Source organism: Musa acuminata, chromosome BXJ2-8, assembly GCF_036884655.1.
Source record: "Musa acuminata AAA Group cultivar baxijiao chromosome BXJ2-8, Cavendish_Baxijiao_AAA, whole genome shotgun sequence".
NCBI lineage: Eukaryota > Viridiplantae > Streptophyta > Magnoliopsida > Zingiberales > Musaceae > Musa > Musa acuminata.
In genome coordinates, this window is record NC_088345.1 from 12,845,811 (window position 1) to 12,964,767 (window position 118,957).

Genomic DNA, 118,957 nt, shown 5'->3' on the forward strand with positions numbered 1-118,957 from the left:
TTGGAAGTGGGGAATGTGTATGATTAGCTTATAAGGGCCTGATGAGTGTACTACGTAACCTCCCGCTTAAGCATTTTGGTCCGCCGTTGAGGACTAAAATGGAGTTATTGGACAGTTAGCTCATTAGTCCCGGGTCGTGACATTTGGTATCAGAGCCGACCTAGCATTAGGGCAGGGTGAGAGGGCTGCAGTAGGAAAGGGCTACCATTTTGGTCCGCGGTTGCAATGACCAAAATGGAAATCTTTTACTCTGTTGAGGGAAATCCTCTATTCTATTTTAATACATGTTAATGTATTAAAGCTAAAGTTATTTCAATAAAACTTCTTCAATAATTATTATTATCTTCTATTCTTTTCATCAATGATAAGTCATACTTTTGCTATTTTAAGATTTACAAATTTACCATGTGAGAATAATAGGGCTACCCATCTACTATATTTTTAGATCCCAAGACTTTCATCTTCTAATAAAAAAGAACTAGAAGAATTGAATGAAAAGAACTAACTCCTTCCTCTCCTCTTTAAGTCCAATCCAACATATTTATCCTATATATTATGAACGATCATGCATATTGTCCTAACATAATAGTTGTTCATGATTCTAGAAGAGTTTTTTTTGTCCGAGGAGAAAATTCATAATTTGTTGGATTACATCAAAGATAAAAATCGAATGTGTGTTTCTAAATATTGATTTGAAGATCAAGGAAAAATGCATTCATCCTTGTGATCTTACTATGACATGTAATAAATACTCTTTGGCATTTTAAGTATTACAAATTTACCATGTGAGAAAGTAGGGTTGCCCATTCATCATATTGTCAGATCTTCAGACTTCATCTTCTAGTAAAAAAGAGCTAGAAGAATTAAATGAAAAGAACACCTACTTCCTCCTTTCCTCTTTGAAATCCAAATCAATATATTGGTCTTATGCATGATATAATTTTCAATATCATGAAGGATCATACATATTATAATGACACAAAATTTATCCATAGTCCTAGAAGAGCTTTCTTATAAGAGGAGAAAAATGATAATTTGTTAGATTATATAGAATATAAAAATTAGACATGTAGTTCCAAATATCGATTTGAAGGTCAAGGAAAAATACATTTCTCCTTCTGATCTTTACTATGAAATGTCATACACTATGACATGTTCAACTTTTGCAAATTTACCATGTGAGGATGATAGGATTGCTCATAGATCATTATCAATTATATCGTTAGATCTTGAGACATCTTCTAGTAAAAGAATGTGATTATCTTGCTTGACCTGTATTTTGGATGTGGTGCAATATCCACTGGTCTATGCTTGGGTGCCAATTTGTCTGGCATAAATCACCAAACACAATGGGTAGTCAATTTGAATTAGTATGCATGCAAGAGCATAAAGTTGAATCATCCAGATACGAGGTGAGGAATAAAAGGCTGAAGATTTCCGATTTCCCAACTCTTTTGATTGAGTGGGAAAAACTATGTACAAAGTATCATGTTAGTGGAACTCAAAGGTTGCTTAAACACAAAATTGATTCCAATTGTTTGGATGATTGTTATATCAACTTGATGTCAAATCCGGATTTTTGACTGGAGAAGTGAAAAAGAAGATATATGTGAGTTCAGTATTTTTGATTTTAAATCAACTGTTTGAGCTATACTTTCAATTTTTATCTTCTATATAATCCAACAAATTATCATTTCAAAAACGAGAGAAGAAAGGAGATGTTCTTTTTATTCAATTTTTCTAGTTCTTTTGACTAACAGATGATGTCTCAGGATTTGACGATATAATGGATAATGACCCACGGGGATCCCTATCATTCTCACATAATAAATTTATAAAAATTGAATATGACAAAAAGTATAGCATATCATAGTAAAGATCACAAGGAGATATTTTTTTTTTCTTGATCATATGTTCAATTTTTATCTTCTATATAATCCAACAAATTATCAATTTTCTCCTTAGACAAGAAAATTCTTACGTAATTATGAGCAACTTTTGTGTCTTATAATATAAATGATCTTTTATAATACCAGATGTTAAAGATTATGTGATTTATAGAACCAATATACATGATAATATGATCGATTCGAATATCTTTTAACATTCTATTTTAGTTTAACTTCTTTACACACACACTCTCTCTCTAACAAATAAGATGATCTTTAGTTGTCACTGTTACATTTGGTGGTCTAAGATATATAATAAAACTAGATGGATTCTAATGATAGGTTAATAGAAAAGAAATTCATTTAAAATATAATTTCTTGGGGGATATCCTTAATTGGAGGAACTCTCCTAATAACTTATCTTAGACTATTTGCTCTCACCTATAAATAGACATGACCTCTAAAGACCGGATGATAGATGTTACGCATCTCATAGAGGATTTAGTTGAGGGATTATAGTCTCTCTATCAACTCTCATCTCTCTAACCTTTAATCTAAGTGATTTTGTGAAACGACAGGAAAAGAAAAGAAGGATCTAGTTCTTTTTGTAGATTGACAACGATCTTGGATCTAAAGACGGTGTATTTGCAGATCACACAGAGATATCTTTTTCATATAACAATAAAAGATATGCATCGTAAAACCAGATCTAATTATATTTGATTTCAATCCTAGTATAAAAGATTGTTTCCATATTTTATATAGCATATTATAGATTTTATGCTAACAATTTGTATCAGAGCCTAGGTTCTTGAGATCAAATATATTAGATCAATTATTTTTTTTTACGATGCTTATATTAGGATCAAGAGCGGCACTAAGAGTGGGGTGAATTAGTGTCGGAAAACTTTCGCTATTTCAAAAAACTTATTTCGATTGAAACCGATTCCAACGAGAATGGTTTCAATTCAATCCATTTCGGAAGGAATTTAAACTCGAAACCTTTCGTGAAAGTGCAAGAGAAGACTAATGTGATTTGTAGCAATGTAAATTACACAAATAAAAAGCGTCGGTTTCGTAAAGTCTTCGTACGATTAAGCTAAACTCGGAAGATGTTTACGTGAAAGCGTATGTAGACGTAGTTAAAGCACAGTAAGGAGGAGAGGCAGTTTGCTATAAAAGAAAGTTGCTCAAAGTAAATGCAAACTGAGTTTTAGAGCGGTTTGGTCAATGTGACCTACATCCACTTTCGGCTTCCTCCTCTGATAAGGTCATCAGCATCCACTAGAGGCCTTCCTTCAATAGGCGAAGGCTAACCACCTTTTACAGCTTTTCTTCTTTTGTCGGGTTTAGGAGACAACCCTTACAAGTTTCACTCCTCTTTTGAATGATCTCAACACTTAGAAAGGGAGAAGAAGAACTCTAGTACTTTTACAACTCTTTAACACTTCAAAAACTTAAGAATATATCAAGTTTTCATTGCTCTTTCATGTAGAAAAGGGTGGGGTATTTATAGACCCCAATGACTTTAAAAAATGGAGCCAAGAAGTGTCTTATCCCATATTTCTAGGGTACTGGCGGTACCACCACCATTACTGGGCGGTACTACCGCCTGACACCTGACACTGAGTAGTACTACCACTCAATCTGGGCGGTACCACCGCCTGAAAGGGATGGTACCACCGCCCATAATTCTTAGGAGATCGAGTCTCCCAGGTGATGCCACCGTCGGCTAGGAATTCAAGGTCCTAATTGGGCCTTGAATCTGGCCCAAAGCAGCCCAACTTAGGGCTCAGTTGGCCTCTAATTAAGTTAGTAGGATTACCTCCCAATTCTAACTTAATTTACGCTCTAACTATGATAATTACTGCACATAATTCCGACGAGCTTCCGACATACTTCCGGCGAACATCCGATGAACTCTCGGTAATGCTCTGGCGGACTCCCAACAAGCTCTTGGACTTTCCGACAATCTTCTTGGCGAGTTTCAATGAGCTTCTATGGTAAGCTCCTGGACTTCTCGGTTGGTTCCGACAGAACTTCCGACGAACGTTCGGACTTTCGTCGAACTCTCAAACTCCCTATGTGATCTCGATCTTGACTCCGGCACAACACCTGCTTTATGTCTTACTGTCATCGTAGTTAATCCTACACACTTTTCTCAACATATAGATTAGATCAAACAAATTACAATTGGCTTCATCATCAAAATCCGAGATTCAACAATCTCCCCCTTTTTGATGATGATAATCAATTGATGACGGAGTTAACCTTAACTTCCCTTATCTATATGTCATACTTGAGAAAAGATATTCTTGAATTCATGGCCTTTGAATTCAAGGCCATGAATTCAAGAGACATTGATAAGTTAAGTTTATTTAAACTTATCAATACACACATCATGATTCCTATCATGATCTAACATTTTTAAAATGATGTAAAGCCATGACATCTATTTTCAAGTATGATATTTCAAATATGAAAGATGACAAAGATAGCAATTCATCATTCTATGGCAAGATATCAATTTGTAAAATTACAAGTTAAACTCTAGATATCTTATCATAATGAAGAAAAATTAACATGCAAACATTTCAAATATAAAATTACATATATTTATCATCAATTTACCATATTTTGGTATTATTTCTCCCCCTTTGTCATCAACAAAAAGGAGAATAATTTCAACAATGCAAGTGTGGTAAAAATTCATGCCATATTTCAATTTGTAAAAATTCATACCAATTATATTTCAAGCATTCATGACATGGTATCATTCAAAAGTTCTCACATTAAAAGTTATAAATATTTAAAGAGATGGCTTCCATCAACTTCTCCCTTTTTATTTTTTATCAAAACTTTGCATAAAGAAGGAGAGTAAGGAGGAAAATCTATTGAGAACTAACTTTGAATGAAGTTAAAAATAATAAAAGAGTTTTATTAAATCATGCTTCAATTTTCATAAGGATAAAAATATTCATGTGAAATCAAATCCTCATTCTTGCAAGTGTTCATCTTATAAAAAATCATAAAAATTCTTCCTTCATTAAGAAAGAATTCATGTGAAAGAGTCATCATATGAAGGATAAAAGAAATTCTGTCAATAAGCCTTCAAATCCATTTCTCAATAAAAATTCAAAAGAGATAAATCCGAGAGATGCATTTTTACTTCCATGAATCAAACATATAAATACTTTATACATCCATAAAATGTTTTGTCATAGCTTTTCATTACTACTTGCATGAGGTAATATCATTAGTGCTTTGTAGCACTCAAAGATTAAGAATCTGATGTATGATTAAAACTACTCAATATTCAATAGAAATTATAATCATCAAGGTAAACATGATATTGCATCATTGTATGATAGCATGCTCATCATCATAGAGACTTTTAGCATCAAAGCACAAAATTTTCAATATCAAAGTAAACATGTTATTGAAGCATACAACCTTATCATCATGTAAAATTCGTATCATAAAATTATCAGCATAGAATTTAAGTGAGTGATCAAAGAATCAAGAAAGTCCTAAAACGAAATTTAACAAGTTCATGCATTTGGACAAATTAACATTCCTAACTCTGCTCATCAAATAATACATCAAGTCATAGATACAAATATATCAAGGACTTTATCCATTCAAAAGATATATTAAATCTAATTCTTAGAGTGATATATTCATTAAAGTAAGCTTAGAATTTAACCATCAAGGTAGCTAGCGCAGAATTTTACTATCAAAGTAAGTAGCATAAAAGCACAGTATTACGATCATCAAAGTAAATAGCATTTTAAGTTTACAACATTAAGGTAAACAACACAGTATTACAACATAACAAGGAGGAATTATGTCCACTTTTCCCAACTATATACACAGCTTATTCAGGTGGTGGAAAGTTAAAATATCTAAACAAGGTATCAAACTATCGGTGAATCTACTGCAGCTTAGTTAAAATTTGATCTTGGCGCTGTTCAAGTCGATCTTGTCATTGTTCAAAATGATCTATCCGAATCCCTATGTCTTCGATAGATGAAGGAGGTGCTTGCTCTATTGGAGGTGATTCCTCAAAGGGACCAGTTGGAGGAGATTGATTACCCCTAAATATTGGTGTTTCTGGTTCTAGTTCAAGTTGGAGGGGATCGGTCCTTCTAGGCAGTCTAATCCACATACCATTTCTGAATGTATATCTCATTCGTCGAAGTAGATTTTTATTTATGATATTAAATCTATCTAGTTTTATAACTTCTTCGTCGGGTGGAATGACAATATCATAGGCATAGAGTATTCTTGTAATTAAGCCACCATATGAAAGCATCATGTCCTTTTTTGATATTTCAATCATGTTTTATTGGATTAGGTAACCAAAACAATTATTATATCTCTTCATGATCCAATACATGGTACCTAGTTCCATTTGACTTACTTCATCATGATGATATTGCTTTGGGAAAATGATACTAATCAAGATGTGATAAAGTATTTTGGTGCTTAAAGGTAGTAAATGTTCACAGCTTTTTAAAAATATCATTAAGCTAGAATTGCCAACATTGTTCCTAAGGCGTCAACATAAGTTGTCCCAACTATTTCATCATCCCATTATCCTCTAAAATAACAACCTCTTTCTTTTACCTGGATTCCTATGATGTCACAAATTGATCTATCTGTAATGGATATATGACGTCCTAATAGATAGGTAGATACCCTTTCTTCTTCATCTACATGTAAATTATTGTAAAATAACCTAACTAGTCTAGGGTACATAGGTTCATTTATTTGAAAAATTGGGAGAATGTCTAGATTTGCAAACTATTGAATAGGTTCTAAATCACTTAGTTCATCTAAATCAACATATTTTCTCTTATGAACATGTCTAGATTCTATTGAATAGGTTTCAAATCACTTAGTTCATCTAAATCAACATATTTTCCCTTATGAACATGTCTAGATTCTATGGATGCAAATTTTAGGACATGTTGATTAGAATCGAAAAGTAGGGAGTTATAATTTTCTTCTAATCTCCTCTTCCCTTTGTCCCTAGAGGATCTTCTAGAAGCCATGAGTCTAAATACATAAATGATACCAAGAACTACACATAAGATGGCAAGATCTATTTATAATTTAAGAGAAGAGGTTTAAGAATTACTCTTGTAGTAATCTTCTTGAAAGGTTAAGATTGATCCTTGAATTTGAAGAAGAGGAGGGTTTTCTTAAGTTTCTAAAGGAGGATCAAGGAGAATGAGAGGTGGAGAGGTGTTTAGAGGTGTTAGAAGAAATGTAGGAGGGCTTGGGGTCGATTCTACCACCGACCCTAAGTGCCTGTTTATAGGGCAGAGGTTGCGGGTGGTGTCACAGCTAACTGGGTGGTGCTACCGCCTGCAACCCAAAACAACTAGCAGTGCTACCGCCTGTCACCCGAGACAACTGGTGGTACTACTGACTGGGAGGTGCCACCGCCCGCAGGCAGTGAGAACTGCTCACAAGGTTGTGTGGGGTAATTTCAATTTGAAGGAAGTTTTTGTTTGCGAAGCACACAACCTTATTTTCATCGTCATGTAAAAATTCACATCAGAAGAGGAGAAGATTCGTACATTCATGATTGATCACATAAAATGCATACCATACCCAAACATTATATAGAACTCATATGTTTACAATAAGTTCATGATTCATCATATAAAATTTATACTCTAGCATCATAAAATTCGTATGGAAAAATACATATGGCTCATTGTGCACACTATAAGATCATGATTCATGTGAGTGATCCAGAAAAGGCCCAAACACAGATTTATGATCTTGTTAGATAGACTTCGATCCGAAAAAAAAAATTAAGGAAGGAATGAATCTGCTAAATTTAGAAATTCGGAAGATGTGAGAAGGGGAATTCATGCATAAGAGTTCACAAGTTTCAAAATTTGAGAGATCAATGTTAAGTGTTTATCGCACAAGATTGCATCATGAACTTATAAGTATCATTTTGTGATTAATAGTTTTAATTCTAATGATCCCCTTTTTTGTTATTTTGGCTAGAGAGCTTTATGAGTTATTTTGGATCTCTGGTCATAAACCTTGAACACCCAAAAACAAGAGACCATCTCTTGCTCCTAGCTTGTGATGGTATAGGTTTCTACAAAAGAGGATGATTTTTAGGTACCCATTTGACCTTGGGTGCCTCAAAAATCGATCTTAATTGCTTATTATATTGTTTTGAGTCATTTGAGGTTCTTTTAAGAATTCAAATTAATTTACGTGGATTACATTTCTTGAATGGACAATGAAAAGCTACATGCCCAAATTTGCAACAAAAGTTGCATTTCTTTTGGGGTAAAACATGCAAGGTAGAGTATTTAACAAAGGTGGTTGGATTATGGTGAGAGCTACTCATAAATCTGATTCTATATTTTCTATGAATGTGACCCTTGTTGGCAAAGATCATGTTTAAGGACTTGCTACCAACCTCAAATTTCTTCAATGTATCTTTTAGTAAGTTTTCCTTTTGAAGTATTTCTAAATCATGGCATTTCGTACATGGAGCTAAACTATCATTATACTCAATTTTTAATTTATCGAAATCACTAATAAGAGAATCATGCTCCTTTTTTAATAATTTATATTTTTTTACTAATTATTTTACATTCATCAAATAAATAATGAAAAATATTTAATAGTTTATCAAATGATAAATTTGCATCTAATGAACTTGTTACCTCATCTCCAATGGCCATTAGCACATAGTGAGCAACTTGCTCGGTGTTGGTTGGGTCCTCTTCTTCGGATGCACTTGAGTCATCCCATGTTGCTTTGAGAGCCTTCTTCTTTGGTGTCCTCTTCTTGGCTTGGGGGTATTTACTTTTGTAGTGTCCCGGCTTCTTACATTCGTAGCATATTACTCGATATTTCTTGGGTTCAAATTTATTTTTAGTATCATTTTTAAATTTGTTCCTTTTAATGAATTTTTTGAATTTTCTTATTAAAAGTGTCAAGTCATCATCAAAGTCCTCATCACTTGAGTTTTCTTTCAAGTGGTCTTCTTGTGTTCTCAGTGCTATATCCTTCCTATTCTTTGGAAGGGTGTCCTCAAGCTCTTCATGAGCTTTGTATGTCATTTCATAGGTCATTAGTGACCAAATTAGTTCTTCAAGGGAAAAATTATTTAAATCTTTGGCCTCTTGAATGATCGTGACTTTAGGATCCCAACTATTTGGAAGGGATCTTAAAACTTTATTAACGAGTTCAAAATCCAAGAAACCTTTACCAAGTCCTTTTAGATCATTGATGACATTCGTAAATCGGGTGTATATATCTCTAATGGTCTCACTCAGTTTCATTCGAAATAACTCATAAGAATGAATTAAAAGATTAATTTTTGATTCCTTCACTCTACTAGTGCCTTCATAAGTCACTTCGAGTATGTGCCAAATATTAAAAGTTATTTCACAAATCGATATTCGATTAAACTCGTTTTTATCTAATGCACAAAACAAGGCATTCATAGCCTTGGCATTTAAAGTGAAAGTATTCTTCTCCAACTCATTCTAATCGTTCATTGGAAGAGAAGACTTTTGAAAATCGTTTTCGACAATGTTTCAAAGCTCAAAATCCATTAAAATTAGAAAGATCCTCATTCTAGTCTTTTAATATGTGTAATCTGTCCCATTGAACATGGGCGAACGTGTAATTGAATGACCCTCTTGGTTGCCGACAAATGTCATCTCTCTTGGGTTTTAAACCAAATGAAAGTGAACCTTACTCGGATACTAATTGTTAGGATTATTGAATCTCATATTTTGATGATGAAACTACTTGATATATGTTTATGATTTAATCTGTGTTTTAAGTGACGCAGGATGCTTCAATCAGGATGAGACAATTAAAGCAGGAAAATCATGTTGTGCCGGAGGAACATATCAAAAGATTGGATGTCGGGCCGGTGGCTCGGTCGACGTATCGATAAAAGGCTTCGGGCCGTGGACTCGGGCATCGGGCCAAGAAGAGCGGGTATTGTGCCAAGGATATCGGAGTTGCAGAGTCAACTGGCCGATTGGGCAATAGGCTGCAGGAAAGGACGATGCGCCGAAGAATCGGACGAAGCGTCGAGGGACCAATGACATGCCGAACAACTTGGTTAATTGCTTAGGATTAATTGTCTCAATTGAAGTTTTTGTTTTGAGTGTGCAGGATTAACTACGATGGAAGAAAGACATGCAGCAGGAGTTGCGCCGGAGTCAAGACAATGATCACGTTGGGAGTTCGAGAGTTCTACGGAAGTTCGGACGGTCGTCGGAGGTTCTGCAGGAACAAATCCGAGAAGTCCAGGAGCTTGCCAAAGAAGCTTGTCGGAACTCGCCAAGTGGATCATCGCAAGTCCAGGAGTTTGCCGGAAGTCCGTAGGAGCATCACCGAGGGTTCATCGGATGATCGACGGAAGTTCGCCGGAAGCTCGCCGGAAGAAGCGATTGACGTACCGGAGCAAGTTGCAGTAAATGTCTTAGGAAATAATCGTAGTTAGCACAATGATTAAGTTAGAAATGGGAGGTGATCCCATTAACTTAATCTTGGGGCAATCGGGCCCCTGAAAGACCCAAATTAGGCCGAATGAATCAACCCATTCGGACCTGAAATAGTGCTAGGAGGTAGCACCGCCAGGGTAGGAGGTAGCACCGCCCAGGAGGCAGTCTCCGAGCGAGACTGGGCGGTGCAACCGCCCCAGCCAGGAGGTAGCACCGCCTGGGCTCAGTCTCCAAACGAGACTGGGCGGTGCACCCGCCCCTGACAAGAGGTGGCACCGCTTGAGCTCAATCTTCGAGCTCTGGTAGGCGGTGCAACCGCCTAAGTCAAGAGGTGCAACCGCATGAGCTCAGTCTTTGAGCTCTGGCAGGAGGTGCAACCGCCCCTGATAGGAGGTGGCACCACCCAGAGGCTCAGTCTTCGAGCTCTACCAAGCGGTGCAACCGCTCAAGTCAAGAGGTGCAACTGCCTGATCCCGGAATTCCGAGAATTGACAGTTTTGAGCTCCAAATTTGAACTGGGTTAGGGCCTATAAATACCCCACCCATTCAGCACTGAAAGAGTACAGACACACACCGAAATCTTGATCTTTTTCTGTGATTCTTAGAGCTCAAAATTGTTGTAAAGGCCAAAAGTTCTTCTCCCTCTTTTCTTCCAAGTTCTGAGTTGTAAAGAGAGGAGAGAAAATTCTGTAAGGGTTGTCTCCTAAGCCCGTCAAAAGGAGTGAAACTGTAAAAGGGTGGTTGGCCTTTGCCTATTGAAGGAAGGCCTCTAGTTGACGTCGGTGACCTCGTCGGTGGAGGAAGCCAAAAGTGGAGTAGGTCAAGATTGACCGAACTACTCTAAATCTCGGTTTGCATTTACTTTGAGCATTTTATCTTTACTGCAAACCTCCTAAATAGCTACTACCTTCTGTGCTTTTACGAACAAGTTTCTAAGTTCAAAGCTTTCCAAATCTATGTTTAGACGTAAACCGGTTTTATCGTATGAACGTCGCATTTCAGTTTGCGCTTGCATTCTGATTTTCATCATAAACTACAAACTGCCTTCGTAGATTTACTTTAACGTCATCTCGCTTAATGTTAAGTTAAAGTAATCTTAGAATCTGCTTTTACATCGAAATCTTTTTTATCAAACGAACGCAGTTTCGTTTTAATCGCAGAAAGTTTTCCGCTGCACTAATTCACCCCCCCCCCCTCTTAGTGCTCTTGATCCTAACAATTGGTATCAAAGCCCGGTATTTCTCATTTCGGATTTACACCCGAGAGAAATGGCTCTTCATGGCTTTCAAGAGGGTTTATCGGTTTTTCGTCCACCGTTGTTTAACGGATTGGACTACACTTATTGGAAAACTCGAATGAGAGTTTTCTTAACTTCTATGAATTTGGATTTATGGAATATCATTGAAAACGATTTTCAACTTCCCTCTAAACCGATAAACGAATGGTCAGATTTGGAGAAGAAGTATTTTTCTTTAAATGCGAAGGCTATGAATGCCTTATTTTGCGCTTTAGACAAAAATGAGTTCAATCGGATTTCTACGTGCGAAATGGCTTTTGACATTTGGCGAACACTTGAAATCATACACGAGAGAACTAGTAGAGTCAAAGACTCGAAAGTTAACATTTTATTGCATGATTTTGAGCTTTTTTGAATGCAACCAAGCGAGACTATATGCGACATGTACACCCGTTTCACGGATGTCATCAATAGTTTAAGAGCTCTTGGAAAATGTTTTTCGGATTTTGAACTCGTAAACAAGATTTTGCGCTCACTTTCTAAACCTTGGGATTCAAAAGTAACTGCTATTCAAGAATCGAAAAACTTGAACCAATTTCCACTTGAAGAACTAATTGGTTCCTTGATCACATATGAAATGACGTGCAAGTGAAGAACTTGAGAACCATCTTCCAAAAAACAGGAAGGATTTGGGACATAGAATATTTGAAGACCACTCGAGCATAAGCTCAAGTGATGGTGAACTTAAACTACAAATGAAACAAAAATTAAAAAATAAAAAGAATGGAACTACTTGCTTTGAACACAAGAAGAAGAACAAAAATTGGGATGAATCGAGCTCCTCTGAAGACGAGGAGAAAATCAACAAAGGCGAGGTGGCAAACTACGTCTTTACGCCTTTCGACGCTGAGGTAATCAAAATGCCTTTAATTTACTTCGAAATTACATGATGTTTTTCATGATGCATTTTTCTTTTTCTTTAAATTTTCTTGAAAATTATATTTTTAATAATTTAATAATGAAAATGCAAAAATATGATCATGCTTGTAATTTTGAAAATGATAATGAAAATTGCATGTCTTATGTTAATGCAAGATAGAAATCTAATGATTGTACACCTAGTGAGATTAATCTTATTTATGTGCTTGAGAAGCAAGAATATATATTTTGATGATTTTCATATTGCTTTTCAATGACGATACATGGCTTTTGTCTAGAAGGCTTGATATTTTTCATTGTCTTTGTTTGTTAAATATGATGTATGGTTTTGGCATAAGAATAAAGATTTGAGCATGCTATTATAAAGTCAATCATATAAATTAAAACTAAAGAAGTTTTAGGCATTTATAAGAATCATTCAAAATTATGTTCAATGAAACCTTGCTTAATGTTGCAATGAAAATATTAAAGTTTTGATACTATGATTTGACGATTTTATGCATGAGATTTTAAAGTTATACATAATGATTTTTGTGATTGATGGTTTTATGATGAAATTCATTTTACGATCCTAAACGTTGATGCATGTTTTCATTTGACATAAATGAAAAGGCATACTAACATGAAATCAATCACTTAAAATGAAACACTTAAAAAGAAAATGCTTTTCCCATCTTATCGAGATTAATGATTTCATGATATTGTGTGAATCTCGAAATTGATTTTGATGAAATAGTAATAACGTTATTCATGTTATGAATCTTAAAAATGATAATATGCTTCATGTGATAATATGAATACATGAAACACTTATGATATTCCGTGTATTCATAAAATATTTATCTCATCATCCAATAACTCTTCTTGATATTCCTTATGAGATGAAATGAAATAATGCATGAAATACAAATGAGGAGTTAATGATCATGCATAATAGGATGTAATGAATTCTGACATTTAGATACCATCGTTTGAATATCTATGATCATGTTGCCAAAATGATATATCATGAATGCTTGAATATCATGTTTGATATGTTCATGATGATGATTGATTTTTCGGTATCATGCATAAAAAAAATGAAATGTAATGTTAATGAATTTGTGCATTGAAACTATAATGATGCACAAATAAGAATGATTACTTACCTTTGTCATGATTTAGAAATTGATGTAAAGGGTTTTTCCCTTCTTTTTGACAATGACAAAGGGGGAGATAGATTGCTAGCACAATTCAAGAAAAATGCAAAAATTACAAAAGAGAAGAAATTGCTATCTTGAACATCACCGATAATTACTAGCTTGAAATGTCAAGAAAATACAAAAACTTGTTTATTTTCTTGCACATCTAAAGAGAAGATGCAAATGTAACACTTGCCAAATTGTTTGCTTGCCTCATGTAAAACATTATCTCTTGCTAGTTTGGCATTTTGCTAGCTTGCACTTTGCAAAGAAAGCAAAAATGACACTTCTCAAAAGAGAAGAAAGAGCTTGTTATCTTGAACATCACAAGCTTGCCAAACAAAAATTGCAAAAGTGCTATCTTGCCTATCTCAAGAAGTAAAACTTGCATATCGTAAAAATTTGCTAGCTTGCAACTTGCATATTTCAAGAAGCAAGAGTTGCCTTCTTGAACATCTCTAAATTGCTAGCTTGCAAGTTTTAAAATGTTGCAACATTGCTAGCTTGCATGTTATAAAAGTGCTATCTTGTATGCTGTAAAACTTACATATCTAAAACTTGATAGCTTGAATGTTCTAAGCATGATGTAACATTTGCTAAATTTTCTAGCTTCAAAACTGCATGATGATAAAACTTGATATTATGTTTTTCATGCAATGAGTTGAACCAATATCATAAACACTTGATTGTGGTACTTCTCCTTTTTGTTGATGACAAAGGGGGAGAAATATGTTGATGATATGACATGTTATGCATAAGTTTATGCATAAGTTCATGTTGCAAGTATTCATGATGAATATTGCAATGACTTGAATTCAGTTTGAATTCAAAATTCTATCAATATAGCATATTGATAGGGGGAGTTTGTTTAAACTTTGGGAGTTAAGGTTAACTCCGTCATCAAGTAGTTGTCATCATCAAAAAGGGGGAGATTGTTGAATCTCGTATTTTGATGATGAAACTACTTGATATATGTTTATGATTTAATCTGTGTTTTGAGTGACGTAGGATGCTTCAATCAGGATGAGACAATTAAAGCAGAAAAATCATGTTGTGCCGGAGGAACATGTCAGAAGATTGGACGTCGGGCCGGTGGATCAGTCGACGTATCGACAGAAGGCTTCGGGCCGTGGACTCGGGCATCGGGCCAAGAAGAGCGGGTATTGTGCCAAGGATATCGGAGTTGCGGAGTCAACTGGCCGATTGGGCAATAGGCTACAGGAAAGGATGATGCACCGAAGAATCGGACGAAGCGTCGAGGGACCAATGACATGCCGGACAACTTGGTTAATTGCTTAGGATTAATTGTCTCGATCGAAGTTTTTGTTTTGAGTTGCAGGATTAACTACGATGGAAGAAATACATGCAGCAGGAGTTGCGCCGGAGTCAAGATAATGATCACGTTGCGAGTTCGTGAGTTCTACGGAAGTTCAGACGGTCGTCGGAGGTTCTACGGGAACAAATCCGAGAAGTCCAGGAGCTTGCCAAAGAAGCTCGTCGGAACTCTCTAAGTGGATCGTCGCAAGTCCAGGAGTTTGCCGGAAGTCCGCAGGAGCATCACCGAGGGTTCATCGGATGATCGACGGAAGTTCGCCGGAAGCTCGCCGGAAGAAGCGATTGACGTACCGGAGCAAGTTGCAGTAAATGTCTTAGGAAATAATCATAGTTAGCACAATAATTAAGTTAGAAATTGGAGATGATCCCATTAACTTAATCTTGGGGCAATCGGGCCCCTGAAAGACCCAAATTGGGCTGAATGAATCAACCCATTCGGACCTGAAATAGTGCAAGGAGGTAGCACCGCCAGGGTAGGAGGTAGCACCGCCCAAGAGGCAGTCTCCGAGCGAGACTGGACGGTGCAACCGCCCCAGCCAGGAGGTAGCACCGCCTGGGCTCAGTCTCCGAGCGAGACTGGGCGGTGCAACCACTCCTGACAAGAGGTGGCACCGCCTGAGCTCAGTCTTCGAGCTCTGGCAAGCGGTGCAACCGCCTCAGTCAGGAGGCGCAACCACCTGAGCTCAGTCTTCGAGCTCTGGCAGGAGGTGCAACCACCCCTGACAAGAGGTGGCACCGCCCAGAGGCTCAGTCTTCGAGCTCTGCCAGGTGGTGCAACCGCTCTAGTCAGGAGGTGCAACCGCCTGATCCCGGAATTCCGGGAATTGACAGTTTTGAGCTCCAAATATGAACTGGGTTGGGGCCTATAAATACCTCACCCATTTAGAACTGAAAGAGCATAGGCACACACCGAAATCTTGATCTTTTTCTATGATTCTTAGAGCTAAAAAATTGTTGTAAAGGCCAAATGTTCTTCTCCCTCTTTTCTTCCAAGTTCTGAGTTGTAAAGAGATGAGAGAAAATTCTGTAAGGGTTGTCTCCTAAGCCCGTCAAAAGGAGTGAAACTATAAAAGGGTGGTTGGCCTTCGCCTATTGAAGGAAGGCCTCTAGTTGACGTCGGTGATCTCATCGGTGGAGGAAGCCAAAAGTGGAGTAGGTCAAGATTGACCGAACCACTCTAAATCTCGGTTTGCATTTACTTTGAGCATTTTATCTTTACTGCAAACGTCCTAAATAGCTACTGCCTTTTGCGCTTTTATGAACGAGTTTCTAAGTTCAGAGCTTTCCGAATCTGCGTTTAGACGTAAACCGGTTTTATCGTATGAACGTCGCATTTCAGTTTGTGCTTGCATTCTGATTTTCATCATAAACTACGAACTACCTTCATAGATTTACTTTAACGTCATCTCACTTAATCTTAAGTTAAAGTAATCTTAGAATCGACTTTTACATCGAAATCGTTTTTATCAAACGAACGTAGTTTCGTTTTAATCGCAGAAAGTTTTCCGCTGCACTAATTCACCCCCCCCCTCTTAGTGCTCTTGATCCTAACAAGGATTAAGAGCGGCACTAAGAGGGGGGGTGAATTAGTGCAGTAGAAAACTTTCGCTATTTCAAAAAACTTATTTCGATTGAAACCGATTCCAACGAGAATGGTTTCAATTCAATCTATTTCAGAAGGAATTTAAACTTGAAACCTTTCATGAAAGTGCAAGAGAAGACTAAAGTGATTTGCAGCAATATAAATTACACAAATGAAAAGCGTCGGTTTTGTAAAGTCTTCGTATGATTAAAGCCGAACTCAAAAGATGTTTACGTGAAAGCGTATGTAGATGTAGTTAAAGCACAGTAAGGAGGAGAGGTAGTTTGCTATAAAAGAAAGTTGCTCAAAGTAAATGCAAACCAAGTTTTAGAGTAGTTCGGTCAACGTGACCTACATCCACTTTCGGCTTCCTCCTCCGACGAGGTCACTAGCGTCCACTAGAGGCCTTCCTTCAATAGGCAAAGGCCAACCACCTTTTATAACTTTTCTCCTGTTGTCGGGTTTAGGAGACAACCCTTACAAGTTTCACTCCTCTCTTGAATGATTTCAACAGTTAGAAAGGGAGGAGGAGAACTCTAGTACTTTTACAACTCTTTAACACTTCAAAGACTCAAGAATATACCAAGTTTTTGTTGCCCTTTCATACAGAAAAGGGTGGGATATTTATAGACCCCCAATGGCTTTCAAAAATGGAGCCAAGAAGTGTCTCATCTTGAATTTTCGGGGTATTGGCAGTACCACTGCCATTATTGAGCAGTACTACCACCTGACACATGACATTGGGCGGTACTACCACTCAGTCTGGGTGGTACCACTACCTTATACGGGCGGTACCACCACCCAGAATTCTTGGGAGACCAAGTCTCCCAAGCGATGCCACCACCAGCTAGAAATTCAAGGTCCTGGTTGGGCCTTGAATCTAATCCAAACTAGCCCAACTTAGGGCTCAGTTGGCCCCTAATTAAGTTAGTGAGATTACCTCCTAATATTAATTTAATTTATGCTTTAACTATGATAATTAAGACATAATTATTATACTTTATGTTCCGATGCATCAATTGCTTTTCCGGCGAGCTTCCGACGTACTTCCGATGAACATCCGACGAACTCTCAACAATGCTCCAGCGGACTCCCAGCAAGCTCCTGGACTTTGCGACGATCTTCTTGGCAAGTTCTAACGAGCTTCTATGGTAAGCTCCTGGACTTCTCGATTGGTTCCCGCAGAACTTCCGACGAATGTCCGAACTTCCATCAAACTCTCGAACTCCCAACGTGATCTCGATCTTGACTCCAGCACAACACCTGCTTTATGTCTTATTGACATCGTAGTTAATCTTGCATACTTTTCTCAACATATAGATTAGATCAAACAAATTACAGTTGACTTCATCATCAAAATCCGAGATTCAACAACTTGAATGATCTATATTTCATCGATCTGTATTACAATCTATTCTATTTTGTTGCTTGCTAACTGGCAATGTTAGATTTGTTGTAAGCACGATCTCTATGACCATGAAGCAGCAATGGTCACTGTTGACCTTGCTACGTACGGCCAGTGAATTTACTGTCGGCACAGGTTGCACCGGGCAACGTGTAGGCCAAAGCAACCGTTGCAATAGGTGACAGCTATGTCTAAGCAACACATGCACGTGGGCATCACAGCGCCCATGTGGCGACCGCATGTGGGCAGCACCGCGCCCATGCGATAGCCGCACGCGGGCAGCACCGCGTCCATGCGACGGACGCATGTGGGCAGAACTCGCATCTATGTGGCGGTCACATGAGAACAAACAACCGCACAAGCGGTGACCGCATGTGAACAGGAGCCATGTCTAAGAGGTAGCCACACACATGCGATGGTCGCACGTGGGTAGGTCGTGCCCAAGCGGCAATCGTGCACGGGCACAAGCAGCACCTAGGCGGCAACCATGCATGAGCAGGAGCTACGCACCGATTGTTGAATCTCGGATTTTGATGATGAAATCAATTGTTAAATTATTTGATCTAATCTATATGTTGAGAAAAGTGTATAGGATTAACTATGATAGCAGTAAGATAAAAAACAGATGTTGTGCCGGAGTCAAGATCGAGATCTCATTGGGAGTTTAAGAGTTCGTCGGAAGTTCTGCCGGAACCAACCGAGAAGTCCAGGAGCTTGCCAAAGAAGCTCATCGGAACTCGCCAAGAAGATCGTCGTAAAGTCCAAGAGCTTGCCAGGAGTGTGCCAGAACATTGCTGAGAGATCGTCAGATGTTCGTCAAAAGATCGCTGGAAGCCCACCGGAAGAACAATTGACATACCGAAACAAGAATGCCTTGTCAAAATGTCTTAATTATTGTAGTTAGTCAGTTAGGATTGGGAGGTAATCCCACTAACTTAGTTAGGGGCCAACTGGACCCTTAACAGGGCTGAATTGGGCTGGATTGAACAGCTCATTCAGCACTTGAAATCACGGCCCGCGGTGGCACCACCTAGGTGACCCAGTCTCCCAGGTGGTCTGGGTGGTGATACCGCTGGCTGTTAATGCTGCTAGTGGTGGTACTGCCCCTGTTAAGCGGTGGTATCGCCAGAGCTCGGTCTCTAAGCTTTGTCAAGCGATCATACTGCCCAGACTAGGCGATAGTACCGCCTAGTGTCAAGTGTCAAGCGTTAGTACCGCCAGTACCTTGGAAATTCGGGATGAGACATATTTTGACTCCAATTTTGAAACCATTGGGGCTATAAATACCCCACCCTTTTTTGCATAAAAGGGCACGAAAAGTGTTAACAAAATCTTGAATTTTTGAGGTGTTAAAGTGTTGTAAAAGTGAGAAGAGTCCTCCCCTCCCTCTCTTAGCTTTGTAACCATCCAAGAAAGAGGAGTGAGGCTTGTTAGGATTATCTCCTAAACTCGATTAAAGGAGAAAGAGCTGTAAAAGGTGGTTGGTCTTCACCTATTGAAGGAAGGCTATTAGTGGATGCCGGTGACTTCGACGGAGGAGGAATCTGAAGTGGATGTAGGTCATAACGACCGAACCACTCTAAATTCTAGTTTGTATTTCGTCTTGAGCAATTTACCTTTACTACAAACTACTCTACCTTCTTATTGCCTTCTCTATGCTCCCTTATGCTTTCAAGTTAATATCTTTACGAAACGATTTTAGTCGGAACTGGGTTTAATCGAAACGAAGACTTTTGAAATCGATAATTTTTCCACTGCACTAATTCACACCCCCCACCCCCCACCCCCTCTTAGTGCCACTCTTGATCCTGACAATTGGTATCAGAGCAAGGTCACTCTCATTTGGTTTGAAACCCGAGAGCGCAGTCATTTACCGGCAACCAAGAGGGTCATTTAATCACACATCCTCCAATGTTCAATGGGACGGATTACACATATTGGAAGACTAGAATGAGGATCTTTCTGATTTCTATGGATTTTGAGCTATGGAACATTATCGAAAATTATTTTCAAAAGTCTTCTCTTCCAATGAACGATTAGAATGAGTTAGAGAAGAAAACTTTCACTTTAAATGCCAAGGCTATAAATGCCTTGTTTTGTGCTTTGGATAAAAACAAGTTCAATCGAGTGTCCATTTGTGAAACGACTTTTGATATTTGGCATACACTCGAAGTTATTCACAAAGGCACTAGTAGAGTAAAGGAGTCGAAAATTAATCTTTTAGTCCATACTTATGAGTTGTTTCGGATGAAACCGAGAAAGACCATTGGAGACATGTACACCCGATTTATGGATGTCATCAATGGTCTAAAAGGACTTGGTAAAAGTTTTTCTAATTTTGAACTTGTTAATAAAATCTTGATATATCCCTTCCAAAGAGTTGAGACCCTAAAGTAATGATCATTCAAGAGGCCAAGGACTTAAACAATTTTCCTCTCGAAGAACATATCGGGTCACTAATGACCTATGAGATGACTTGCAATGCTCATGAAGAGCTTGAGAACAACCTTCCAAAGAGCAGGAAGGATATGGCACTAAAAACTCAAGAAGACCACTTGAAAGAAAATTCAAGTGATGATGACTTGGCACTTTTGACGAAAAAGTTTAAAAAATTCATAGAAAGGAATAAATTTAAAAATAACTCTAAAAATAAATTTGAACCCAAGAAAGAACAAGTTATATGCTATGAATGCAAGAAGCCAGGATATTTCAAAAGTGAATGTCCCCAAGCAAAGAAGAAACAACCAAAGAAGAAAAAGGCTCTTAAAGCAATATAGGACGACTCAAGTGCATCCGAAGAAGAGGAGCCAACCAACACCGAGCAAGTTGCTCACTACGCACTAATGGCTATCAAAGATTAGATAAGTAATTCATTAGATGAAAATTTATCTTTTGATAAATTATTAAACGCCTTTCATGATTTGTTTAATGAATGTAAATTAGTTAGTAAAAGTTATAAATCATTAAAAAAGGAGCATGCTTCTCTTGTTAGTAATTTTGATAGATTAAAAATTGAGCATAATAGTTTGGCTCCTTGCACAAAATGTAATGAATTAGAAACGCTTAAAAAGGAAAACTTATTATTTAAAGAAACCTTAAAAATGTTTGAGATTTGTAGCAAGTCCTTGAACATAATCCTTGCTAATAAGGGTCAATTTCATAGAAGTGGCGGAATCGAATTTATAAGTAGCTCTCACCAAAATCCAACCACCTTTGTTAAAGATCCTACCTCATATGTATCACCCCACACCAAATGCAACTTTTATTGCAAACTTGGACATGTTGCCTATAAATGTCCACTTAAGAGATATAGTCCACATATATTGATTTTGGTTTCTAAAGAAACTATAAAGAACTCCATGCAAAATGAGAAGTTAAGTCAATCGATTTTTGAGGCACCCAAGGTCAAATGAGTACCTAAAAATCACCCTTTTTTGTAGAAATGTTTACCATCATAAACTAGGAGCAAGAGATGATACCTTTATAGTAGATGCTCAAGGCACATGACCGAAGATCCATCTCAATTCTCTAAGCTAACTAGCCTAGACGAAGGGTATGTCACCTTCAGAGATAACATCAAGGGTAAAATCATTGACAAAGGAATCATAGATAACAAATCTAACTTTTTGATTGAAGATATATTATTAGTTTATGGCTTAAAGCATAATCTTTTGAGCAGTAGTCAATTGTATGATAAAGGATATATCATTAGATTTGAATCCAATGTTTGCATTATTGAAAAACCACAAAAACATATCTATGATTGCCCTAAAACAAAATAATATATACACTATCGACATTGATGATCTTTGTAATGAAATATATTTTTCGATTTTGAATAATGATGCTTGGCTTTGGCATAGGAGATTAGGTCATACTAGCATAAAACTAATCTCTCAAATCTCATCTAAAGAACTTGTTATAGGCATTCCTAACATTAAGTTCGTCAAAGATAATGTGTGTTACATATCAATTAGAAAAGCAAATAAAAGGTAGTTTCAAACCAAAGAATCAAATAAGCACCTCTAGACCATTGTAATTGATCCATATGGATTTGTTTGGACTAATTGATAATCAAGCATAGGAGGTAGCAAATACGTCTTTGTAATTATGGACGATTATAGTAGATACACTTGGACATACTTCTTGACACATAAAAGTGATTATTTTAGGTCCTTTTCTAAGTTTTATAAACTTGTTCAAAATGAAAAAGGCTTTATGATTTCATCAATTCAGAGTAATCATATTAGAGAATTTTAAAACCATGATTTTCAAATTTTTTTATGAATTTAATGGATACAACAATAATTTTTCTACTCCAAAAAATCCTTAATAAAATGGACTAGTAGAAAGAAAAAATAGAAACCTATAAGAAATGGCAAGAACCATGTTGAACGAACATATCCTACCCAAATATTTTTGGGCCGAAGCCGTTAATGTAGCGTACTATGTCATGAATATGATTCTAGTAAGACCATTACTTTCCAAAACTCCTTATGAATTGTGGAATAACAAAAAATCTAATATTTTATATTTTAAAGTTTTTTATTGTAAATATTTTATCTTGAATGAAAAAGATGTCTTAGGAAAGTTTGAAGCAAAATCCGATGAAGGAATTTTTCTTGGCTATTCTTCTATTTCTAAAGCATTTCGTATCTTTAACAAAAGAATTTTGGTTATAGAAGAGTCTATACATGTTGTCTTTAATGAAGTTTTCGAACTTAAGAAAAATAAGTTTGATGATGATCTTGATTTTGATGCTTTGAATTTAAATGAACCCTCTCCTCTAACTAGCAACTTGGATGCATCTTCTTCCGAAACTTCCTTACCCAAGGAATAGAAGTATGTAGATGCTCATCCTAAGTAGCTAATCATAGTAGACACATCAAAAGGGGTTCAAAATCGTTCTTCTCTTAAAAATTTTTATGCCAACATCGCTTTTTTTTCTCAAATTGGACATAAATACATTGACGAGGCCTTGAAAGATGATTCTTGGGTTATCGCAATGCAAGAAGAGTTATACTAATTTGAAAGAAATTAGATATGAAAGCTTGTTCCTAGGCCAAATAACCATTTAGTTATTGGTACTAAATGGGTCTTTAGAAACAAGCATAATGAATTTGGTATCGTAGTTAGAAACAAGACTAGATTAGTGGCCAAGGGTTTCAACCAAGAAGAATGTATCGATTATGAAGAAACCTTCACTTCTGTGGCATGATTAGAAGTCATAAGGATGCTCCTTGCCTATGCTAGTAATAATAATTTTAAATTATTTCAAATGGATGTTAAAAGTGCTTTTCTTAATGGCTTTATTTTTTAAAAAGTTTATATTAAACAACCTCCCAGATTTAAGAATAATAATCTTTCTAATCATGTGTTTAAATTGACTAAAGCTCTCTATGGATTGAAACAAGTGCCAAGGACTTGGTATGAGAGACTTAGCTCCTTTCTTATCGAAAATAATTTCTCTAAAGGCAAGGTCAATACTATATTGTTTATTAAAAATTTTAAAAATAATTTTCTTATTATTTAAATTTATGTTGATGATATTATTTTTTGTTCTACAAATGAATCTTTATGCGAATCGTTTGCCAAGAGTATGAGCTAAGAGTTTGAAATGAGTTTAATGAGTGAACTAACCTTCTTTTTAGGATTACAAATCAAACAACTTAATGATGGTATTTTTCTTAGTCAAACAAAATATACTTTAAACTTACTAAAAAGGTTTAATATAGAGAGTTCAAAGGCTATCAACACTTCTATAAGTACCTCTACTAAGTTAGATATTGACGAAAGTGAAGAAAGCTTTGATCAAAAAGCTTATAGAGGTATGATAGGTAGTTTACTATACCTCACTACAACTAGACCGGACATCATATTTAGCATAGGACTTTGTACTAGGTTTCAATCTAATTCTAAGATATCTCATCTTAAAGTAGTTAAAAGAATTCTTAGATATCTTAAAAAAATCACTAATATAGGATTATGGTATCCAAAATCTGAGAACTTTGAACTAATTGCTTATGCTGATGCAGATTTTACTGGATATAAAATAGATAGAAAAAGTATATTCGAAATATGTCAATTCTTAAGTCATGCACTTAGTCTCTTGGTCCTTCAAGAAATAAAACTTGGTTGCACTATCTACAACCGAAGCCGAATATATAGCTGCAAGTGTATACTGTGCACAAGTTGTATGGATAAAAACTACATTAGAAGATTATAAGATTCACCTTAAGAATATTCCTATAAAATGTGATAACACGAGTGCAATATGTTTAATGAAAAATCCTACTCAACACTCTAGAACTAAACATATTGACATTAGGCATCACTTTATACAAGTTCATGTCAATAATCAAGATGTAATCTTAGAGTTTATTGATACAAAATATCAATTAACCGATATCTTTACAAAACCTCTAAATGAAGAACAATTTGATTTTATTAGAAGGGAGTTAGGGATGTTTATCATCATGCTAAATCTCATATTCGAGATTCATATCAATGATGATTTATCTTGAACTTGAAAATGTATGTCATGCCTTGATATCATCTTTATTGGTAAATACATGGCATCGTATTTTGAGAATGGTAAATCATGATAAGAATCATGATGTGCATGTTGGTAAGTTTAATGAATTTAACTTATCGGTTTGATGTTTAAATTCAAATACCTTGAATTCAAGAATGTCTTTTCTCAAGTATGGCATATAGATAGGGGGAGTTAAGGTTAACTCCGTCATCAATTGATTGTTATCATCAAAAAGGGGAGATTATTGAATCTCAAATTTTGATGATGAAATCAATTGATAAATTGTTTGATCTAATCTATATGTTGAGAAAAGTGTTCAGGATTAACTACAATAGTAGTAAGACAAAAAGTAGGTGTTGTGCCGGAGTCAAGATCGAGATCTCGTTGGCAGTTCAAGAGTTCGTCGGAAGTCCGAAAGTTCGTCGGAAGTTCTGTCAGAACCAACGAGAAGTTCAAGAGCTTGCTAAAGAAGCTAGTCAAAACTTGCCAAGAAGATCGTCGTAAAGTCCAGGAGCTTGCCAAGAGTCCACCAGAACATTGCCGAGAGATCGTTGGAAGTTCACCGAAAGATCGCCGGAAGCCCGTCGAAAGAACAATTGACGTACCGGAATAAGAATGCCTTGTCAAAATATCTTAATTATTATAGTTAGTTCGTAAATTGAGTTAGGATTGGGAGGTAATCCCACTAACTTAGTTAGGGGACAATTGGGCCCTTAACATAGCTGAATTGGGCCAGATTGAATAGCTCATTCAACACCTGAAATCACGGCCGACGGTGGCACCGCCAAGGCCGGTGGTGGCACCACTTAGGTGACCTAGTCTCCCAAGTGGTTTGGGTAGTGGTACCGCTGGCAGTTAATGGTGTCAGTGGTGGTACCGACCCTATCAGGCATTGGTACCGCCAGAGCTCGGTCTCCGAGCTCTATCAGGCGGTCATACCGCCCAGTATCAGGTATCAGGTGGTGGTACCACCAAGGCTGGTGGTGGCATCGCTTAGGTGACCCAGTCTCCCAAGTGGTTTGGGCGGTGGTACCGCTGGCAGTTAATGGTGCCAGCGGTGGTACCGACCCTGTCAGGCGGTGGTACCGCCAGAGCTCGGTCTCCGAGCTCTATCAGGCGGTCATACCGCCCAGTGTCAGGTATCAAGTGGTGGTACCGCCAATACCCGAAAATCCGAGATGAGACACTTTTTTGCTCCAATTTTGAAGCCATTGGGGCCTATAAATACCCCACTCTTTTCTACATCAAAGGGCATGAAAAGTGTTAACATAATTTTGAATTCTTGAGGTGTTAAAGTATTGTAAAAGTGAGAAGAGTCCTCCCCTCCCTCTCTTAGTTTTGTAAAAGTGAGAAAGAGAACTGAGGCTTGTGAGGGTTATCTCCTAAACCCGGTAAAAGGAGAAAGAACTATAAAAGGTGGTTGGTCTTTGCCTATTGAAGGAAGGCCATTAGTGGACGCCGGTGACCTCGACAGAGGAGGAATCCAAAGTGGATGTAAGTCACAACGATCGAACCACTCTAAATTCTGGTTTGCATTTCGTCTTGAATAATTTACTTTTACTGCAAACTGTTTTACCTTCTTATTGCCTTCTCTATGCTCCCTTACGCTTTCAAGTTAATATCTTTACGAAATGATTTTCGTCGGAAACAGGTTTAATTGAAACGAAGACTTTTAAAACCGATAATTTTTCTGCTGCACTAATTCACCCACCACCCCCCCCCCTAACTTACTGTCGCTCTTGATCCTAACACCGGCGATGGTCGGGCGCAGGTAGGCCATGCCTAGGCGACGACCACGCGCGGGTAGGAACCACGACCAACCGTGCGTTACCGTCGGCAACCCCGCGTCAGCCACCCGCGGGTAGAGGCAATGCCGCGATGTGGCAACCATACACACGCAGGCTACAACAACACAAGCAGAGTTTGGTTTCTTTTTGACATATTTATAGTTTTACCTTCGAGGCTATTTTTATCAAATTACAGTTCTACCCTTTACAAATTTCATAATTTCACTTTATGTCATGGCAATATATTTACAATTTTATCCTTATGAAATTGAGAATTCTAATTTGTATCCTAACTTATAAAATTGATAAATATGATTTATTATAATTATGATTGAATTTGATCATGATTATATTTTTGATTATTTGATTAGATTTAATTTTTGATTAAAAAACTATAAATTATGATTTACTTTTATAGTTTTCTCATATGAATTATTGATTATACTTTTACATGTGGTAAATAAAATATAATTATTATTCTTGAATATTTATTTAGTTATTTATATATATATTTAAAATTATGAAATAATGTTTATCTTTTATATGTTATCATAATTATCATATGAGTTTTTTTAATGATTAATATTTAATAATTATTATAGTTGTTATTCTATTATTGAACTGCTTAGCATAAATTTAATTAAAAAAATTTGATAAATATTATTTGTAACTCATCTCCCTAAGTTTTATCTGACTTGTAGCTTCCAAAGTGGCATGGGATGTGAATTATAATAAAAATTTTATCATTTATAAAATATTTTTAAATTATATTTTATATTATTATATTGGTCTTATAGCCACCAAAGTGACCTCGACCAATAACTTATAAAATAACATTAATGAATTAGTCCTAAATAACATCAAGGAAAAAATATTCACAATGGCACGCATAATTAGGAGATTTAGATAATCCCAATGGATAATGTACTTCAAAAAATTATGTGATGGGATAGGATGATACTGTTTTGGATATCCTTACAATTTAGGGTTGTATACCCAAAGGTAACAATACTATTTCACAAGGATGGTATCAGTCCTCCATAGATGATCTTGAGTGAACACTAGATATGTCAATATTTCACCCAAAGGTATAATATAGATAATATCAATAGTTCATCAAATTTTTAAAAAACTCAAAGCATTAATGTTATTTTATATTTTGTAGTGGTACTTCCGTCCATATATTCTTATGCTCTTAGTGTCCCTATACTCTCAAGATCAAATTATTTAGAATGGTTAGAGCATGTGCAATTTACATTGGGTGTATTAGATCTTGACTTAGCATTGTTTATTGAAAAGCCCACTTGACTGATGAAAGTACTATGGAATAAATTAATGAAATGAAGGCTTGGAAAAGATTTGATAGGCTTAGTTTAATGTTCATAAGAATGACGAATAAAAATAACATAAAGACTACCGATTGCAACTAGCGTATATGAATATTTAAAGGTTATTGAAAACAGATTTAAATTTGCTGATAAGTCATTGGCTAGCACACTAATGAAAGAACTGACTACGACTCAATATGATAGCACTCAAGGAATTCAAGATCATATCTTTAATATGCCTGATAAAGCTGTAAAACTTAAAGCATTAGGCATAAATGTTGATGAGTCTTTCCTCGTGCAATTCATTGTCAATTCCCTTCCTTCTCAGTTTGGCCTATTCAAGATTCACTATAATACAAATAAGGATAAGTGAGAGTTGAATAAGTTAACTAGTATATGTGTTCAGGAAGAATTGAGATTAAAGTATGAAAGTTTATATAATGCCATGACTACTACTAAGGAGTTGGTAACAAGAAAAGAAAATTGAAGCATCATCCATCAAAAAAATTTACTAGGTCTGAAAATATTAAATAGATAAATGAAAATAAAAGTTTTACTATAAAGTGTTTCTTTTGTGGCAAGAAAGAACATGTGAAGAATGACTGTATTAAACACAAGACTTAGTTCGAAAAGAAAGGTATTAACTCGACCTTTGTATGTTTCGAATCAAACATTATAGAAGTTCCTTCTAATACTTGGTGGATTGATTCTAGTGTTTCAACTCATGTTACCAATAATATGCAGGGATTTCTTTCAATTCGGAAACCAAAAGAACATGAAAGGGGACTTATCGTCTATGCTTAGAGATGGGTCATCTGATGGATCTTGTTGACACATGTTATGTTCCTACTATTTCTAGAAATTTAGTTTCACTATTTAGAATTGATGAGTTAGGATATTATCTTTCTGTTGGGATTAGTAAACTCAACATATTTTGTGATTCAATAAAAGTTGATTCTAAAATTTTGTGTGATGGTTTGTACAAAATTAATTTGAATCTTGAGTTTGCAAAGACATTATTGACTATACAATCAAAATTTGGATTGAACGTAATTTCAATAATGAAATATCTTCTATATTGTGGCATAGACGATTGAGGTATATCTCCAAGGAAATAATTGAAAGATTAGTTAATGATAATATTTTGGAACATTTAGACTTCACTGATTTTGATGTTTATATAGATTGCATTAAGGGAAAGTAAACTAAATATACAAAAAAAAATACCACAAGAAGTAAAGAATTCCTTGATATTATTCATATTGTTATTTGTGGACTACTCCATATTCCTTGTTTTAGTGGAGAAAGGTATTTCATCACATTTATAGATAACATGTCCAGATATTGTTATATTTATCTAATACATGAAAAGCCTCATACCGTTGACACTTTTGAAGTGTACATAAATGAGGTCGAGAGATAATTAGATAGAAAAGTTAAAATTATCAGATTTGACAAGGGTGGTGAATTTTATGGCAGATATGATGAATCTGGTCAGAATATTGGTCATTTTGCTAGATTCCTAGAACAAAGGGGTATTTGTGCTCAATATGCATTACCAGGTGTGCCACAGTAGAACGATATTACAGAAAGGTGAAATCATATTTTTATAGATATGGTTAGAAGCATGATAAGTTCTTCCTTTGTACCTGAATCAACATGGGGTGAAGCTCTTATGATAACTATGTATATCCTGAACAAGGTTCTTAGTAAGTCAGTTCCATCAACTCTATTTGAGTTATGGACTGGTAAGAAGCCTAGTCTAAGACATTTACATATTTGGGGGTGTCCTACAGAGATAAGAGTATTCAATCCATATGAAAAGAAATTGGATCCAAGAACTATTTCTGGATATTTTATTGGTTATCCAGAAAAATCTAAGGGATATAGATTTTATTGCGCTAGTCATAGTACAAGAATAGTAGAATTTGGTAATACAAGATTCCTAGAAAATAATGAAATAAGTGGGAGTAAAAAATCTTGAATAATCAATTTTGATATTGAGGAGATTCGGGTTAATTCTTCGTATCATCTCCTATTCCATAAATTGTTGTTCCTCAAATCAATGAGAGTATTGACGAGAGTGCACAACAAAATAACATCGAAGAACTCTCACATGATGTTGATATTGCCGCTTATGATCTTGTAGAACAATCATAATTGCCAGTTTGAGAAGATCTTAAAGAAAAAGAAAATATATCATTTCTAATGATTATGTAGTATATCAACAAGAATCAGATTATGATATAAGAATAAAAAGAGACCCTTTATCATTTTCACAAGCTATAGAAAGTAATGAGTCTGAAAAATGGTATGATGCAATGAAAGAAGAGTTAAAATCAATGATCCAGAATGATATTTGGGAACTCTTTGAATTGCCCAAAAATTATAAAAGAGTCGGTTGTAAATAGGTCTTTAAGACAAAACGTGACTCAACGCGCAATATCGAATGATATAAAGCCAGACTTATTGCCAAATATTTTTCTTAGAAAGAAGGCATCGACTATAACGAGACTTTTTCTCCGGTTTCTAGAAAGGTCTCGTTGAAAAACATCATAGCATTAGTAGCCCATTATGATCTTAAATTACATCAAATGGATGTGAAAACAGCATTTCTGAATGGGGATCTAGATGAGGAAATCTATATGGAACAACTTGAATGATTCATAAAAAAGAGAAAAGAAAGCTAGGTTTGTAAACTTAATTAATTCATTTATGATCTTAAACAAGCTTCTAGATAATGGTATATAAAGTTTCATAATGCCATTACTTCTTTCGGATTTAAGAAAAATACTATTGATCAGTACATATGTTTGAAGGTAAGTGGGAGTAAGTTTATTATATTGATCTTATATGTGAATGATATTTTACTTGCTAGTAGTTATCTTGGTTTATTGCATGAAACTAAGATATTTCTCAATAAGAACTTTAAGATGGTTGATATGAATGAGAGAACCTATGTTATTGCCATTGAGATATTTAGGGATGAATCTCAAGGATTATTAGGATTATCTCAGAAACAATATATTAATCGTATCTTAGAGATATTTAATATGCAGCTTTGCTCAGCCAATGATATACCCATTACTAGAGGTGAAAAATTCAACCAAAATTAGTTTTAAAGTTGCAATGCTAGGAAGATATTAAAGCAACCCAAGAATGGAATATTGGAAAGCTACAAAAAAAAAGCAATGAGATATCTGCAGGGGACGAAAGATTATATGCTCATATATAAGAGATCAGATTAGCTTGAAGTGACAAGATATTCATATGTTGATTTTGTAAATTACCTTGATAACAAGAAGTCCACTTCAGGATTTGTATTCATATTAATTGGTGGGGCAATTTCTTTGAAAAATGCAAAGCAATCGCTTATTGCATTATCAACAATGGAAGCTGAATTTGTGGCATGATTTGAGGTTACAAATCAAGCTTTATGGCTGCGAAATTTTATCTCAAGACTTGGTGTGGTCGACTCAATTGTTAGGCCGCTGAAGATATTTTGTGATAATACTGCATCAGTTTTCTTCTCAAAGAATGGTAAGTACATCGAAATAAAGTATTTGGTGGTTAGAGAAAGAGTCCAGAAACAACAAGTGTCAATTGAGAACCTAAGCACCAGTATGATGATTACTGATCCATTTACTAAAGCTTTACAATATAAAATTTTTAAAGAACATGTTCTTAGAATTGAGCTTGTGAGCAAGCCATAAAAGATATTATGATACATATTTAGGTAGATACTATTATTGACATTTTTTTTACTTAATTCAAGTTATTTGTTTCTGATATCCTATTTACATTTATATTTATACATATTATAGTTGAATGTAATAACAAGATTATCTTGACAAGATAAATTACAAGGGTCATTATGAACTATATTAGAAAAGACTAATAATGTTGTGATGGAGTATGACATTGATAATATACAATCGCTATGACTCGTATTAATAGTTAGACTTAATATAGTATTATTGTGTTTATTAAACTTATTAACTTATTTTAAAATTCATGGCTATGTATAAAATGCTTTTCAAAATTTTTTGGAATCCAATTAGGTAAAATTATTTTCAAACAAATTTTATTTTGTTTATTTTGATTTTGAATATCTTTTATATCTTACCAATTAATTGGCTAAGTAGAAGAATATTAGATTTTGTAGCTCTTTATATTTGGATAAGATATATAATGAAACTAATTAGATTTTGATGACAGATATTGGCTAATAGAAAAAAATTTCATTGAAAGTAGGATTCCTTAAGGGATGCCCTTAATGGGAGGAATTCTCCTAATAACTTATCTTAGACCATATACTCTCGCCTATAAATAGACATGACCTTTAGGGACTAGACAATAGATATTATGCATCCCATAGAGGATGCAGTTGAGGGATTAAAGTCTCTCTCTCAACTCTCATCTCTCTAACCATCAATCTAAGTGGTCCTATTAAAGGATAGAAAGAGAGAAAGATCTAGTTCTTTTTGTGGATTGACAGCGATCTTGGATCTAAAGATGGTGCCTTTACAGATCACATAGAGATCTTCTTTTCATATAGCATTAAAAGGTATATATCATAAAACCAGATCTAATTATATTTAATTTTAATCCTGGTATAAAATATCATTTCTATATTTAATATAGCATATTACAGATTTTATACTCACAATGACTTATATTTTATGTGCTTTTAGCTTGGCCTCATGGATTCTAGCTTGGATGTCGAGGTCAAATTTAACCTTATATATTTGCACATTAAAGTTAGGTACTTTAAGCTTAAAGTGTCATATACCTACTCGTCATTACTTTAGTTTGCATTTACGATGATCAATAACTTTAGAGGATAATAGTAATTTAAAAAACATTAAGTGTCAAAAAGCATCAAAGTCTTAAAACATCCGAGGCACTAGGTGCTTACCGAGCGAAGCGAGGTGCTCTGAAATACTAAAATATAATAAATATATAATATAATTAATAAATATAATTATTTAAATAAAATATAATATTAAATTAAAAAATCTAAAGTATCAAATTATATTATCCATATTTTAATAATAAAAATATCAAAAGACTCAAAACAATAAAGTTTTACATTAAATTCATTCATCATAATAATCAACATTGTCATTCTTAAACATATCATCATCCTTCTCTTTCTCTTATTCTTCTTCTTCAAAATATGTTTTATCCTTTTCAACAATAGTAGAAAATGAGCTTGAGGCTTTTATATTTATTTTTCCTTTATTATATATCTTGTATATGTTTGTAATTCTCTAGCACTTAAAGCTCTTGTCATATCTCCCCATGTTAAATTATCATCTTCAAATATAAGTTTGTCTTTGGCATCTTATAAGTTTGCACATATTTCTCCCACTAACTACTCATTTGAATCATTAATATCTTATAATAAGATTAGATCAATTTTATTTTATAAATCATGATGAGTCTTCAATACTTAATTATACTTTATATAAATAAGATCATATAATTATTGATACTCCAACTGAATTCTTCTCTTGGGAATGTAGTTGTTCTATATCGAACTATCATTGAAATTCCAAAAAGACTATCAATATTCTTATATAAAGATAATTTAGGTATGATCTTATCTTGTACCTTAAGGCTTAGAACTAATCTTACAATATACTAATCTTACCAATTTAGAACTTCTACATCAAAACCAATATAGGTGATCTTATAAAAGAATTTTGGGTTCAAATAATATCCTACTGTATGTAATGGACGATGAAGTTGACACTTCCATCTTTCATCAATGATTATAAATATTTTCTTATACTTTTCTTAATTTTCATTAAAAGACCTCTGAATCGTCTCATTTGCTCTATCCATGGCCTCATAAATATATCATATTGCAAGCTTATTTTCATTATCCGGTAACCAAAGAACTCGAACAAAAGGGCTCATTACATTTAACATATAAACTACAAATTCCAAAAGGACGGTATTAAGATGACATCACTGCCCTCTTGCCATTCACTTCTTTTTCTCATTTGCATGTTATTTATTTCTCCAAGATAAATATGTTTCTTATGCTATGTTTTTAAAGATACATATTTTGTAATGTCTAGAAGGAAGTAGCAAATTGAGTAATATCATATATCACTAATTCTTTATTGCTTGTGAATTCTCTCATTATATTTAAAGCCCCAACATGATTATAGAGAAATCCAATGACAAATATTACCCTTTCTAAAGTCTTTTTGATTTCATGAATATTTTTAATATTCTTTAATATTAAATTAATATAATATATCACATATAGAGTCCAATATAAGTGGTCTTTTTACTTCAAATAATTTACCTAAGTCAAAGGATAACAAAATTGATAACACTTGAGAGTTTGATACATCTTCTATTTAATTGAAGATAAAGTAATTAAAAGATTAATAAACTCAAAAGATAAATATTACCGGCTAATACATAGTTGCTTCTATTATCAATAATAACTTGGATGATATTTTATTCACCAATTTCTTCTACAAATTTATCATGTAAATTATATATCTTTTCTCTATATTTCATAAAAGAATCTATTGACTTCACAAACTTGGTTCCTAAAGGCCGGTTAACCATAAAACTAATTATTCTCCTATGTCTCTTATTAGTCCATATATCTTGTTAGGAATCGGAGTCGACACTAAGAGGGGGGGGTGAATTAGTGTAGCGGTAAAATAATGTCGGTTTAAAAACTTCGTTGCGATAAAACCAGTTTCGATGAAAATCATTTCGAAGTGAGGTTAACTTGAAAACGTTTTTGTAAAAATAGCTTGAAAGCATATGGAAGATGCATAGTGGATGTAAAGCAAGTTAAGAGGTTTGTAGTAAAGTAAATTGCTTAAATATAGAAATGCAAACCAGAGAAGAACACGCGGATTTTATAATAGTTCGGTCGTCATGACCTACATCCACCCCATCGATTCCTCTTCCGTCGAGGCCACCGGCATCTACTATCGATCTTCCTTTAATAGGCGAAGATCAACCTCCTTCTTACACCCCTCTTCTCCTTTTCACAAGTTTAGGAGTCAACCTTTACAAGCACACACACTCCTCTCTAAATAGAATTCTAAGTTTAAGCTAGAGGAGGGATTTCTACAGTGTTTCTTTACTTTTAAACTCTCTGTGCTTGTGTCTTTTAAATAAGGATGAGAGTGGTATTTATAGGCTTCAAGTTTATTCAAACTTTGAGCCTAAAAACATCTTATCCCGGGTTTCCTGGGTCTGGGCGGTACCACCGCATGTGCTGGGCGGTACCACCGCATGTGCTGGGCGGTACCACCGCTAGTGTCAATCTGACACTGACACTGCACTGGGCGGTACCATTGCCCGGTCTGGCGGTACCATCGCTTGTAGCCTCTCGGAGGCTGTATCTAGGCGGTACCACCGCCTAACACAGTCTCGAAGACTGTGCCACGATGGTGTCACCTCTTGGGGTATTATTTGGGCCTCTCATTGGGCCCAACACAATCCTTACATGGGCCCAACTGGCCCCTAATTGAGTTGGCCCAAATCCAAACCCAATTACGTACTAACTATGATTCCTAAGACATATTCTAAGCTAAATAAGTCTGTAAGTCTAGTTTCTTCCGGCAAGCTTTTGACGATCTTCCGGCAAACTTCTGACGATCTCTCGGCAATGTTCCAACGGACTCCCGAAAAGCTCCTGGACTTCACGATGATCTTCTTGGCGAGTTCTGACGAGCTTCTCTGGCAAGCTCCGAGACTTCTCGGCTGGTTCCGACAGAACTTCTGACGAACGTCTGAACTTCCAACGAACTCTCGAACTCCCAACAAAATCGCGTCCTTGACTCCGAGACTTCATTTTACTTTATGCCTTGCTATCGTAGTTAATCCTGCATATGTAAAAAGATATTTTGATCTAGATAATTAATACTAAGCATTAATCATGTTGTCCAGCATGTCATTGGTCTCTCGACGCTTCGTTCGATTCTTCGGCGTATCATCCTCTCTTGCGACCTATTGCCCAATCGGCTAATTGACTCCGTAACTCCAATATCCTTGGCATAATATTCACTCTTCTTGGCCTGATGCCTGAATCCATGGCCCGAAGCCTTCTATCGATACGTCGACCGATCTTTTGGCCCGACGTCCAATCTTCTGACTTGTTTTGCTCCGGCCCAACATGATTTTTCCTGCTTTAATTGTCTCATCCTGATCGTAGTATCCTGTGTCACTCAAAACGCAAATCAAATCATAAACACTTATCAATTGGTTTCATCATCAAAATCCGAGATTCAACATATCTGACATGCTAGAGCAATCATGCTTTACCTATGATTCTTTATGGTCCTTTAATAAATCATTTATATAATCTATTTTTTTTAATAACAAAACTCACATCTCATAATAACTTGAAGGTTTTAATCCCGCACTAAATTGTTTAAATGAGTTATACTAAGGGGAAGGCCAACCTGATAGAAGAAGCAAGCAATGTGCTGAATTGTTCTTCCCCTTAGTTCCTTATCATAAGCATTAGTTATATTTATTTATATTAATTTTTCTCCTCCTAGTCGTTATTGTTTATGTGATCCTTGATACGTATATAGATCTATTGCTTCTTTTTCTTTTCTGTCACATTTCAACACTATCCTTTAGTAAAATCTCATAAAATTCATTCTTTTATATTTTTTTTAATTTATATAAGCCAACAACTCTTCTTTTACATCAGGTGAACACTTCTTTCAAGCTAATGCATTTTTAAAATTTTCTACTAGATGTTGCTTTGCACGAAAAATACTACCTCTAATAGTCTTATCATAGAAGATGTAAGTAACTGTATTAGAATATTTAGAATCTTTTAGATAATTATATGGATCATTTCTTGAATTTTTTGAAGAATCTATTGAATTGCTTTATACACTTGTCATCTATCTTGAAACCCTAATAATAATTTTAAATAAACAAAGATTAGCAATTTAAAATCTATATTATCAATCTAATAAATAAATATTACTTTGTATGGTAGTTAACAATCTATTGTTAATAATGTATTATTTACTATTAATAGTGGTTAGAGGGGGAGAAGAGAACTATTTATCAACAATAAGGGGATAAAATTATCACTAACAGTGTCGAAAGTGGGATGGAGAAGCAGTAGTGAGTAGCTAGTAGTAGCACCAACGGAGGATTAGTTTAAGATAGCTGTAGTAGCACTACGAACTACAACAATGGTAGTGGTAAAAGCTGCAGATAGTAACAACGACAATGACGGAAGCTATGAATAGCAATAGCGATAGTAGCAAAAGTTCCATAGGGAGTCTATCGGTGGTAGATTAACTTGCAACCCTCTCCCTTGATGGGTTGAGGAAATACACATGGAGCGACGATGGAAGAAAGCTATGGGCTCTTACGAGGCCATTAGACCCGTTTGTCAATGATAGAAGAAGGTTCAGTCCATTACATCTGTGGTGGAGGCAGTGGCAGCAAGCATCGGGGGGTGAAGGCAAAAGCAATATACTAGGGTTGACTCGAGATCACGTGGGTGTGAAGTGTCACTTCTGAAGGTAAGTAGCTATGTTAGTTGGTTTAAATGAATCAACTAACTACTGTTGAACTAAATCAGACTTAAAGTCTGGTTCGATGCATTATTTGAATCGGGCACTTGCTTGACGCTTGGGTTCGATCGAGCGCCCAAGCGATGCCTCATTGAAGTGTACTGCCTAATCTACATATGAGGCACTCGGGTCTCGTCTCACCTCACTCAGTGCTTATCTAAATCACTAGAGGGGAATAAAACTAAAGTTAGCTGTGTAGAGTTTTCTTATCGTTCAATGACTTGTAGGTGAGTTTCATTCCCATATACCTCTTTTGGTTTCTATTAGATTTTTAAGACTAGTGTCCTTATCTTATTTATACGGTTTTACCGTCTTTGGATAATGTACATCATGTACCGACATTAAAATACAATTATAATCAATCAAAATGAGATATCATTATCATGATATCAATATTTTCAACATTATCTTTATATTCCAATAAATTAGATAAGTTGGTCCTTTGTTTCAAGCTTATTCTACCATCATTTTTCTCTCCCTTGCAAGCCCTCCAAGAAATGTTACTGTGGTTGGTTGCCGTGTGCAGAGGTGGTTTTCTTTATCTAATATTGCACTCGTAAATCATGGACAAGTATATGTGACCCATTGTTTAATTGATTTTACGTGTTGTAACACATTTGGGTTCTTGTAGCTATGATCAAGAATTCTTGAGGCGTTCATACCTTGTAAAGTTTTCTTATCCAAAAAGATAAAACTTATATTAAATCACAAAAAAAGGATCGATTACAAACTTTCCCTGCAGCATAATTAATCATAAGAAAACATTAAGAAAAAAGGAAAAAAAATCGATAACATAGGTAACGCTCATATCAACAAGAAATATATGACAACAAAGTTGAATGAATGTCTTTAACTACATTATGTGACTTATAGCAACCGTAGCTCGTACCATATTGGGTATATCATACATATTATCTTTCCCTTCCAATAAGCCAAGAGCCTCGATCCATTCATTTCGCTATGCACAAGAAATAGAAAGAAACCTAGAGATTTAGGCAATAAGACCAAAACATATATGTAAGTCAACGATCATTCTGTGAAAAAACAAGCTACCTTGCACACACAACCCCCATCAAAGGCTGCACTTCCGAATCTATGACGGACCTATAATAAGATTCTGGTTGTCTCGTATCCTACATTGTAATCGAGTGTCCACTGTGTTTGTTTTGGCTCACTATATGTATTGTTATGATCAGTATTCTCTAGACATCGTACACGAGCACTCCCTGCCTGTAGAATCGTTTAATTTCTTTTGTACTTACATGAGTTGCAACATGTTATCTGCCAATTTTTGTAGTTGATTCGTATTTTTTTTTGTGTTGAAGTCAACATGTTATCTGCCAACATAGTGTTGAATATTGTATGCCATCTGATTCATTTCCTTGTGCAAAGTCATGTTAAGCTGGAATAGAGAGTATTGCAGGTGCCATTCATTTTTTGAGTGCATAATGAGGACTAACTGTACATGCCCAGCAGCTTGGCTTTGTTATTTAATATTTTTCTTCTTAGTTTTTACTGTTCTCATCTTAAACTTGATGTCAGAAGCCAATTAATTATTACAGCTGCTTGGCTTGGTTATAATTTTGATGTTTTTCTTCTTAGTTGTTACTGTTCTGATTTACTTTTACTGGGTTTATCAACTATATTTATTCTCTTTGACCTCGTTTTGATGTGAGAGACCAATTAACTATGCTCTCGTAGCTTGCGGCCCATTCCAAAGTTCTTTTAGATTGAGAGCTTAAAGCCGTTGTCTTCTTTCTTTCGGTCCAGTGGGACTTCATCCACTTAACAACGCAGTGGATCTGTCTGCTCAACAATGTGGTGATGCTTCATCTGCTCAAAAAGAAGATAACGAAAACAGTGAATTTTTCATGGTATGTTAATTATTAATAGAATACTTAGATAATGAATACTATGCTTTATATATGCTTAAATAATCAGTTTTTCGTCCATATATTTTAGGTGTCTGTCGATATATTGCTTCCTATTTCGCTATTATGCATGCATGGTGGTTAACTGTTAGGAATTTATTATGGGAGGCATTCATCTTCTTGCTTAGGACTGGATTACTTGTAGTAAGAGGGAGGGGGGGGGGGTTGGTTTGGGGATTCAGGTTCCCAATTTCAAAAAAGAAAGGATGCACTTCAGAATAGAAGCATAAATCCTCATAATATATTTTTTAGATTTGGTTGATTGTTGTTCATGAAGCCTTACGCAACTTCCATTACATTTATCGTCCGACCCACTTCATGCATAAATCTGGACTTAATATTTGGTGTTTTTAGATTGAAATATATGAAATCCATCTTTTGTTAATGGCTTCAAATTATAGTTCTAAATTAAGATTTTGCTCATATGTATCTTCTTTGGCATGAAATTTATTCATATTAATCATTTTGGTATTTATTGATTTTAAATTAAAAAATACTAGTTTATTAATATCTTAATTCATCAAAGATAGTTTTTTAATCTTACTAATTATATATCTATTCTAATTAAATTAATCTTGAAAGCTTGGATTTAACATGCTTATTTTTATTTTTTCATAAATAAAATTATTGTTTTAGAATATATATATATATATATATATATAATATAATATTATTAAGAAAATAAAAAGGGCATATATGTGAGTTTGACTTAATTAAAAGTAAAATAATTTATGATATCACTAAGTTAAATATTTGTCATGACCTAATTTGATAGGAATACTGGCCTATTAAATTTATTGAGATTGGATCACTAGCTTAAAATGCTTAGACACCGATTAGCAATATACTCATCAACCTCTTATAAATTAATTTAAGTTTTATCCCACTTTATCATTTTATAAATAAAGAATTCAATAATTCATGAACCTTTAATTAAATAGATAAAGGTCACAGTAAATTAAGATTAGTTATTAATCTAAAATAAGAATTCTAATAATTATTAAATCATAGTTAATCTAAATCAAATTATATACCTTTTAAATGTAAAAAAAATGAAATCTAATATTATATTAAAAATCAAGAAATGTAGAAGATATTATCTCCCTCAAAGATTGACTCGAGCTCTTCCTCTTCAAAGGGGATCTTAGCTCCTTATTAATGAACACGGATAGGACTCTATTTGTTTTAAAAAAAGGTTCTTGAATAGAAGAGGGAAGAGGTTCCTACTTGGGTTAGGAGTCTCATAAAAAATTAATTAAATTTATTAATTAAATAATTAATTTTATGTGCTTCCTAATTCATTGAGTTTGATTATGATTCAAACTTTTTTTGAAAGTTATATTGTTATCAAAAAATCAACTCAAAAAGATGTATTCTGAATTTAAATTATTTGGGAATTAAGTTCCTCCTCCCTTAAACAAATTTGGTACTCAAATTTGATCTTTCCTTGATGATAAGGATTTGGTCAAGTTAATAACACTTTATGATCTATTTGGAGAAAAAAAATTGATAACGAGAAGAACTCTAAGAGAAAAAGATCTAGATTGCTTGTTGAAAAAAGAATTCCTACTCACATAATGACAAAGAAATTTTTTAAACAATAAGCTTGGACTTTTTGGCTATATAGGCTCGATTTCTTAATGCTTCTCTTGTATCATCTCTCCCTTTCTTTTTCTCCGCTTTCTTAGGATTGTCAAACCCCATTTATCTTTAGTTGTATGGGATAAGACTCTTAATTAAAGAAGATTCTCAATTAGAGTTCAACTCTTAGTTCCATATAAGTGACTCCTAGACTTATAATTGAATCTTTCGATTCAAATCTAACTCCTAGTAAACTAAGAGAGATTAAATTTGGTATAATGTTGCTAGGACTTCAATCAGAACTCAGACTTGGTCTTAAGTCGTAGCTTAGATTTGACTTATGTTGATCGTCCCTTATCACATCACAGCTCCCTCAATTTGACTATTCAGCTCATGTTGAATAAATAATTAAAAATGAAAAACAATGCTTCGTCAACTTCTTTCGTGAGCCCTAAGGAACTCAATTTTTATCCTTTGCGTCATACTTAAAAAGCTATTTTGATATCTTATCTTTTAATAGTAATATTCTTTTTTTTTTTTTTTTTTTATGATGGTGTCTTCATTCAAGTCTTCTCTTAGTTATTAACTAATTCATTTATGAAAGGTAACATTTTGCTTGGCTTATCATCTAGCATCAATAGCTCAAACACTATTTTATTTTTCACATCACAGTTGAGAATATATCTTTATATATCGAGGTAATACGAGTTGGCAAGCAATGTCTCTAATTTACTTTAAGACTTTGAATAATTCATATTAGGTAGGCTTGAGTTTCTTTCTTTTTCTTTTAGTTGTTCCTTCCAAAAAGATAGTCAAGCGAGTGTCGATTGTATCACGCTTTGTGTTTCTTCTGAGCTCGTTGATGTTATTATCCAACTTCCGTATGCACCCGTTAGATGTACTCGAGAATTTTTTAAGATTGTAACACTATATTATCTTCGTTTGTAATGCTTAATTGATTATAAATTACAAATCAAAGGAGTTTTGGGGTAAGTAATATAAATATGCCTTAAATAGTAATTTGGTCATGTGAATTGCTCAATTGAATGTAAATTACAGATATTGTAGGCTTCAGTTTATATATCTTTAAATGTGGAGAGTTGTATTCTAGTAGTAGATAAACCATCACGTGATTTACTACTTCAGTTTATATATCTATTTGCAAATGAAATACTACATTTTTATTCAATCAAGTATCTATTATAGCCCAAAATGATATCAAAAGTTGCTTAAAAGCCATCCATTTCTATCAAACACGATTGAACTAGGAAGCCCAAAGTCCATCCAAATATATTAAAAAAATACTCTTGAAACTCATTCTTTGATGATCATATTCTTAAAAGGCATAAGTACTACTATTTTTGGAAAACTTATCGACAATCACGAAGAGATATTCATGACCCTTCTTCATCATAGGAAGATCACTTAAGAAGTCCACGAAAATGCTCTCCTATGGTCTCGATAGAATGGGTAACGATATATACAACCCTAACTTGCGGTTGGAGGTGTTGCATTGCACATATTTCTTTATTGCATCTAGGGTTAGTAGGCATAATATTATAGATTTTGTGATGACTTGATCAACTTGTAACCTTGGATGTATATGTCTCTTGTATCTAATTCATATAATCTATCTCTTTTGGTACATAAAGTTGAGTATTCTTATACAATAATATTTTTCAAAGTGTAAACTTTATATTTATTGATTTGTTTAGGGAAGATTCAGTAATCATGATCCATTGTTTGAGCATATTTATGTTTTGTGAGAGAATTGATAGAAATATTAAAAGACAAGAGCAAATTGAAAGAGGAAAAGGATTTAAATTGCTTTGTGAAAAGGAGTGCCGCAATTACAAGAAACTTCTTGAGCAATAGCTCAAAATTTTTTATACTTCACTCTAGCTGTTACCTCTTTATATTTTTCTCTCCTTAGGATTATCGCTTATATTTTTTTCTCTCTCTCTCTACTATTATTGCCCCTAGGATTATTGCACCCCTTTATTTATAGTCATAGAGAGGAAGAAGTCGATTAATCTCTATAGGAGTTGAACTCTTAGTTCCATGTGAGGGATTTTGAGTCCAACTACTAGTGATCTGAGAGGTACCGAATTCAAGTCCAGCTTGGATTTGAGCTAGGTTTATTATCCCTAATTAGTTATTCCTATTTTGAGCTCCTCCATTCAGCCTTTGAACTCTCTAAGTATTTCTCATGCATACTCGCATAGTCATCATATAGACTCGGTTATACCTATATTTAAATAGATGAGCAAAGATTCATGATCAGAGGCCATGATTAGCTTGTTTTGTATCTTTTTTTTTTATTTGATTATGAGATTGTGTTACTTTAGATATGACATCTACTTTATATGTTAGAAGTTGCTATGTTTAGATTATTTATACAAGTATTAGAGTGAGCGATAATAAATGACCGTCTCTTTCTCAAAAAGATGCACACACTAATGGCTTATTTTAGTGTAAGTATTTTTTTATAATATGTCATGTAGTTTTTTTGATATCTTCGAAACATCTCACGTTGATATATCATAGATTGAATACTTTCAATCAAATAGCCCCTATCTTTCAATTAAATAGGAGGTAGTTTCTTATTATCGATGAAGAGGCCTAGATACCTAAGTTCTTGTAATTTATCATCATTCTTTTTGTTGAATATTATTGATAAGTCCAACGCTTGTGCTTTCATCTCTACCGATTGAATAAGCATTACCATTAATCTTTGGTAAGCATTAAGTATCCTTTTTGCTTGATAGCCATGAGGCTATGCATAAGCTATTCTCTTATTTGACAATGAATCTTTTGCCATCCTTTAGGAATTCATATTAGGAACCGATAGCATTCGATGATATCTCGGTCCCAAACGTATGAAATTAAAAAAAAATAATTATATATGTCGAGGGGTACCACTTCATATAATAATATCATTGATTGCGAAACATAATTTGAAGGTTTGATTTATCCTTAATTTTTTTTATCCAACCTGTTTCAAATAAAATATTTATATGTGTATATCAAGTTTGTCAAAATGAGGCTTTTTGATTGTCACTGTGTTATCGATGATTTCTTACTTCACCAAAATAATTTTATATATCCACCGATAGTTAAATTTAAGATTATTATTATCGTAAACATACCTAATGACAAAAGTATATTACATTGATGTATTTTTTATCGTCAACAATCAAATGCGTTCATAATAAAATATAATAAAACACAGGATTTGACACCCTTAACAAAGATGAGTTCTCATTACTTTGATTAAAAACAAGATTAGATTTTGATAATGAGAAATTGATGTTAAATAAATGAAAGAAAAGAAAGGGAAGGAATCCATTGTTTTAGATCATGAAACTCTATGGATGCTTTTGGAAACATATTTATATTTTTAAATATATATTTAAAAAAAAATAAAGTGAATATGCACTTGTATAATGCTCTGAATATTTAATATTTATTAAAAATAAGTAAATATTTTTTTTATCCCAACAACTTGTGCATCACCATAATCTATCTTATATATCTAGTAATACATAAATTTGTGTATCATAAACCCACCTAGTGACTCTTTTATCGTGAGTAGCCATTGTTTGGCAAAAGACACGATTTAACACCCCTACCAAATGTGAGTTCTTGTTATCACTCTTGATAAAAAATAAAAATAAAAATAAAAAAAAGATTGTATTTTGACCATCAAAATCTAGTGCGAGTTAGATGAAAAAGGGGAGGAATCCCTGTTCTGGATCGCCATGAAGCTCTAAAGGGCAACTAAAATTTAATACCATGGGCTCTGATCGACCCGTGCCAGATCTCCCCGTGCACCACGAAACGGAGTTCTACCTGGCCTGTGACAATCCGCTAAGCGAGCGACGGATTCCGACCAAGTTGGCGGCTCCAGGAGACTGCCTTCTTCATGGAGTGTTCCGTGGATCCGATTAGGGGTTAGATATGAAAGACTTTTAGGTGGGGTCCACAGTCTGGACGACTGTGCTACGGGATTTGAAGAGCTGAACAGAAGGCTTGCTTGGAGAGGATCCTTTCAAAACTCGGTTGACCCCCCCCCCCCCCCCCCCGTCAGACGCAGGTGGAAAACTGGTGACACCAAATCTGCTCATCATCCCCAGTGATGCAGCTCCATCTCTCGACACGTGGATCTTGAGATCCAGACAAGCTGATGGTTTGCTTAGCGGTCCCATCTAAAACCCCCGGCACTCCGCGTCGGACCCTCCCGCCGCTCCGCTCCACTCCATCCATCCATCCCGCCTCATTCTGCTAACCCTAAACCCCTCCCCTCGCCCGCCGCCATGTCATCTCCGTCTCCCACCACCAACGATAACAAGAAGAAGAAGAAGAAAAACAAGGACGACCAGAAGTCCGCCGCCAATGGCGGCATCGAGCGCACCTCCCTCCCCTTGCTCCCCGCCGCTTGCTTTGGTGGAGACCAGGACAAGGACTACTTTATCAAACCCCAATCTTTCACCCCGGCCGTCGACACCTCGACGTGGCCGATCCTCCTCAAGAACTACGACCGCCTCAATGTCCGCACCGGCCACTACACGCCGCTCCCCGCCGGGCACTCCCCTCTGAAGCGGCCGCTCGCGGAGTACCTCCGCTACGGCGTCCTCAACCTCGACAAGCCCTCCAACCCTTCCTCCCATGAGGTGGTCGCTTGGATCAAACGCATCCTCCGCGCTGAGAAGACTGGCCACAGCGGCACCCTGGACCCCAAGGTCACCGGCAACCTCATCGTCTGCGTCGACCGCGCCACCCGCCTTGTCAAGTCCCAGCAGGGCGCAGGCAAGGAGTACGTCTGCGTCGCCCGCCTTCACTCCGCTGTCCCCGACGTCGCCAAGGTCGCTCGCGCCCTCGAGACACTCACCGGTGCCGTCTTCCAGCGGCCCCCGCTCATCTCCGCCGTCAAGCGTGAGCTCCGCATCCGGACCATCTACGAGAGCAAGCTGCTTGAGTACGACCCCGACCGGCACCTGGTTGTCTTCTGGATTTCCTGCCAAGCCGGAACCTATGTTCGTACCCTCTGCGTCCATCTCGGTCTGATCCTTGGCGTCGGAGGGCACATGCAGGAACTGCGGCGGGTCCGCTCGGGGATCCTTGGCGAGAAGGATAACATGGTGACCATGCACGATGTGTTGGATGCCCAGTGGATGTATGACAATTTCAAGGATGAGAGCTACTTGAGACGGGTGGTGATGCCATTGGAAGTGCTGCTCACCAGCTACAAGAGGCTGGTTGTCAAGGACTCCGCGGTCAATGCCATTTGCTATGGAGCAAAGCTGATGATTCCTGGACTGCTGAGATTTGAGAATGATATTGAGGTTGGGGAGGAAGTTGTGCTGATGACCACAAAGGGTGAAGCCATCGCTTTGGGGATTGCCGATATGACTACAGCAGTTATGGCAACTTGTGATCATGGATCGGTTGCAAAAATAAAAAGAGTGGTGATGGATCGGGATACCTACCCAAGGAAGTGGGGACTGGGGCCAAGAGCACTAATGAAGAAGAAGATGATCGCAGAAGGTCTGCTAGACAAGCATGGGAAGCCGAATGAGAAGACACCAGCCGAATGGCTCAGGAATGTGGTGTTACCAACCGGTGGAGATTCAATGGTTGCCAGCCTTGCTGCAGCACCAGAGTCTGTGGTGCAGAAGGAAGAGGTAGTGTTTGAAGTGGTGAAAGAAAAGAAGAAGAAGAACAAACACAAAGATGGCACTTATAATGATGATGATGGTGAACGGCAGAAACGGAAGTTGGAGGATGCCGGAGAAGTTCCTCCTGTTAAGAAGGTAAAGATTGAGGGACTTCAAGATGCTATACTTGGTGCTGAAGCAAAGAAGGTGAAGGACGAGGTTGAGGAAGCACTCGAGGAGGAGAGGAGTGAGAAGAAGAAAAAGAAGGATAAAGAGAGAGAAGCAGAGGAATTAGCTGATGGAGAGAAGATTGTAGAGAAGGTAAAAAAGGAAAAGGGCACCAAAGACGAAGGCAAAGCAGGTCCCTCTGATGAAGAGAAATCTATGGAGAAAAAAAAGAAAAAGAAGAAGAAGAAAAGTGAAGAGGTCATTGACAGTGAAGAAAACAAAGTGGTGGAGAAAAAAGTGAAAAAGAAAGAGAAAAAGAAAAAGAACTACGAAGCAGAGGAAACATCAGCATGACGAAGCAGATCATGTCATTTGGGGATGCCACTAAATTGTTTCAGTTGAACTGCCTATGGTCATTTAATTGTGGTATATGCACACAGATCTGTTTCTCATTCTTGCAAATCAGATTTATATGATGTAAGGCACATGTTAAGCGCCATGGGTTTCGGCTTATATCTATTTGCCATCCATTTTTCTTTCTGAAGAATTTGTACGATTGAAGAGAGCAAATCACATGAAGATGTCTAAAGCCTCTGTTTTGTACTTTTTAATTAATTGCTGATGTTCCAATTTCCTAGCATGGTGATTAAATTTGTTACTGTTAATTGTGATCTTAGTATTTTTTGTGAATCAAATGTTCCTATTGTTGGATAAACAAAGTATTTAATCACATCTTTGGATTTGTGAACATAATATCTAACCTCTATTGGAGTTAATATAGATTCTGGACTTCCACACTATACCAATTTAGCTTTTAGTTAATTGTGATTCTCCCTTTCTAACCAAATCTTTTTCTTAATTCCTGCACTGATTAACCGAGCCATTGTTTATATGTATGCAGTTATTGAACACTAAATTTTCTGCTGGGAAGTTTTTTTCTTTCTTTTGTATTATTGTGTGGACTTTTGTGTATTTCCATGAGTTAATATTGTATCTCAAATTACTTTGAGCAGGTACGGGTTTCATATATTTTTAGTAGTTAGGCTAATATCTGTTTCTAAATTTTTCAATTGAGAAAAGGTCATCTTGATACTGCTCTTATAATATTATTTCATCGGTTGACTTCTGTTACAGGTGAGGATAATCATGTCATTCAGTATGTATTGTATGATATCGCTGCAACATTTACTGCTGTGTACAAGCATAGTTGATCAGTAGTTGTAGATTGGATATTGAATATTCATAATCTTTACATTTTTTTGTTTTGAAACTCATGATTCTGTAGTTTTAAATTTTCTGATAGGTTTTGGACATGGTTAAAATGAGTCTCTCATGACCTTGCAAAAAGCCCGTATGAGAGGTTCATTTTAATTAATAGGATCATGGACTGACATTAGAGCTGATGTTGCAGTTGGTAAGTTTTAGTTGCTGCTTGATAGTCATATAGCTCAGATGTAACTATTATTTGTGTGATCGGAAACTGAGCTGTCAGATATATTGACCTTAAGACAGATTGATATTCCTCACAGTTTTACATCTGGTGACGACAAACTATGATAAACTTTCATGGCAATTTATTTATGTGGAAGAATCCTTTTTTGATCAACGGCAAATATTGAGTATTGTATTCATTATATATTGCTACTACCAAATGGTCATGTCTAGAAAATCCCATTACTTTTTCAAGCAGAATGAGACTTTTATGAATATTCTTTTGTCAGAAATCTTACACACATTGCTGCTAAAGTTTGGTGAGTTAATCATTCGGGCAAAATCTTAACTATTATGCTTGTATAAGTTTTTTCCTTTTGTGCTTAGACTGTCTAGATATTTGACATGGAAACAAAGTGGTTTTGTTTGCTTTGGCTTCTCATAGGCCTTGTGTTCATACCTGTTATATATTTTACCTTTTAACCCTTTTTCCTGTTTGAATTATAGCCAACAACAATACCAAGCCAAAGATTCCTTTTGCTAGCTACTGAGGATACATAGAGTTGATAAGAGACAGACATGTATTTTCCTTTTTTGAGTTCTGTAGTGCTTGATTTGAATTTGTAATTGAAAACTTCATAGTCGAGAGGTGCTCAAGTAGTAGGTGAAATTGAAGTTGGACTGAGCAGGGTAAGAAAATTACCTGATATGAAGTTCTAGACGTTTTGACTTCATTGTGCATGAAACAAGTCGAATGATTTTTTTTCTTTTGTAGTTACCTTGTTGGAACTGCTAAACATTGTCTGCCTAAAAATACATCCTGGTGCTCTTCCACTTCAAATTATGATGGTCATGTGAAACATTTGGCTAGAAACCAGCTCTTGGTGTTGAATCTTTTTTCTTCCTGGAGTGCTCAGTATAATGTACTGTTTTTCTTTACTTGTTCCACATTGGTGTCTTCAGCAGTGGTTGATTTTTCTGCAGTTATTTGCCTGAGGCAATATGACAAAGGTCTTAGTTCTTATCTATAGTTCTCTTTGTTGTGATTTCATAAACAGAATTGAAGGAAAATTTTGACTGCTGTAGAATTTCTCTCAGGAAGGGTTTAGCTCTCTTCTTTTCAAATCCTTTTCCTGCTACAATATCTACTTTTTGTATATAGATTACAGGTGTATATAGACTACAGTCATGTGGTTATGGTTGTATATAGATTGATAGTTATAGGATCATTGACTACAAATCACTAATTTTTTGGTTTAAACAGGTTTTGGTGGCTCAGTTTGCACTACGGTCGAGCCAACCAAACTGCTCTTGGCCTGGTCCGATGTGATTGGGTTGGGTTTATTTGGTCAGCTGCAAGGTTCATAAACTTCTAGTTTTTGGTTCATGAGATGGACTTGGGACTTGGCTGACATACCTTTCTACAACTTGCAGAAAAATTGCTGGATGGACTATGATGCCATGAGTAATCTCTGAAGTAAAGAAGGACAGTCATTTGCGAACCTCACTGCCCTTTTCACTCAGGTGCGTCTTGGGGCTCAATTCACGTAGTTGTTTCAAATGGTAGATGGGTTCTCATTTAGCCTTGTCTAACATGCCATTATGTTTCAATTGTTTCTGACAACTTATACTCCCTAATCACTCTACTTTGGCTCAACTTTGGTTGAAGCCAGATCATGTTATTTGGAGTTCAGTAAACTAGTTAAGGCTTGAGTAGACGAAGGGGCTTCCATTTACTTACAGTCTTGTGCGAAATTTAGTCAAATGATAATAAAAGGATGAATCTAGTCCATGCATGCAGCATTATCTTTACATGTAGGGATGTTATTTTCGTGACTCAAGCCCTGATCGTCAAAATAAAAATAAAGAAAACAATCTAGGATCAGTGAAGTCGTGCAAACTGAAGTTTTATGGGTTAACATTAGTTGGGGTTAGGTTGAGACTGATCCAAATGCTAATCTGACTTTGAGCTACCATTCAAATGACCTAACCTAGCCCATTTGTTGGCTTCGGATAGTCAGACATGAGTTGATATGATTCCACTCCATAATTTATTACATATTTCAATTGCAACGACCTTTGGCTTCATCACTCATCCCTCAAAATTTTGTGGTCCTAAACACAAATGGTGGTGCAGTAACTAGGATGAGGACAGCTCATTAGCTTGAAGCTCACTGAAATGAAGGTGGTCCTTTCCTCTGTACAGATAAGAGAGTCATGATCATGAACAATGGAAGGTGTAGGGTAATGGGACAAAGGGAAGGGGTGGATCATGGAGGACTCCAAGTCCCCATCCACCTTGAATCCAAATACCACTTGTGCTTTACTTGCTTGGAAAGGCTAGTAAGTAACCTTTTGGTGGTCCTCTGTGAGGGATGGAGCCCTCCATCCAACTTTCCTTGTCATTAATGTGCATGCCTAGCCACCCTTGAAAAGAAAAACTTGGGCACATGAGTCATGACTCCTCCTGGCCTATTCCATTATTGTATCTTCCTCTGCTCATCTCTACACCTTCACTTATTGCCTTTTGTCTTCTTGGGCCTGCATGGAGGAGGAATTTCGGGCAAAAAAAGGTGTGCCATTCATTGTTCAATGATGTTAATGTGTAGCCTGTCTTATATATTTTTGAGAAATTCTTAAATGGATTGGGTCGGAACAAAAATGGTTCTGAAAGCTACGCCATCGTCTATGTATTTCTCTCACCGAACGAAAAGAAATTGTATTCTCTTCTTCTTTTCATCACCCTCCTCCACAATCATTCCGACCCAAAACTAATAACCTCTGGTTATATTTTCTTTCTTCTGCTTCTGCTTCTTGTTCTTGTGACAATCGAAAGTGCTGTAGGATCTTTATCTGCTGCGTTAACATCAGCAGTGGCCAGGTTTTAGATACCATGATCAAAATACTGATGATGCTTTGGAAGAATACTTGGATTTCTTCATTTTCATGGTGCAGGTGCAGAGATAATAATATTATTCCAAGTACAACCTGTTCTGAGAGTGTTTGCTATGTCCTAAACATCCAGCCTCGGAGAACCACCTTGTCGAGGCTGAACATGATTCTGTCTAAAAGCAATCCTCCAGATTTTAGCTCTTCTTTGGTCAAGGCAGAAAAGTTTTGGCCATCTCCTGTGGAGGTGGCCACCATGCATTGCAAGGGTCAATATTAGTGTCTTTTACCTGATTCTCTAGATGTTAACAAAGCCATTTCCTCATATCAAAACGTTTTGGTGTCAAAAGTCTTCCCATCTCCCACGGCCTTAATCGGTGTTATTTATTTTCAGTACTTATCCGAACTAAGACTGGGATACCTACTTGTCTATTCGAACCTAGTTTAAGCGGGTCAGGTAGATGTGGCTCATTGGCAACCTCTAAATTTGTTATGGCTTGTGTGCTACATAGATATGATGTGTTTAACACATGAGATGATGGATTTATTGTACCATGACGTTTCCTTGTGGATGAGATGCTGTGCTCTAATAGATTGTGGATTCAAGTCTTCGAAGGCCCCCATCAAGTTCTTATTCTGAAATAGCAGAACGATGGTTATGACTCACGATTTCCATGTCCTTTTCATGTGGAAGATGCCATGATAGTAAGCAACCATTAGTTAGCTTCGACCGAGTCCTTGGAGTCTGCTGCCCGCACTTTTCTGTGGTCAAGCTAAAGCTAAGGATCGAGGTGGGTCGAAAGGAAGAGGTAAAAGCAAGGCAAGCAACCCAAAAGAAAAGGAAAGCGAGATGGAAGACGAGGGAGGGAGAGAGGGCCTGCTTTCCGAGGTCGCTCCCACGTCAAACACCCAAGAAAATTGCTGCCCCTCTGTGGGGGCGTGACCGACCATTCTTCTCCTCCTCTTCGTTTTTTTCCTTCACTATCGCGATCCATGTCCTCCGAGACTTGCACTCAGTCTTTGCTCCTTTCGCACGAGTACAGACGAACGTGTGGTATAATTAGTATAATTATTATTATAGAGGAGGCAAAAGCAAACCCTATCCCCCTTTTTGTCACTATTCTTCCCTCAGGGCTGCTACTGAAACTATGCTGTGGTCTTTCTTAACGAGTTCCTCATCATCAGTTCTTCTGCACTAAGAGTGGGAAGGAACAGTGCAACCGCGACTCTAATGAAGAGAGAGAGAGAGAGAGAGAGAGAGAGACTGGCCACCAGATTGTCTCGCAAAGTCGGAGATCAGTACGAAACCATGATGTGTGCATCATAATACCTACACGGACAAAGTCGTCAGACATGTCTGTCACCGAAGTTACTATTCTATATACTGTACACGATCTAATTGTTCGCCCCATGGCTATCCGATCGGGACCACCGATGCTTTGTTTGTCCATGCAAGTTTATGGTGGCGCGTAACCTTCACACCATTTTCTTTAATTCGAACGTCAAGTTATACGAAGCTATCAAAGTGACTTGCATTCAAGATCACAGCGAGAGATGTGATGCAGGATATAAAGGATTATTAGTATTAGTTGGTGAAAGATTTGATATGATAGGGAGGTCCAAATGCTTCGCGAGAAACCATGTCTGGGCCTGCCAGCCTTTTCAGACTCTTTGTCGTTGAGTGTCAGCTCGGCCGCCGCTATCGTTTACTATAGCCTTTCATGCCTCTTCTCTCTCTCTCTCTCTCTCTCTCTCTCTCTCTCTCCCCGCCCCTTGATCTTTTCATCTGCCTGCCGACTTGTGAACTCCATCGCTTTGATATGTGACTTGGAATGGAGGCATCTGCTGCAAGCCATGCGTCTCCTTCGCTTCTTAAGAAAGCCATGAGGGATATCTGAACCCGGTTGATTCCCACGTGGGACAAGCTGAAAACAGATTCCAACCGATATGATCATCTTCACTGAATCCGCCTTCACGAATTTTGTTAAGGTTAGATTTAGGATGTTAGAGTTCATCTGATTTGATTTCCTTTATATAATATACATTTGAAACATAAGTGTTTTTTTTTTCTTTTCTTTTTCTTTTTCTTTTTCTTCAACTGTTCATCTTCTTCAACTGCTCATCTTGCGGGAATACATTTTATGTTAAAATTATTTACAACGACGGAGACCAGTCTTAGTTTACTGCTTATATACACCGCCACCCAATACATGTCCACATGAACAGCAAGACCGCATAAGCTTGTCGACGTCGTCGTCGTCGTCTTTCTTTTTCCGTGGATGACCGGAGTTTCCACGCTTTGGTCCACACCAATAATGCATCGGTTGCGTCGACTGTAGACTGATCGCTACACGATAGAGCCGTGCCACTCCATGCATTAATCTCGCAACGTGTACATCATGCCCGTGTCAAACCTTCTCTTCAACAGGGAGTGGGATTTACGTTGCCTGTCACTGCACACTTGCCGGACTCATCTCTTTTCGCAAACTAACGTGTACAACACCAAAAAATGACGAGCCCCATTGAGAAATCAACCCCTCTCATTGCACGATGCGCGCACATACACACACACACACATCGGCATCAGTGCTTTCTCTGAAATCGTGTGACCACCAACGTCAAATAGTGTGTCGTGTGGAACAATGTGTAAATGAATAGGGTACTGAGGAACAAAGAGGAAAGAGTCCAATAACGGTGGTGCTCGGTGCGAAGTAATTCGATATTTGACTTGGGATAACGATTTATGAGAACCTGGCATCAACTTGAACTAACAATTCCACCCAATTTCTCCTTCTTCCGCCTTGCCTTGAAGCTTACAATGAACGACGAAATCAGCGTGCAGACTCCGGCTTCTTTGCCCTTCTACCAAACCAAATACATATATATATATATATATATATATATATATATATATATATATATCAAGAGAGAGAGAGAGAGAGAGAGAGAGGAGTGGGTAAAGGACAAGGCAAGGCAAGCACAAGCGAGGCAGCTGTTGGAGTGCGTTGGACGACGCGAATCTCAAAGCGTCGGTTCAAGACAAGCAGATCCGAGAGAGGTCGGCGACTTCGAGTCAAGGGACGACGTTGCCAAGTCATGGGATCGCGAGTGCACTATTGTGGATGTTTTGACGGGTCCCACTCATATTGGCCAATCGTAGGGAGCCGTGCCGTCCTCCTCGTTGACCCTGACGTGAAGTCCCTCCGTGCACACCGTCTCGCGCCATCTCTCCGCGACGGCGGATCCAATGGCGCTCCAAGTTGGGAACGGGAAACGTGAGTTTCGTTCGTAGGATACCCCGTTTCTCGTTTCCCGTTTCGAGTTCCTTTTATCGTTTCCCCCGCCGCCGCCATGGCACATCCCTCACGCTGACGCCACAACGGATCTTCTCTCTCTCTCTCTCTCTCTCTCTCTCTCTCTCTCTCTCTCTTCACTTGGACCAGACGCCCCAAAGAATGAGATAGCTCATTACCTGCAGCGGCACACAATTGAAATTGGATAGGTTAGATATGTTCTCTTTCTTCTTTATTCACTCCTCTTGTTTTCTGTCCCACTTTTGTTTTGCTGTTTCTCCTCTTCTCTCTCTCCCTTCCCTTATCTTTCCCTCCGTCGTCTTCCTCATCCACCTCGTAGCTCCTGACAATGGCCAGGCCACACGAGATGCAACTTTTGCGCTTCGAGGATCGCATCGAACCCACATGCACCATCACAGAGGTGGATTTCTTCTCCCAGGATCACCGACGGGCCGTCGCCGAAGCCGGAGCTTCTCCTGCTTCACCAAAAGACCATCAGCGAGTAGAGGAGGAGGAGAAGGAGGAGGAGGAGGAGGAGGAAGACTCGCCGGTTCATGGACTCACGGGTATCAACGTAAGCCCTCGCTCTTTACACCTCATCTACGTGTACTTAAGACGAATCATGACCCTTTTTAGTTCCAAGCAATCCTTTGATATTGCTCGGACTTGCTTCATGGTAAAATAAGATCTCTAATCGTATGCCTATCAAATAGGAGATGACGATTTCTCTTTCCTTCTCTTCAGATTGGATTGAATCTTGTGCCGTCGAACGCTCAGGCTGGCCAATCTGTCATCGCGGAGAATGAGAAACCAGAAAACAAGGTAGCTTTTTCTTGGATCGATGTGTAACATCTCAGATGATTCAATTTAGGGCTTTTGTTTTTGCAGTCTAAAGCGATTCACTTGGATCTTTGTTCCTTTTTGTTTTTGTTTTTGCGTTGGTACTTGGTGTGGACTTATAATAACTCCAAAGGTGCAGATCTTGACCCTTCAAAGAGAGTTGAGCCAAGTCAACGAGGAAAACCGGAGATTGAGAAGCATGCTGGATCAGCTCACAAAGAGTTACACCGCCCTGCACACCCAGCTTCTTCAAGTAATGCAACAAAGGGAAGTCCACGAGATTCGACGAGGACAGGTCTTTTGATCGTTTCTTTTGGAACACTTGGATTCATTTTTGGAAAAAATTTAGTATAGATTCAGTGCAGTTATATCCATGGTTTTTGAATCTCATCCAAATAACTCTCAAGATTTAATGGATACCATATATATATAAAAAAACACACACACACACACACACAAAAGAAGAAGCAGCAACAGACGATGGACCAATTACTAATATCTTTGAAGGTGTTTGATCATGAAATTTCACCGATTTCTGATCGCTGATTCCATTTCACATGCTTTTCACTTTTGTTTATCGTGTGAATGGCATCTGCTTCTGCGTGGAATTACAACTGCAGAGCTACGATGACCGCAAAGACCCACCGTTTTCTCTCGATGTTCTCACTTTCTTTACTGCAGGTCGATTTGATCGACTTATCCCCCTTTCATTATGACTTTCACAGCCCCCTGTCTGCCTCCAGCCTTTACTATCATTAAAATAATACACGAATTATTTCTGCAAACATCACTTTTCAATAATTTGCGAGCCTTTGCTGCTATCTGTTCTTGATCTAATATTTCATTCCAAGTATTCTTTAGTCCATTCGTAAAATTGAGGTGTTTGATATGTCCTTGAAAGGATGGCAACCCCGGTGTGCCAAGTCGAGGAGAATTATTGGCCCATCAATTCATGGAACCTGCTCCTACTCGCCTGCTGAATACCGGCCAACGCCAAGACGACGATGACGGCGAACACTCATCGTCACGCAATAAAAACTCTAGCGATCGAGGCGTCGTCCCATTTCCGCAAACACATCTTCCTCACGTAGATGCCTCCTCGGAGCATATGTCGCCGAGCTTGGAGGAAGGCAAGAGCCCTAGGCTGATGCACGAAAGGAGCACCGATACAGCTTCTGAGGCCCCGTGCCGGCGAGCAAGAGTCTCGGTGCGTGCTCGATCGGATGCGCCGATGGTAATAGAATATGTTATGATTTGTCTCTGTGTGACTTCTGCATCGACCAATACTGCTCGACACACAGTTCCAGTCAGGACTGTGGTTATGTAGAGCTAAAACGACATCAGACCTAATAAGAAGGTTGCTGTGGGTTGCAGATCAATGATGGCTGTCAATGGAGGAAGTATGGCCAGAAGATGGCGAAGGGCAATCCTTGTCCGCGGGCCTACTATCGATGCACCATGGCCATCGCGTGCCCGGTTAGGAAGCAGGTAGGGAATCAATTATGAATCCAGAACTTGCATTACGATACCTCACTACAACTCCATGATCAATCATTTGTTTCTGAATTCAAGCATCTCAGTTGTATACTTCCTTCCTCTACCGATGACATCTCCCTGGGTTCACTGGTGCAATAGGTGCAGAGATGTGCGGAGGACAAGACCATCCTTGTGACCACCTACGAGGGCAACCACAATCATCCCCTCCCTCCCGCCGCGACGGTGATGGCGAATACCACGTCCTCGGCTGCGGCCATGCTGCTCTCCGGTTCCACCACCAGCGAGGACTCGCTCATGGCCCCTGCGGCTGGCAGCTTCTTGCACCCCTCAACCTATGCATCCACCATGGCCGCCCTCTCCGCCTCCGCCCCGTTCCCCACCATCACCCTCGACCTAACTCAGACTGCGAACCAGCTGCAACTGCTTCAGCGACCGCAACATCCGGTGGTGCCGCTCTCCGTGTACGGCCTCCCGCAGAAGCTTCCAGGGTTGATGGTCGGGCCGCAGGCGTCACTGCCGTTCCGCCCGCAGCAGCAGTCGATGGTCGAGACAGTCACTGCGGCGATCACGACCGATCCAAACTTCACCGCCGCCTTGGCCGCCGCCATCACGTCCGTCATGGGAGCTCCAGGGACTACCAACGGCGCTAGCGGCAGCAATGCAGCCTCGATCGGGCCTGCCATCGTGCCTGAGTCTCCTCAGTGTCCAAAGTCCTGCACCACCTTCTCCATCAACTAAAAGTGCTGGTGCTGGTGCTGGTGCTGGTGTTTCATCCGACCCAGGACGAGCATACTCTGATACAGCCAAAGAAGGTATACCTAAATAGATATATATACGCATAAAAAGAGAAAACAAAGAGCTTGAATTGGAATGAATGATTTTTGTTTCAACATTTTAAGTTAGCCGGGAAGGCCTGAAAGATATTTGTACATATTATAGCTCTGATCACCATGATCAAGGAAGCGATTTCTTCTTTATTTTCTTTTTGGGACTGTATATTGTATTAACAAAGTAAACATTATCAAATAAAAAAATAATGTAGCAATAATGAAGTAATCCGCAACAACTCTTCATCGTTTAGTATTCAGTTACCTGTGCGCTCGCTGCCATATCATATCTCTCTCTATCTCTCTCTGATTCTTAAAGCTTCGTCAATTAGTATTCGTCAGACTTCAATGGGAATCTCATGGTATTCCTGTAACTTAAAAGAAGGCTTCTCGTCTTCCTCACCATTAAGACACATCCTTAACGTTGGCAGCAGCCACGCATCTCTCGCTCCGCTACTATAAATACGAGCCCATGCACGGTATACCTTGTTCGTATCAACCCTGGTTTCTCCTTCTCTTCTCCATGGCTCTCTTCCCCAAGCTCTTCCTCACCATGCTGTTCCTAACCATCTCGGCGTTGGCGGTGGTCCCTGATTTTACGGAGGCCCGGACCGTGGCGCAACAACTCCAGCTGGTAGAACGGCTACAGTCCGACGGACTCAAGGTGTGCTGGGACTCGCTGATGGAGCTCAGATCGTGCACCGGAGAAGTCATCCTTTTCTTCCTCAACGGCGAGACGTACCTGGGACCGAGCTGCTGCCGAGCCATTCGGATCATCGTGCATCACTGCTGGGCCGCCGAGGTCATGCTTGCTGCCCTTGGTTTCACGCCCCAGGAAGGCGATGTGCTTCGAGGGTACTGCGACGCCGAGGCTTCTGCTGGTGCCTCTCCTCCGCCGCCACCGCCGGTCGCGTACGCTCCTCTGCCGGAGCACTTGGTGCACTAGGCTGTACTCCGAGGCTACAACTACAAGCTTTTGTGGTCTTGCATCCGTGGTTGTTTGGGTTTCATGGAGTTTGATGTTGGTTCTAAGACAGCTGCCAAGGAAACGATAAGCATATGGGTTGGAATAAACATTATATATATATATATATATATATATCTCTTTTTTTATCAGATCTGTAGTATTAGTATGGTGTCAATGTCGCCATAAGCTCTTCGACGATATGCCTTCGCAATATGATAATAGGTTTTAGTCAAATCATCTAATCAAACGAACGGCTAGGATCGGTTCTTCTCAGACAGATTTTAACCGTCGGATGCTTCGTTCATGTGAGATGTTCCTTATTAAGGTTCCCCTTCTCGTCATCTTCTTCTCGATCGAACAACTAGGGTTTTACGGGGTTCAATTAGATCTCGTCCGGTCTTGGGACGAGAATGGCCAAGAAGAGGAGGAGTTCGCTTAGGCCGGTGAAGGCTTCGAATGGAGCTCCACAGCATCAGTACGATTCGCCTCACTTCCCACGTTTCCTCTTTACTTTTCTTTCAGAATCTTGGTCGATCAATTTAGAGTTCCTATTGTGAGCAGAGCGAGCTCAGACTGCTTCGAAGGAGAGCGCCTCGACAATCTTCTGTCGCAACTCGCCAAGTATATCCCTCACACTATATGTACTTTGTGGCTCCTCTTCTGGTTTTCCTGTTCACAGGTAATGTGGGTTTTGTTAGGAGTATAGAGTTGACTAAACTATCCAAAGGAGAGCTACCTGAAAAGATATGGATCAAGGTACTGCTATTTGTTCGACTTGTCAGTCATAAGGAGTTCGAATTCTTCGTGCTTTATGATGGATTTGGGTAATTTTAGTAGTATCTCTATTGAATCTGCTATACGCAGCAACAATTCTCTGTGGGGGTCAATGATGTAACGCGTGTGCTTGAGAGGATGGTCGAAGCTGAGACGGGATGCCAATCTAACGAACAGCCAAAGAATAGTAAAGCTCCTTTGGTACCACTCCAGGTTAACTACTTGTCTGGCTGTGATTCTTTTTATGCCTCTGCCAAAGGAGTTTGATTCAGGACTGTATATCTTAAGCTACATGTCTGGTGATGCATGATTTGTGGCAGGAACTACGGTTTTTGAATTGGTTGAGTTTCCTGTGTCTAATCCCAAATGGATGACATTTTTCTTGAGAGACGTATGTTGTGTCCGTGGTTGATTTTCTCTTCAGATTACTTCTTATTGGAAATATCCTAGACTAATCGCTGTGGACTGATATGAGTGTTATTTAGGCTTGTTCATTTGGATTTTCCTAAGAAAACATTTGCAGGTCCAATGGCAACATTCAGCACTAAATATGAAATTAGCCTAGAAAATCTTTTGTACTGGTTGAATTTTTTAAGCATCCAAACAGACATTAGAATAGTGATGATCCATGTGTAGTTTCGATTGCTTTTTCGCTTGAAGCAATAGTGTTTCGGCAATATGCCCTCTTGGATTAATTAATGCCTAATGTCATCATTGCTGTCAAAATGCACAAGGTTGTCTTAACATGACAGATACAAGCTACATTCCCTCTTTTTGTGTTTTGTAAAGCTTGTGTACGATGACTTAGTTCTTTGCTCTTTTTGATTTTGTTGGCTCATAAGTTTATTCATTCTCTATTACCAGCCAACTACTCTGGAAATGGAGTTGTTTTGTTTCCTAATTGGGTGTTGAATAATGCATGAAAAAATAATGTGAAAAAAATTTACATTGGCCTGGAACAAATAGTGTGCTTGGTTGAATTAATGTGTGCTCAGATAAGGGTTTGTCCAACCGATAGCAGGCAAGCCTTTTAGCATTCCTATGTTTATGAAGATTAACTGACTTGGATGTTCTTTGGTACAAATCTGCATATAGAGACGAATGCATGCTCTTGAAACAATTTGTGGCTGTGCTATGTATGCATTTCTTTGGACATGCTCAGAAGAAAGTTATACATGCTATGGTTAGACCATATGAGATGACTGAAATCAATAGTGCAAGGAACGATAGGGACCTAAGAAAACTCACTAGAAACAATGAAAAAAGATCTAATTTGCCTTACACAGAGAATTTTGGCTATAAGAGAATTGTTGTAGTTATTATATCATTCCTCATTCTGGTCTATAAGAGAAATTTTATGCCGAACCTGAGTCTTGTGCTCATGCATCAACAGGCAAGAGTTGAGATCACTTCCAGAATAACAGTCAGACTAATTATATTGTTTCCTACTATGTTGTGGCATCTTAGTATTGATAGAGTTGTTCAAAACCATCTAGGAGCTATTTAATGGACAAAACGCATTCCATTCACTATAGAGCAAATTAAGTCCTTATATTCAGGACCGACTGCGGATGCTAGTAACTGTACACATTCAAAATTGGAATTGGCTGCATGAGTTTGAACTTGTAGTAGTCAGGGGTTGATTTCCTTTAAATGAACCATGGTTTAAAATCTTGGTTTGCTACTGGTTTCATAGCTTGTCAGACTTGTGTAGTGTCAGTATGATAGGTGGTACCAACCTGTACCTCTTGATATCAGTTGAATAAATTTAAAAATTATGACGAATACTGTATCTTATGGTCCGATAAGATCCATCGTTGGACTGATATATCAGTACATATCGGTTCAATTGTTATTTGAAACGGGAAATTGGGTATCCCTTAGAGTCTTATATCTCTTCTATTACTACAAAGTATTCCATTCCACAAACTAATGAATTATATAAAAATGCAATTTTCTAATCATCTTTGGCAATGTGTATTTTGTCATATGTGCATTAATCATCAGAACTTTTTTTTTTTTATTTGTCCTCTAGGTCTGCTATTTATTTGATCTTTCTGAAAATTCTGTTGATGTAGAATATGCTTATAAGCATCCAATTTAACTGGAATAGAAGATTTTTTATGTTGCCTCCTGTTTCATTTATTTTGGGGTGGTGTAAATAGGCGGTGATATTAGCAGCTGATTGCAACCCACGGTGGTTGACAAAGCATATCCCAAGTTTGGCATCTTCCACACAGGTTCCTATGATCCTTGTGAAGGATAATAAAAGAGGTTCTTTGAGACTGGGTGAACTGGTGAAGTTGAAGACAGCAATGGCTATTGGAATAAAGGTCAACGTCCTTTTTCCCCATACCTTGACTTGTTTAAGACTTATGCTGAATGCCTTATTTTCCCTTCTCTTTCACCATCTTACGTTTTTCCTATCTTTTATTGTGGATTGCACTTTACATACTATGGTTATTGCTTTCTTGTCTTGTCTAGGCCAAAGGAAGCAGAATTAATGAAACTGTTGATGAAATTCTCGGTGGTGCTACTTCAGCAGAAGATACTCTTGAAATGGCTCAGCAAATTTGCACTTGAGTTTTATGGAAATCTTGCTATTTGTTTGCACGAGGAAGCTTCAATTTATTGGTGTAGAGCTTGGTTAAAGAGCCTGATGCGGCAGAGATCTAGGATGTCATTAACTGCAGTGTTGTTCATTTGCAAGGATCTGGTTCATCTGATTTAGCTTCGGAGAATTAACTTTTTCTGAGGTAAAAGACGCGAGGCTGCAGATTTTTGGTGCTGATGCACAAGTCATCGAACAACAGTAAATACATCAACAGCTTAAGTACATTTCTGTAGTTTCGTGTCTTTCAACTCTCATCGTATACGAGGCTAGTGAAGTTTTAGAATTCTCCAATTTATTAATTCTTTCCGCCAGCAAAGTTGGTCGCATTTGATAAAGTATTTCTCACGTGGAAGGAAGATATGGATTTGTAGTTAAGGAGGCAATATTGATTTTGGCAAGACCAGGTGGAATTTGTTTAACCTGGTCTTCTCTAGCTTTGCCTTTTCCTAGTATTTGGTTCTCGGATGTGCTGTGCTGTGCTGTGCCGTGCCGACTTGTATAAATGTTGGTTTAAATTCAAGCAGTGGTTTCTTGCCCAATAGCATCAGGCATTACCCGATCAATTTGTATGGTTGATAAGTTCTGGGCTTGAGTCCGTATAAACATGTATTGTATTCCGATTAATATAATAGAAGATTATAATCATTATGCAATCTTCAGCCGTCGTTTACCCAGTCCCTTACGGATCGTTTAGTCACGTGGATACCACGTGCTTTAACAAAGCCGGTGCCAGATATTTCATGTCCGCTATACATTGGCCAAATGCTACCCAAACAGATCCCACGTACAAATTCGGTGTAAGATGTTTCGTGTCCGCTATAGATTGGCTAAACGTGGATGCCACGTGTTTTGAGAGACCCCGGTGTAAGACGCTACGCTTCGTGTCGCGCTTTAAATAGGTCAAATGATATTTCTTTCGCGACCGCCATTTCGCTACGTCTCCCGCCCGCTCTGATCCCTCTCTCCCCGCTCAAGAACTAGGGTTGTTCTTCGCTTCCGATCCTTTCTTGGATCGATTCGTAATGGTGAGCGTCTATCTCCACCACGACGGTGACAAATTCGACGCCGCTCATTAGAAGAAACCAGGCGCCGGCCGCTCGTTTCAAGAAGGCCCTCGCGGCTACCATGTCCGCTGCCGTTCTTCCGGCCAAGTTCGACTCGAAGCCTCCTTCCACTGCCGAAGCAGGTTCGAGATGTTAATTCCATCCTTCCTTCCAGCTATTTGTGGGATCGACGTAGTTGTTGACATAGTTCTTGTTACCGGGTCCTGAAACCTCTTCCAAGAATTAGGGATCTGCTCTCTTCTGATCCTTTCGTCGTTCGATTCGAAACGGCCAGCTTCAAACCCTTCCATCCCTTCACGACAATGATGGTGAACGTCCTGTCTCCCTCCTCGCCGCCCATCAGAAGAAATTGGACAGCGCTTTGCCGGCCGAAGCACGTTGGAGATTCTAAACCTACATTGGTTTCTTTTCTCTCTCACTTTGCAGCCGGATCGTGGTTGATCCGAGTGCCTCTTGTATATGGTTCTTGGAATGATCGATTGGTCAGTGAAGGGTGATGGCTGGAGATGGGCGAGGACGCGGCAACATCACAAGAGGCCAAGACAGCGACCATAGATCTGGCCACAGGCGGTGCGCTTACTTTGGTTTCGCTGATACGGCTATGCATGAAAATCGATTTGGGGCAGCATGAAGAGATGGGATGGCTGACCGAAAGAGGACGTGGATGTCGTGATGGACCCCCAGTGATCACCGTCGTCGTCGACCCGGAAGAAGCCTTCGGGCTGGTTATGGCATGGCGTTGAAGAGGTGGGGTCAGAGTGACTCGCCTTCCAGGAGACGGTTTAATCATAGCAGTTGAAATGGACGTAGGTAAATAATCTAAGATTATGAATTCGAGATGGATTTGTTGCTCCTTTTGGATTGAGATTTACCCTGATCTGTAAGATGTGACTGGGCGCACTGGTTGTCCCCGTGGTAACTGGGAGACTCCTAACCAAAGCAAGTAAGTTTTATATGTCTATTTAATATGTCTATTTCAAGTATGCTTCCAACTAGCTCACAATTTATGTACTTTAAGACTATCTGATGCTCGAATCTGGAGGAGTTTAGAGCTGCAGGAGATGCTGTTGGAATGATGCACTGGATGGATCGGAGACCAGTGAGGTAATTTCATGCTCTTGACATCGACATCACATTTTATTGTTTATCTGTGCCTTGCTCTGCTTCATTATAGTCCTCTATGTCCTGCTTCTTGTGTTATTTATGCCCATGTCATATGCATGCAGCATTTAGGTTGATATCCTTTTGTTAGTTGTTTAAAGTGTCAACTATTGGATTTTCGTTGTTCCTGGTAGACTATTTGGAGTATTGCATCTTTTGGATTTCTGAATGATTTTTACTGTTAGATTATGGCTACACTAAAATAAAGGTTGTGTTTACAAGAATGTGAGACAATCGAATTGTTCTAATGAATTTAATTATTTAGTAATTATCTATCCCAGGGAGGATATTCTATTTTTCGGACTGCTTTGTGCATTTTTTTCTGCCATTAATGTGTTGCTTCTTAGGGACTATTGCTTATGTTGGTTTGGACTCATCAAAGGATATTTATAGATCCATGGGTTGGATGAGGTCAGTCAATTGGAATTAGTGGGTGACAAGAAGCATAGAAAGGCATATAAAAGTTATATCAGAAGGAATAAATAAAAGAATAAAAAACGTTTATTTGACCATGATATTGGATATAGTATACAAGATACAGAAGTAGAATTCAATCAACATTGATTATGAATGATACATTGGGATATATGTATCAGACGAAATAGATGAGATAAAGATTATCCACAATAACCTTTGAAGGAAATAAGGACGCTTTCTTTGTTCATGGGATTTGAAATTAATCCTTGTTTAAAATATTTTTTAATTTATCTTTGCATAATCCCACACTTCATCTACATGGTGTGCTAGAGAAGTATTATGGCCGAACATATCATATACATAAAAAAACTATTTACCATATATTTATGCGATACGAATATTACTTTAATAAAATAAAAATATTAATTTTTAAATATATCTCTTTTTTTATATTTATATATTATATTTTAGTTTAATATAGTTTTTGCTCAAATAATCTTAGAAAAATGATTTTTGAAGTGCAGGTGACTCAAGGAGGAAGAAGAAGATGAAGCAGTGTGGAGGACACGAATGTGATGGAGGAAGAGGGAGGAGGAAGCATACTTGTCGACAGCGCACGACAAGCAATAGGCAGTTGGCTGTAGAATGAGGTGAAACAACGCATGAAGGGCTCACATTCGAGTGAAGAGAAGGGCTCACGTTTGGTATGCAGTGGGTGGTGACAAGCGGTAGCAAGAGGCAAAACAACATGCATTTAGGCGAAGAGAGTAGCAAGAGGCAAAACAACATGCATTTAGGCGAAGAGAGTTTATGATACTCAACCTAATGGTTCATGCACGGACCGATACATACCGTTTATATTGTTACAACACCTTTATATTGTTACGAGAACAAATGTTGAGATGGTGGATAGCAAATATTGTAACAGTGATGAACTGTGATAACCGGTTTTGTTATTAAAACAAAGCAGTTTTGTGTTATTAAAACTCATTGTCTAACTCAAGCTTTGTTAGATCTGAAACAGTCTGATTTAAGTGACAATTTGAAAATGCGGCTTTGTGTTGTTGAAAGTTGCAGTTATCTGGTTTAGTTGGATTGGGTTTTTTTTATATTTATAATATTCCTTGACATATTAATAAACGAATTCTGGAAACAGAATTATTTATCAATTCGGAGGCCATCCTGTACAAAATCCTGGGTTCATTGCAACATCATCGACCATATGCCTAGAAGGAACCTCGTGTTTTTCTTTTTTGTAACTAGTATGTCCCGAGTCTTTCAAAAATTTCCTTGTGAGTGCTAGGGATATTACCAACTTTCCTTTCATCCATATATCCATGTCCCAATTTTTGGTTTATGACACAATACTGAAAGCTTATTAAAGATTTGTATGACCAGATGTCACCAACAGCATGCATTTTATAAGCTTTTAGTATAGCATTACCATATATATATAATATTGTAGGGCTGGAACATATCACATAGCATTACCAAATGTCCAATTTGTACAGGATTAGAACTAGGAAAGAATGGAACACGTATTGAAGCGTTTGAAATGACACAACACAGCATCAATCTGGATATCAGCTAGTTTAATACAATGCCATTAGCTGAACACTCAAGAAGAACAGCAGGAGCTCTTTTGGTCAACAGGTTGTCCACGGATTTGCACTGTGGAAGGTCTGGCACTGTTCATGGCCGGCTGGCTGGCCATCCTGCATGAGAGACAATTCTGTGTCCGTATATATGCAAAAAGAAAACAAAAGGCAATGCCTGAATAAAAGAGAGAGTCGACATACCTGTTCTTGATGGCAGCAGTCATGGCCATGAATGCCTGCTGCACGTTAGTAGCATTTTTTGCACTGGTTTCCAAGAATGGTATGCCAATCTCATCAGCAAAGGCCTGCAAAGTACGTAGAAATTAGTCAGAGATGGAATCTGTAAGTTCATATTCCCGATCAAACAAAGCCATAACCTCACATGTGGAGTGACTATTAGAAAAATGACAGTAAACTAGCCATAACCTCAGTTACCTTAGCTGTCTCAAATGATACAACTCTATTGGCAGTCAGATCACACTTGTTCCCAACTAGAAGCTTATTCACGTTGTCACTCGCATATCGATCAATCTCATTCAACCACTGCTTTACATTATTGAAGCTCTCCTGATCTGTCACATCATAGACCACCTGCAAGTCGAGGGAATGAACGACTAGTTGACATAATAGTTTGACACGCAACAAACAAAAAATAGATTTGATGATTGGACTTACGATGATACCATGAGCACCACGGTAATAGCTGCTTGTAATTGTTCTAAAACGTTCTTGCCCTGCTGTATCCCACTGCAATGACAACAAAATATCTCATATCAGAAGAAAAGTTACTACTCCACAATAAATAATCAATAATTATGGTATCCCACTGCAGTGACAACAAATATCTCATATCAGAAGAAAAGGAAGTTACCTACTCCACAATAAATAATCAACAATTACGGAATTGATATAGAACTGTGTTGATGGTCATCAGAACCCAAATCAAAGTGAAAGTCCACTGCTAGAAGTTGTCACGACATAACAACTGGGAATTGGTATTGCAGACCTCCACAAATTACATCAACTAAAACAACTTGCCATTAATGAGAGACTTCAGGTTGGTGGAGCAAAGACATGAGTCACACATGATATGTTTGGTTTCAAGTGGCATAGCATATTGGATACACAATCTCATAATAACAGCTATGTACAAAAAAAGTAACATGGTAAAGGAACTCACTATTTGAAGCTTAATGGTCTTGCCATCATGTTCAACTGTGCGTATTTTCTACAAGGAAAAATATATGGCATTGTTCAGATGCTCCAGTTAAAGCATTTATTGATTCGGTTCAAAAGAATAAGCTCTCCCTTACAAAATCAACTCCAATAGTGCTGATGTAACTTTCCAAGTACGAATCATCCTACAAGGAAAAAAAGTGTTACACTAATGAAACCTGCAATACTGAAAGAACCTTTTACAATCAGGATTTGGTGGATTTGTGTACATAGCTCTTCAACATAACCACCTACTTCCACATTACATGGCTGAGTTTCGAGCAAGCATTAAGATGTATATGCTGTGTTTGATGCAAAAGCAACCAAAAGTTAACTATTGTTTAGCAACTACTTGCAAAATTAAATAAACAGCCAACAGTCGTTGAGGTAACAATGAAAAGATAATTGGGAAATGGCAGTGTCATCGCATATTATCAAGAAATTTGTAAGAAATGGGAGGATAAATCTACAATGTTTCTATCCAATCTAACATGAATCAGATGCATATAATATTCAAGCTCAATGATTCTCTCCTACAAAACCATAATCCCACATACAACTAGTGATTCCTTGGTTCCTGATTATTGATAAAAGGTAAAAGAACTAAAAGGGGGTTAGGATCTTAGGTCACATTGGTTCCAGAGGAGCATTAAGATTGGTCATTGAATATGCTGTTTCATTAGCATCTATATGGAAATAATTCTTGTAACTGCATTCTTGACCAACAAGGCACTGGTTGCCAACCTATTCTCTATCAACATTTATTGACCCTTACCGCAAATCTTAGGAGGAGGCATGATTTTCCAACACCCGAATCTCCAATAAGCAAAAGTTTGAATAAATAGTCACTGCATAAAACATGTAATGATATTAGTTCCTCGTCAAAAGATAACCGAAAAGCCAAAAAAGCCACATTTGTGCTTCCGGATGATCGAAGCCCAATAAATATAATTTATCTAGTCTGTAAAAATTGATCTGCAACTAACGCGGCAAAACACATCATCATTGAAACACCAAGAGTTGTATCATCCTGTACAGAGCAAATGATGAAACTGAATATGTGCAGCACACATGGGTACCCAACAAAAATTGCTTACTTCACTTGTTTGATTATTTTCTTCATTCCCATCAATAAGAAATCAATGAATACCCTCCCATGATTTTAGTAGCACTTTCTTTATTTTGTGAGAATGTCGTGTTTAAGTTAATTGATTTTTCAACTAGAAAACACTTAATTTAAAAAAATATATATGAAAAAACTAATTAGATATTTCTCAGTGTCAGACCAGAGAAATTTGAGAAGCACCATTATTTGTGAACATCAACAAAATATAGCTTTATGCATCAATCATTATTGATTGTTAAGCTAAATAGAGAATGCCAGAGAACAAAATGATCCCTTAAACAACATAAAAGCAAGGCGTATGACTGAAAAACCAAGTTGAAACAACACCTAACAACAGTAAGCTCATAGAAACAGGAAACAAAAATGAGGAAGTATCCTATGATGTTGATTCCATGTCATACAAATATACAACCATAAGCAACTATATCAGACATCAGATACAAGTAACCATTGGCAACTTCCAATATTTATGTTGTAAAAAGGACCAATCTCGAATTATCTATAGCATAACTAAATAAATTTTCTATGTTCAACATCACTATCAAGAAATTTCAGAATTCTTATATGGTCTATGTCCGTCCACGTATAACATCATGTAACTGTTATCATGTAATTCTTTCATGGTCTCTGACCATCTATCTTCAACATATCATGTTTCCATTTTAATTACCAACCAAGGGGATGGAATCAGCATATACAACCAGTAACAGTTCTATGTTTAGTGTCATTTAACCATTATATCAATTAATACTTCTTATATGGCTTCTGACAATCGACAATAAACATATCATGTTTACAACGATTTCGTTTACCAACAAGCACCCAGTTCCCAGTAACAATTCTATGATAAACGTGTCTCAATTTAACATCATGTAACTGTCCAAATTACTTGATAATTCTTATATGGTTTTTGCGATCATCCACCATCAACATATCATTCCTAAAAGACCAACTCTTCAAATCAAACCACAGGGGTGGAGCCAAAAAAGGCAACAAGTAACAGTTCCATGATTAAATGGTGTGTTTATCCGTAACATCATGTAACTGTCAAATTATTTTAATACTTCTTATATGGTCCTTCAACAGATCATATTTAAAGAACAATTTCAACCAAATGGATGGAATCAGCACATGCAATCAGTAACGACAATTTACAGTTAGAATATGCATTTCAGGTGCATGATACACCGAGAGATACTTGTATTTGTGATATGAACTTCTTTGAGGGAATCCGCAGCCATTAACAAGGAGCTACTATCGAAATATAGATAACTTCTCTTGCTGTCATGAAATTTGATGTTCACATTAGTTTTCGTATAATCCAAGGGACCAAAAAACCCCATAGCGTTACGTTCTGCCTACCATAAAATAGCCATTTCACATAGATCTACCTTGCAACAACCATCAAATGGAGAAACAATCTACATATAACCTAAGAAAACATAATCAGGAATCCAAGGATGGATCCCTAGACTACGATCTAGATCCATCACAACAGCAAGATCTCAAACCACAGCAACAGATCTGACAAATACCACCGGTGACCATCAGTGACCTTGAAGTCCAGACCCATGATCAAGAACCATAATCACGCAATCCTTACTAGACAACCAAGAAATCCATGATCCAACAAGAACCATGAAACCAAACCATGCAAAATCAACCCACAAACCCTAGGTGCTGGTTCCATGAAAAATCAAAGATCAAGATTACGATCCGAAATGAAAGAATCCGATTATCAAGATCAACGTAAAGATTAGCACCAAGAAAGGGAACTTACTAATTCGGATTCATGGTGGAGACCTTGAAGGGGGCGCTAAGTCAATGACTGTGGTCATCCCCAACGAGGTTCCGAGTGTAGATTTCTCGGAGAAATGAGAACGATATGTGATCAAAGGCGATGGATCCCCTCCTCTTTGAGGGTTTTCGAAACCCAAAAGAACAAAGGAAAAATATCAATATGCCAGAGGAAGAGAGCGAGAGGATGGAGAGAGTGGGGGTGAGACGTCAATAAATAAGGGGTGAACGTGGAGGCAATGCGCGACACCAACATAGAACCACAATGAATGACTGAGATAATTTCTAGTTCATCAGATTCAATCGTGATGGATAGATCAAGCGCGTTCGACGAAACCCTCTCAACTCTTTGTTTCCTAATGGCCAAGAAAGTGATCTACTTCTATAATTATCCCCATAAATATCATGCAATATGAATATATCCTAATATTTATGGTATATAAAAATAAAAATAACAAGATTTTACTTTTATAAAAATATTTTTGTATATATATAATTACAAAAACATTTCTATAAAAATAAAAGAATAAAATTATCTTGTTATTTTTATTTTTTTATAACCATATATATATATATATATATATATATATATATATACACACACACACACCAAATCAGAGTTCACCATGCCTAACTATATTGGGTAGCATGGTTGATACATACTGGTTCGACAAGGGAGCAACACGCGGATCACCCTGTACCGAGCAATCTATAACAAGAGATTATGTATCGCCCAATACAAGGTCTCTATCGATAAGAACGATCAAAATCCAAATTTCGATCAATATCGATCAATAGCTAGGTTTTATTGAATTCAAACGATCCATTTGATCATTTAAACTAGATCTAAGGATTTTTAAACTCCATCCCCCTCATTCTCTCCTCTTTCACTCTCCCTAACTCATCTACTCTCTCAATCACTTTCTCACACATATTTCTCTCATTTTTTTCATTTGCACTCTCTTGAACTCCACAAAACTATGATTTATGGATTGGATCAAGCTTAAGAGGCTAATTAGAAAGGATTAACACTTAAGTCGGAGGAAGAACTCTTTAATCAAAGGAACGTAGACAATCTCTGAATCACATTCGATAACACGTTTGGTCCGAAGACATCGGAGCGACATGGACAACAATGCTTCAACCGACGACAACAACGATGCAAGGGAGTCGATGGACTCTTCTACACAGTTTGAGGGTGGTGCATAGACAGAGTAATAGTATTTTATACATCACAGCCAAAATTTAGATCATGGAGCTCAACGTAATAGTTGGTCATTCTTCTTTAAGCAACTATACGATGATCGATCTTATGATACGGAGCAACAAATCAATGGCAAAAGTAGAAGTTCCGACATTCTCCATGCTCTGCACCAATACATGCCACAATCATACCTACCTCAGGAGCCCCCTCAGACACGTATGATTCACAACGATCAGACTACAACTATCACTACATTGTTGTACCAATGGAATATGATGTATAAATATACTATATCGTGAGATCAATTTCATGATTAGATCTGACAATCATATCAAATTAATATATAAATACATAAAATTGAGGACCCCGATCCATTGGCCATAGAATCCCATCGTTCTTTTTAGAGATAGAACCAATCATATACATCGATCGATTATTAGATTCATTTGAATTTTAAAGTTTAAGTTATTTAACAAATAATTTAATAATTCAAATTATTTTTTATAGATAATTCAAAATCAATGAAAATACAATTCAAAACGTACCATAAAACTACTCCTTAAAGCCCAAGAAATATATGTGCCACTATTTTTTCCTAATTTAAATTATTTTTACTAAAATTATCCTAAATTTATATTTATTTCCAACTTAAAAAGCCTAATCTAACTTTTTTCTATTTTTTTTTTAAATTAAAACTATTTTCGACCATTCTTTTGTATCGTCGATTTGCCACGCCACACCGACACACGATACGTCGATATAGAGCGGTATATACCATACTGTTTATACCATACTGAAAATCGATCGATACACTAATTTGGACCAATAAGGTGAACGGTACACTAATATACACTACTGGAGTTGATTTTGCAAGGGAGAACTTATTCTTTTGTACAGAATCAATAAATGCTTTAACTGGAGTCCAAATTACTTGATATTTCTTATATGGTTTTTGTGACCATCCATACCAACAGGCCCCCAGTTCCCACTAACAATTCTATGATAAACGTGTCTTGATTTAACACCATGTAACTGTCCAAATTACTTGATATTTCTTATATAGTTTTTGTGACCATCCACCGTCAGCATATCATTCCTAAAAGACCAACACTACAAATCAAACCACGGGGGTGGAGTAAAAAAAAGGCAAGTAACAGTTCCATGATTGACGGGTGTGTTTATCCGTAACATCTTGTAACTGTCAAATTATTTTAATACTTCTTATATGGTCCTTCAACAGATCATATTTAAAGAACCATTTCAACCAAATGGATGGAATCAGCGCATGCAACCAGTAACGAGAATTTACAGTTAGAAATGCATTTCAGGTGCATGATGCCCCGAGGGATACTCGTATTTGTGAATATGAACTTCTTGAAGGAGGGAATCAGCACAGGCAACCATTAAGAAGAAGCTACTATCGGAATATAGATAACTTCCTCTTGCTGTCATGAAATTTGATGTTCATATTACACAAAGGTTTCGTATAATCCAAGGGACCAGAAAACCCCATAACCTTAAGTTATGCCTACCGTGAAATAGCCATTTCACATAGATCTACCTTGCAACAATCATCAAATGGGCAACCAATCTACATACAACCTAAGAAAACGTAGTCACGAACGCGAGGATGGATCCCTAGACTACGATCTAGATCCATCACAACAGCAAGATCTCAAACCACAGCAAAAGATCTGGCAAATACCACCGGTGAACATCGGCGATCTTGAAGTCCAGACCCGTGATCAAGAACCATAATCACGCAATCCTTACTAGACAACCAAGAAATCAATGATCCAACAGGAACCACGAAACCGGACCACGCAAAATTAACCCACAAACCCTAGGTGCCGGTTCCATGAAGGATAGGAGAACAAGATTGCGATCCAAACCGAAGGAATCCGATTATCAAGATCAACGTAAAAATTAGCACCAAGAAAGGGAACTTACTACTCCGGATTCATGGCGGAGACCTTGAAGGGGCGCTACGCCGGCGGCTGCGGTCTTCCTCGGCGGGGTTCCGAGTGTAGATTTATCTGAGAAACGGGAATGATCTGTGAACGGAAGCGACGGATCCCCTCCTCAAACCCAAACGAACAAAGGAAAAAGACGGGAACGCCCGAGGAAGAGATCGAGAGGACGGAGGAGAGCGCTTTCCGGAAAAACAAAGAGGAGTGGGAGGTGTTTGGGACATGAGTAGACAAGGGGCGGACGCGGAGGGAGTGCACGATACCGACACGGAACCGCTATGAGCGGCTGGGATCATTTCCAGTTCATCAGATTCGTCGCTTATGATGGATAGTCGAGTTCGACGAAACCTCTCGATTCTTTATTTCTTAATGGCCAAGTAAGTGATTTAACTGATTATATTCGTATTTATAGTATTAAAAATAAAATTATTTTATTATTATATAAATAAATATATATATATATATATATGAGACACGTAATACTCAAGGAATCTGAGTATACATGGAATTTGCATCATCAACAATGGTCGAAAAATAATTACTGTTGAAATCTAGGGACATTATGATTCACACGAGAGCTCGAATCAAGCACATGAGATGAGTCGTGCTCGAGCGGCTTCTTATGTTGACTAGAGCCATGGTTGACCTTTCGAATCGTCCCTCATATGCACGTGGAAGATAATACAATAATATTAAGAACGGATCCATGCTTGTCTTGATTTAAAAGAAAAAAATTATGATTGATATCCTCGTTAGTAGGATTATTTAATATATAATATGTACAAAAATTAAGAGATTTTTCAATTGGATCTCGAGATAATTACGTGTGATCATGAGTAATAAAAAAAGTAATCTCATACGTGTTAAAAATAATTTTTTTAATAAAATATTCTATCAAATATTCTATAGCCCTCAATCATCTCTAACAATCTCCACTTGATTTTTTCTCAAATATAGAGCAAACAATATGCAATTATCTATCTTCGACACTTGTTAATGTAGGTAATCTGATAGGGGATAATTTCTATCTCATTTTTTTAATTTGGACACCATGTAGAGATCACATGTCAGATGAAATGATGATCTCCTCTTCTACAAGAAGAGTTATATTGATCTCCTCTTCTACCCATCACTAAGGTAGATTATTAAAAAATAGCTTCAGGCAAATGTACCATATTATGGCGTCTGAGGTACCATATAGCAACATCTAGATATAGAAAGTTACAATGTGCTCTTTCAAATTGGTATGACCGTCGAATGTCTCAAAGAACGAGAGATGGAAGCTTATTGGAATCGATTTTTCTTGGATTTTTTAAATGAAAGATGATTGACCCGAGGTAGGGTTAAGTAGTGTTTTACCTTTTGACTATTGGAGCTTTCGTCGTATCTCCTCCAAATGTCAGTTCATCTGTCTTAATTAGATCCACATTGAGACCTTTGTCAAATCTATTAATTGAGCCTCAAAAGTAGACTGGGCAGATTAAGGGTGGTGCGGTCTATTGAATTTCACATTTGAGAATCGAAGTACTCCCTCGATTGATAGTCCAATATGTCTCAAGTGCTCTTGAGATATTGACATCGTGTCGATTAGGAAATCTCAATGGGTGCTAATAATAGTAGAACTGAGGACTGTGATTGAGCTCTTGGCATCGTCTGTCTCATGCTTGTTAGCATCTACACTTATTGAGTGAAATTTAAGAATACCTCAACGGGGATAAGTAGATGGCTCGGGGTCATTCCTAGGGGGTAAGAGACCTAGGTTGTTAAATAAACATTAGTATTCCATCCGTGTTTGCATCAAGATGGATGCATCTATATATGAAAAATGTGGTTGCTACCCCATTTAGGTGAAAGTATTATGGGTTGAGGGCAAAAGCCTCTTCGTTGAGCGTTCATTGAGAGGATCAGTGAGTAAGCATTCATGTGACTTCGAGCCTTCCTTTTAGCATTAAAAATGTTACAAAAAAATATTATTGACATTAGAGTCAACCTGACATGGTATAGACCTATGTACGTACGGTTGGCTAATGTGCTTTCCAGGTGAAAACGTTGAACTCCTAAGGTGTCACTTGGACGAGGTCAGAAGAGGTTTTTTAACATTGTCCCTCTAACACCCAAGTTAATAACCCACGATAGATACGTGTAATTGTAAGTGAGTAAAAGTGATCTACTATGATCGTACTAAAAATAAGCTTTTGTACTTATCATAAAGATACAAGATAGCTCTAAATTACTTCTAATAATCTCCGCTTGATATTTTCTCCACACGAGCCAACGATAAAAGAAAGATAGTCTATAATTAGACCCTTATTCTCGTTTTTTTAGTCTAAACATAACATGGAGACCGCATATTATTCTCGCTGTCTCTTCCTTCCTGCAAGGATCCAACTTGTATGTTTGAAATCATATTGCGTAGCCAAAGGAATCATAATCAATGATGAAGAAATGGGCAGTGATCCTCATCGCGTAAATTTTGGTGTATTCCGCACTCCTCGAACCTTACGCAGTGTTGGCGTGACACATAGGCCCTATAGCTCGGCCCATTTTGCTCAAAATAAGCCCAATAAGCAACTTCACTCGCTTTCGTCACCTCATCTCATCTCACAAGTTCTCTTATCACGTCCTCTTGATAAGGCTTCGTCCCGCTACCCCTCTGACATCAGTTTGATCTATCCGCTAGCTCGACCATGGGCACCGCCGCGCTCCTCCACCCTCTGCTCTCTCTTCCCACACCCTCTCCTCGCATCCCCAAGCCACGCGTTTGCCTGTCCTCTTCATTCCTCCCATTCGCCTCCATCTCTAGGGCTCCTCCGCTGGCGTTTGGTTCTGCAACGATTCGTCGGTGCAAGGAATCCAGGGCGGCTGTACCCAAAGCGAGCTCGGAAGAAGAGGGAGCGGTGGGAGATCTTGAGGCTGGCCCAGAGGAAGAGGGAGCCCCGGGAAACGAGACGGCGGAGGAGAACTCCGAGGATTCTGAGGCGGAAGCCGAGGAGAAGCCTCCCAGGAGACCGATAATTAAGCTCGGGGATGTAATGGGGGTAAAGTTCCAGTCTTTTTCCCCTCTTGTATTTTCTTCTTCTTTTTGTGATCGATCAAATGGCTGTTCTGCTTTGGCTAAGAGCTCGTTGATTGGTGTGTTCCGATGGGTCTTGAGTTGGCAGATTCTGAACAAGAGGGCAATTGAGGCCTCGGAGAAGGAAAGGCCCGTGCCGGACATCAGGACCGGCGATATCGTAGAGATTAAACTGGTAAAGCTTAGCTCTTGTACGTTAACTTCTACTATCATTTCAAGCTTGTTGTTGGCTTCAGTCATGCGGCAACATTGACAGGAAGTCCCGGAGAATAGGCGTCGGGCGTCCATTTATAAGGGTATAGTTATTTCGAAGCAAAATGCAGGTATTCACACCACAATCCGTATCAGGAGAATTATAGCTGGCGTCGGGGTCGAGATTGTTTTCCCAGTGTAAGTTGTTTCCCCTTGAATTCCATTTTGTCATTGGTTCCAAACATGTTAGCTTTGTATGCGCCCATTGCTGGAAGAATGGGGAAGATGCATTTTCTTACTCATGACAGTGAAGCTATAATGTAATTAAACTTGTTATCAGAGAGTAACCACGAGGTTCTATCTTTAGAAAGATTATTAAATGCTTAGAATTGTTTAAATTAACCTGTTAATAGATTCCTTTATTTTTCTTTCGAGATTGATACAGAGGTCATAACCGAAGAGCAAAGATGCATGTCTGTTGTTATGTATGTTCTGTTGTATTTAGTTTCTGAGGAACCTGTCTGTCTTTGGTGGTAAAACTAGTGTTCTGTATTTTTAGATTGTCGGTTTCACTGGATGACTCGACTCTATGGGATCAAGTTACTTAAGCCTGCTGAACCTAACCTATAATATCGTTTTTTGTTCCCCCATGAAATGCAGTAGCTATTAACTCGTGGAGTGATAGCAACTTTTACCCGGAACATGACACTGTTTTTTGGGAAATGGGTTTCATCATTTTTCATAATGTGTGATAAATAGGATGACCGCTTAATGGAACGATACTAATACATTAGAAAACTTCAGTTTTAGGGTTGCGGAAGACAACAAATTCCATGTCTCTCGTGATATTATATTGAGAATGTGGTGGTAAAGACTCGTTGGAAAAAGGGAACATAGTTAAGACTCCTGATGCAAGAATATTATGGTTTGTTCATACCTGAAAAAAAAATTGCTGGGACTGATGAAGATGTACTTCTCTAGTAGATCCATAGCATCAATGAAGCGGTTTTTGAAATGGCCCTATGGTAACACTGCTCTATGTTGTATTCTTCAACCTGATCACGAGGGGATTCTAGAAATTTCTGCCTAATGTTTATTTGTTGAATGCCACCTTGATTACTTAGAACGGTACATTCAAATTTTATTTTTCCTTGGTTCTTCATTCTTTCAGTTAGGACAATCTGGTTTGTGCATCAACTCTATTATCCCTTTGATGTTTCTTGTTGTGGTCAGCTATGTTTTTGTCGATATACGAGAATCTGACTGGTTTTTCAGATCTTCTCATCCTTTTATGGGACAACCACACAATTACAATAGGAACTTTCCATCAGTCTGACAGGAAGTCTTGCTTCAAGAGGACCGGAAGAGTTCCTTTTTTCTTCCTACTAGATGATAACTTTTTATGATATTTTAAATCATCTTTTTCGGTTTTGTTCTATTTTCATAGTTGTTGACTTGGTGAAGTCGATGAACGTGTCACATTCTTTCTTCCCCATGTGTCCATGAGTGACTGCAAATCCATCGAGAACAATCATTGGGAGGCTTTAAACATAAATCCTGCAACAAATTTTTGAGAAACTCGCTGACTAGGTCTTTGCCAGCCGTTGATTTTCCTCTTGCACATTTGATTGTATTTGTTATGCTATGTACTATGTAGTTGTAGTATATCCAGCATTGCGACAAATGCAAAAGAAACAGTGACCAATCCTTGTTTCTGTTTCAGGTACTCACCTAACATCAAGGAGATCAAAGTTGTGAGCCACAGGAAGGTACGAAGGGCAAGGCTGTACTACTTGAGGGACAAGCTTCCCCGTCTTTCAACCTTCAAGTAAATGGCCATAACGCTGTGTTGCGTTCCAGCTGCAGTCTATTACCCATACCCTTTGGATGAGGCAGTGTAACCATCTGCCATTGTAAAAGGTTACAGAATCCTAAATTTCCCAGTTCTTCTTCAATTCCTTTGGAACCTGATGTTTGTCATGTCATCCGATGCTGCATTCTAGGCTTTTAATGTTCAGCACCAAAGAATGGAGAATCTGACGTACTGATACACTTGTATTTCCAATTCGTTTGTCTCTTGTTTATCATTACTATTATGCTGGTTGTGCAATCCTGTTTCTGATCTCTTTTGACAATAGAAATTATGACAATATTACATCAAAAGCTATTGGATGATTTTCTGGAAAAGTTACTTTTGTTTTCCTTTTTCAGTTACCGTCTCCGCTGGTTTTCCACTTCATCTTTTCTACAACATCTTATACGACAATTTTGCCGCTTCTTTTTCTTGACCTTCGTGGTGCGGCTGCGATCTTTATCTTCAATCGCAAGAAACATATTTTGTTATAGATCTTTGTGTGATGCGTTTTAATTCCATGAATGGCGACAATTTCGATGCAGCATCAAGAGAATGAATGAGGACCAAAAGTGTTGCATTTGAAGGGAACAGCTAAAAGCAAGAAAAGGGCAACAAAGGTTGATTAGTGTGTAACAAAACTAGTTGTCATATGAAAGGATTACCCGATGAGTCTCTTTTCACAATCAGTGAGCATGCAGAATTTAAACCGGGTTAGATCTATTATGACAAACATGTCCCGTAAGCAAGTGGCAAAGCCTGACATGTCTCAAAAATACCCAGAAAAATCTTCTTCTCATTATGCTTAAGCTAATATGTAAGAGTCTCATCACGGGGAGGATCAGTACAAGCAATCTCAGGGGGTACAAGTATGCTTCGAGTACAGAAACACACGGATTGCAAAGGAGAACAGACATGTAAAAACACTGATAGCAATTCGGTCAGATCTGACTAATTTCACCAACACAAAGAAACATATAGTGATAAAGCTGCAGAAAAGAAAATTCTAGTCTACGATCGAGAGCACCAAAGTAATAATTATGCCAGGCAGGTGTAGCAGTGAAAAGGCAGACAGCAAATAGCTCTAACGAGCAAAAAAAGAGTTGGAAGTGGGGAATCCACAACCATATTATGACAATCTCAAGTTGACTCACCAACTTGGTTAACTAGGGAAAAGTCAAAACTTAAACTCAGAAGCAATAATACATCATCTCTACTCGTAAATCCAAGGGTGGAGGTTGCTCTGCCACTGAGCAATGCCTTCAGGAAACCACAAAGCGATCTCCTTCCTTGCACTCTCAATCGAATCACTCCCGTGAATGACATTCCTGAATAAAAGCAAAATGTTAGGTGACTTTTACATGTTAAATTTACATGTCATGAAAACTATTGCCATTTGCTTCTTGACAGCATTAGATCGAATAAAAAAAGTAGTGCAACATATCCTCTTTTGGAAAAGAAGAAACATATGATAAGAGAAGCATCAAAACAGCTTTTCTCAAAGCATAGTGACTTTTTTTCTTTTACAAAATATACCTTTAACTAATGTACTTCTATCCAGCAACCAAGAGTGAGAGTCTAATTATATAACTTTCTTTCTAAATCACAAGAGGAAACAGGTAGCAACCAACACGGCATCACCGATATGATATGAAAATAACAAGCACTGGAATCTTACCGTGCATGTCATACACAAGGAGGTTAAGCACATTTAAAATACAAGTTTGAACATATATATTGAAGACCTACACAATTTCGTTTGTTGGATTCAATAGATGCCTTTCATATATGTCCTTTCACGTTAATGAACTCATCATTTCCCTATTTTGCAAATCTTGGCTGCCTTTCTATCCTCTATGATCTTGAGGGGTTGACCCCTTTAAACTTGTAGAATTCTGACCTCCAAAGGCATCAATCACAACACAGAGCCACCACTTTTAACATATCTAGTTAATCTTGCCCTTTCACTTGGCTCCAATCGAGAAGCAGAGACATGGCATTTTCACTTAGCACTAAAGAGATGGGAAACTATAACATGTAAACCATGTCATTTAGGTCACTTGAGTATGTAAAGCCAAAATTAACTAGCCACAGTCCAGCCAAACATCCTACTCTAAGAAATTTCTTCCGGAGGAAGCCAATCATACATGGTCAACAAAAGAATAGAATGATTGCAAATTCTTATTTGATCACTTATTAGGGAGAGAAATAGGCAGCATCCTAGAATGCACTTGATGCTGCTAAAGCTGAGGCATCTTCTCCTTGTTTCATAACATTAGACTTATGCCTTTGATACTGGATCTTGATAGACAAAGGAAATTAACCCAATTAAAGCTATTTATGCTTCAGATGACAAAGACAAAGAGGACAGATAGATCACCTGCCCATCACAATCGCATAATCCCCACGGATGGTTCCGGGGGAGGCATCCGACGGGTTGGTGGCACCAATGATCTTGCGGCCAGTGACAACCACATTCTTCCCCTCCCACACCATGGCAACCACGGGGCCGGAGATGATGTACTCCACCAGCCCAGGAAAGAAGGGCTTCGCGGAGAGGTCAGCATAGTGCGTCTGGGCGAAGGAGCGATCCACGTTCATCATCTTCAATCCTGATCGATCCATAGCACCAAAACACAACCCCGCCCCCCCCCCCCCAAAAAAAAATCAATCTTTTCTACTCCAAGGTACCGCCCAATAACACAGGAGAGCCAAAGTCCTCACCTTTCAAGTAGAAACCCTTCTTCTCGAACCGGCTAATGATTTCCCCAACCTGATTGAGTAACCGAAGTACAAGTCATTACGTACCGATCTACGATTGGATTACACTAAGAGAGAGAGAGAGAGATCTACAAGGCCTCGTTGCACGCCGTCGGGCTTGATCATGATGAAGGTCTGCTCCATCTCTGAGCCGCGTTGGTCTCCTTCCTCGCTCCTCGTCGCCGCAAACAAGGACCCTAATCGTTTAAGCCAGAAACACGTATTGTATAGAGAGCGAGCAACCTGAGATTAAAGGACGAACTAAATAATGAATAACGCAACCCACAGATGTGGCATGAAGCATTTGCATCTTTACAAGAAAACTCTAGAAGCACATCCGTTCAACCAATGACTCGAGAGAGAAACGACCCGCACACCGCGGAATAGAATCACACCATTATCGGTGTTGGTTTAATATCGTGGGAATGGAATCCGCCGTTAAAATATCAATGTAGAAATGGAATATTCCGCGGGATGTTCCTCGCCTTCCGTTGCAATGCGTACACCTCAGCGGTCACGCGTCGTCGGGCTTCAAATTGGTGCGTCCATCGCAAATCGGCAAAGCCAACGTGGTCGAGATTGGTGGCACCTTTTTCTTTCGACCCAAAAAAGATATCTTTGCGTCTCGCACATCTTCGAAGTGGGTCCCAAAAGAAAACTGCATGACGTAAGCACGGTCGGTGGGTCGGGTTGGGTTTCTTAATTTTCTTTTTATTATATTATTGTTCTATGAAATAGAGAAGTTTTTGGTTTGTGGTCCGATCAAGAGCTTGGAGGAGGAATCATGGAGTTGGTGATCTCAGCTGCTTTGTGTCACGGGAACAACCATTATTTCACGATGAGGAGTAAGTACTTTGTAGAGAATTAGACGAATAATCGATAGCAAATTATGCAGGGTTTGTCAGGAAGGACGATATGTAATGGTCAAGCCTGTGACTTTGAGACGCTAAGGTTAGCAGCATCAAAGAGCGAGAGAGAGGGAATGGTGGATGCAAGGGAAGAGATGATGAACTCCTCTCCAACAACGACAACAGACTTCTCACTGTTCATCCACTATTCACCTTAAATGATGAGAAAATAGTCGACCCATCTCACTGTACTCATCAAGCTTGAGAACTTCTTTTATGCTGCATTAGTTCCCTGGAATATTTAAGTTGTTCTATATCATGGTTATGCCACATTCTAAAGCAGGCATCAAGAATAGCTGAATTATGCCACATTCATAGTCTCTGCATTTGTTACTCCTCGACTTAATTGCATGAATCATGACTTGTTGCTCCTCGGTCGTCTTCTTTCTCCTTCCTATGTTTATCGAGAATTGCTCAGAGGCACAATTGGGTTCCAGATTTACAAGTTCAAAAGCTCAAGTTCTATTTATTTACCTTTAGCCTTTTGTGCGGCTAAACTTGATATAGATTTACCTCGAGAAACGTATAAACTGTGGTAATCATATAACCTCTAAAACTTCACCTCTTTGATTAAAACTTGTCATAAAACTATAAAACTTTGAGTTCTTCGCTACTGTAATCACCGAAGATTTTTTCTATTAATATAAATTAAATTATCATAAATAATTTATTATTTTATTTAAATTATTAACTTTATTATTTATATAGTATGATTAATAAAACGATTAAAATTAGTTTTCTTAATATATTAATTTTTTAACCAATTAATTAAATTATTATTCATTTATTTTCTAATAAATGATATAATTTTTAGAAAGTAAATAATTTAAACTTTATTTTTTATGTATGAACTATAAGAAATAAATTAATGTAAAAATAAAATAAATTTAAATTTAAAATAAATATTAAATTATCTTTTATCTTTCGAGAAGAGCTCATCTTGTATAAGGAGGCTTCCCTTAATAGGATCCCGAGAAATAGGATCATCTACTTTTATTCATATTTTAAAATATTTGATATCAAAAATATTATAATTTGTATGGTGTATAATAATATTTTAATTTTAAATTTTTATGATTAATAAATAGTAATTATTAGATTATGATGTTAGAAAAATTAGTTAATTTAATATTAATAAATAGTTCTAATTTATTTAATTAGACATATTTATATTTTAAGCAATTATATATATATATATATATATATTTGTATGTAATTTAGAATCAATAATTTAAATTATTTAATTCATAAAAAAAGATCAAGATTAATTATTTATTTTTATAATTATTTTTAAATATTTTTTAAAAATATTAATATTTAATTTAATAAGATGAGTCAAATTATGTCTATCTTAAGATAAGTTGATTGGCTAGACCAGCTCAGTGGTCAATACAACCTAACCAATGTGGCCAAATATAACCTAACTCATATATGCGACTAAGCATGATTCAATCAATACGTCAAGCACAACTTAATTCAATAATAAGACTTAACCCAACTTGTGAATGAGGTTCAGTTTATCTCTCGAAGCTGGGCCCGCCCAGTTATGCAATTAGCGTTAGACATGTCATTCATCACCTCTCTATCCAAACTATTGTATCTTAGTCTAACCTACTATTTGAGATAATCACATGTAATGCATATAACCTATCTAAAACGATATAATCTAATTTTCTTTCCCTTGGTTTGAGCTCGATATTTGACTAAATCAAATAAATTTGATCGATTCAAGCTGATCCATAATGATTAAAAATCAATTTAACTAGTTCAAGCTCACTTGACCTAATTGAAACTAGTCAAATCTAAATTAGACTAATATAAGATGATTCCAAATCGATTCTAAAGGGATTTGAGGTTGGTTCCTATAATTGAATTGAGCTTGGTTCAAGTCAATTAGATTATTTCTATTAGGATTCTGATTTATTAAAGACTATTAAGAGATTTTATGATTCATATCTTTATAATTTTATAAATTTAAAAGTTTTATATAATTATGTCATTTGAAAATGATTAATGATTTTTTATTTTTTTTATATTAAGTTGATGATATGGATATGATTATTATCATATTGTATGTGACTAAGATTAAATTGGAAATACAACTTGTAAAAAGAGTTAGGTGACCTTTTATCATATATTAAACATGATCTACAAGATTAAACCTATCAATAGACATAATCTAATATTTCATATATTAAACATGATCTACAAGATTAAACATATCAATAGACATAAACTAATATGTCATATATTAAACAGATCTACATGTGAATGGAAGAAAGTAAATGAATGATCATGATTGTTTATGTATATCTATCGAGAACAAGTAGGACAATTCTCTTCAAGGATTAATAGATTATCAGATACGATGGTTAAGTAGTTTCTTTATTTGTTGTTAGGACGAACATGATGGCAGATACCACTCCATCCATTGTTAGGAGTGTGAAATGAGTTATCTTTATTCGCTTTTGGGATGTATCGCATATGAATAATTTATGACTTTATTTACGGCATAAAAATTATTATTATTATTATTTTATACATGAGTTTCATAGTAAATTAATATCTTATTATTTTATATTAAATTATTGATATATATATATATATATATATTATTAGCATTGAAAATTAATTTTATGGATTTTCAAACATTCATACCCTAAAAAAAAAAAACTTATATATTTTTATCCTATATTTATTTTCAGGATAAACTAATAGATCTACTATCCTGTGCAAAAGATTTTTTTCATCACTTGTGATTCTATCAAAAAGATATAATTTTTAATTAAAAATATTTAATTATAAAAAAAAATAAAAAATTAAATTAAAAATTAAAAAGTATATAAAGTATAAATAATAAGATGATAATTTATTTATTTTTATAAATCTGAGATGATAATTAAAAAGTCAATCGGGGCCCATTTGGTTGGACCTGTCTCATATCTAACATTCTTCCCATCTAAGTGTTTTTGAATCAGGTATGTTTATCTGAGGGGAACAGGGTGGGTCCAACAATGATGCTACAAAAGCTGATTGGTAGATCATATAAGATAAAACTATCTGTAAATTTAATGTTCAGAAACACACACAAACGATTGCTTATGTTAACTTCATGCCTAAAGGAGGTGGCTATATCAGATGAGATAAAGTTGTCAGTATCTTTAATGTTCAGAAATATAGAATCATAAGATAAAAGTTATTTCGAAGTTTGCTTCATAGAATTTGTAGGTTGATTATGTTCTTTAATCATTAGGGTTTCTTCTCTCCTACTATTTTAAACCCACCTATTCTAATATTAAGTTAAGCCACACCCCATTTCATGCGATATAAATAAATAATCACAAGAACTTTTCTTTGATTTGTTAGGTGGGGAGGTAACTTCCAACTCCATTCATTTATATCTCGACTGAATCTAAAATGACTTGAACCTTACTCAACATCATTTACTCATCTAAACCTAACTCATTCCAAACAAGTTTTCGAGCAGGCAGACAGGTTCAGAACGAGGACTGTCATCTGCTCGAGGTTGGCCTTTAAACGGACTCACCATTGTCTTGTCTTCATGCTTTGAGATATTCGATGAGCAAATTGGACCAGCAGAACTTGGCACAGAGAAACAGATAAATAGAATGCGACTCAACTCACCCCTTGATGAAAAGTCTGGCTGTCAAAATCTTTCTTTAGGAGCACAAGTGGTGGTGATGGGTTGAATCAGCTTAAACACTATCTTAATTCGCAGAGGAGAATAATAGTATTATTAGTTATGAGCCTGTGATGCTGCTCCTGCGGTACAATTAGGAAGAAAACGAAGCTTAAGCCTGTATATGTATATATCCATTGATCTACGATTGTATGGCTTTAAAGTCAACAGATATATCTTGTCACCATCTTTAGCTCATTTGGGAAGTAAGATAAAATAACCCCAACCAGCAAAAGTGTTGGCATCAGAAAAAGTGGTGAGTGGAAGTTGAAGTGATGGCCAAGTAAATATCAGGAGAAAACCCTAAAATTGTTACTGAATTCCTAATATACCTCACGTACATGCCTTATAAATTTGTCCAGAATCTATTATAAATATTTATAATATATTATATGGAGCAGTGTTGATCTTATAATCTAATATTTCTCAAAAACTAATTTATATCCATTAAATATTAAACATAAAATAAAAATATTATTTTTGATAATAGAAGGAATAAAATAACATGCATCTTCGTCAATAGTCACTATAGTAATTTTTACTCCATTGCTCGGATTCATATCGTCTCTTGTCAATCTCCTATGTTTTATCATAACATGTAACAAATTATAGATATGATAAGCACTACTGATATCTAATACTCATATATTATTATAAGAGCCCGACGAATGAAAATTAAATGTACCAGAAACTTCTCCGAGCTACTGTTTTACCTTCGCAAAACAAATGAGTGTTGAGAATTTGACAAGAAATAATAACAATTATAATATAGGTTTTTTATTATTATATCATTTTATCAAGGTATTTCTCCTTTTTTTTTTTTTTTTTCCCCTTCTCTCATATGGATCGTCTTATTTAATTTTTCGATCAAATAACCAAATATATCGTATGTCAATGTTTTGATATCATATCGATCTTGCTAGTGAAACACGTTGACATGACATGCATTAGTAGTGGCAATAATAAGAAAACTAATAGAGGATCATATTTACTACAACCAATTATTCCAAGTTCAATTGCTGGTGTTACGTTTGGGGATTCGATACTGCTATTTCCCAAATAATCGTGACATAATTATTTAAAATATTTTATATTTACCTGTGATTATTATGGATGTTTTCGTAGATCAAGGGATGCCCACTGTCCAATCGCCCAGATGAACTGCACGTGGTGCACATTTACTTTGCTGGAGCACCGAAAAGATCATGGCCATTAGATGCAGTTAATCTTTTGACAATGTGAGCGATTCCTTCCAGCATATGTATACATTTTATCCTTGTAGATTTTGATCCCTGCATAATCAATCGTGAACTTTATATATATATATATATATTATTGTGATGCATCGATCCGAGATCTGTCTAATTTGTCTGAACCCAATCTCAATCTAAAGGTCCGATCGGATCGAATTGCTGACCGGAAACACGGCCATCGATTGCTTCAGTTAAAGATGGCTTGGGATTCTCTCTTTCCACATCCATCCATTCATGTTGTGTTAGCAAAAGATGCTTTCGATGGCATCAAGAGAGAAAAGAGATGGAAAAAACATTTTTACGCACTAAAGCATCTCAATGCCCAACAGGTTTGTACTTGCTAAAAAATATTTGTTTTAGATACTATATGTGGTATATTTTTAGGAATGGAAACATGTTTAATAAGCACCCACACACACACGCACGCACGCACGCGCGCACACACACACACACACACACACACCACCCCAAACCCAAAGGCAGAGGAGGAGGAGGAGGAGGATAGAGGGGGAGGTCACAGTGGACAAATAAAAGAACAAGGCAAGAAAAAGAAGGCCTCCTTCCTCCCCACCTGTTCACCTCCGCTCCTTTTTCCCTCACCATTAATTTGGTTGCCCGATGGACTCCTCCTTCCGATTGGATTGTACAGATTCCAACCTACACACCCATCCCACCTTGTAAAATTTCCCCTTTTCCTCTCCATCCTTCCATTTACTCTCCACCTCTGTCCTCCTTCTTTCCTCCCTTTCCCCTCCTCCCCCCCCCCCTCCCCCCACCTCTCTCTCTCTCTTTATCTTCTGGACTGAATAGAAGAATTCTGGAACTTTATGCTGGTGGTGGCTATTGAAAAGGGGGGTTGTACTTTGGTTTTACTATGTCCGGAGTCTTTTGAGGACTCTCAGTGATATTGGTTTGGGGACTGCAAGAAGATGCCATGGAACTCTCTTTAATTTAGCATAAATTCTCACATAAAGAACAGTTTTTTCCCCCTCCTCTCTTTCTTTTTCCTGTGTTGATTTTTATTGGGATCTAAAGGGAAGGGGAAACAAGGGTTACGAATGGGAAAGCAAGGACCTTGCCACCATTGTGGAGTTACAAGTGAGCTCTTGTTCATGTTCATGAGCTATTGTGGATCTTTGCCTTGCCTCTCTGATTTCTTTCGTCCTTCTCTCTTTCGTTATTTTGGTTTATTCTTTTTTCATGGTTTAATTTCTTAGAATTAACAATTTGTTCCAGGACAGAAGTCTAATTACGCTTTCATGATTGTTATCTTCTGGTTATTGTTCTCATTAATTTGCTTGCCTTCGGATCCCAGGCCGGAAAAAATATTGAAGGCATTCTGTGATGCAGACGCTTCTTGTTATCGTTCTGAATCAATGGGTTATTGGCGTGTTTTTTTCTCTTCTGTTGTTTGGTTTGCATGTTCTTCTTGGTCCGTGCTTTGCTTAGTTAGGTGGTGGAAAGATTGACTTCGTCGTATGTGACATTACCAGAATCTACTTATAGTCCGTGCTTCATTCTATTTCATTTTGCCTTTTTATTTATGATCTGAAAACCTCAGATAAGACCTGCTTATCTTTGTAGTTTCTGTTATCTCGCTATCACTTGCCTTTATATTCATTACCAGAAGCAGTGACTGTGAGACATTTTAGAGAAATTCCAGTGATCTGCAACAAGAACAAAAAATTTGCAGAGGCCTTGATTTTCCTTCTGCCTGTCTCGGTAGTCAGTAAAAAGAGAAATCGACATCCACTTGTTTGGAGTGATTTTCTTTGGAGATCCACCTGTCCCTAGATTGGGAATCCATGGAAAATTTGAACTTAGAACGATAGAATGTTTGTGTTATGTTTGATCTGATGAAATTGGTTTCCTTTTCTGTTGATCATGTAGGCTTCACAATGAAGTGTTTAATCGCTGACTATTATTGGGAGATTCAATATCATGCTATTGGGGCCTGCTGCTTTCTTATAGGACTCATTCCTCATGTACATTCTAATTTCGGATGTATCCTAAAACGAAATTTGAATTACATATTTCCATTAATTCTCAACTTCGAGAGAATGTAATTTTAAGGAGAAAAACTAGCAAGGATCTTTTGGGAGAGCTGGTGTATTTCTAGGTTTACATTTACATTCCACACTCATCTCCAATGATTTTGTCTCATGTAGTTTTTACCTCTTGGAACGCCAGTTTTCTTGACCTCAAACCTTTTTTACTTGGACTAATTCTTATTCCATTGTTAGAATGTTCTTTGATGCTCCCAGCCATACTATATTTTCACTGCTCACTTGTAAAAGTTTCATTCGTGACTTACAAGCATTTGCTTATTTCCAGTAGCAAATCATATTCATTGTTCCATTCTCTTGTTATCTTTACCTTTCTCTAGAGCACCCATCATCAGGAGTTGTTTTTAGAATTTCAGGTCGATAGTGATGTGTCAATTGGTATTATCTATGTGGTTTTTGTTATGCTTCTTCTTTAATAAGTCTTGGTTTTGTGTCAGATAATCAAGTCGTGCCATGTTGGTCCATATGGAATATGGATTATAAGAGACATTCCATATAAGTTATAAAAGATACTCATCGGTTAACAAAAATATCTGTTCTTAATTATTGTTTAAGCATTATCCAAAAAAAAGACAATAGAAAATGGGAATCTGGAGACAATCCAAAGGAGATGGACTTAGATGGTACCTATAGATTAGGCTGAGGAGGTCATCATTTAAAAAGGGTTTATCACATTGGTTATGGTTTTATTGTATCATTGTGTTCTAATTCTGATCAAACTGCTTAGGTATATAGTACATTATGCTGCTTGCACAAGAGTTTGGCTTTTGAAAGGACAGGATGCAACATGATTCAAAAGTTCCTACTTTTGTTACTCTTGAAGTTTCCTATGTCCTTTTGTGGACATGAAAGACTTGGTTTTTGTTCATTTAGTAACACAATAATTTTACACACTTTCATTCATATGCTTATTACATTTTTCTTCCTTGTTTTCTCTTTTGCTCATTTAAAAGGCTATAATTGTTTCAGTTAAGGAATTACATTTGTGTGCCACTATTCTATTTGACATATATAAACTACAAGACCTGTGTTTTCTATGCAATCATACGGTATCTGAAGCTAAATGTTGAATAGGTACCCCTCTCTGGCGGAATGGACCACCTGAAAAGCCAGTTTTATGCAATGCATGTGGTTCCAGGTGGAGAACCAAGGGTTCATTGACAAACTATGTACCACTGCATGCTCGTGAAGTTTTTGATTCGGATGAGTTAAAAGTTCCAAAAATCAAAAGTGTCCCCATCAAACCAAAAAATGAGAAGTTGCAAAAGATACAACAAGGCAATCATAAATTGGAAAGTGAATGTGAAATGCAGTATTGTGACCAGAACTTCCACAAGATTGTAGAGGGAGATATAAGCAATCGATCCAGCTCTGGGTCAGCCATTTCAGGTTCAGACAGCTGTTTACATTTTGGCACCAATGATGCAAGTGACCTAACAGGTTATTATTGTTTTTGTTTATCAGACACCTTAGACTTGTTTGAGGAGATCTCAGAAACACCTTATTATTTGAATGTCAGATTACATTGGTAGAGAATTTTGGAAAGAGTGATGTTGTTCTATTGACCTTGAGATATTCAAAGTCAGAATTTTAGACATCACTTTTACTCATATTTTATTTACAATCACGTATAATACCTTTTTTTATAGCTAAACTTGAGGTTCATCAGAGGTGTCAACTATATGTCGATGAGTTTTAGTTGATATGACATTTATTGTTCTGAATGTACCATCTATATAGTGACAAAACAGTGTGTGTGTGTGTGCGTGTGTGTATGTATTTATGTATTGACTAATCAGTCACCTAATTCATGTCATCTCTGATGCATTGCATTCCATGACAAAGAGTTGTCCTTTTTTTTTCTTTGTATCATATTTTGACATCATAAATCCCTTTCAGATGGTTGTGTGGCTAAGAAAATATTTTTTATCTTGAGAATTAAAGTGTTTTTACAATATTAATTATTTCTACTCTGATTTTTTTTTCCTTTAGAAATCTCAAGAAGTGATTTAATTACATTATGATAGTCCTTTTTTGATCATCAAGTTGTCCATTTAATTCCTTGGAAATGAGTCACCTCTTATATTAGCTGCAGATTAGCTGCTTAACCAAATTAGAACAATCAATTAGCATTGAATGAAAATAAACTGGTCAGAACCAGTGGACACTTTTAACTTTGGAGTCAGTTACTGATTCAGTTGTCGATTTATAAAGTGCATCTTTCTCCCTTCTGCATTTATAATGCTAGGTTTAAGTTATTAAGCATATTTGATATTTTAAGGAAATAGACTCACATATTCAAGTGGTACACGAAGATGAGCTTGGATGCTCCAAGTTCAACTACACTGGGTTATGAATTTTTGAAATGTTTTATCTTTCTTCTAATGCTATTATGTGTTGAGGATATTATGCCTCTATACTTTTGACATTCGAATGACTAATTGCAAACTTGCTGATAAACATGAAAATATTGTTCATTTGTAGATCTGAGTGATCATAATATGGTGGTTCAGCCATTTTACAGCTAATAAATGATAAAATTTTGGATCAGCTATGATTTAACCCAGTTTTTGTTTACCGATGAATATATAACACAGCAGACATGGTTGATCTACTGTGGGCAGGGATCTCAAGTAAATTAATTGGTGAGGTCAACAATTTAAATCTCAGACCACTACCAACTTTGGCAACCAGTTGGACCAGTATAATTCTACTCTATCTTGACAGTTATACCAATTTATCAAGTCTGGTTGAGAAAAAAATAATAAAAAATATATATCGACTGGTGCCAACCTATATGATCCAATACGGGTCCTTGGTTGAACTAGTAAGTATCGATTTGAACCTCCCCATAGGCCTGTAGAACCGAAATTTGATTCCTTAGATGAGGGCCTGAGACTGACATTTTCTTGTCTTTACTTCTTTCACCTCTTGATATGGTTAGATCACATCCGTCTTTATGTTATGTAGTGAGTCAACTTTCATTCAAGATGACTGAGGTGGTCAAGTCCAACACCTTGTGGTGGCATTGGCTGTCCTTCAATAAAAGACCATCTAGAAATAAGGCAAAGAAACATTAGGACGAAGTGAATGATTGGGTAATATTGCTGTTCAAACCTTCTAGTGAAATTTGTGAAAGTTTTTTTTTGTAAATTTTGCTGAGTTTCTTATAATAGCTAGCTTCCCTGCACATTCCTTCTTGAAGTGAACGTACTTGGTTTGGAAGCTAAAGTTCAAGTTTTGACTATCATAAGTTCACAGTATGCATCTTATTCCAAGCTTGATTTTTTATACTAGTTTTGTTTGTGTTACTGTAATTGCTCCGATCATTTTTATATAATGTGTGGTGAGATATATGTGAACACTGAATTGCTTTAGTCACATGAGAATTTGGGAACATTCAAATTGATTGACAACAAGAAAGGATCAAATGTAACTTTCAGTTTCCACCGTTGCGAGCCTCTTACTTGTTGATCCTATATTATGCACTCACTCACCATTCATTGTCATTCAGTAATTTTTCTGTTTGTTTTTCAGGTTCAGTGCAGTCAAACGTATGTGATTCAATAGCACCATCTAAGAAGATATTTATGACTCGTCCTAAACTTTCTGTAGAAAAGCTCACAAAGGACCTATATTCCATTTTGCATGAAGAACAAGCTTCTAATCTGTCCAGATCCTCAGAAGATGATCTACTTTATGAAAGTGGAACTGCACTTGGATCTTTTGAGATCGGGTATGGAGGTGTACTCATTAAACATCCAAATTCAGAATCAGTAGATGAGGAATCAGAAGCTAGCTCATTTCCAGTAGATAAATCATACATTATGAATGAAGGTTATTCAGGTTTGTCATACTTTCCTGTAAATATTGAAAGCAAAGGCACAAGTCTTCTAAATTCTGGTACTGACACAATGAAATCTACAACAGAAATGGCCCAAGACGGTGCCAAAAGGTACTTTCTTGCTTGCAGAACAACAAGACAATGATATATGCTTATCTCTGAACAATGCATTTTAGGCTTGAATTAACTGGATTTTGAAATTTCATGCTTTGTCTGTCTTTGCCAGGGTTAAAATTTCAACTGAAAAGTTAAATATCCTGCAAGATAGAGTTTCTTCCCCAAGTTCTGCAGACTTGAATGTAAGAATGTGGTTCTTTATGTCTTTTAATGGGGTGCCTCATAGTATGTTATGTCTCTTGTGACATTCTACACTGCTGAGATCTGATTGGACCATTTTACCTTTGTAGGTTATCATTAACTTTGAGAGTTTCATGAAATATCTGACACATGACGAACAGCAATTGTTGATGAAATATCTACCATCTATAGACAATGTCAAACCTCCTGAAAGGTCTGTTGAATTCATGCTTATGGTTTTATTATTTTAGTGAGGTAAAGTTGCTCTTCAGTTTTCATGCCATCTTGTTATTGACCTGGCAGCCTCAAAAGCATGTTTACCAGTCCCCAGTTCTTGGAGACATTATCTTACTTCCAGCAACTGCTTCAAGAAGGAACTTTTGATCTCTCCATGTCTGGAGCAGATGCTGAACAGCGTAGGACTTTAAATAGGCTTGTGTCACTAAATTGTACAAAGTTTCAGTGGTTAGACCAGTATCAGAAAGTAAAGGTAAAACGAATTATCCATATGAGTACAAAGCTGCTGAGAATTTAGTATGACTCAAATATTTGAGTCTTAAAGACTGACATGGTTTGTTCTGACTGATATTTCACCATAATTGCTGTAGGATGCACCCTCTAAGAAGATAAAAGGAGGAAATGGAATATCAAGCAGACAAAGACTTCCTGGTCTTTCCATTTCATCATCCCTAAAAAGGCATCATGACAGGCAAAATCAGAGCTATTCAGGTTTGGTTCTTTGATGTTTTTGCTGAAAAGAAAAACCATGTTGGAATGGTGAACATCATTTTGCTTATGCATTTTAGTCTCATACCTGGAGTATCTTCTGTTTGTACTTGGAAATTTTCACTTACATGATTAACTCTCTTAAAAAAGCTTTAGTTTATCAAACCGCTGGACAAATTACAGTTCTTTGCTAAGACTAGTTCGAGGCATATATGTGTAAAAAAAGGGTCATGGTGAACTAAACTATGAACTTGTCTCTCTCAGTATAATTGATGGTTGTCCTCTCAATTTCAGAGATGAAAAGCACCATGAGAAGCCCTAAAAGAGTGTGCAGATCAGGGTGCACAAATCCTCCTTCAAGATGTTTTACTCGGCCAAATTCTAGTTTAATTACCAGAGAAGCTGGTGACATGGGGGACTTTGTCGACCATGAAGGTGCATGCTTCAGCCCGAGAAGAATTTTTGCATCCCCTCCCGATAGGAGCTCCATGCAGTTCATTGCTGACAGTTCTGAAGGTGATGTGCTTCTGGATGTGCCTTCTGGTGTATCATTTCCTGAAGCAGAACTCTTGTACGATCCATGGGAACAGAAAACAAGCCAAATTGGTTCGCCAACAGTGAGTGGAGTGGAAGCTTCTGTTCTCCCATCTTCGAGTTTCGCCAATAAATAGTCTTGAAAAGGCGCTGATAACAGAGTAATGTGTAGCCAACTTGCTTACTTCCCTTTGGATATAACTGAAGGACCGGTGCCTGAATGATGAGTGTAACAGTCTTGCTCTTTCCCCCTTTGGGTATAACTGAAGTCTATGTTTTGGAGTATGCTGAGAACTGGCAATTGATGACTTTTGTGCTGGCTTGGCCTTGTTTCTTTCTTGTATAGCTTGGCAAGATGGTTGTAACATAACTCGACAGTAAAGGAGGAACATGTACAAACAGTAAAGGGGTGGAGTTGCAGAATTTATATGTATTGCCATTAAAATTCAGGAGTGCACTGTGCTTTGCGGCTGTTGGATGCACACAAAGTCAGTAGCGTTGGCTTGTGCGATCTACTCTTGCAATGTTTCTTGAAGCGGTTGAGATTGGTTGGTGTATGTACATAGGTGGTGTCGTTCTTTGTTGTTTACAAGATTACCTTTTCTCTTGTGCCGTAGCGCGATTCTAGTACAGGTTGAGTTTTTTTTTTTTTTTTTTTTTTTTGACTCGGGCACCTTGAGAATCATTCATCTTGACCCTTGGGTCCTCTAGCGCAGGTTGAGTTTTCTTGACTCATGCCTCGAGCGTCATTCGCCTTGATTCTCCCTAACCCTTTGTTGTAGCTGGTCTTCTAGCACAGATCGAGTTTTATTGACTCACTTTGTCTCTTTTCTCCGGTGGAGTCCTCATCGGTTGAGGTGTTGAATCCTAGATTTTGATGATGAAATCAATTGGTAAATTGTTTGATCTAATCTATATGATGAAAAAAGTGTGCAAGATTAACTACGATAGTGATCAAGTCAAAATCGAAAATTCATTGGGAGTTCGAGAGTTCGTCGAAAGTCCAAAGGTTCGTCGGAAGTACCGTTGGAATTGGTCGAGAAGTAAAGGAGCTTGTCAAAGAAGCTCGTCGGAACTCACCAAGAAGATCATCATGAAGTCCAAGAGCTTGCCGGGACTCCATTGGAAGATTGTCAAAAGATCGTCGGAAGTCTGTTGGAAGATCGCTGGAAGAAGCCTAGACTTACCAGACTTGTTTTGTTCAGTGTATGCCTTAAAAATCAAAGTTAGCACATAATTAGGGTTAGGATTGAGAAGTAATCATACTAACTCAATTAGAGGCCAACTGGACCCAAAACATGGCTAAGTTGGGCCGGATAGAAAACCCACTCGGCCACTTGGAGCCTTGCCAAGTGGTGGCACCGCCCAGGGTGGGCAATGGAACTGCTTGAGACTCAACCTCTCAGGAGGTCTGGGTGATGGTACCATTAGTAGTTAATGCTGCCACGCGATGGTACTGTTAGAGCTTAATCTCTGAGACATTGTCATGCGGTAGTACCGCTAGATTGGGCAGTGGTACCATCAGTATCCTAAAAACCGGGGATGTGACACTTTTTGGCTCTAATTCTGAAGCCAATTGAGGGCTATAAATACCCCTTACTTCTTAGTTGGTAAAGCACAGAGAAATGATAAGAACTGACCTGAAATAATAGTGAAATAGCTTGCAAAAGTTGAGAGTTCATCTCCATCGTTTCTAAGCGTAAAAGTTTATAAAAGGAGAGTGAGCCACTTGTGAAAGTTCTATAAAGGGGTGATTGATCTTTGCAAAGATCAATAGTGAAAATCAGTAATCTCATTGGAGGAGGTGTCGGTAGTGGATGTAGGTCGGACGACCGAACCACTATAAAATTAGTATGTTTTCTTCTTGGTGCGTACTTTATTTTTACTATATTCTACTTTACTTCATTCTAAATTGTCCAATCCCCTCCTTTCTACTCACTTACAAACTTATTCGAGTCAAACATCTTTTTAAAATAATTTTCGTCGAACTAGAACTAAGAGTTTCATCGCATGTGAAGTTTTTCAAAATTATTTAAATTTGTTATTTTATCTGCTGCACTAATTCATCTCTCTTAGTGTCGTTCTTGATCATAACAATTGGTATCAGAGCTAGGTCACTCTCATTTTGGTTTGAAACCCAAGAAAGATGAAGTTTGCTGGCAACCACGAGGGTAACTCAATCACACATCCACTCATATTCAATACGATGGATTACACTTATTGGAAAACTAGAATACGAATTTTTTCTAATTTTTATGGATTTTGAGTTATAAAACATTGTGTAAAACGGCTTTCAAAAGTCTTCTCTTCCAATGAACGATTGAAATGAGTTGGAGAAGAAGACTTTCTCTTTAAATGCTAAAGCTATGAATGCCTTGTTTTACGTTTTAGATAAAAATGAGTTCAATCGAGTATTTATTTATGAAATGACTTTTAATATTTGATGCACACTCAAAATCACTCACGAAGGCACTAGTAGAGTAAAGGAGTCCAAAATAAATCTTTGTCTATACTTGTAAATTGTTCTGGATGAAACCGAGTGAGAGCATTAGAGACATATACCCCTAGTTTTCGGACGTCGTCAACGGTCTAAAAGCACTTGGTCAAAGTTTTTCTAACTTTGAACTTGTTAATAAAATATTGAGATACATTCCAAAAAGTTGAGACCCTAAAGTAATGATCATTCCAAGAGGCCAAAGAATTGAATAATTTCCCTCTCGAAGAACTTATCGAGTCGTTAATGAATTATGAGATGACTTGTAATACTTATTAAGAGCTTAAGAATAACATTCCAAAAAATAGGAAGGATATGATACTAAGAACTCATGAAGACCACTTAAAAGGAAGTTCAAGTGATGAGAATTATGATAATGATTTAGCATTATTGACAAGAAAATTTAAAAAAATTATAAAAATAAATAAATCTAAATATGACACAAAATAAAATTGAACCCAAAAAAGAATAAGTTATACGCTACGAATGCAAGAAGCTGGGACATTTCAAAAGTGAATATCCCCAAGTGAAGAAGAAATAATCAAAAAAGAAAGCGCTCAAAGCAACGTAGAATGATTCGAGCAATTCCGAAGATGAAGAACAAAGTAACAAGGAAATTACCAACTATGTAATAATGGCTATCAGATATGAGGTAAGTAGTTCATTAGATGCAAATTTATCTTTCAATGAGCCGTTAAGTATTTTTCATGATTTGTTCGATGAATGTAGAATAATGAGCAAAAAGTATAATTATTTGAAAAAGGAGCATGCCCTTTTAAATAATAAATTTAAAAAACTTGAGCATGATAATCCTTTATTGCCAATGTGAACACTTAGAGGCACTTGAGAAGGAAAACTTACTACTCAAAGAAACTCTATAAAAGTTTAAGATTAGTAGCAAGTCCTTGAACATGATCCTTGCCAATAAGGGTCATGTTCATAGAAGAGGTAGAATTGGATTTATGAGTAGCTCTCATCAAAATCCAACCACTTTTGTTAAAGACCCTACCTTGCATGTATCACCCCGTACCAAATATAACTTTTATTATAAACTTGGATATGTTGTTTATAAATATCCGTTTAAGAGATATAGTTCACATAAGTTAATTTGAGTCCCTAAAGGAATATTAAATAACTCAATACAAAATGATAAGTTGGGGAGATCTATTTATGAGGAACCCAAGGTCAAATGGGTACATAAAAGAAAACCTCATTTCTTGTATATATATTTACAATCACAAGCTAGGAGCAAAAATGATATTTTGATAGTGGATGCTCAAGGCTTATCACCGAAGATCCAAAATACTTCGTAAAGCTCTTTAACCAAAATAATAAAAGAAATATCATTAGAATTAGAACTATCAGTAACAAAATAATTTTAAATAAAGATGTTTTATATTCAATGAAATCATGCTTAATGATTTAATGATATAATTTAAAATCCTATATTTTGAAATTATGTGCTACACATTTGATCTTGAAGATTTTTTTTGGTTTTCATTTTTTATTTGGCATAAAAGATAAATGTATGCTTGTATAAAATAAATCACATAAATTAAAACACAAAAAAGGGGAATGCATTATTCTTGAAAATATCTATATTCCTAAAATCTTATCAAATTTTTATTGAATCTATTTATGTCACTTTTGAAAGTGACTTTGATGATTTAACGATTTGAATTTAAATAAGTTTTATCCTAATCATAATCTTGACATTTCGATATTTGATCCTTGAGTTTTTGATAAACCCTTCAATTAAAAATGGTTTATGTAGTGTCTTTCGGTGTTAAATAATGATGCATGATTTTTTTATGAAATAATAGAGCATACTTAGCTATCCTTAATCTTATAGGAAATTATCTACATTGCTTCCATTAGGTTTTTCAAAAGGAGGGGGTGATGATAACTTTGGATTTGTTGAGATGATATATAGTTTATTTACAACTTGAGATGTACCCTACATGAAATAATCTTCTTATTTCTTGAAGATATTCTTCAATACAAATCTTGATTCTTTCACCTCATTTCTTTTTAAGCTCTTCACAAAACTCTTCTCCCATGATTCTGCCCTCCATCAACTAAGGAAATGAGTTATACGAATAAACTATAATATATCATTTTTTTGATGTTTGTGACTTGAATTGTATTATAAAATTTCTTATATTTATGATTTGTATGATTGAATCATTAATGCACATGGATAGAAAAGTGTTGGCCTACTCACTTTTATTTAAAAGTGTTGTGAAGCTTGCATTTTCAATAATAAAAAAAGTGATGACTTGAATGCTAAATTTAGGATTAGTAAACATTAGCTTGAATATCTTTGGATATTGACTTGAATGATTAGCACATCTAGAATGCTAAAACTAACTGCTAGGTTGTCAATGGTCAAAAGTTGCAGCTTGAAGATAGAAGGGAGTGCACCAGCAATAGCACCACTGGATTGGCGATGGCACCGCCAAAGCACACTGCCCGTAGGCGGTAGCACCACCCAACTAGCGGTACCACCGCCCGCAACTCTCCCCTATAAAATCTCTTTTAGGGCCGATGGTAGAACTGCCCCCAACTGTCTCTACACCCCTCTAAACCTCTCTATACCCCCTATTCCTCTTACTATCCCTCTAGAAACTCAAGAAAACTCTCATCTTTTGTAAATCTAAAGATCAATCTCAACTTTTTAAGAGATCAATATAAGGGTAATCCTCAAAACCTTTCTCTCATTTCATTGATAGATCTTGCTTCTTATAGTTTTCTCATTGATAACATATGTAGTCTCATTGCATCTAGAAGATCCTCAAGGGATAAAGGAAAGAGGAGAGTAGATGAAACCTATGATTCTATACTTTTCGATTCCCCTCAACATGCCCTTAAATTCTCAACCTTTGAGTCTAGAAGTGTTCATAAGGGAAAATATATAGATCTAGAAGAATTGAGTAATTTAGAACCAATTCAATGGTTTTCCAACTTAGATGTCCTTCCAATCCTCCAAATAAGTGAACCCATTTATTCTAGACTTGTTCGTTTGTTTTATAACAACTTGCATATGGATGAAAACGATAGGGTGTTCAGTTATCTCTTAGGACATCACATACCCATCACAGATAGTGTAATTTACAACCTTATAAGAATTTCTGAAAAAAGAAAAGGTTGCTACTTTAGAGGACAATAAAATATTGAATTAGTTGAGATTACATATTCTAATGTATTAGGCACTATCTTTGGTAACCCACATCTATCTACTGTTCTAAAAAGTTGTGAACATTTACTGGATATAGAAAAGATAGAAAAAATATATCTAGAACATGTCAATTCTTAGGTCATGCGCTTGTTACATTATATACAATCGAAGCTGAATATATAGCAGTTGGTGCATATTGTGCACAAGTTATATGGATGAAAAATATATTAGAAGATTATAGCATTCACCTTAAGAATATTTTCATAAAATGTGATAACAGAAGTGCAATATGGTTAACAAAAAATCCTATTCAACACTTTAGAACTAAACATATTGATATTGTAATGATATATCTTTAGAGTTTATTGATACGAAACATCAATTAGCCAATATCTTTATAAAACCTTTAAATGAAGAACAATTTGATTTCATTAGAAGAGAATTAGGGATGTTAAACTATCTGAATGCATGAGTTTGTTGTATATCTTTTCCGAAATTTCTCAATTTTTCATAATTAAAGCTTTCATGAATTTATTCCATTTTCCTTGGTATCAAATTTACTTCATATTCTTGCTCCATCACTTAATACTTTTTGATATACTTAGTCCCTTCACTCATGGATTTTTGGATTAATGACTTGATCTTTTATCAATTCTTATGAATCCTTCTTCCTTCTATTTACAAGAAAATTTATTTAATTTATGAAGTTTTATTTTATTCATGGATTTTTGATCCTTTACGATGAAACCCCTCTCTTTGCTATAGTAGAAGCTTTATTTAATGAAACTTAACTTTCATGAATCTGGTTGTTGATTTCTTATGGAGAATGAATTCCTCCCTTACTCTTTTTTCTCCTCTCCTTATTTTTATGATAAAGGAAGAAAGAAACTCGCATATCTCAAGAAGAACCAAAAAGCTTTTGTATATCTAAAACAAAAATGCTAGTTTCAAAAATCAAAAGTAGTTATCATGCAAAGTTTTTACTTAACTTATTATTTTTGCTAGCTTGGATAAATTGGTGTAGAATTTACTTGAATAATGTTTTTTAAAACACTTGCATTGTTGAATGGTTCTCCTTTTTTTTTTTTGTTGATGACAAAGGGGGAGAAATGTGACAAATTGATGACAACTTGGCATTATGAATGTTTGATATAATATGTAAAATGTATCATTTCGTAATGCTTGAATGTATTACGAATGCTTGAAATATGATTGGTATTATCAAATACATCACAAATACTTAAAAAATATCAAAATGTATCATATATGTATCATATTGTATGTATCATAGATACTTGAAATGTATCATGAATACTTAAAACACGTCATTGTTAGGATCGAGAGCACTAAGAGGGGGGGGGTGAATTAGTGCAGCGGAAATCTTACAATAATTTAAAAACCAAAAGCTGTGTTTGTTCAAAAACTATTATGATGCAAAAGCAAATTCTCAGTTTGTATCTAAGTGCAGTTTGCGTCTAAGCGCAGATTGCGTCTAAGCGCAGTTTTGCGACTAAGCGCAGTTTTGCGTCTAAGTGCAGATTTACGTCTAAACGCAGATTTACGTCTAAACGCAGTTTTACGTCTAAACGCAGATTTACGTCTAAACGCAGTTTTACGTCTAAACGCAGTTTTACGTCTAAACGCAGTTTTACGTCTAAACGCAGTTTTACGTCTAAACGCAGTTTTACGTCTAAACGCAGATTTACGTCTAAACGCAGTTTTACGTCTAGACGTAGATTTACGTCTAAACTTTGAAACTCATTTGTATATTCGCAGAAGGCAGTATGCAGTTGAAATCAAGACGTAAACGTAAACTGAAATCTGATGATTGAGCGAAGAAAGCCGATTTACGTCTGAATGCAGTTTTACGTCTAAATGTTGAAACTCGTTCGTAAAATCGTAGAGGACAGATTGTAGTTATTAATAGGATTAAAATGTAAGCGTAAACTGCAAAGAAGCTCGTTCGTAAAAGCGCGGAAAACAGTTCTGCAGAATCAAACGTAAACGTAAACTGTAATGTATGAAAATACAAAGTTACGTCTGAATGCAGATTTGGAAGAACAGCTCTTAGAACTTGTTCGTGAAAGCGCAGAGAGCAGTAGTGATGAGGGAGGTTTGCAGTAATGATAAAGTGCTCGAAATTAAACGCAAACCAGAGATTTAGAGTGGTTCGGTCAGCCTTGACCTACTCCACTTTTGGCTTCCTCCACCGATGAGGTTGCCGACGTCAACTAGGTGCCTTCCTTCAATAGGCGAAGGCCAAACTTCCCTTTTACAATTTCTCTCCTTTTGACAGGCTTAGGAGACAACCTTTACAGACCTTTCTCTCCTCACTTTACAATTGGAAACTTGAAGAACAGAAGGAGGAGACTTAAAGGATTTTACAACACTTTTGAGCTCTTTAGAATCACAGAAAAGATCACAATTTCGGTATAGGTCTGTGTCTTTCCAGTGCTGAATGGGTGGGGTATTTATAGGCCCCAACCCAATTCAAAATTCGAGCTCAAAACGATCAAATCGATCAAATCCCAGAATTCTGGGATCAGGCGGTTGCACCTCTCGACTGGAGAGGTGGCACCGCCTGGCAGAGCTCGAAGACTGAGCTCTGCCGATTGCTTCTTCTCTGCCAGAGCTCGAAGACTGAGCTCGATGGTTGCATCACCTGGCAGAGCTCGAAGACTGAGCTTGGTGATTGCATCACCTGGCAGAGCTCGAAACTGAGCTCGGTGGTTGCATCACCTGGCAGAGCTCCAAGCTGAGCTCAGGCTGATCCACCTCTCTGCCAGAGCTCGAAGACTGAGCTTGGTGAATGCATCACCTGGCAGAGCTCGAGACTGAGCTCAGGCTGATGCACCTCTCTGCCAGAGCTCGAAGACTGAGCTCGGTGGTTGCATCGCCTGGCAGAGCTCGGAACTTGAGCTCTGGCGGTGCAACCTCTTGGCTGGGGCGGTTGCACCTCCCAACCCCACAGCCCAGGCGGTTGCACCTCCTGGCTGGGGCGGTTGCACCTCCCAACCTCGCAGCCCTGGCGGTGGCACCTCCAGGCTGGAGAGGTGGCACCTCTTCACTATTCCAGCTCACTTGGTTTGGCTCCAAACTTGGTCCAAACCAGTCCGAACTTGGGCCTAATTGGCCCATACTTGGGTTATAGGATTAACACCTAATCCTAACCCTAATTAACGTGCTAACTATGAATTTAAAGACATTTTCTAAGCTATTACAAAGTCCGCAAGTCAAGACTTCTTCTAGCGAGCTTCCGGCAAACTTCCGGCGGTCTTCCGATGAACTCTCGGAAACCATTCTGCGGACTCCCGGCAAGCTCCTAGACTTCACGATTTGTTCTTAGCGAGTTCCAACGAGCTTCTTCGGCAAGCTCCGATCTTTCTCGGCGAGCTCCGCGAACTCCCAACGAATCTTCGGACTTCCGTCGAACTCTCGAACTCGCAACAAATCCTTCGCGCTTGACTCCGACACTTTGTTTCGCTTTATGTCTTCATCGTTATCATAGTTAATCCTGCACAACAAAACAAAACTTCAATCGAGACAATTAATCCTAAGCAATTAACCAAGTTGTCCGACATGTCATTGGTCCCTCGACGCTTCGTCCGATTCTTCGGCGCATCGTCCTCTCGTGCAGCCTATTGCCCAATCGGCCAGTTGACTCCGCAACTCCGATATCCTTGGCACAATACCCGCTCTTCTTGGCCCGATGCCCGAGTCCACGGCCCGAAGCCTTCTGTCGATACGTCGACCGATCCACCGGCCCGACGTCCAATCTTCTGACATGTTCCTTCGGCACAACATGATTTTCCTGCTTTAATTGTCTCATCCTGATCGAAGCATCCTGCGTCACTCAAAACGCAGATTAAATCATAAACATATATCAAGTAGTTTCATCATCAAAATACGAGATTCAACAATCTCCCCCTTTTTGATGATGACAACCACTTGATGACGGAGTTAAACTTAACTCCCGGAGTTTAAACAAACTCCCCCTATCAATATGCCATATTGATAGAACCTTGAATTCAAACTGAATTCAAGTCATTGCAATATTCATCATGAATACTTGCAACACGTCAACATGAACTTATGCATAAACTTATGCATCACATGTCATGTCATCAACATACTTCTCCCCCTTTGTCATCAACAAAAAGGAGAAGTACTACAATCAAGTGTGTGTGATATTGGTTCAACTCATTGCATGAAAATCATAGTATCAAGTTTTATCATCATGCAATCTTGGAGCTAGAAGATTTAGCAAGTGTTACATCATGCTTAGAACATTCATGCTATCAAGTTTTAGATATGCAAGTTTTATAGCATATAAGATAGCACTTTTGGTAATGTTCAAGATAGCAAGTTCTACATCATGCAAGCTAGCAAATTAGAGATGTTCAAGAAGGCAACTCTTGCTTCTTGAAAATTTTGCTCACTTTGCTAGATGCACAAGTTAGCATTTTTGCCTCTTGAGATAGGCAAGATAGCACATTTGCTTCTTTTGAGATAGCAACTTTTTGCTTCTCTTTAGACCAACAAGCTAGCAATTTTTACGATATACAAGTTTCACAATATATAAGCTAGCAAAAATTTCGAAAGCAAATGCAAGATAAATTTCTTGTGTAAGCTCATGATTATTGCTTCCTATTGTAATGTGCAAGTTGCAAGTCTTGCTTCTTGAGATATTCAAGATGGTGATGTTCAAGAAGACAACTTTTGCTTCTTGAAATAAGCAAGTTAGCAAACAAGTTTTTGCATCTTCTTGACTTGTGCAAACTAGCTATCTCCCCCTTTGTCATTGTCAACAAGGGAAAAACCCTTTACATCAATTTCTAAATCATGACAAAGGTAAGTAATCATTCTTATTTGTGCATCATTATAGTTTCAATGCACAAATTCATTAACATTACATTTCAAAAATTTACGCATGATACTGAAAAATCAATCTTCATCATGAGCATTTCAAACATGATATTCAAGCATTCATGATATATCATATTGGCAGCATGATCATACATATTCAAACGATGGTATCTAGAATTCATTACATCCTATTATGCATGATCATTAACTCCTCATTTGTATTTCATGCATTATTTCATTTCATCTCATAAGGAATATCAAGAAGAGTTATTGGATGATGAGATAAATATTTTATGAATACACAGAATATCATAAGTGTTTCATGTATCCATATTATCACATGAAGCATATTATCATTTTTAAGATTCATAACATGAATAACGTTATTGCTATTTCATCAAAATCAGTTTCGAGATTCACATAATATCATGAAATCATTAATCTCGATAAAATGGGAAAAACATTTTCTTTTTAAGTGATTCTTTTAACACATCATAAAAAAGAAAAACTCATTCATAATTCAAGTGATTTACAAGATATCATAAATGAATTTATCACTTGTATTTCACCAAAATCGAGAACTCTAGAGTTAGAAAATGATTGAAGCATTTAATCTGATTGAAGAATGATTCATATTTAAAGTGTAGCATTTGTCAAATCTGAAATCATCAAGTATAACTTTAATATTTTCATTGCAACATTAAGCAAGGTTTCATTGAAGATAATTTTGAATGATTCTTATAAATGCCTAAAACTTCTTTAATTTTAATTTATGATTGACTTTATAATAGCATGCTCAAATCTTTATTCTTATGTCAAAACCATACATTATATTTAATAAACAAAGACAATGAAAAATATCAAGCCTTCCAGACAAAAGCCATGTATCGTCATTGAAAAGCAATATGAAAATCATCAAAATATACATTCTTGCTTCTCAAGCACATAAGATTAATCTCACTAGGTGTAAAATCATTAGATTTCTATCTTGCATTAACATAAGACATGCAATTTTCATTATCATTTTCAAGATTACAAGCATGATCATATTTTTGCATTTTCATGGTTAAATTATTAAAAATATAATTTTCAACAAAATTTAAAGAAAAAGAAAAGTGCATCATGAAAAGCATCATGTAATTTCGAAGTAAATTAGGGGGATTTCGATTACCTCATCATTGTAGGCTGTTAAGGCGTAGTTTGCCGCCTTGCTTTTGTTGACTTTCTCTTCTTCGGAGGAGCTCGATTCATCCCAATTTTTGTTCTTCTTCTTGCGTTTAAAGCAAGTAGTTCCATTCTTTTTGCTTTTTAATTTTCGTTTCATTTTAAGTTCACCATCACTTGAGCTTATGCTCGAGTGGTCTTCAAATGTTCTATGTCCCAAATCCTTCCTGTTCTTTGGAAGGTTGGTTTGTTCATCATTGTCCTCATCACTTGAGTCATCGCTCAAGTGGCATTCATTTGTCCAGAGTTCCAAATCCTTCCTGTTCTTTGGAAGGTGGTTCTCAAGTTCTTCACGTGCATTGCACGTCATTTCATATGTGATCAATGAACCAATTAGTTCTTCAAGTGGAAAATGGTTCAAGTTTTTTGATTCTTGAATAGCAGTTACTTTTGAATCCCAAGTTTTAGAAAGTGAGCGCAAAACTTTGTTAACGAGTTCAAAATCCGAAAAGCTTTTACCAAGTGATTTTAAACCATTGACAACATCCGTAAAACGGGTGTACATGTCAACAACGGTTTCGCTTGGTTTCATATGAAAAAGCTCGAAATCAAGCAGTAGAATATTAACTTTCGAGTCTTTGACTCTACTAGTTCCCTCGTGCGTGATTTCAAGAGTGCGCCAAATATCGAAAGCCGTTTCACACGTAGAAATCCGATTGAACTCATTTTTGTCCAATGCGCAAAATAAGGCATTCATAGCCTTTGCGTTTAAAGAAAAATTCTTCTTCTCCAAAACCGACCATTCGTTCATCGGTTTGGAGGGAAGTTGAAAACCGTTTTCAATGATATTCCATAAATCCAGATTTAGAGAAATTAAGAAAACTCTCATTCGAGTTTTCCAATAAGTGTAGTCCAATCCGTTAAAGAACGGTGGACGAAAGACCGAACAGCCCTCTTGAAAAGTCATTTCTCTCGGGTGTAAATCCGAAATGAGAAAAACCTGGCTCTGATACCAATTGTTAGGATCGAGAGCACTAAGAGGGGGGGGGTGAATTAGTGCAGCGGAAATCTTACAATAATTTAAAAACCAAAAGCTGTGTTTGTTCAAAAACTATTATGATGCAAAAGCAAATTCTCAGTTTGTATCTAAGTGCAGTTTGCGTCTAAGCGCAGATTGCGTCTAAGCGCAGTTTTGCGACTAAGCGCAGTTTTGCGTCTAAGTGCAGATTTACGTCTAAACGCAGATTTACGTCTAAACGCAGTTTTACGTCTAAACGCAGATTTACGTCTAAACGCAGTTTTACGTCTAAACGTAGTTTTACGTCTAAACGCAGTTTTACGTCTAAACGCAGTTTTACGTCTAAACGCAGATTTACGTCTAAACGCAGTTTTACGTCTAGACGTAGATTTACGTCTAAACTTTGAAACTCGTTTGTATATTCGCAGAAGGCAGTATGCAGTTGAAATCAAGACGTAAACGTGAACTAAAATCTGATGATTGAGCGAAGAAAGCCGATTTACGTCTGAATGCAGTTTTACGTCTAAATGTTAAAACTCGTTCGTAAAATCGTAGAGGACAGATTGCAGTTATTAATAGGATTAAAATGTAAGCGTAAACTGCAAAGAAGCTCGTTCGTAAAAGCGCGGAAAACAGTTCTGCAGAATCAAACGTAAACGTAAACTGTAATGTATGAAAATACAAAGTTACGTCTGAATGCAGATTTGGAAGAACAGCTCTTAGAACCTGTTCGTGAAAGCGCAGAGAGCAGTAGTGATGAGGGAGGTTTGCAGTAATGATAAAGTGCTCGAAATTAAACGCAAACCAGAGATTTAGAGTGGTTCGGTCAGCCTTGACCTACTCCACTTTTGGCTTCCTCCACCGATGAGGTTGCCGACGTCAACTAGGTGCCTTCCTTCAATGGGCGAAGGCCAAACTTCCCTTTTACAATTTCTCTCCTTTTGACAGGCTTAGGAGACAACCTTTACAGACCTTTCTCTCCTCACTTTACAATTGGAAACTTGAAGAACAGAAGGAGGAGACTTAAAGGATTTTACAACACTTTTGAGCTCTTTAGAATCACAGAAAAGATCACAATTTCGGTATAGGTCTGTGTCTTTCCAGTGCTGAATGGGTGGGGTATTTATAGGCCCCAACCCAATTCAAAATTCGAGCTCAAAACGATCAAATCGATCAAATCCCAGAATTCTGGGATCAGGCGGTTGCACCTCTCGACTGGAGAGGTGGCACCGCCTGGCAGAGCTCGAAGACTGAGCTCTGCCGATTGCTTCTTCTCTGCCAGAGCTCGAAGACTGAGCTCGATGGTTGCATCACCTGGCAGAGCTCGAAGACTGAGCTTGGTGATTGCATCACCTGGCAGAGCTCGAAACTGAGCTCGGTGGTTGCATCACCTGGCAGAGCTCCAAGCTGAGCTCAGGCTGATCCACCTCTCTGCCAGAGCTCGAAGACTGAGCTTGGTGAATGCATCACCTGGCAGAGCTCGAGACTGAGCTCAGGCTGATGCACCTCTCTGCCAGAGCTCGAAGACTGAGCTCGGTGGTTGCATCGCCTGGCAGAGCTCGGAACTTGAGCTCTGGCGGTGCAACCTCTTGGCTGGGGCGGTTGCACCTCCCAACCCCACAGCCCAGGCGGTTGCACCTCCTGGCTGGGGCGGTTGCACCTCCCAACCTCGCAGCCCTGGCGGTGGCACCTCCAGGCTGGAGAGGTGGCACCTCTTCACTATTCCAGCTCACTTGGTTTGGCTCCAAACTTGGTCCAAACCAGTCCGAACTTGGGCCTAATTGGCCCATACTTGGGTTATAGGATTAACACCTAATCCTAACCCTAATTAACGTGCTAACTATGAATTTAAAGACATTTTCTAAGCTATTACAAAGTCCGCAAGTCAAGACTTCTTCTAGCGAGCTTCCGGCAAACTTCCGGCGGTCTTCCGATGAACTCTCGGAAACCATTCTGCGGACTCCCGGCAAGCTCCTAGACTTCACGATTTGTTCTTAGCGAGTTCCAACGAGCTTCTTCGGCAAGCTCCGATCTTTCTCGGCGAGCTCCGCGAACTCCCAACGAATCTTCGGACTTCCGTCGAACTCTCGAACTCGCAACAAATCCTTCGCGCTTGACTCCGACACTTTGTTTCGCTTTATGTCTTCATCGTTATCATAGTTAATCCTGCACAACAAAACAAAACTTCAATCGAGACAATTAATCCTAAGCAATTAACCAAGTTGTCCGACATGTCATTGGTCCCTCGACGCTTCGTCCGATTCTTCGGCGCATCGTCCTCTCGTGCAGCCTATTGCCCAATCGGCCAGTTGACTCCGCAACTCCGATATCCTTGGCACAATACCCGCTCTTCTTGGCCCGATGCCCGAGTCCACGGCCCGAAGCCTTCTGTCGATACGTCGACCGATCCACCGGCCCGACGTCCAATCTTCTGACATGTTCCTTCGGCACAACATGATTTTCCTGCTTTAATTGTCTCATCCTGATCGAAGCATCCTGCGTCACTCAAAACGCAGATTAAATCATAAACATATATCAAGTAGTTTCATCATCAAAATACGAGATTCAACAATCTCCCCCTTTTTGATGATGACAACCACTTGATGACGGAGTTAAACTTAACTCCCGGAGTTTAAACAAACTCCCCCTATCAATATGCCATATTGATAGAACCTTGAATTCAAACTGAATTCAAGTCATTGCAATATTCATCATGAATACTTGCAACACGTCAACATGAACTTATGCATAAACTTATGCATCACATGTCATGTCATCAACATACTTCTCCCCCTTTGTCATCAACAAAAAGGAGAAGTACTACAATCAAGTGTGTGTGATATTGGTTCAACTCATTGCATGAAAATCATAGTATCAAGTTTTATCATCATGCAATCTTGGAGCTAGAAGATTTAGCAAGTGTTACATCATGCTTAGAACATTCATGCTATCAAGTTTTAGATATGCAAGTTTTATAGCATATAAGATAGCACTTTTGGTAATGTTCAAGATAGCAAGTTCTACATCATGCAAGCTAGCAAATTAGAGATGTTCAAGAAGGCAACTCTTGCTTCTTGAAAATTTTGCTCACTTTGCTAGATGCACAAGTTAGCATTTTTGCCTCTTGAGATAGGCAAGATAGCACATTTGCTTCTTTTGAGATAGCAACTTTTTGCTTCTCTTTAGACCAACAAGCTAGCAATTTTTACGATATACAAGTTTCACAATATATAAGCTAGCAAAAATTTCGAAAGCAAATGCAAGATAAATTTCTTGTGTAAGCTCATGATTATTGCTTCCTATTGTAATGTGCAAGTTGCAAGTCTTGCTTCTTGAGATATTCAAGATGGTGATGTTCAAGAAGACAACTTTTGCTTCTTGAAATAAGCAAGTTAGCAAACAAGTTTTTGCATCTTCTTGACTTGTGCAAACTAGCTATCTCCCCCTTTGTCATTGTCAACAAGGGAAAAACCCTTTACATCAATTTCTAAATCATGACAAAGGTAAGTAATCATTCTTATTTGTGCATCATTATAGTTTCAATGCACAAATTCATTAACATTACATTTCAAAAATTTACGCATGATACTGAAAAATCAATCTTCATCATGAGCATTTCAAACATGATATTCAAGCATTCATGATATATCATATTGGCAGCATGATCATACATATTCAAACGATGGTATCTAGAATTCATTACATCCTATTATGCATGATCATTAACTCCTCATTTGTATTTCATGCATTATTTCATTTCATCTCATAAGGAATATCAAGAAGAGTTATTGGATGATGAGATAAATATTTTATGAATACACAGAATATCATAAGTGTTTCATGTATCCATATTATCACATGAAGCATATTATCATTTTTAAGATTCATAACATGAATAACGTTATTGCTATTTCATCAAAATCAGTTTCGAGATTCACATAATATCATGAAATCATTAATCTCGATAAAATGGGAAAAACATTTTCTTTTTAAGTGATTCTTTTAACACATCATAAAAAAGAAAAACTCATTCATAATTCAAGTGATTTACAAGATATCATAAATGAATTTATCACTTGTATTTCACCAAAATCGAGAACTCTAGAGTTAGAAAATGATTGAAGCATTTAATCTGATTGAAGAATGATTCATATTTAAAGTGTAGCATTTGTCAAATCTGAAATCATCAAGTATAACTTTAATATTTTCATTGCAACATTAAGCAAGGTTTCATTGAAGATAATTTTGAATGATTCTTATAAATGCCTAAAACTTCTTTAATTTTAATTTATGATTGACTTTATAATAGCATGCTCAAATCTTTATTCTTATGTCAAAACCATACATTATATTTAATAAACAAAGACAATGAAAAATATCAAGCCTTCCAGACAAAAGCCATGTATCGTCATTGAAAAGCAATATGAAAATCATCAAAATATACATTCTTGCTTCTCAAGCACATAAGATTAATCTCACTAGGTGTAAAATCATTAGATTTCTATCTTGCATTAACATAAGACATGCAATTTTCATTATCATTTTCAAGATTACAAGCATGATCATATTTTTGCATTTTCATGGTTAAATTATTAAAAATATAATTTTCAACAAAATTTAAAGAAAAAGAAAAGTGCATCATGAAAAGCATCATGTAATTTCGAAGTAAATTAGGGGGATTTCGATTACCTCATCATTGTAGGCTGTTAAGGCGTAGTTTGCCGCCTTGCTTTTGTTGACTTTCTCTTCTTCGGAGGAGCTCGATTCATCCCAATTTTTGTTCTTCTTCTTGCGTTTAAAGCAAGTAGTTCCATTCTTTTTGCTTTTTAATTTTCGTTTCATTTTAAGTTCACCATCACTTGAGCTTATGCTCGAGTGGTCTTCAAATGTTCTATGTCCCAAATCCTTCCTGTTCTTTGGAAGGTTGGTTTGTTCATCATTGTCCTCATCACTTGAGTCATCGCTCAAGTGGCATTCATTTGTCCAGAGTTCCAAATCCTTCCTGTTCTTTGGAAGGTGGTTCTCAAGTTCTTCACGTGCATTGCACGTCATTTCATATGTGATCAATGAACCAATTAGTTCTTCAAGTGGAAAATGGTTCAAGTTTTTTGATTCTTGAATAGCAGTTACTTTTGAATCCCAAGTTTTAGAAAGTGAGCGCAAAACTTTGTTAACGAGTTCAAAATCCGAAAAGCTTTTACCAAGTGATTTTAAACCATTGACAACATCCGTAAAACGGGTGTACATGTCAACAACGGTTTCGCTTGGTTTCATATGAAAAAGCTCGAAATCAAGCAGTAGAATATTAACTTTCGAGTCTTTGACTCTACTAGTTCCCTCGTGCGTGATTTCAAGAGTGCGCCAAATATCGAAAGCCGTTTCACACGTAGAAATCCGATTGAACTCATTTTTGTCCAATGCGCAAAATAAGGCATTCATAGCCTTTGCGTTTAAAGAAAAATTCTTCTTCTCCAAAACCGACCATTCGTTCATCGGTTTGGAGGGAAGTTGAAAACCGTTTTCAATGATATTCCATAAATCCAGATTTAGAGAAATTAAGAAAACTCTCATTCGAGTTTTCCAATAAGTGTAGTCCAATCCGTTAAAGAACGGTGGACGAAAGACCGAACAGCCCTCTTGAAAAGTCATTTCTCTCGGGTGTAAATCCGAAATGAGAAAAACCTGGCTCTGATACCAATTGTTAGGATCGAGAGCACTAAGAGGGGGGGGGTGAATTAGTGCAGCGGAAATCTTACAATAATTTAAAAACCAAAAGCTGTGTTTGTTCAAAAACTATTATGATGCAAAAGCAAATTCTCAGTTTGTATCTAAGTGCAGTTTGCGTCTAAGCGCAGATTGCGTCTAAGCGCAGTTTTGCGACTAAGCGCAGTTTTGCGTCTAAGTGCAGATTTACGTCTAAACGCAGATTTACGTCTAAACGCAGTTTTACGTCTAAACGCAGATTTACGTCTAAACGCAGTTTTACGTCTAAACGCAGTTTTACGTCTAAACGCAGTTTTACGTCTAAACGCAGTTTTACGTCTAAACGCAGATTTACGTCTAAACGCAGTTTTACGTCTAGACGTAGATTTACGTCTAAACTTTGAAACTCGTTTGTATATTCGCAGAAGGCAGTATGCAGTTGAAATCAAGACGTAAACGTAAACTAAAATCTGATGATTGAGCGAAGAAAGCCGATTTACGTCTGAATGCAGTTTTACGTCTAAATGTTGAAACTCGTTCGTAAAATCGTAGAGGACAGATTGCAGTTATTAATAGGATTAAAATGTAAGCGTAAACTGCAAAGAAGCTCGTTCGTAAAAGCGCGGAAAACAGTTCTGCAGAATCAAACGTAAACGTAAATTGTAATGTATGAAAATACAAAGTTACGTCTGAATGCAGATTTGGAAGAACAGCTCTTAGAACTTGTTCGTGAAAGCGCAGAGAGCAGTAGTGATGAGGGAGGTTTGCAGTAATGATAAAGTGCTCGAAATTAAACGCAAACCAGAGATTTAGAGTGGTTCGGTCAGCCTTGACCTACTCCACTTTTGGCTTCCTCCACCGATGAGGTTGCCGACGTCAACTAGGTGCCTTCCTTCAATGGGCGAAGGCCAAACTTCCCTTTTACAATTTCTCTCCTTTTGACAGGCTTAGGAGACAACCTTTACAGACCTTTCTCTCCTCACTTTACAATTGGAAACTTGAAGAACAGAAGGAGGAGACTTAAAGGATTTTACAACACTTTTGAGCTCTTTAGAATCACAGAAAAGATCACAATTTCGGTATAGGTCTGTGTCTTTCCAGTGCTGAATGGGTGGGGTATTTATAGGCCCCAACCCAATTCAAAATTCGAGCTCAAAACGATCAAATCGATCAAATCCCAGAATTCTGGGATCAGGCGGTTGCACCTCTCGACTGGAGAGGTGGCACCGCCTGGCAGAGCTCGAAGACTGAGCTCTGCCGATTGCTTCTTCTCTGCCAGAGCTCGAAGACTGAGCTCGATGGTTGCATCACCTGGCAGAGCTCGAAGACTGAGCTTGGTGATTGCATCACCTGGCAGAGCTCGAAACTGAGCTCGGTGGTTGCATCACCTGGCAGAGCTCCAAGCTGAGCTCAGGCTGATCCACCTCTCTGCCAGAGCTCGAAGACTGAGCTTGGTGAATGCATCACCTGGCAGAGCTCGAGACTGAGCTCAGGCTGATGCACCTCTCTGCCAGAGCTCGAAGACTGAGCTCGGTGGTTGCATCGCCTGGCAGAGCTCGGAACTTGAGCTCTGGCGGTGCAACCTCTTGGCTGGGGCGGTTGCACCTCCCAACCCCACAGCCCAGGCGGTTGCACCTCCTGGCTGGGGCGGTTGCACCTCCCAACCTCGCAGCCCTGGCGGTGGCACCTCCAGGCTGGAGAGGTGGCACCTCTTCACTATTCCAGCTCACTTGGTTTGGCTCCAAACTTGGTCCAAACCAGTCCGAACTTGGGCCTAATTGGCCCCTACTTGGGTTATAGGATTAACACCTAATCCTAACCCTAATTAACGTGCTAACTATGAATTTAAAGACATTTTCTAAGCTATTACAAAGTCCGCAAGTCAAGACTTCTTCTAGCGAGCTTCCGGCAAACTTCCGGCGGTCTTCCGATGAACTCTCGGAAACCATTCTGCGGACTCCCGGCAAGCTCCTAGACTTCACGATTTGTTCTTAGCGAGTTCCAACGAGCTTCTTCGGCAAGCTCCGATCTTTCTCGGCGAGCTCCGCGAACTCCCAACGAATCTTCGGACTTCCGTCGAACTCTCGAACTCGCAACAAATCCTTCGCGCTTGACTCCGACACTTTGTTTCGCTTTATGTCTTCATCGTTATCATAGTTAATCCTGCACAACAAAACAAAACTTCAATCGAGACAATTAATCCTAAGCAATTAACCAAGTTGTCCGACATGTCATTGGTCCCTCGACGCTTCGTCCGATTCTTCGGCGCATCGTCCTCTCGTGCAGCCTATTGCCCAATCGGCCAGTTGACTCCGCAACTCCGATATCCTTGGCACAATACCCGCTCTTCTTGGCCCGATGCCCGAGTCCACGGCCCGAAGCCTTCTGTCGATACGTCGACCGATCCACCGGCCCGACGTCCAATCTTCTGACATGTTCCTTCGGCACAACATGATTTTCCTGCTTTAATTGTCTCATCCTGATCGAAGCATCCTGCGTCACTCAAAACGCAGATTAAATCATAAACATATATCAAGTAGTTTCATCATCAAAATACGAGATTCAACAGTCATTATGTGGCATGGATACTTAAAAATATTTTATTATTAAAATTATGCTTGATTTCGTATCAAAATGATAAATGTCTATCGTTATGATGAGGTATCAAACTTATCATGCTTAATTTCCCACTTCCAGTTTGTATTATGTCTCGGATCGATGAATTGTCATCTTTTATCAAACTTGAAATTTGAATCTTGTTAAATTTCATATTTGAAATTTGTATAAAATGATCATTCGATAATGGAATTGAAAATAGATGTAATGACATTATTTTTATTATGATAAATATGTGGTATTATATTTTAAGATAGTAAAACATGATTAGTATCATGATGTGCATATCAATAAGTTTAAATATATATAATTTATCGGTTTGATGCTTAAATTCAAAGATCTTGAATTCAAGAGTCTCTTTTCTCAAGTATGACATATAGATAAGGGGAGTTAAGGTTAACTCCTTCATCAATTGATTGTCATCTTCAAAAAGGGAAAGATCGTTGAATCTCAGATTTTGATTATGAAATCAATTGGTAAATTATTTGATCAAATATGTTAAGAAAAGTTTATAGGATTAACTACGATAGTGATCAATACATAAGCAAAACGAAGTGCCGGAGTCAAGATCAAGAATTCGTTGGGAGTTCGAGAGTTTGTTAGAAGTCCGGAGGTTCGTCGAAAGTGCCATTGGAATTGATCGAGAAGTCAAGGAGCTTGCCAAAGAAGCTCATTAGAACTCGTCAAGAAGATTATCGTGAAGTCTAAGAGCTTGCCGGAAGTCTGCTAGAAGATTATCTAGAGATCATCGGAAGTCCGCCGAAAGATCACCTAAAGCTCGTTGGAAGAAACCTAGACTTACCAGACTTGTTTTGTTTAGTGTATGTCTTAAAAATCAAAGTTAACACATAATTAGAGTTTAGATTGGGAGATAATCCCACTAACTCAGTTAGGGGCCAAATGAGCCCAAAACATGATTGTGTTAGGTCGTATGGAAGGCCCACTCAACCACTTGGAGCCTTGATAAGCAGTGGAATCGCTTGAGGCTAAGCCTCATAAGAGATCTGGGTGGTGGTACCATCGGCAATTAATGCTGTCAGGTGGTGGTACCGCTAGAGCCCAGTCTCCGAGACTCTGTCATGCGGTACTGCTACTAGACTAGGCGATGGTACTGCCCAATGTCAGTCTACAAGTGATGGTATCGCCCAATAATGATGGTAGTACTGCTAGTACCTCAAAAATCGAGGATGTGACATTTTTTAGCCCCAATTCTGAAGTCAATTGAGGGCTATAAATATCCCTTACTTCTCCTCTATTATTGTGAAATAGCTTGCAAAAGTTGAGAGTTCACCTCCATTATTTCTAAGTGTAAAAGTTTATAAAAGGAGAGTTAGTGGAAACCGGTGATCTTATGGAGGAGGTGTCGGTGGATGTCGATCAAACGATCGAATCACTATAAAATTACCATGTTCTCTTCTTAGTGCGTACTTTACTTTTGCTGTATTATACTTCACTTCATTCCAAACTATCAAAACCCCTCCTCTCTATTCACTTACAATCTTATTCGAGTCAACGTCTTTTCAAAATGGTTTTTTGAACTAAGAGTCTCATCGCATGAAGTTTTCCAAAATTATTTAAATTTATCGTTTTTATTCGCTACACTAATTTACCCCCTCATCTTAGTGTCATTCTTGATCCTAACACGAGGATATTTTAGTAAGCCCTTTTCTTTTATCTGTAAAAAAACTTCAGTCTTGGTCAGGTTCAAGGGGGTCAATTCAGACCTCGGGAGAGGCAGGTTAGGTTGTTTATTTTTCCTTTGTCGTGGTGACATTGGGGTGGGGGCGGATTGTGGTTGCTTCGACCTCGATCTCTTATGAGGCTTTCCACACTTGCCTAAGACCATTATATCGGTGGCAATGGACTGATTGGCCCTTTAAAGTATCTCGGGGATCATCCTCGGTGTCCTCTTTACTAATGATCAAAAGAGGCAGGTGGGCCTTAGTCCCATCATAAAGGACTGGATCATGAGTGATGGGTGAGCATTATCCATGCTTGGATCTCGTTCATGAATTGAGTGATGAAGTCCGAAAATGTCTCCTCATTGCCTTGTTTAAGCTCGAGAATCATTACTGTCGATGGCCTTGAGTGCATATTCCCAAGAAAGTGGAGCTCGAACTCTTTTATAATTTAAGCAAAGGAGCTAATGGAGAGTGACCTTAAATGAGTGCACCACTCTTTTGTTGAGCATCTTAAAGTGGTTAGGAAGGCGCAACACATTGGGGCATCCATAGTACAATGATATTTGAGCTTGAAAGATGTGATATACTCCACTAGGTTAGTAGTGCCATTAAAGGCCTCCAATGATGGGAGGTGAAATTTTATCAAGATTGAATCCTCTTGGATGTCCTAGATAAATAGTGATCGACCCTAGGTGGGGTTAACCTACTCACTCTTGGATTATTGAAAGTCTCGATGCATCTCTTTTAAGCATCGATCCATTTGCCGTAGTTGGATCCTAAGAGAGTTGTCGGTTGAATCGATAGAGTGGGTCTTAGATTCAAGTGGAGCATAGCAGTGGTGGGCGGCTTACTGAACTTCAGAATTGAGGAGCAGGGCACTTGCTCGGTCGGTGATTCGGTGGGCCTCGGATGCCCTTGAGAGGCTAGCAACTTATCGGGTGGGGAGACCCCAACGGATGCCGATGCCAATAGTTATCGAGTTGCCGACCATGTCATCACTTGTTGGGCTAGACGAGGTAGAAGAAGGGCAACAACCTGCATCATGTTGGTTAGTGCTTGCACTTGCTAGGTAAGGTTTAAGAATGCCTCAGCAGAGATGAGTAGATGGCCCGGTAGCACTCCCAGGGGTAATAGTGTCGGGTCATTGAACGAACACTAGTACCACATCAATATTTGTGCCGAAATGGATGCATCTATGTGAGGAAATGGTGGCTACTGTTTCGTCTAAGCAAAAGTGTTGTGAGTCGAGGGCAAAACATCCTCACTTGGGCATTTAATGATAGGTTCAGCTTATGGATGCTCCTGTGTTATTAGGCTCTCCTTTCAACACCAAAATATTAAGAGAAAATATCGTTGATATCCTTGGCAGTCCAACATGACTCGGATCCATATGCGTAGAGTTATCTGAGATGAAAAGTGCCTCCTCAAATCAGAAGAGGCTTCTTGAATCGATTCCTCCTATGCTTAAATTAGTCCTTAGATCAATTTCTACATGTCTATGTTCTAGTATTTCATACTAGAGTTGATCTAACATCATAGAGATAGAATATTTTTATGAAGATTTCATAGTGGATGCAGTGAAGATTTCATAGTGGATGCAGTTTATAATCGTCCGAGCTTACCCTTGGACTCTCATGAATATTTTCCTAAATATTCTGTAGAAGAGATATCTTATTATAATCATCTCGA

At 37.4% G+C, this 118,957-nt stretch overlaps 8 protein-coding genes and 1 long non-coding RNA gene across 19 annotated transcripts; 7 read left to right on the forward strand and 2 right to left on the reverse strand.

The window, feature by feature from the left end:
- The first annotated feature begins 45,062 nt into the window (after positions 1-45,062).
- On the forward strand, positions 45,063-47,298 carry LOC103994613 (H/ACA ribonucleoprotein complex subunit 4-like). The gene has a single exon (XM_009415007.3). The coding sequence runs from the start codon at positions 45,150-45,152 to the stop codon at positions 47,010-47,012; it is 1,863 nt and encodes a 620-aa protein (XP_009413282.2). The 5' UTR covers positions 45,063-45,149; the 3' UTR covers positions 47,013-47,298.
- A 7,154-nt stretch (positions 47,299-54,452) lies between these two features.
- LOC103994612 (transcription factor WRKY5) lies at positions 54,453-57,585 on the forward strand. Of its 3 annotated transcripts, none has more exons than XM_018829809.2 (6): positions 54,453-54,845; positions 55,016-55,093; positions 55,245-55,406; positions 56,013-56,318; positions 56,486-56,599; positions 56,747-57,585. In XM_018829809.2, exons 1-6 carry the CDS (start codon positions 54,621-54,623, stop codon positions 57,344-57,346), a joined length of 1,485 nt encoding a protein of 494 aa, XP_018685354.2. In that variant the 5' UTR covers positions 54,453-54,620; the 3' UTR covers positions 57,347-57,585. The 3 variants fall into 3 exon arrangements, with proteins under 3 accessions (XP_018685354.2, XP_009413279.2, XP_009413281.2); XM_009415004.3 differs by having other exon boundaries at positions 54,456-54,845; positions 56,013-56,345; XM_009415006.3 differs by having other exon boundaries at positions 54,457-54,845; positions 55,251-55,406; positions 56,013-56,345.
- A 184-nt stretch (positions 57,586-57,769) lies between these two features.
- Positions 57,770-58,514, forward strand: LOC103994625 (egg cell-secreted protein 1.4-like). The gene has a single exon (XM_009415015.3). The coding sequence runs from the start codon at positions 57,908-57,910 to the stop codon at positions 58,379-58,381; it is 474 nt and encodes a 157-aa protein (XP_009413290.3). The 5' UTR covers positions 57,770-57,907; the 3' UTR covers positions 58,382-58,514.
- Positions 58,515-58,720: 206 nt separating this feature from the next.
- On the forward strand, positions 58,721-62,435 carry LOC135619246 (uncharacterized). 3 transcript variants are annotated; one of them, XM_065121084.1, is made up of 6 exons: positions 58,721-58,877; positions 58,964-59,023; positions 59,101-59,158; positions 59,267-59,389; positions 61,342-61,509; positions 61,661-62,435. In XM_065121084.1, exons 1-6 carry the CDS (start codon positions 58,813-58,815, stop codon positions 61,757-61,759), a joined length of 573 nt encoding a protein of 190 aa, XP_064977156.1. In that variant the 5' UTR covers positions 58,721-58,812; the 3' UTR covers positions 61,760-62,435. The 3 variants fall into 3 exon arrangements, with proteins under 3 accessions (XP_064977156.1, XP_064977154.1, XP_064977155.1); XM_065121082.1 differs by having other exon boundaries at positions 61,342-62,435; XM_065121083.1 differs by having other exon boundaries at positions 58,798-58,877; positions 59,109-59,158; positions 61,342-62,435.
- A 134-nt stretch (positions 62,436-62,569) lies between these two features.
- On the forward strand, positions 62,570-65,412 carry LOC135619247 (uncharacterized). 3 transcript variants are annotated; one of them, XR_010489356.1, is made up of 4 exons: positions 62,570-62,976; positions 63,081-63,797; positions 63,873-63,958; positions 64,957-65,412. It is a non-coding gene; the product is annotated as an uncharacterized LOC135619247 (long non-coding RNA). The 3 variants fall into 3 exon arrangements; XR_010489355.1 differs by having other exon boundaries at positions 62,571-62,976; positions 63,075-63,797; XR_010489354.1 differs by having other exon boundaries at positions 62,578-63,797.
- Positions 65,413-65,891: 479 nt separating this feature from the next.
- LOC103994609 (GTP-binding protein YPTM2) lies at positions 65,892-73,573 on the reverse strand. 2 transcript variants are annotated; one of them, XM_009415002.3, is made up of 8 exons: positions 73,323-73,559; positions 68,021-68,093; positions 67,344-67,391; positions 67,211-67,258; positions 66,706-66,777; positions 66,466-66,621; positions 66,232-66,335; positions 65,892-66,147 (listed from the first exon to the last, which is right to left on the reverse strand). In XM_009415002.3, exons 1-8 carry the CDS (start codon positions 73,334-73,336, stop codon positions 66,051-66,053), a joined length of 612 nt encoding a protein of 203 aa, XP_009413277.1. In that variant the 5' UTR covers positions 73,337-73,559; the 3' UTR covers positions 65,892-66,050. The 2 variants fall into 2 exon arrangements, with proteins under 2 accessions (XP_009413277.1, XP_009413276.2); XM_009415001.3 differs by having other exon boundaries at positions 66,466-66,777; positions 73,323-73,573.
- Positions 73,574-75,981: 2,408 nt separating this feature from the next.
- LOC135619248 (large ribosomal subunit protein bL19c-like) lies at positions 75,982-78,717 on the forward strand. The gene is made up of 4 exons (XM_065121085.1): positions 75,982-76,380; positions 76,504-76,590; positions 76,672-76,805; positions 78,331-78,717. The coding sequence occupies exons 1-4, from the start codon at positions 76,030-76,032 to the stop codon at positions 78,437-78,439; spliced, it is 681 nt and encodes a 226-aa protein (XP_064977157.1). The 5' UTR covers positions 75,982-76,029; the 3' UTR covers positions 78,440-78,717.
- A 761-nt stretch (positions 78,718-79,478) lies between these two features.
- On the reverse strand, positions 79,479-81,623 carry LOC135619249 (nucleoside diphosphate kinase 1-like). 2 transcript variants are annotated; one of them, XM_065121086.1, is made up of 5 exons: positions 81,536-81,623; positions 81,313-81,462; positions 81,184-81,232; positions 80,840-81,071; positions 79,479-79,787 (listed from the first exon to the last, which is right to left on the reverse strand). In XM_065121086.1, exons 2-5 carry the CDS (start codon positions 81,361-81,363, stop codon positions 79,673-79,675), a joined length of 447 nt encoding a protein of 148 aa, XP_064977158.1. In that variant the 5' UTR covers positions 81,364-81,462; positions 81,536-81,623; the 3' UTR covers positions 79,479-79,672. The 2 variants fall into 2 exon arrangements, with proteins under 2 accessions (XP_064977158.1, XP_064977159.1); XM_065121087.1 differs by having other exon boundaries at positions 81,313-81,416; positions 81,506-81,615.
- A 5,911-nt stretch (positions 81,624-87,534) lies between these two features.
- On the forward strand, positions 87,535-94,996 carry LOC135619250 (GATA transcription factor 27-like). 3 transcript variants are annotated; one of them, XM_065121090.1, is made up of 9 exons: positions 87,535-88,178; positions 90,221-90,586; positions 92,684-92,992; positions 93,077-93,101; positions 93,217-93,289; positions 93,398-93,501; positions 93,591-93,777; positions 93,896-94,016; positions 94,308-94,996. In XM_065121090.1, exons 1-9 carry the CDS (start codon positions 88,139-88,141, stop codon positions 94,682-94,684), a joined length of 1,602 nt encoding a protein of 533 aa, XP_064977162.1. In that variant the 5' UTR covers positions 87,535-88,138; the 3' UTR covers positions 94,685-94,996. The 3 variants fall into 3 exon arrangements, with proteins under 3 accessions (XP_064977162.1, XP_064977160.1, XP_064977161.1); XM_065121088.1 differs by having other exon boundaries at positions 92,684-93,101; XM_065121089.1 differs by having other exon boundaries at positions 90,221-90,535; positions 92,684-93,101.
- The last annotated feature ends 23,961 nt before the right edge of the window (positions 94,997-118,957 follow it).

Coding starts and splice junctions, on each gene's coding strand:
- LOC103994613 (XM_009415007.3), top strand. CDS start 45,150: ATGTCATCTCCGTCTCCCACCACCAACGATAACAAGAAGAAGAAGAAG.
- LOC103994612 (XM_009415004.3), top strand. CDS start 54,621: ATGGCCAGGCCACACGAGATGCAACTTTTGCGCTTCGAGGATCGCATC. Junction 55,407..56,012: donor ACGAGATTCGACGAGGACAG/GTCTTTTGATCG, acceptor TGTCCTTGAAAG/GATGGCAACCCCGGTGTGCC. Junction 56,600..56,746: donor CGTGCCCGGTTAGGAAGCAG/GTAGGGAATCAA, acceptor CTGGTGCAATAG/GTGCAGAGATGTGCGGAGGA.
- LOC103994625 (XM_009415015.3), top strand. CDS start 57,908: ATGCACGGTATACCTTGTTCGTATCAACCCTGGTTTCTCCTTCTCTTC.
- LOC135619246 (XM_065121082.1), top strand. CDS start 58,813: ATGGCCAAGAAGAGGAGGAGTTCGCTTAGGCCGGTGAAGGCTTCGAAT. Junction 59,024..59,100: donor CTTCTGTCGCAACTCGCCAA/GTATATCCCTCA, acceptor GGGTTTTGTTAG/GAGTATAGAGTTGACTAAAC. Junction 59,390..61,341: donor CTCCTTTGGTACCACTCCAG/GTTAACTACTTG, acceptor TGGTGTAAATAG/GCGGTGATATTAGCAGCTGA.
- LOC103994609 (XM_009415001.3), bottom strand. Junction 67,392..68,020: donor GCCTCCTCCTAAGATTTGCG/GTAAGGGTCAAT, acceptor TTTTCCTTGTAG/GATGATTCGTACTTGGAAAG. Junction 66,336..66,465: donor TATCATTTGAGACAGCTAAG/GTAACTGAGGTT, acceptor CGTACTTTGCAG/GCCTTTGCTGATGAGATTGG.
- LOC135619248 (XM_065121085.1), top strand. CDS start 76,030: ATGGGCACCGCCGCGCTCCTCCACCCTCTGCTCTCTCTTCCCACACCC. Junction 76,381..76,503: donor AGCTCGGGGATGTAATGGGG/GTAAAGTTCCAG, acceptor TTGAGTTGGCAG/ATTCTGAACAAGAGGGCAAT. Junction 76,591..76,671: donor ATATCGTAGAGATTAAACTG/GTAAAGCTTAGC, acceptor CAACATTGACAG/GAAGTCCCGGAGAATAGGCG.
- LOC135619249 (XM_065121086.1), bottom strand. CDS start 81,363: ATGGAGCAGACCTTCATCATGATCAAGCCCGACGGCGTGCAACGAGGC. Junction 81,233..81,312: donor ACGGCGTGCAACGAGGCCTT/GTAGATCTCTCT, acceptor TTACTCAATCAG/GTTGGGGAAATCATTAGCCG. Junction 79,788..80,839: donor TATGCGATTGTGATGGGCAG/GTGATCTATCTG, acceptor GCTTTTATTCAG/GAATGTCATTCACGGGAGTG.
- LOC135619250 (XM_065121088.1), top strand. CDS start 88,139: ATGGGAAAGCAAGGACCTTGCCACCATTGTGGAGTTACAA. Junction 88,179..90,220: donor CCACCATTGTGGAGTTACAA/GTGAGCTCTTGT, acceptor AATGTTGAATAG/GTACCCCTCTCTGGCGGAAT. Junction 93,290..93,397: donor CAAGTTCTGCAGACTTGAAT/GTAAGAATGTGG, acceptor TTACCTTTGTAG/GTTATCATTAACTTTGAGAG.